General features: G+C 37.6%; 2 protein-coding genes across 8 annotated transcripts; one reads left to right on the top strand and one right to left on the bottom strand.

The window, feature by feature from the left end:
- Positions 1-12,717: 12,717 nt before the first annotated feature.
- On the top strand, positions 12,718-51,172 carry SAV1 (salvador family WW domain containing protein 1). 6 transcript variants are annotated; one of them, XR_010323155.1, is made up of 7 exons: positions 12,718-12,951; positions 15,453-15,896; positions 31,754-32,024; positions 34,703-34,846; positions 39,302-39,489; positions 42,127-42,421; positions 45,328-51,172. XR_010323155.1 is itself a non-coding variant. In XM_064292469.1 (6 exons), the coding sequence occupies exons 1-6, from the start codon at positions 12,858-12,860 to the stop codon at positions 42,156-42,158; spliced, it is 1,170 nt and encodes a 389-aa protein (XP_064148539.1). In that variant the 5' UTR covers positions 12,718-12,857; the 3' UTR covers positions 42,159-51,172. The 6 variants fall into 6 exon arrangements, 4 of the variants coding, with proteins under 4 accessions (XP_064148539.1, XP_064148538.1, XP_064148540.1 ...); XR_010323154.1 differs by having other exon boundaries at positions 42,127-44,214; XM_064292469.1 differs by having other exon boundaries at positions 42,130-51,172.
- ATL1 (atlastin GTPase 1) lies at positions 39,638-120,432 on the bottom strand. 2 transcript variants are annotated; one of them, XM_064292467.1, is made up of 14 exons: positions 120,223-120,429; positions 118,258-118,429; positions 96,361-96,608; positions 92,220-92,354; positions 91,649-91,753; positions 86,710-86,760; positions 83,863-83,919; positions 57,585-57,677; positions 56,075-56,213; positions 50,031-50,158; positions 48,909-48,965; positions 47,982-48,053; positions 45,841-46,272; positions 39,638-42,208 (listed from the first exon to the last, which is right to left on the bottom strand). In XM_064292467.1, exons 2-14 carry the CDS (start codon positions 118,289-118,291, stop codon positions 42,098-42,100), a joined length of 1,662 nt encoding a protein of 553 aa, XP_064148537.1. In that variant the 5' UTR covers positions 118,292-118,429; positions 120,223-120,429; the 3' UTR covers positions 39,638-42,097. The 2 variants fall into 2 exon arrangements, with proteins under 2 accessions (XP_064148537.1, XP_064148535.1); XM_064292465.1 differs by lacking the exon at positions 39,638-42,208 and having other exon boundaries at positions 45,496-46,272; positions 120,223-120,432.
- Between the last annotated feature and the right edge of the window lie 764 nt (positions 120,433-121,196).

The raw sequence follows: 121,196 nt of genomic DNA, 5'->3' as shown, positions 1-121,196 counted from the left end.
CTCGCTGGTCTGCTGCTGCCATTTCTCTGCTGTGTGTTTCTCTGCTGCTGCTGGTTCTCTGCTGCTGCTTCTCACCCTCTGCACCATCTCCAGTGTAACAACTCTCTTGGCTTCCTTCTGAGTCCTCACCAGAATTGTCTTTGATGTCCATAATTCCACCAACAGTCTCTTCAAGGGAATCTAGGCTTTTACTACTAGGCATTTAAAAAATCTTCCAGCCTCTATCCATTCAGTTTCAAAACCGCTTCCATGTTTTATGTATCTGTTAGAGCAGCACCCCACTCTTGGTACCAAATTCTGTCTTAGTTATCTAGTGCTTCTATAACAGTATACCACAAGTGGATGGTTTTAACAGAGAGAAATTTACTCTCTCGCAGTCTCTGAAGCTAGAAATTTGAATTCAGGCAACTAGCCCCAGGGGAAGGCTTTCTGTCTATCAGCTCTGGAAGATGGTCCTTATCATCAATCTCCCCAGGTTGAGAGCTTCTCAGTGCAGAGGCCCCCGATCCAAAGGACATGCTATTCTTCTGGCTTTTGTTTCTTGGTGATATGAAGTCCCTATGTCTCTCTGATCATTCCTTTTATATCTCAGAAGAGACTGATTTAAAACACAATCTAATCTTGTAGATTAAGTCCTGCCACATTAACATAACTGCCTCTAATCCTGCCTCATTAATATCATAGAGGTAGGATTTACAACACATACAAAAATCACATGACAAAATGCTGGACAATCTTATAATACTGGGAATCATGTCCTAGCCAGTTGACACACCTTTTTGGGGGACACAATTCAATCCACGATACCCGATCGTTCAGGTCTCTTAACTAAATCATGCCTGAGATAATCAGGCTCTGGCATGCAAATCTATACCAAACCAAAACCAAACCCAGTGCCGTGGAGTCAATTCTGACTCATAGTAACCCTATAGGACACACTAGAACTGCCCCATAGAGTTTCCAAGGAGCACCTGGCAGATTCAAACTGCCGACCCTTTGGTTGGCAGCCACAGCACTTAACCACTATGCCACCAGGGTTTCCATGCAAATCTGTGTTGTTGTTAGGTGACGTCGAGTCGGCTCTGACTCATAGCGACCCTATGCACAACAGAACGAAGCACTGCCTGGTCCTGAGCCATCCTTACGATCGTTGTTATGCTTGAGCTCATTGTTGCAGCCACTGTGTCAATCCACCTCATTGAGGGTCTTCCTCTTTCCCACTGACCCTGTACTATGCCAAGCATGATGTCCTTCTCCAGGGACTGATCCCTCCTGACAACACGTTCAAAGTATGTAAGACGTGGTCTCACCATCCTTGCCTCCAAGGAGCATTCTGGTTGTACTTCTTCCAAGACAGATGTGTTCGTTCTCTTGGCAGTCCATGGCATATTCAATAATATTTGCCAACACCACAATTCAAAGGTGTAAATTCTTCTTAGGTCTTCCCTATTCACTGTCCAGCTTTCACGTGCATACAATGCGATTGAAAATACCATGGCTTGGGTCAGGCACACCTTAGTCTTCAGGGTGACATCTTTGCTCTTCAACACTTTGAAGAGGTCCTTTGCAGCAGATTTACCCAGTGCAACGCATCTTTTGATTTCTTGACTGCTGCTTCCATGGCTGTTGATTGTGGATCCAAGTCAAATGAAATCCTTGACAACTTCAATCTTTTCTCCGTTTATCATGATGTTGCTCATTGGTCCAGTTGTGAGGATTTTTATTTTCTTTGTGTTGAGGTGCAATCCATACTGAAGGCTGTGGTCTTTGATCTTCATTAGTAAGTGCTTCAAGTCCTCCTCACCTTCAGCAAGCAAGGTTGTGTCATCTGTGTAATGCAGGTTGTTAATGAGTCTTCCTCCAATCCTGATGCCTCGTTCTTCTTCATGTAGTCCAGCTTCTCGGATTATTTGTTCAGCATACAGATTAAATAGGTATGGTGAAAGAACACAACCCTGACGCACACCTTTCCTGACTTTAAACCAATCGGTAGCCCCTTGTTCTGTCCAAACAACTGCCTCTTGATCTATGTAAAGGTTCCTGGTGAGCACAATTAAGTGTTCTGGAATTCCCATTTTTCGCAATGTTATCCATAGTTTGTGATGATCCACGCAGTTGAATGCCTTTGCATAGTCAATAAAACACAGGTAAATATCCTTCTGGTATACTCTGCTTTCAGCCAGGATCCATCTGACATCAGCAATGATATCCCTGGTTCCATGTCCTCTTCTGAAACCAGCCTGAATTTCTGGCAGTACCCTGTCGATATACTGCTGCAGCCATTTTTGAATGATCTTCAGCAAAATTTTGCTTGTGTATGATATTAATGATATTGTTCTATAATTTCCATATTCAGTTGGATCACCTTTCTTGGGAATAGGCATAAATATGGATTTCTTCCAGTCAGTTGGCCAGGAAGCTGTCTTCCATATTTCTTGGCAGAAACAAGTGAGCACCTCCAGCACTGCATCTGTTTGTTGAAACATCTCAATTGATATTTCATCAATTCCTGGAGCCTTGTTTTCCGCCAATGACTTCAGAGCAGCTTGGACTTCTTCCTTCGGTACCATCAGTTCCTGATCATATGCCACCTCTTGAAATGGTTGAATATCGACTAATTCTTTTTGGTATAATGACTCTGTGCATTCCTTCCATCTTCTTTTGATGTTTCCTACATAGTTTAATATTTTCCCCATGGAATCCTTCACTATTGCAACTCGAGGCTGGAATTTTTTCTTCAGTTCTTTCAGCTTGAGAAATGCCGAGTGTGTTCTTCCCTTTTGGTTTTCCATCTCCAGCCCTTTGCACATGTCATTATAACACTTTACTTTGTCTGCTCAAGACGCCCTTTGAAATCTTCTGTTCCGTTCTTTCAGTTCATCAATTCCTCCTTTTGCTTTAGCTGCTCGACACTCAAGAGCAAGTTTCAGAGTCTCCTCTAACATCCATCTTGGTCTTTTCTTTCTTTCCTGTCTTTTCAATGACCTCTTGCTTTCTTCATGGATGATGTCCTTGGTGTCATTCCACAACTCGTCTGGTCTTCAGTCACTAGTGTTCAGTGCGTCAAATCTATTCTTCAGATGGTGTCTAAATTCAGGTGGGATAATTCAAGGTCGTATTTTGGCTCTCATGGACTTGCTCTGATTTTCTTCAGTTTCAGCTTGAACTTGCATATGAGCAATTGATGGTCTGTTCCACAGTTGGCTCCTGGCCTTGTTCTGACTGATGATACTGAGCTTTTCCATTGTCTTTCTGCAGATGTAGTCAATTTGATTTCTGTGTGTTCCATCTGGTGAGGTCCATGTGTATAGTTGTCGTTTATGTTGGTGAAAGAAGGTATTTGCAATGAAGAAGTCGTTGGTCTTGCAAAATTCTATCATTCGATCTCTGGCATTGTTTCTATCACCAAGGCCATATTTTCCAACTACCAATCCTTCTTCTTTGTTTCCAACTTTCACATTCCAATCGCCAGTAATTATCAATGCATCTTGACTGCATGTTCGATCAATTTCAGACTGCAGTAGCTGAAAAAAATCTTCTATTTCTTCATCTTTGGCCCTAGTGGTTGGTACATAAATTTGAATAATATTTGTATGGAGTGGTCTTCCTTGTAGGTGTATGGATATTATCCTATCACTGACAGCGCTGTACTTCAGGATAGATCTTGAAACGTTCTTTTTGACGATGAATGCAACACCATTCCTCTTCGAGTTGTCATTCTCAGCATAGGAGACTATATGATTGTCCGATTCAAAATGGCCAATATCAGTCCATTTCAGCTCACTAATGCCTAGGATATTGATGTTTATGCGTTCCACTTCATTTTTGACAATTTCCAATTTTCCTAGATTCATACTTCATACATTCCAGGTTCCGATTATTAATGGATGTTTGCAGCTGTTTCTTCTCATTTTGAGTCATGCCACATCAGCAAATGAAGGTCCCGAAAGCTTTATTCCATCCATGTCATTAAGGTTGACTCTACTTGGAGGAGGCAGCTCTTCCTCGGTCATCCTTTGAGTGCCTTCCAACCTGGGAGTGCTCATCTTCCAGCACTATATCAGACAATGTTCTGCTGCTATTCATAAGGTTTTCACTGGCTAATGCTTTTCAGAAGTAGACTGCCGGGTCCTTCTTCCTAGTCTGTCTTAGTCTGGAAGCTCAGCTGAAACCTGTCCTCCATGGGTGACCCTGCTGGTATCTGAATACCGGTAGCATAGTTTCCAGCATCACAGCAACACACAAGCCCCCACAGAACGACAAACTGACAGACACGAGGGGAATGCAAATCTATTCATGCCCTAAATCTGGAAGTGAATCTTGTGGAAATACACAACTACAATTTGTCTATAAGCCTATTAGTGCTGGAAATTTAACAGCAAAACACATTACTGAAATATAATATTTGAATGTTGCTATTGAGTGATTTGGACTTCTCAATAGAAGTTCTCAGAATTCAGAGGCCTCTGAGTTATATATGAATCATAATGGAGAAATGTGTTCTATTTATGCCATCTATTTATATTATCGCCTTCTCTACTGATTTCTAGGACACTCGCTTCATCCTTTTTCATGGTCTGCTTTTACCATATTCCACATCTTCTAACATGCTTCCTTCACGTTCCTTATTAACTTTCTCAATGCCATTACTTCCATCTCTACTGCAATCAGGTACTGGTTAAATCTGGTCACGCCTGATAACTAACTTGTGATTTAAAATTCTGAAATCTCCCTCAGACCACAACCTCCCCCATTTCCTCACTCCACTGAATTTGCTGTTTGTCTACACTGTTATTTCTAGTTCCTCAACCCTGATCAGCATGAGATAAACAGGACCACCAGCGAAAGGCAAAGGAACTTGATATTTAGTTGTCCTGTTCAGACATGTCTTGATTAAATGTATAATTTTCCTTACGCTTTTAGAGATACTAAGCTTTCTAAAATAAAATTTTAAAAATAAAATTTAAAATAAAAATTTCAAAGCTGTATTAACACGGGAAAACACAAGGCAAAGTCTAGTTTCTTTAAAAACTCTAATTCCCATAATTGTTTAGGCTTTTCCATATATAAATGTACTCCTCCATAAAAAAAAAAAACAAAAAACTTACCATCAATTCATTTTCAACCGCTTCTCCAATCTCAAGTTTTAAATTTTGATTAATATCTTCATTTGCTGGATTCACCCTCAAAAGTAGGTATTAAAAAAAAAAAAAAACTCTGATGCTGTATTACTAAGTTTTTCCTGTTTCATTGCCTTTCTTTTTACTTAAATCTTCTGCCTTTATCACCTTCTTTGTTCCAAATTGTACAGATTTCTTAAATTCCACCTTTTCCTAGGTACCTTCCTTAAAGTTCTCCAAAGTCCAACTCCAATGTGGATTGACTGAGCTCAAGTCTTGCTGTACAACTGTGATACTGAGACTGACATTCATTACTCTCCTCTGTTAGATTCACTATATCTTGAATCCTTGCTTTTGTTTGTTCTTTGTGTGAAAGTTCACTCTGTCATTTTGCTAGAATTTATCTTCCAGTAGACTTTCCGAGTTCTTCTGTACCTGAAAATATCATTATTCTCCCACGCTTTTATTGACGTTTTGGGTGTATATAAAATTTTAAACATACTCATTTTCTCTCATTTATTTTAAGGCATTTCTCCATTGTCTTATGGCATTCAATGTTGCTGATGAAAATTTTGGTGCTAGTCTAATTCTCATTCTTTTATAATTGACCTTTGTTTTCACTGGAAGCCTTTAGGATCTTCCCTTTATCCTTGTTGTTCTAAAATTTCACAATATTTTTGAGATATGGGCTTTTTGTCATTAATTTTGAAGGGCACTCAGGAAACCCGTTCAACTGGAAAAGTACTTTCCTTTATCTCTAAGTTCTTTAAGGAAGCCCACTCTATTCTCTCTACCTTGAACTGCAAGATATTGGACCTTTTGGATGGAGCATATTTCTCTTATTTTTTCTCTCATATTTCCCATCTCTTTTTGTTCTGTATTCTGGGATATTTGCTCAACTTATCTTCCTAACATTCTTCTTAATATTTTATTTTGGCAACCCGTATCTTTAATCTCCAAGAGCTCTTTATTGTTTTCTGATTGCTCCTTTTTCATAACACCCTATTGTTTTATTGGTGCAGTATCTTCTCTCCATTCTTTCTGTAGATAGTAATAAATGTTGTTCACTAATCTATACTCTAAATTATAGTTTTCTTTAGGGTCTATTTTTCTGCTTGTTTATCTTGCTATCTCTCATCCTGCAAATTTTTAGTGATTGTCAGTTTGACATTCACATTTAAGTATGGCACATTTGAAAAAAAAACACTTGGGTGTACTATGTAAGGAATCAGGGTCCATTGCTTGGCAGGTTTTGCTATGAGATGGGTTGGCTGTTTTTCTGCAGGACCTCTAAATGTCAGAATGCCAAGATTCTTGCCCTAGGGCCATTCAATTTCTCCAAAAAAGAACCCTAAGATCTCTTTTCTCAGTAGATGCCTAGTTGCCTGAATCTCCATATAGGGGTGAAGGTTTGACTTTCAATTAATTCCTATTTTCAGCTCCACATTTTCTTTCCTAATTAAAACAGGTACTTCTGAGACCCAAGCCCCTTCTAGGTTCTTGGCTGTATGTGTTTTCACAAGTATTTTAGGTGTGGTCTCTGTCCTGTTTCATCTGTTCTCTCTAGCCCTGACTCCTTACTCCCACATCAATCCCGTCACTCCCCATCTTTTAAAAACTCAGATGAGAAAACTAAGACCCAGAGAGCTATGATGTTAGTCCAGGGACACACCATATTGCCTCTCTAAAAGAAGTTTTAATGCTAGATTAATAAAAAAAGAGTTGTTAAGACATGAGTAACTAATTGCCAAGTTCTCCAGTGAGAATGCAACTGCAAGGGTAAAATATATCATGTAATACTGTATTAGCATTAACAAAGACAATGTTTGGAGAATTAGAGCTGCAAAATCCAAATTCTTTAATAAAAATTCCCAGAAGTCCAGGAATTTCTGGAAAGCATATACGAATCCACAGCCTCTGGATTTAAGGATCTGGATTCCAAGTTCACATATTCGCTATGCATTGTTACTGCTGATGCTGCCTGTGGACTGTTGATTCTGGAATGCACCCTCCTTGATAAAAAGGCAAATCACAGGTTTTAAAGAGGGCACCTAATTGAGGTTTTCTCCCTGCTGTAATTCAAAAAACTGAGATAACATTTGTAGGGAACGTGGATGGCTTTCAGGATTTTTAACACGCTATACAGAAAAAGGCCCAAAACGGAGAAAGAAAACCCCAGTTCTGATACTACTGTGTCACTAACCAGGAATGTAACCCAAGGCAAAACATTTAATTTTTGTAGCTTGTTTCCACGTCTATAAAATGAGGATAGCATAGGTGATCTCAGAGTTTCTTTCCAGGTATAAAATTCTGTGAGTCTTTCCCCACATGAAAGTGAGAGGTATCCTGTATTTCAGGCTCGGGGTAAACACCAGGTGTGAAGAGTTGGCTTTATTAACAAGCTCCTGATGCCCTTCTGTTCTCTTACCCTTCTGAGGTAAGCCTTGGGCAGAAACCTGGTATTTCTTTAGTGACCTGCTCACTCCTTCAGCCCCCACCTTCACAGCCAATCTGTAACAAAACCCTATCGTTTATTCATTTAAGTTTCATCACTCTTTCTTCTCCATCTCACTTCCAACACTCTACTATGGGACCTTATGTCTCAACAAAAGGAACAAGCAGCTACTCTTCAAATATTCCCCTCAGAGTACAGTCAACTCTTTCAGTTCCATTGTTAAGATTTACATACCAACAGAAGTGATCCTTGATTTCTTTCTCTCACACTCCATATTCGATCTGCCATCAAATTCTCTTGGCTCTGCCTTTAAAATATATCCAAAAATCTGACACTTCTCATCATCTCCACTGCCATTACCCTGAGCTAAGTCAGCAATAACTTCTGATTGGTCTCCTTGTTTTTGTCCTTGTCCCTATTCAGTCTGTTTTCAACATAGCATCCAAAGTGATTCATATCATGTCATTTGTGTACTTAAAGTGAAATTCCTTACAATGATCTACAAGGCCCTAGGTACTCTAGCCATTGTTTCCTCTCTAACTTCATTTCCTACTACTCTCACCCTGGCCTCCCTCTGCTCCAGCTACACAGACGTCCTTACTATTCCTTCAATTGGCCAGGAACATGACCATCTGCAGTGACTTTGGACTTGTTCTTTCTGCTTGGAACACTCTTCCTCTAGACAACTGCATAGCCAATTTCCTTAATTCCAATGTCACACTCTTACGAAGCTTTCTCTAATCAATCTATCACACTGTGAAAAACGGCAAACTCTTATTTTTACCTCTGCACTACTGTTATCTAACATACTATGTTTGTTATTTTCCTTCTTTACTATCTGTTTTCCCCATGTTAGTAAGAATTATTGTCTATTTTGTACATTGCTGTAACCCAAGCACCTATAACAGTGCCCAGCATAGGTAAAAAGTCATTTGTTTTTTCATGATAAAACAAAATTTCTCCATTTTCCTAACCTTGTGTTACAGAAAATTTCACACCTTTTGTTAATTCTATTATAAGTTTTAGATCTCTTGTGAGATAAGTTTTGGATATCTCAGGGAAAGCGTTCTCCATCATGAAAGGCTTAATTTGGTCACTAGGGGATGTATCCCATCTTATTTTCCAAATGTTATCCTGTACTCCTGGCAGTCCTAGTCAGTCATATAGAACGAAGCAGGAGCTACTTTTTTAAGCTGAAAGTTCCAGGTCCTGACCTCTAGAGCTCAAAGCCGTCCGAGTTCTAAGGCTGTAATATTTAATGTTTTCAGTTAAAAGGCATCTAGATGATTTCTTCTCAAAATAATAACAACTGCAAATAAAATGGAACACTTGAAGATAGATATCCTAGGAATTAGAGAGCTAAAATGGACCGGTATTGGCTATTTGGAATAGGACAATAATATAGTCTACTACACTAGGAATGACGAATTGAAGAGGAATGGCATCGCATTCATTTCCAAAAATAACATTTCAAGAACTATCCTGAAGCACAACATTGTCAGTGATAGGATAATATTCATACACCTACAAAGAAGACCAGTTAATATGACTATTGTTTAAATTTACTCACCAACCACTAATGCCAAAGATGACTAAATTAAAGATTTTTACCAACTTCTATGGTCTGAAATTGATCAAAAATGAACTCAAGATGTATCGATGATTACTGGTAATTGGAATGCGAAAGTAGGAAACAAGAAGAAAGATTAGTAGTTGAAAAATATGGCCTTAGTGACAGAAATGATGGCGGAGATTGCATAATAGAATTTTGCAAGACCAACCACTTATTCATTGAAAACATCTTTTTTCAACAACATAAATGGCAGCTCTACACATGGACCTCACCAGATGGAATACACAGGAATCAAATCTACTACATTTGTGGAAAGACACGATAGAGAAGCTCAGTATCATCACTCAGAACAAAACCAGGGTCTGACAGTGGGACAGATCATCAATTGCTTATAGGCAAGTTCAACTTGAAGCTGAAGAAAATTAAAACAAGTCCACAAGAACTGACGTGTGACCTTGAGTATATTCCACCTGAATTTGGAGACCATCTGAAGAATAGATTTGATGTATTAAACGCTAATAACCAAAGACCAGACAAGTTGTGGGATGACATCAAAGACATCACACATGAAGAAAGCAAAAGGTCTTTAAAACGATAGGAAAGAAAGAAAAGATCAAAATGGATGTCAGAAGAGACTGAAACTTGTTCTTGAACACGGAGTAGCTGAGGAGAAAGGAAGAAATGATGAAGTAAAAGAACTGAGCATAAAATTTCAAAGGGTAGGCTCAAAAAGACAAAGGAATGTATTACAATGAAATATGTAAAGATCTAGAGTTAGAAAACCAAAAGAGAAGAACATACTCAGTATTTCTCAAGCTGAAAGAACTGAAGAAAAAAATGAAGCCTCAAGTTACATTGTTGAAGGATTCTATGGGCAAAATACTGAATGATGCAGGAAGCATCAAAAGAAGATGGAAATCCTGAGGGAGCAGGAGACCAATGGGATACAGACCCCAAATTCTCATAAAAAGACCATACTTAATGGTATGACTGCGACTAGAGGAATCCCGGAGGCCATGCTCCCCAGACCTTCTGATGGCACAGGACAGGAACCATCCCCGGAAGACAACTCATCAGGCATGAAAAGGACTGGTCAGCGGGGGGGAGAGAGATGCTGATGAAGAGTGAGCTAATTAAATCAGGTGGACACTGGAGAGTGTGTTGGCAACTCTTGACTGGAGGGGGGATGGGAAGATAGAGAGAGAGGGAAGACGGCAAAATTGGCACGAAACGAGAGACTGAAAGGGCTGACTCAATAGGGGGAGAGCAACTGGGAGAAGGGAGTAAGATGTATGTAAACTTACATGTGACAGACTGATTGGAATGGTAAATGTTCACTTGAAGCTTAATAAAAATTAATTAAAAAAAAAAAAGAAGATGGAAAGAACATGCAGAGTCACCGTACCAAAAAATACTGGCCAAGGTTCAACCATTTCAGGAGGAAGCATATGATCAAGAAATGATAGTATTGAAGGAAGAAGTCCAAGCTGCACTGAAAGCATTGGTGAAAAACAAGACTCCAGGAATTGACAGAATACCAATTGCGATGTTTCCACAAACTGACACAGCACTGAAAGCGCACTCATCTATGCCAAGAAATTTGGAACCAGCTACCTGACCAAATGACTGGAAAAGATCCATATTTGTGCCCATCCCAAAGAAAGGTGATCCAACCGAATTTGGAAGTTATCCAACTATATCATTAATACCACATGCAGGCAAAATTTTGGTGAAGATCATTCAAAAGTGGTTGCAGCAGTACATCAACAGGGAACTGCTAAAAATTCAAGCTGAATTCAGAAGAGGAAGTGGAACCAGGAATATCATTGCTGATGTCAGATGGATCCTGGCTGAAAGCAGACAATACCAGAAAGATGTTTACCTGTGTTTTATTAACTATGCAGACATTCAACCGTGTGGATCATAACAAATTATGGATAACACTGCAAAGAATGGGAATTCCAGAACACTCAATTATGCTCATGTGGAACCTGTACATACACCAGGAGGCAGTCATTCAAACAGAACAATGGGAGGCTGCATGGTTTGGGATCAGAAAGGGTGTGCGTCAGGTTTGTATCCTTTCATCAGATTTACACCATCGGTATGCTGAGCAAATAATCCGAGAAAGTGGGCTATATGAAGAAGGAGGCATCAGCATTGGAGAAGACTTATTAACAACTTGTGATATGCAGATAACACAATCTTGCTTGTTGAAAATTAAGAGGACTTGAAGCACTTACTGATGAAATCAAAGACTACAACCTTCAGTATGGATTACGCCTCAACATAAACAAAAAAACCTCACCAGTGGAACAATAAGCAATATCATGATGAACGAAGAAAAAACTGAAATTGCCAATGATTTCATTTTACTTGGATCCACAGTCAACACCCATGGAAGCAGCAGTCAAGAAATCAAACGATGTATTGCATTGGGCAAATCTGCTGCGAAAGACTCAAGCCATGGTTTTTTCAGTGGCTTCGTATGCATTCAACAGATGCACAATGAATAAGGAAAAGAGAAGGATTGATGCATTTGAGTTACGTTGGTGAAGAATATTTAATATACCAAAGACTGCCATAAGAACGAACGTACCTGTCTTGGAAGAACAGCCAAAATGTTCCTTAGAAGCCAGGATGGCGAGACCGTCTCTGATACTTTGCACATGTTATCAGGAGGAACCAGTCCCTGGAGAAGAGCGTTAAGTGCAGTAAACTAGAGGGCCAGAGAAAAAAAGGAAACCCGCTCCCCGCCCCAAGATGGATTGACAGTGTCTGCAACAATAGGCTCAAACATTAACAGTGATTGTGAGGATGGCACAGGACCGGGGGCAGTGATTCGCTCAGCTGTACACTGCGTTGCCATGAGCGGAGCCGAAGCCACGGCACCAAACAACAATAACAAGATTTTTGGTGTGGCACTATACTATCCTGGGACTGTGATCCGTCAACTGTATTCTTATTCTGCGTTATTGGGGACTTTACTCGTCGAAAATCATCGGAACGCGTTTAGGGGGCGTCACTGCCTTCAGGCTCCTGAGAAAAAATCTGTGGGAACCAGGACTCCACTGGATGAGCGCGCAACGGCCTCCTGCGCTCCATCAGGCCGGCTTTGTCCTCTCGTCCTCTCTTGTCCGCGGGACGTGTTTCTCGCCGAAGACGTCTGAAGACGGGTAGCTCCTCCTCCGGGAAGACTGTGGGGCTGGCCCGTTAGCTAAAGCGTCAGCGTCCGGCAGTCGAAGCCGCGCCCGGGAGCTGCGGTGGGGGAGGGGCGGTGGCAGCGGCTCGCGCTGCGTCGAGTTTCCCAGAATTCCTAGCGGCTGTGGGGAAAGTTTACGGGACGTGGGCGGCAGTGGCGGCGGCGGCGGTAGCTGTAGCGGTTATTAGGCGGCCGGCGGCGGACCATGGCGCTGGCCTGGCTTCCCTCGCCTCTCCTCACGGCGTTCCCGGGCAGCGTCGTGGAGCGGGCAGACTTCCGGGAAGGAACTGACATGCGGCTGAGCGGCGACCGGCGCGCTTAGCGCCCCGAACATGCGGCAGTCCCTGCGTGCGACCCCGGGCTGCGGAGAGGCGGCATCGGCGGCGGCGGCGGCGCAAGAGGGAAGGAGGCGGCGGTGCCTGGAGAGGTGGCGGCGGAGACGTCCCGGGCCCGGCGCAGAGCTCTAAGGGAGGCTGCTTGGCGCGGCCTCTGGCATCGTGGAGGAGGATGCTGTCCCGAAAGAAAACAAAAAACGAAGTGTCCAAGCCGGCCGAGGTGCAGGGGAAGTACGTGAAGAAGGAGACGTCGCCTCTGCTACGGAGTGAGTGTCGGGCTGGGCGCGCCCACCCGGCCCGGGCGGCCGCGGGGACCCGGACGGGGGCGCTGGTCGCGGTGTTAGAGACCCGCTCTTCCCTCGCGGGCCCCCATTCCTGTTGGCCTCTGTGGAGTACTGGTTTTGTTTTCTTGTGCGTGAAGTGGTGTTTTTTGTTTTCTGACAATACAACAAAATGTAGGAATAGTTTTATTTTTAAAAATGATTGTAGAAACTTTATTTCCCTGATACGGGAATGGTCAATTAATTCAGTAGTGTTATTCCAAGTTTTATATGTTAACTATTTTATTTTTTCAAATTTTATATTTTCGGTAATTTAATTAAAGAATTATAACATACGACATTTATTAAATAGTCGAAGAGTTTTAAATGGGATTTCACGCATTCATACAAATTATCACGGCAAGTTTTAGTTAGAAAATTGTAATTACCTGTAGTTTCGATGTTCTTTCCTTGAGAGGCGATAAAGAATAAGAAACTTAGGTTATTATTTATTTTTTTTTCCTTGAGGGAAACCCCTAGAAATAACGAATCTCCCCTTCTTCGTGGCTTTGATTACTAGAAGAGGCTCTTTAAGGAACACTTAACTTGCTGATACTTTGACGTTTTAGGAGTAAAAGTGATGAGACTGGGACACACTTTTTCCTCGTATAGGCACAGCGTGGCTTATGTTTGCAAACACTGCAGGTGTCACTGGGCGGTGCTGGCACTTGTGGGATATCTAAGGCTAAATTCTTTAGCTCTGCTTCTGGATACAGAGATGAGGTGAAAAGCAGACTGTCGTTATTGCAGCCACTACCCAAAACCTCATCACTCTTAGACCTCAGAACAGAGGAGCCAAAATCAGTTATATTTGCCTGTATTAGTGAGTTTTAAAATCTGTGCTTCCATTAAAGACTACCAGAGATGCCAAAAAGACAAAAGAATTCAAAATTATTTCTCCCTAATTTTAGGAAAATTTCTGAAAAAAAAATTTTTTTAAACTTTAATGGAGTGTTACCCCTCCTCCACTTTTCTCCTCAGTTTAAGTAGTTGACTCTGAGTTTTGAACTGAATCTTTTGAATTTTTAATTTTTGCTTGTGTGTTTATTCTGAACCTTTGTGAAGTAAAGTTGGAGCTTACATTTTGGTGCTCACACTACGTGCTAGTCCCTTTGTGTAAGTTTTCTTCTTGAAAGCAAGTAGTAGGGTATTACCTCATTTATAGTTGAGAAAGCTATTTACAGAGGTTCCTAGTACTTCCCAGGGTGCACAGAAAAGGGTAGAGAGCCTGGTTTTCCGTTACAATCACATCTTCAGATATCCAGATGTAATACTTGCAATGCTTTCTGATAGAGCAACAAAGTAGATATGATGGGGTTTATCAGTATCCTGAAACTTGATCTTTAAACCCTTTTTAACACCTTCTTTTAGGTTATACCTATGTTACATTTTTGGTTAAATTTTTAAATGATAGCTTGTAGTTTGCTGCAAAGAAAGTTTATTAAACATTACTTAAAGTTATGAAATACGTTTGCTTCACCTTTAAGCAAATAACTTGTGATACAGTATTTCGTTTTTGCTTCATCAAGTGTTGAGTCTGCACTTGCGTTAGCTTCTGAAGGTTAGTATCATGAATACCCTATTAATAGTAAGTTATTAAATGAACTAATAAAATCCAGTTTTCTTTATATTTTAAAAGTACTTTTTTCCGTAACTAAGAAAAAAAAAAAATAGCTAAGATATTTTCAAGTACGGTATTCAGAATGTACTATATCCTCAAAGCTATTGTTCTGCTGTTATCTTCTGTTTTGAATTATAATTACTTGCTTTAAAGGAGCCATAATCTCAGGCTTGGTGTTTTTGAATTGATTCAATACTTGTGTGCCTTTTTGAAATAAGATCTTTTTCATTTTTAATTTTTATACCTAAAATTTTAACTTGCAGGCTTTTGATTACTAGTTTTAGGTAATTTCAAGAGTAGGAAGACTAAGTTAATAATTTTAAAAAATCTTTTTAAAGGAATCCACTTTTACATGTTTAGGAGTAGCATTATGTTCTGTTTTATTTTTGGAATTGTGTTTGCTTGAAGAATTCTTAGCAGTTTATAAACAAAAGTCATCATATAAATTATACTGATAACTGCATTTAGATTTGTTAGGTTGTTTACTGTTGTTTCCTGTTTTTACACATTATGAGTATTTCAGTACATAGTCATATTTAAATTTATTGGCATTTCATTATATTATATGGTAGCATGTAGAATATATTTGATTCTGACTGAGCTTACATATAGCGCATTCATGCAAAGTATAAATTCAAGTGGGAAAGTATTAATCAGCCTCAATTTAAAAATACCCAAGTACTGTCTTAAATCAAGATTTAAAATGTGTTTTCTTGAGTCCATTTGAAATTTTGCATTTCAGTGGTGGTAGATGTAAATAAACAGCTTTTGAAAAATATATGTATTACTCACTGAAATGGTAATTTTACTTTTTGTTTTATTATAGATCTTATGCCTTCGTTTATCCGGCATGGTCCAACAATTCCAAGACGAACTGATATCTGTCTTCCAGATTCAAATCCTAATGCCTTTTCAGCTTCTGGAGATGGAGTAGTTTCAAGAAACCAGAGTTTCCTTAGAACTCCAGTTCAAAGAACACATCATGAAATAATGAGAAGAGAAAGCAACAGATTATCTGCACCTTCTTATCTTGCCAGGAGTCTAGCAGATGTACCTAGGGAATATGGCTCTTCTCAGTCATTTTTAACAGAAGTTAATTTTGCCGTTGAAAATGGAGACTCCAGTTCACGATTCTATTATTCAGATAGTTTTTTTGATGGTCAGAGAAGGCGGCCACTTGGAGATCGTGTACAAGAAGACTACAGATATTATGAATACAACCATGATCTCTTCCAAAGAATGCCACAGAATCAGGGGAGGCATGCTTCAGGTGACTTAAAATTATAAATACATTAGTTTATATTTAGATTTATTGACACTTCAATTAAAAAGATACTCTTCTCTGGGTTTTCTTGGGAAGCCAGCAATACTTGTAGTGAAATACTTTTTCATTCCACCAGTGTTGCTAAACCATGTTGCAAATAGTTATTAACCCACACTGTATGAAGGAATTCTTGTGTCCATTTATTTTATTAACTTGTGTTATATAAACATAGTTCTTATCTTCAGGCTTATCTAGACCCTTAACACTATGAGCTTTGAAAACATGGAGAGTTTAACATCCATAAATCCAACCCAGCGCATGGCTGTCTAGTCGATTGCAACTCATAGCGACCTTATAGGACAGAATAGAATTGCCCCATAGGGTTTCCAAGGAGTGCCTGGTAGATTTGAACTGCTCTCCTTTTGGTTAGCAGCCATAGCTCTTAACCAGTACACCACCAGGGTGCCCATAGATGGATTGAGTTTAGGTGTAGGTTTGATAGAATGGGGAAGTCTGGGCATGCTAGGTGACACCATTGACAACTACGTCATTATTTAGATAGAACCTGACCTGTTTCTGTAAACAAAACTTTTAGTAGCCCACTGATTATTTCCTGAGTTGGTCAAAAAGGCTTATTGTCAAATAGTTTATTTGGAAAAAGCTGAAAATTAAACAAGCTTTCTCATCTGATTTTTTTTCCTAGTAAGTTGTAGGCCTTAAATTTTGGCAGGATTAAAAAAAAAAAAAAAAAAAATACATGAAATAGATTTATCTTGTAGTCCACATAACCTCAAAAAAGCAGACTTAGAAAACAGTTTGGAGCACAAGTTTTTTGGTTGTAGAAAACATTTTAAAAATTTAGTATTAATCACTTATGTGTCTAGGGCTAGCTTTACCCTAACCTTCTTGGTCTCTGCCCTCTGATATCTTTTTTGGGGAAATGAAGCCAGCATTTCCAAAATAATCACAGAAAAATTAGTTGTTAAACTTTATGACCTATTTCAAGTCAGAAGAGAGAGATGAGGGTAGGCTGGAGTATCTAAAGAATGATTCATGGAAGAGATAAGACTTGAACTGGTCTTTGAAGTTGGATTTTGGATTAACAAGGGATGGAGGAAAGACATTTTAAGTGGAAAATTGAGAGTAGCATGGTGAAACTAGGAGTAGGCATGGTATAAATCCAAAGGACAGTGTATAGTTCTGCCAGGTTTTTTTTTATAGGTTAAAGGATGGAGACAATTGCATACTTCAGTCCTTACTTTGCTTATTGTAATATTGTGCAGTTCTAAAGCTTAGAAATAATGTTATCCATACAAATAGTAAGTTTTAAAAATAAAGTTCATTAATACTTTTAGAATATTTGCTTATTATAGGAAATTTGCAAAATACAGAAAAGTAAAGGTAAATTACCTGTTATACCAGAGATTGTCTTAGTATTTCATCTTTTTTTGTGCCAAAATTTTTTTTACATTGTTGTAATTGTATTTTGTACAGATTTGTATGCCTTTTTATTTGAATGAGTTTCTTAATGTCACACGCTTTTTATATGTAGTTTTAATGACTCCATAATCTTTCATGTGGTAGCTGTTCAACAGTTAACATTTTAAATTCAGCCTTCCCAGGAGTTAATGAGGACTTGACTAGGTTATGGACATGTGGAAGAAGGACAAGTAGGGCAGATCTGAATTGATGGAGCTTAACCACTAATGGGGTTTGAAGGATGAGGGAGAGGGAAGAGTTGAAATTAGCACAGCACCTGGCTACATAAACCCATTGCATCGAGTCGATTTCAACTCATAGTGATCCTAAAGGACAGAATAGAGCTGTCCCATAGGGTTTCCAAGGCTGTAAATCTTAGGGAAGCAGACTGCCACATCATTGTCCCATGGAGCAACTGGTGGGTTTGAACGCTGACCATTAGGTTAGCAGTTGAGCATTTAACCTCACTACATAACCCTTTGCCTTCGAGTTGATTTCGATTCATAGCAGCCCTGTAGGACAGAGTAGAACTGCCCCATAGGATTTCCAGGCAGCAGTTAGTGGATTCAAACTGCCAGCCTTTTGTTTAGCAGGCAAACACTTAGCCACTGTGCCACCAGGTCTCCAATCTGCCTACATAAAACTAGAAAACCAAACCCTTTGCCGTCGAGTCGATTGCGACTCAGTGACCCTATAGGACAGAGTAGAACTGCCCCATAGTTTCCGAAGAGTGCCTGCTGGATTCAGACTGCCAGCCTTTTGGTTAACAGCTGTAGCACTTAACCACTACACCATCAGGGATAAATGGTTGAATAAGTGAATGAATCCAGAGGTTTCAAGGCTAGAAACTCAAGACGATTTTGATAGTTGTGGGGGAGTAGGGATAATAGCTTAAAACAGTCTGTATCAGTTAAAAAAGATGATGTGTTGTTCTTTGCACTCATCTTTCCCAGGTATATTTACATCGCAAACATAATTCACTTATCATACTACTTTTCTCCCTGAGCGTGAAGCATGTAAGTATGAAGAATTGATAATACCAAGTTAAGATACTGATTCACAAGATATCATTGAGTTTTAAAAACCTAAATCTTTACCAATTCTTTCAGGAGCAATCTGACATAATTTGTGTAAGTTTAAAGACAGATTTTAAAACAATTTTCCAATTATGATTTAGAAATAAAAGTTAATTGGATACTTTTTCAAATTAAAAAATGACGTTTTTAAAAATAAGATAAAAAAAAAAATCAGTGATGCATGCCCAGAAACTTCATTCAGTAACATTAATTTATATCAGGGCAGTAGAAATGTAATCTAAAGTTTTGTTGTGGTTAGGTGCCATTGAGTCAATTCGGACCTGTTACCATCTAGGAAAAAACAGTGCTTCTTTGAAAGACTCTTAAGTGGCTGGGAAGGATTAATAATTGATTATAAATGGTACAGAAAAGCCTAACAACTGTCTTTTCCAGATGGAAACAATCTGAATATGAGACAGTAGCTGGAAGTTTTTTGAAATCATCTTGAAAAGACTAGAAACTTATATTTTCAAGATTTATGGTGGATAGGATTGAAGGAATTTTGGAAAATGGAAAGGAGAAAGTTTGTAGGATGGCAGAGGTGTGGTAAATACTCCAGTAAATGCACACATGTTTAGTTAACCAGGATCATCTTTTGATGAGGGGTTAGAGAATCATCAGAGATGTAACTGTGTGTGTAATTTTACTGCAGAGGAGAGAAGGCAGCCGGCTTGGTTCAATACCTAGATCTCTTCGTCAACCATGGGTATAATGTTTAGTACCTAAACATTCTTTACATGAGAATTAAGTTTTGATTATTTTTATTAGTGTAATAATTGGAAGAAAGATATGGAATAAAATAGTTTGCATTGACTTCTTAATGACAGTAGGAATTCCTGCCAATTAGGTATTTCTTAGATTTTCAGGTAACACCTTATCTCAAGAGTTAACATCATCTTACCTATCATGTTTAGCACAAGCATGAAAACAAGTTGCACGATACCTTACTGGGCATTATGGCCTACCAAGTTCTACTTTAGCTGTGAAATTTGACCTTCAGCATTTTTGGCCAACATACCAGTCAAGCACTTACTGTATGTGCCAAAGGAAGGAATTCTGCTGTTAACAGGAAGTCTTTATTTGGAATACTAACGGCAGATTGAGGCCCTTTGTTTTACACGTAAATTCGCAGTTTTAAGGGAACAAATCAAGTTGTAAAAATCAAACTGAAAGTATCAGGCTTTACAAAAATATACTGGATATGTGTTTACTCCGGTAAATGCATAAATATTTAATTAACCGGGATCATCTTTTGATGAGGGGTTAGATAATCAGAGTTATAAATGTATCTGTAATTTTTTTTTGCAGAGATGGTGGGGAAGGCAGTTGGCTTAGTTAAGTACTTAGATCTCTATATCAACCATGGCTATAATTTTTACTGTTCATTACTCTGGACAAGATTGTGTAACTTCATTAGAGTTCCAGATTCCATTTTTTTCGTCCGTAGCCACCATAAAATTAGGAAACCAGAATTTTTTTGTCTTTGCGTATAAGGACAAATCTCATAGACATGTCTGGTTGTATGAGATTAAGTTCTTTGAGGGCATATCTTGAAAGCTTGGTAGAAAGGCAGAATAATACTTTATCTGTATTTTTTGAAAATCATGTATTTAGTTTATGAATGTTTTATTTTATATTAATGGAAGGTGTTTGTGCAGTTAAAATTCCTGCAAAGGGGCGTTGTTCTGAGGGTTATTTATTGAATGCCACCCATTCTTTTCTGGGACTAATTGAAATTATGGGAAAAAATTCTCCCTGTAGCTTAGAAACTGAAATTCTCATTTTCCATACCGATTTATTTAAAAAATTGGTAGCTTGCTTTTTCTTTTATTAGTGGTAGTTATGTTTTTCTTTGTAGAATTACAGTTGATCTTTTGTTGTTAAGATTACAGGGTTAGTAATAAATTTTCTATTTGACCTTAAATCATCTGTATGACGTTTGGTAAATAAATCTTTATGTCCTCATCTGTAAATTGGTAGTGATAGTACTACCTCATGGTACTGTTTTGAGTATGAAATAGGACATAAATGGAAAGGGCCAGGGACATAGTAGGCACTAGTAAGTGTCAGTGCGCATGCTGTTTGTAAGGGTGTTATTTCATCTTTACTTTTTCCAGATTTAGGATGTTTGGTTATTGAAGTTGCAACTTTTGGCCAAACTTAGAGTGGAGGTATGGTGTGTAAGAGCTTGGCCTAGCTTTTTTTTTTTTTTTAAATCTGCTAGACCTATTTTATTACTGGTAATGCTTTAATGTTTCAAACCAGTGATTTCAAATCTTTTTGTACTGTACATGTGTTTCTCAATAGGTTTTATAAAATTTCCAAAAACAGTAATTAAAAAAAAAAAATTTAGTCCGCATGGCACTTTCAGAAAGTATGGATAGGGTGTGTCATGAAATAAATTATTGTTGTGTGCTGTGGAGTGATTCCAACTCAGAGCCAGCCTATAGGACAGAGTAGAACTGTCCCATGGGGTTCCTAAGATGTAATCTTTACAGGAGCAAATCGCCAGGTCCTTTCTTCCACAGAAATAAACTGTATATCTTTAAAAATGTTGGGAATCATGGTTTTACACAGCATTGGTACAGCTGGTAAACCTATTTGGAACTTTGGGTGCTTCATGGCAGAGTTTAGTTCCTGAAAATGAGAATCCTTACAGACTGATCTTCGTGCTTCCTTTAAACATGAATTTCAAATTTATCCTAGTTCAAATCTGGTTTTTGGTATCTGTTATTGTTTAAATGTAAAAGTACGTGTATTTCTAGATTTAAGCAAGTTGAGTATATGGAAATCTGGATTTTCTAAACAGAGAAATTGTCACAAACTTTAATCCTCTCCGAGTATAGTGTTCAATTGCAATAAAAGCTTTTGATTTTTAAATACTATATTTAGAAATCTATTTATAATAGATGTTTCCAGGGGGATCTCTGTCCAGCCAAAATGTTGTGCTTCTTATGTTGTTGTTGTGTGCCGTTGAGTCAATTCAGACTCATAATGACCCTATGTGATGGAATAGAACTGCCCCATGAGAGCAGGTCACCAAGTCTTTCTCCTGTGGAGCCCCTGGTGGGTTCAAACTGCCAACCTTTCGGTTAGCAGCTAAGTGCTTAACCATTGCGCCACCAGGGCTCTGTTATGGTTGTTATAAATAATGAATTGACTATAATTTAAAAAAAAATTTGTGTTTTAGGTAAAAGTTTACACAGCAAATTAGGAGCCCTGGTAGTGCAATGGTTAAAGCACTTGGCTGCTAACCAAAAGGTTGGCGGTTCGAATTCACCGGCAGCTCCTAGGGAGATGTATCAGTCTGCTTCCATAAAGATTGCAGCCTTGGAAACCCTACAAGGCAGTTCTATTCTGTCCTGTAGGATCTCTAAGAAATGGAATCAACTTGACAGCAGTGGGTTTAATAATTTTTATAGAAATTGTTCCATGCCATTGGCTACAGTTTTTATAATGTGTCAGCATTCTCATTGTTTCTATTCTGTTTGCTCTGTTTCCATTGATCTAGCTTCCCTTCCCCTCCTTGCCTTTTCATCTTTGCTTTTGGGTAAATATTGACAGTTAGGTCTCATATAGTTGACTGTTTAAGGGAGCATATTATTTATGGATGTTATAAGCCAATCCGTTATTTGGTTGAAAGGTGATCTCCAGAAAAAACTTCAGTTCTGGGTTCAAAGGGCACTTCAGGGCAGCAGTCTTGGGGGTTCCTCTAGTCTTTCTTGATCCAGTAGGTGTGGCCTTTTTTAGAGATTTGAATTTCGTTTTGCATTTTTCTCCTATTCAATCCAGGACATTCTATCTTGTCCCTGGTAAGAATGGTTGGTAATGGCAGCTGGGTGTCATTTAGTTCTTATGGTCTCAGGTTACAAGAGGCTGTGGTTCCTGTAGGCTATTAGTTTATGGACTAGTTTCTTCTTTGAGTCTTTAGTTTCCTTCATTCTCTTTGACCACAATTTTTTAAAATTTTATTACATCGTTACATTGCTATCCCTGGTTGTGGTAATAGTACATTTTTAACTTAATAGAAATATTAGAGGGTATAAAACGATTGCACGGTGATACAACATGACTTAAAATTATTTGCTGTGTGCATGCTTTTAGAATATTGGTTTGCTTCTTTTCTTTTGAAATATCTTCCCTTTAAATATTAAAGTTGCTTAAGCTATACTTGTTAAACCTTCAGCTCCAATTTGACAGAAGCCAAGGTCAGTTTCATTGATCTAGCTTCCCTTCCCCTCCTTGCCTTGTTAGCTTTGTTCTGATCTGTAGTCACTATTTTTTTTTTTTTTTAAGGAATATATGCCTTTCTTCCCAAAGGGTACTGAGTAAGAGTGATTTTGTTTGTTTTCTTGCTTTTTTGGCCAGAATACCTTATAGGTGGTGGTATATACATCCTGTTGCATCAGTTCTAGAGGCACACAATGACTCATTTCTCCTTTTGTGATGTTAAGATTGATTATGGATTAGATGTCAGCCTGATTCATCCAGCATGAAGTTCTCCATCAGCTTTTTACCTATTGGTTTTGGCAGTTATCAGTGATCATTGGCTAGATCCAGAATTTCATTATGTGTTGAAAATGGTGATGCTCCAGGTCTCTCATTTCTTCTGATTGGAATTCTGTAATGAAGGGCTTTCCCTTATCTGTTATGTGGTTACTGTTAAGGAAAGGCAGGATAAATTGCTAGATTTTCTCCCTAGTCACCTCCAGAGGTAAGCAGTGAGGTTTTATTTTTAGTATCGTTATGAACTCATGAATTGTTTTTCTAAAAACTGAATTTGACCAGGGTTTTTTTTTTTTTAATTTCCATTTTCTGTTCTAGGATCCAATTCAGAGTACCACATTGCATATTGTTGTCATATGTCCTTAGTCTCCTTTGATCTGTGACAATTTCTCAGTCTTTCTTTGTTTTTACAACCTTCATAGTTTTACGGAGTACTTGTCAGGTATGTAGCAGAGTGTCCCTTAATTTGTGTATTGCCTGATGTTTTCCTTATGGTTAGACTGAACTTAATGGTTTTGGGAAAGAAGAACACAGAGGTGAAAGAAATGTCCTCATCCTGCAATATATCAGAAAGTACATGATATTAGTAACCTTCATCACTTGGTTAAGGTTTGCCAGGTTTTTCCCTTTTCATACTCTGTTCTTTGGAAGGGAGTCACCAAGTCTAACTCACACTCAAGGCAGGGTAAGCGGATTGAGCTTTACCTCCTGGAGGTGGAAATACCTACATACATTATTTGAATTCTTTTGTGAAGATTTGTCTCGTTTCATTTAATCTTTTGTATCAGTATTGACTTATATATGATTATTTTATACTTTGGGTTATAATCCAATACTAAGTCATTTACTTTGTTCAGTTGTTCCAGCTGTAGCAATTGGGAGCATTTTCAAGCCGGCTTCTCTGCACCTTTGACTTAACCCTATCTGCCTGTCTGTCTATCTGTCTGTCTGTTATTCATCTCTCTCTCTCTCTCTCTACATATAACCTAACCCAGTGCCGTCGAGTCAATTCTACATATATATATAAATTTTTTTTTGCACTTTCTTTTGTATACTACAGAATGCTCCAGGTTCATCTGTGTTTTCCCTGCCTTAGACCTACAATCAGCCATTTCTCCAAGGTGAACTCTTGGGTTTTAACATTTGTGTTTCAGTTCATTGTTCTCATAATTCCTTTTGATGTTTAAATTGTTCCTTCTTTGGCTACTGGAGCCCATTAGGTTGTTTCCTTTTGACAGCTTCTTTGGTTTCTGATGTGACTAGATGTTCCAGGCTCATCTTGTACATTTCTTGCCTCAGACCTGGAATCAACTATTTACTCAAAAAACCTTGATTTTTTCAATAGGGAAATAGTGTTTAGGGATCACATACTTGTGCTCATTGCTGTTGAGCAGAGCAAATGGACATATCTACGAAACATGCTTTTGTTTTGGTTTTGGAAAGAGATATTCATCCTGAGTCTACACTGTTGGTGATTTTAAGATTTCCAAGTTTTTACTTTTACGTTTGTATTTTTTCTCATACTGAAAATCTCGGTTCCTGAAGACACCGTAAGTATTCATTTGCTTTACCTATATTACGTAACTCGGAGTCCCTGGGTGGCACAAATGGTTAAGCTCTTGACTATTAGCTGAAAAGTTGGCAGTTCAAACCCACCAAGAAGCACCTCAGCAGACAGGCCTGGTGATTTGCTTCTGAAAGATCAGAGCCTTGAAAACCCTATAGAACAGTTCAGCTCTGCACAAGGGGGTCACCATGAGCCGGAATCAACTCAGTGGCACCCAACAGCAAAAACATTGCATAACTAGTTTCAAAAATAATCACTAGTGTTATTTACAAGATTATTACTGAATACATGTAAGATTTCTGTCTATTTTATTTTTTATCTTTAAGCCATCTCCCAGATAGGAGGTACAGTCAATTTATTATGTTTAAAATGAACTTTGAATAGTTTTTCTCAGTGTAAATGTATATTAAGTCATCAGCTTAATGTACACTTAAGTTTGTTTCATTTCGTTTTCACTTTTTAGGAATTGCTTTTTAAAATTTTGATTTAACTTTGTTTTATAGTTACCAAAAAAGAAAACCAAACCTGTTGCCATCTAGTCAATTCTGAGTCATGGCAACCCCATGTGTTACGGAGTAGAACTGAGCTCTCTAGGATTTTCTGGGCTGTAATCTTTATGGAGGCAGATTGCCAGGGCTTTCTTCCACAGTACCCCTGGGTGGGTTGGAACTTTAATTTAGTAGCCGAGAGCAAACCGTTTGCCCCACAGTTATCTAGGATATTTAAATGGTTCCAAAATCAGAGCTATAGAACAATGTACATGTAGAAAATTACTCCCATCCTTCGCCCTTCCACCCTGTTGTCTTCCTCCCATAAAAAAAAAAAAAAAAAAACCCTGTTGCTGTCGAGTCGATTCCAACTCGTAGCGACCCTATAGTACAGAGTAGAACTGCCCCATAGGGTTTCCAAGGAGCAGCTGGTGGATTCAAACTGCCAGCCTTTTCGTTAAGAGCCACTTAACCACTGTGCAACCAGAGCTCAACCCATATAGATAAACTTTTTTGTTAATTTTTATTGTATCTTCCCATTGTTACATATTATAAAAATAGGTACAAATACCTACATGTATATTCATGTTATGCCCTCTACTATCATGTATACAGGCCTTGGATACATCACACGGTAAAGCAAGTGACATGAAATTTTTCGTCTCCCAGTGCATATAAAAGTTACGTTTACACTATAGCGAAATCTATTAAGTGTGCGATAGCATTATGTCTTACCAATGTACATACCTTAATTAAAAACCACTTTATTGCTAAAAAATGCCAATCATAATCTGAACCTTCAGTGAGTTGTATTCGTTGTGCTGGTGAAGGGTCTTGCCTCCATGTTGATGGCTGCTGACTGATCAGGGTGGTGGTTGCTGAAGGATGGGGTAGCCATGGCAATTTCTTAAAATAAGACAACAGTGAAGTTTGCTGCAGCACTTGACTCTTCCTTTCATGAAAGATTTCTATGTAGCATACGATGGTGTTTAACAGCATTTTTACCCATGGTAGAATCTTTTTCCAAATTGGAGCCAGTCCTCTCAAACCCTACTGCTGCTTTATCAACTAAGTTTATGTAATATTCTAAATTCTTTGTTGTCATTTCAACAATGTTCACAGCATCTTCACCAGGAGTAGATTCCATCTCAAGAAACCACTTTCTTACTCATCCATAAGAAGCATTTCCTCATGCGTTAAAGTTTTATCATAGGATTGCAGCAATTCAGTTATATCTTCAGGCTCTACTTCTAATTCTAGTTCTCTTGGTATTTCCACCACATCTGCAGTTCAGTGGACGTTCCTCCAATGAAATCTTGAACCCCTCAAAGTCATCCATGGTTGTTAGAATCAACTTCTGTCAAACTCCTGTTAATGTTGATATTTAGACTTCCTTCCATGAATCATGGATGTTCTTAATGGCATCTAGAATGGTGAATCCTTTCCAGAAAGTTTTCAATTTACTTTGCCCAGATCCATCAGAGGAATTACTACCTATGGCAGCCATAGCCTTCCAAAATGTATTTCCTAAATAATAAAATTTGAAAGTCAAAATTACTCCTTGATCCATGGGCTGCAGGATGTATGTTAGTAGGCATGAAAACCATGTTAATCTCCTGGTATATCTCCATCAGAGCTCTTGGGTGATCAGGTGCATTATCAGTGAGCAGTAATATTTTGAAAGAAATCTTTTCTTCTGAGCAGTAGGTCTCAAGAATGGGCTTAAAATGTTCAGTGAACCATGTTGTAAACAGAAGTGCTGTCATCCATACTTTGTTCCATTTATAGAGCACAGGCAGATTCTTAGGGGCCCTAGGATTTTCAGAATGGTAAATGAGCATTGGCTTCAACTTAAAGTCACCAGCTGCATTGGCCCCTAATAAGAGAGTCAGCCTGTCCTTATAAGCTTTGAAATCAGGCATTGACTTCTCTCTAGCTATAAAAGTGCTAGATGGCATCTTCCAGTAGAGGGCTGTTTTGTCCACATTGAAAATCTGTTGTTCAGTGTAGCCACCTCCATCAGTGATTTTAGCTAGATCTTCTGGATAACTTGCTGCAGCTTTTCCATCAGCACTTGCTGTTTCACCTTGCACTTTTGTGTTATGGAAAGGACGTCTTTCCTTAAACCTCATAAACCAGCTTCTGCTAGTTTCAGACTTCTCTTCTGCAGCTTCCTCACTTCTCTTAGCCTTCACAGAATTGGAAAGAGTTAGGGCCTTGCTCTGGGTTAGGCTTCGGCTTAAGGGAACGTTGTGTTGTTGGTTTGGTCTTCTATCTAGACCACTAAAACTTTCTCCATAATCAGGGAATAAAGCTGTTTCTCTTTTATCATTCGTGTGTTCCCTGGAGTAGCACTTTTAATTTCCTTCGCATTCACAACGTGGCTAACTGGCACAGAGGCCTTGCTTTCAGCCTATCTCAGCTTTCAACATGCCTTCCTCACTAAAGAAAAAAAAAACCATTGTCATGGAGTCAATTCCAACTCATAGTGACCCTACAGGACAGAGTAGAACTGCCCTATACGGTTTCCAAGGAGCAGCTGGTGGATTTGAACTGCCGACTTTTTTTGGTTTGCAGTCGAATGCTTAACCACTGTGCCACCAGGGCAAAACATTGATCAATTAAGTTCACCATCTTATATGGGTGCAGTTTGTGGTGCTCAGAACCATTAAAACAGTTACATCAAAGATCACTGATCACAGATCACCATTAACAGATATAATAATAATGAAAAATTTAGAAATATTTTGAGAATTACCAAAATGTGACACAGAAACACTAAGTAAGCACGTGCTCTTGGCAGAATGGTGCCGATAGACTTGTGCTCGATGCAGGGTTGCCACAAACCTTCAATTTGTAAAAAACGCTGTATCTGCAATGCACGATAAAACAAGGTATGCCTGTATTACATTAGTTATCTATTACGGCATTACTATGACTTGAAATGACAAGCATTACCTCAGTTACTGTGAGTGTGGAATTTAGAAGTAGCTCAGCTAGGCGGTTCTAACTGAGGGTCTCTCATGAAGTTGCAGTCCAGATGCCAGCCAGGGCTGCAGTCATCTGAAGGCTTCGGTGGGGTTGTGGGACTGAAGGATCTGCTTCTAAATGTACTCAGGGGGCTCTTAGAAGGAAGCTTCAGCTCTTTGTTGACTTTTGGCTGGAGACCTCAGTTCCCTACCACATGGGTTTCTCACAACATGGCAGCGTGTTTCACCCAGAATGGGTAGTCCAAGAGAGAGCACATGAGCACAACTGGGACAGAAGATGCAGTCTCTCTTATATCCTAATCTTAAAAGTGACATAGCATCATTTCTGCTATAAACCTTTAGTCACACAGACATAGGGTGTCAAACAAGGGTGTGAATACTGGGAGGCAAGGATCACTGGAAGTCAGGGCCACCTTAGAGGAAGGCTACCACATCTATAAAGGAGCCCTGGTGGCACAATATTTAAGCACTTGGCTACTAACTGAAAGGTTGGCAGTTCAAACCCACCCAGTGGCTCCACAGGAGAAATAACTGGCAGTCTGCTCCCTTATAAAGATTATAGCCAAGAAAATCCTGTGAGGCAGTTCTGCTCTGTCACATGGGGTTGCTATGAGTCAGAAATGACTCAACAGCACTCAACAACAACAACCATCGCATCTATATATATAAGGTAATGTTCTCTTGAGACTGTTCTGTGTCTTGCTTTTTTCATTTAATATATCCTGGGTATTACTTCAAGGCAATAAAAAAAAAAAAAGGATATATTAACTGAAGATGACTAGAGATTTTTATTGTGATGAAAATATACACAAGAAAACATGCCAGTTCAACAATTTCTGCATGTATGATTCAGTAACACTGATTACATTCTTCAAGTTGTGCAACCACTTGACTCCCAGATGTTGCCTAGGAGATAGTCAATGAACTTTACCTCTTGCCTTCATTTCTCCTTCTGTCAAGTTCCTTCATTGTCAGGGCATATACAGTTTACATTTTGTTCCATTACACTAATGAGCTCTTGTGGTGCAGTGGTTAAAGCGCTCAGCAGCTAATCAAAAAGCGGTTCGAACCCACCAGCCACTCCACAGGAGAAAGATGTGGCAGTCTGCTTCTACGAAGGGTTACAGCCTTGGAAACTCTGGGACAGCTCTACTCTGTCATTTAGGGTTACTATAAGTTGAAAGTGACTAGACAGTAGTGGGTTTTGAGGTTTGGGGTCCTTTGCTATAATCCCCACATTTATTTTACTCTTGGTTCTACAATTAAATATTTGTTTCTTACCATCAGTTCATTTGCTGTATTTTCCCCACTCATTTCTTGATTGACTGATGCATGTATGTATTCTAATAGTGTTCTTAGGAAAGACTAATATGAACAATTTTCCCTGAGTTCTCATGTTTAAAACTGTAGTAGCCTCCCTGAAGGAGAATTTGGCTGTTATAGAAAAACATTAGGTCTCCCTTTTTTTTCCCATAAGATCTTACTGGTGCTTTTTACTGTATTCTGTAATCGAATGTTACTATGGAGAAATCTGATGCCTGTTTGATCTTCCTTCCTCGTTAGTAACTTGACCCTTTTGTTCAGCTGCCCAAAGGATTCTTTTATCTTTGAAGTCTAATAACTGTACTAAAATATATCTGGTGATGACTGTACTGGTTTTTTTAAGTGGGGGTGGCATGCCTTTTCAAATAGGTATATTTAGGTTATCTCTAAATACCTTACTTCAGGAAAGTTTTCTTAGATTAAATCTTTGAATATTTATTTGATAGTATTTGCCTTTCTACTTTGAGGACTCCAGTCATATATCTAAATAGATTTTCTCTCCTTGTCTTCCATACCAGTTTCGCTTGAATCCTTTTTAACTCTTTCTTTCCATTTATTTTGTTCACTTCTGCACCCTTTACTGCACTTTCTGTGTGTCAGTTCTTTCTTACGCACCTTCTAGTGTTTCTCTTCATTTTTATATGTTTCCCAAGTATACTTGTTATCTCTATGGTCTTAACCATCTCATCTTTCAGGTTCTTGCTTGTCTGCTTTGTAGTTTTCCTTCAGAGAATTGGTTGCTTCATTCTTTTTTAGTTTATGGCAGAATGTTTAGTTGCATTTTTTCTGAGCTCTGGGGCAATATTTTTCTGAAATATTCCTTTTAATAAATTTAAAATTTTTTTGCCTCTTTTTTCTCTTCATTTTTACCTTTACTGTTTTCTTTTTCTTTTATGTTAAAGATATGTATAACAAAACATTTGCCAGTTCAACAATTTTCACATGTACAGTTCAGTGACATTGATTATTTTCCTTATATTGTGCAACCATTACGTTTCCCAAATTATTCCACCACGGCTAACAGAAACTCAGTGCCCCCTAAGCAATGACTCCCTTTCTCCCTCCTTCCCTCCCTCGTTAAATACTGATAAGTTTTGATGTGCAAACATTTGCCTATTTCATATTAGTGAGATCATAACAATATTTGTCCTTTCGTGACTGACTGACTTATTTCACTCAGCATAATGCTGTCAAGGTTATCCACGTTCTAGCGTGTATCAGTACTTCATTTCTCTTTGTGGCTGAGTAATACTCCGTTGTGTGTATGTACCACATTTTTGTCTATCCATTCATCTCTTGATTGGACATTTGAATTGTTTCCACCTTTTGGTATAGATTGTGATTAAATTTTTTGCATATGGATGTCTAATTATTCTAACACCATTTGTTGAAAAAACTATCCTTTCTCCACTTTTACTGTTCCGTTATCACCTTTGCCAAAAATCAGTTGACCATATATGTGTGGATTAATTTCTGGACTCTGTTCTATTCCATTGATCTCTTTGTCTATCTTTTTGCCATTTCCACACTGTCTTGATTACTGTAGCTTTCTAGTAAGTCTTAAAATCAGGTAATATGAGTCCTCCAACTTTGTTCTTTTTCAAAATTATTTTGGCTACTCTACTTCCCTTGCCTCTCCATATGCATTTTAGAGTCTGCTTGTCTATGTTATTGAGTCGGTTCTGGCTCAGAGTGACCATATATGACAGAGTAGAACTGCCCTATAGGGTTTCCTAGACTGTAATCTTCACTGGAGCAGATCGCCAGATCTTTTTTCCCCAAGGAGCCACTGGTGAGTTCGAGCCATTGTGCCACCAGGACTCCTGGTTTATCTATATGTGTACCTACAAAAGATCCTGCTTGGATTTTGATTGGGATTACATTAAACTTGAAGATAATTTTGGGAAGAATTGGCAACTATGTTGAATCTTCTAATCCATTAACATGATGGGTCACTTTTCGTTTCTTTCACCCATGTTTCAGAGTTTTCAACATACAGATTCTGTGCATATACACATTTGATTTTTTTGGAGTTATTAGAAATGGCATTAATAGTTTCTGTTCCCATTTATTGACTGTTAATATATATTTTGATTTTTGTATGTTGACCTTGTACCTTGCTACTTAATAATTCTAGAGCACAACCACATGTTTTTAAGAAATTATAAACCTGGAATGATTTTACATGCTCATTTTTGTTTTTTTAGATGAAATGTCAAATCTTGTAGGCGAATGAGGCGAAATTTTCTTTTCCTTGCATTTCCTTTTTTAGCAGTATATATACTTTAGTAGCTTTGTTACTAGTTAAATATTGTAACATTATGGTAATGGAGGCATCAGCCAAGAAAGAAGGTCCTCCTCTTTTTGTAATTAAATAATAGTAATACTGGCTATTTTTTTATTCATAACGACTTTTCTTTTCCTTTCTCCTCAGGCATCGGGAGAGTTGCTGCTACATCTTTAGGAAATTTAACTAACCATAGTTCTGAAGACTTACCCCTTCCTCCTGGTTGGTCTGTGGACTGGACAATGAGAGGAAGAAAATATTATATAGATCATAACACAAATACTACTCATTGGAGCCACCCTCTTGAGCGGGAGGGCCTCCCTCCAGGGTGGGAGCGAGTTGAGTCATCAGAATTTGGAACCTATTATGTAGATCACATAAATAAGAAGGCTCAATACAGACATCCCTGTGCTCCTAGGTAGAGTATAAACTTTATTTTCAGCTTTTCATTTTGAGATTGTCTAATGTTAGATTTTGGACTGAGATATTTTCATCAAAGAGAAAGGCATCGTAAAGCTTGAGATTTGAAAATCTTACAGTTCCAAGTTTATGACATTTTCCTCTGGACTTAGTAGTGTATGACTTTAGCAATTTAAAAAAGAGAAAAAAAAAGGCTTTCTTTTTAAACAGCCCCAAAAACAGGATTGTTCTTATGATCAGATTCTTTAATATTTCAGAATGTTTTTGCTGTAGATACTCACAAACTGAAATAAAATAGAACATCTGCCTGTTCACATTTAAATTCCTATAAATGATAGAGACCTACCCCCTAATGGAAACCCTGGTGGCATAGTGGTTAAGTGCCATGGCTGCTAACCAAAAGGTTGGCAGTTTAAATCCACCAGATGCTTCTTAGAAACTCTTTGGAGGCAGTTCTACTCATCTTATGGGGTCGCTATGAGTCAGAATCTACTTGACGGCAATGGGTTTTACCCCTAATAGATCAAAAAATTCTTTTGAATTACAATGTCTTGTTTTTATTCAGTACCAGACATAATTTTATGTTCTATTTCTTACTGTTGCTAGGTAGAAGGGTGAAAATTGGGAGTGGACAGAGTATCCCAGATCTGTAATAAATGCAGCCAGTAATCCTTTGGGCTATTTTGTTAAGTACTGGGCTTATCAGTAGATCTAGTTAGTGACCAGACTTCTAGCCCTGTGCTATCTAATACTGTAGCCAGTTGCCACATGTGGCTGTTGAGCGCTTGCAAGATGATTAGTCAAAACTGAGATGTGCTGGAAATGTAAAACACACACGAGATTTCAAAGTACAAAAAAGGCAAATATTAATTTAGTAGCAAAGTGGTAAATATTGCAAATTAGCTACATTTTGAGCTTCAAGAACTGAGCTGTGAGATTAAAATGGGTGAAATCTCATCAGCATGTTGATAGCTATTGCTTAGTATCATCAGACATAATACAGATCTTTAGTTACACAAGTTGTAGCTTTTAGAACCATTACAATCGTCATGACAGTACGTTTTAGTGTTATCACTTAGAAAACGAAGCTTTATTTTTATTGTGCTGTTTTAATCATTTTGCATATTTGTATCTGCTGATTTCAACTTTAAAAGCAGATTTTTCCTAGTGATTTCATTTTGTGGCACTCAATCAATATTTAGTGAACAACTGAGATTGTCATTTCTTCCAAACAACCAAATCTGTGGTTGTTTTTCTGTCCGAGGTGACAGAGGTTGGCATGGTCCAAATAGCCAAATTTGAAAGTATATTGAACTTACTTTTCTGTTCATCATTGTTAACCTTGCATTATTACAGAATTTTTATAGTTTACAAAGCATTTTCACAGTTTGTTAATTTGCTTCTTTTATAAACTTACCTAGGTAGAGTTAATGGCTACTTGAGAGTCTATATTATCCCAATTTTTATACCAAACTCTTGGCTTACATTAGCTCATTTAATTCTGAGAAAAACCATCTGTGGTATGAATTTATTATTCCAGTATTACTAATCAAGATACTGAGGCTTACATTAGTCAAGCAGTTTTGCGTACACTCATAAATCTACTGAGTGGCAAAACTGAGTTTAAAACCTAGGCGTTTCTGACTTTAAAGCCTCAGTCCTTCCCCATCCCTAATCAAGGATTATTTCACTTTGAACCTACCTGTGAAAGAAAAGTTGAAAATAAAATGTACTACCACCTGCACATTGATTTTTAAATTGTTAACCACAGTCTAATTTAACCCTTTTTTAAATCTCAGTGTAATATTACAATGACTGTTTCTGATTTACCCATAAATCTTTATTTTTAGAAGTAGATACTTTCCAGTTTTGTCTATAAGTCTGGAATAGACCATTTTGGCCTCCCAGAATTGAATCGTTCATCTTCAGGTGCTTTAATGCTTCCTTAGCACATTCCCATATAATGCTCCCCCTCCTCCTTTTTTTGATATTCACCCCTCCCAGCCTCTCAATATACACGGGCATGTATATTTTAATTAAGAGCATTTTGGGGGGTGGGGTTTAAGCTTCATTATGATTTAAAATAGGTTTAATCAATGCTAACTGCCATTTGCTCTCTTAAGGTAGTCAAAGTAGAAAGGAAATACTATAGTTAATGTGGATATTTTAAGCACAATACTCACCCACACTGCTCTGCCTATACCCACCCCCCCTTTCTAGTCTAAAGGAAGAGAAAAACATCCATTCTCCTTTTAAGAGAGAAACTATCAACCTTTCCAATATGAATTGAGAGCTAATTACTAGTTATTACCGGAGCTTTTATACTACTAGTTTTAAGCCTCTGTGGTAAAGGTTACAATTTAGCCCCAACTTTTTTATAGCCTCCTTTGAAGCTATTCTTGAAAAAGAAGAAATACTAGCCAGAAGAAGCCTCATAAAAATATGTAAAGGTTTAGCTTATGTTTATATCCATCACTAGGGACCTACCAGTTTCTAAGAGAAGGTGTATTTTACTTACTTATAGAATGTTAAAGAAAGCCGTAACCTTTAGGAATTTGTCTGTATGTGGTGGAAAGGAGTAAGTTGGGATAGGAGGCCCATTAAGCCAAGCTTAAAGATTATTTGTTCTTTATAATTTCTTGTTTATCCTAGTGAATGTCAGTTCTTTCTTCTTAGTGTACCTCGGTATGATCAACCTCCTCCTGTCACATACCAGCCACAGCAAACTGAAAGAAATCAATCCCTTCTTGTACCTGCAAATCCGTATCATACTGCGGAAATTCCTGACTGGCTTCAGGTTTATGCTCGAGCCCCTGTGAAGTAAGTGAATTTATAGTAGAACATTTTGTTGAGGGCTGAATGGAGGGCTGAATGGAGTTTCTGGTCTGTTTAACCCAAGCAGTGCCATGTTTTTCCCTTAATAATAAAGGACATCATATTTGGTAAAGTAGAGGGTCAGTGAAAAAGAGGAAAACCTTCAATGAGATGGATTGACACGATAGCCACAACAGTGGACTCAAGCATACCAGTAATCATGAAGATGGCACAGGACTGGTCAGCATTTCGTTCTGTTACACATAATGTCACCATGAGTTAGAGCCAACTCAGTGGCAACTAAACAACAACAAAGTAATGTTTTATTTGAAGAAATTGTATCACAATTTGGGTGGGTTTGAACTGCCAACCTTTAGGTTAGCAGCCAGTTGGAAATTGCTTGCAGCACCCATGCTCCTTTGTATACCTATGCTGATCCTATATCTTGTGTAGTGTGTTTATATTTTCCTATAAGTCTGGAAGAATATGTGCCCAACTGTTAACATTGGTTATTTCTGGGAATTGGTAAGATAGAGGGTGTTATTCTTTTTGCTTTATATTATTTTTTATTGTGAAGTCATTGTTAAAAAGAAATAACCTAGTAAGCTTTCCTTTTTGGGGAAAATGTACTTACTTAAATGGAACTTATGATTTCTTAGGAAAAAATACAGATTCCCAAAAATTATAGAACTTATGGAAACTAGCAGCTTAGTCTTCCTGGAGCTTGGAGCTTAGTCTTATCTTAGAGATGGGACCTCCCAGAATGAGCCAGATTGAAAAAAAGAGCAAGTACTTCTGTACTGCTTAAAAACTTAAGCCAGAAACTGGAAACCTGTTGCTTTTTGTTGACTAAAATTTATATCTGTAGAGAGGATGGAAATAGTTAATATTGTTCTGTCAACAAAGTGTGAACTGTCAGCTACAAATTAGATAATGGAAAATCAGATATTTATCAAAAAGATAGGTTTTAGCCAAAAATTAGCTTGTGTTTTCCTTTTGCTCTCCAAACAATTGAGAAACGTCTGACTTCCAAAATTCTTCAATTTCATCTCTAGCAGTAACTTACCAACACAATTTTTGCATGTACTTCTAGTTAGAGCCTGACTTAAAACAGATTATGTTCTAAGATTTTATTCAGTTTTTATAAAGTTTCTAAGCCCCTTCACAGAAGTCTATAATGTATGGTATAACTAACCAACCTGAACTATTAGATACAATTATAAAGTGTAATCTTTAACATGAAAAAGATCATCAAGAACATACTTACTTTATATTATTTCTTATACACCTCCCCGCCCCACACACACAGTCACCACCCACCAGTCCCAAAAATTTTGCAGCAAGGACTTTATTATGCCCGTAGCTTGGCAGTTCCACAATAAGACCACTGACCCAGCTCACTGGGTATAGGTAGAGAGGAAGGAAGACAAGGCACAGTGATTAGAGAAGAGGGAGGGACTTAGGCTATATTATGGTACCTGGATCTAGGGATTGCAGCACCTTTGTTTCCTGAAGGCAGCATCCACTGGGGCATGGACAGGTTTTTGTTTTTTGGTAGCATTATAATATTTGCTGTTTGCATGTATGGGTCTTTTATAAGTAGTGTTTGAATAGAATGCTGCCCTAGCAAAAACAGCAAAAAGAGATGCTATAAGCATAGACTACTAGAGTTACAGGCCATTTTCTGAATGATTCACCTGTGTATATAGAGTATAAATGGCTGAAAGTTAAACTTGGGCAAGTGTATTTCTTGACTAGTTAAAAAGAAAAGAATGGGAGTTGTATTCTTTTCCCAAAAAGGCAGGCATATTGAGATTCATTATAGACAGAAGGAAGTAACTATATAGGAATAACAGGGAAGAGTTTGAATTGGAAATAGATACTCTGCATACTTTTTGCATCTATGATCTTCCATAGAGTGGTTTTCCTTCTTCCCAAAGAATCTGCTCTAATTATTCTGATTTTGTTGCTTTTACCTACAATCCCATTCTTTATGCTAAATCCTGTGATACTCAAAACCAAACCCATTGCTGTCAAGTCGATTCTGACTCATATTGACCCTATAGGACAGAGCAGAACTGCTCCATAGGCTTCCAAAGCTCTAAATCTTTACAGAAGCAGACTACCACATCTTTCTTCTGTGGAGCAGCTGGTGGGTTCAAACCACTGACCTTTCAGTTAGCAGCCAAATGCTTTACCCACTGTGCCACCAGGGCTCCTTAAATTCTGTGATAGGGCAGTCAGAAATTATCTAAAGCTTTTTTCTTTTTTAACTTGACTGTTAGTAAAGATTGATATTCATGTCTTGCAAATAAATATGTCATTTACCCACTTAGTAGTATTCCTTCTTTTTCCTTGCTAGAAAGTACCAGGTGACAAATGAGTTCAACATTCTTATAGTTCACCTGGTATAAATATAAGCATCTTGAAATATTAGACACTGCTGAAATGCCCCTTAGCTATGGAATTCAAACTCTAGGAGATTAAGACTTTTTGTTAGAAATTATACATTTGTTTCAAACAAATTTTTTAAATCCTGCCTGACGACCACTAAAATTTTTATTTTGTTCAGACCGTGAACTGGAAAAAGGGAAGGATGTGGAGATTATCCTTTCAGTGGAATGAACTTGAAAGAGGCTGTAACATTAATAGGAAGAAAAATAAGCTACATGAGTGACAAAGGTTCTAGGAAACACAGCTGTTTCTTCAGTGATGCTCATTGAGTATCTCTTGTATGATCCCTCGATTTACAGCGGCACGTGGTTGATAAATATCTCTCACTAAAGAGAACATAAAACTTTCTACCTAGTATATCTATTAGTAAATTTGCAGTGCTCATTAAGCAATGAAATGGCAAAATTGAGAGTCCAAAGGAATACGTTTACCTTGTGGTTTTGCACAGAAACCCTGGTGGTGTGATGGTTAAGTGCTATCTATGGCTGCTAACCAAAGGGTCAGCAGTTCGAATCCACCAGGCAGTCCTTGGAAACTATGGGGCAGTTCTACTCTGTCCTTTAGGATTGCTATGAGTTGGAATCGACTCGATGGCACTGGGTTTTGGTTTGTGTGGTTTTGCATATTGTGTTCCTGGTGGTCCTGGAACATATAACATAGTATGTGGCTCATACTAGCTGCTCAGTATGTTTTCTGTTTCCCTTTTTTAAAACCTTTGTTTTACATTAGATGATCCTTCTGAAATAAGATGGTAAATGAATTGCTAAGCAGCAGAGGCACATTGGAGAGGAGATATTATAAATAATTATTAAAAATAAATCTACTAGGATTTACAGTCAAAGCTTTCTATTATGTATGCTCTGCAATATGATTTGAGAAGTATAACTTCAGTGTCATATGGTACATGCTTTGCTATAGTTCAAGATCTTTGCCTAGTCTTAATGGGTATTAACATTCAGAATCACTGCTCTAAAGCATGTTCATCCATAGTTCCCTGCCGTTTGGAGCTTTTAGCCACTGAATGACTTGCTTTTTTAGGTTTTATAGCCTCTTTAGGTTTTAGTTTTTTCATCTGTAAAATGAGAAAATGGGATTAGAGGGCTGTCTTCAGGTCTCTTTCAATTCATTGTTTAAATTACTGATTTAACAGTTGATTGCATACTTCTGTCTCAGCATGTGATCCACTTACCATTGAAGAAGGACTAAAGACCTTCCAGGATATATGTAAATATAATCTTGTGTGAGTCCTTTCCCACATTGTGTAGTCTTTTGCAGTCTACTTATCCTGTGATTTTGAAAGATCATATTTTTTTCTGAGTTTTGTTTTTCTTAAATAACTGTATACCAAACTTCAGGAATACTCAGCCCTATTGTTTAATTCCTTGTTTGCTGTAGTAAACAGCATTTCAGCTCAAAAAGCTCTATCAACATAGATGACTTTGTTCATTTTTGCACATTATCATTTGCTAGCACGATGTGGTCTAAGGTATTCTTAATTCCTGATAATTAACTTTGGATTAACTGATGACTAACATAGAATGTATTCTTCAAAATTAAAGAGCCACTGTGTTTTGAAATCTGTGTTAATAGCTGTCTAGTGTTAATATTAGAATAACTGATCCAAAAACCCATTGCCATCAAGTCAATTCCAACTCATAATGACCCTATAGGACAGAGTAGAACTGCCCCATAGGATCTCCAAGGAGCGGCTGGGTGGATTTGAACTGCCAATATTTTGGTTAGCACCCAAGCTCTTAACCACTGTACCACCAGGGCTCCAGAATAACTGATATTTAAGATTAAATGAAAGAAGTATTTTTTAACTTAAATTGAAATAATATTAGCAGTTTTTTTGTCTTCCTAAAAAATAGTATCCTCTATTTAAATAAGGGTTAATAATTCAGTTATTTTTAAAGTTTATGATTTGTTAAGTTATAGTGAAGTTGGTATTTATAAAAATAGACCATTGTATGTGTTTTGAACGTATTTATGACTGTTTTAAAACAGATATGACCACATTCTGAAGTGGGAACTCTTCCAGCTGGCTGACCTAGACACATACCAGGGAATGCTGAAGCTGCTCTTCATGAAAGAACTGGAACAGATTGTTAAAATGTATGAAGCCTACAGATATGCTCTTCTCGCAGAGCTGGAGAACCGCAAGCATAGACAGCAGTGGTATGCCCAGCAACATGGCAAGAATTTTTAAGTTAATTTTTTTTTTAAATAAAAACTTAAGTTTTATAATGGCTTTAAAATATTTTCACAGATAAAAACAAGGACTTTGTTTAATACAGGCAGCTTACTTTTTAGAAATTATAAAGTTCTAATTTTACATGTATCTTGTTAGAAATATTATTTTACAAAAAAAAAAAAAAAAGTCATTCTAAGAGCCAACATTGCAAGCACTTCCAAATTAGGAAACCGCTTTGAGTATTTTTGATGGAGACAAATGCACCAAGAATTGTCAGTTAACCACATATGAACTAGGAAATGATTACTTGGTAATCTCTTGCACTCGCAGTACCTTTCTTTTTTTAAAAAAGAGATCTCTTACAGTAGCAGTATCTTTTTAAAAAAGACAGAGAAACTATGCAGTATCAAAAATGTTTACTGCTTTCACGTGGAGTATTGTCTGGAATGAGATGGTTCAAGCATTAGCATGGTGTAGTTCAAAACAAAGTGGGATTTGGGGCCTTACTGTGATACACTTTTATATGTGATGTACAGGTCCCTCCACCCCTGCCTCCCAAAAAGTAAAGAAGCATTTTAAAGTGTGTTGAGAAACTATTTTTTGTTGTAAAAGGGTGATGGGCCTGTAATCTTTCAGGACTAAATTTAGACATAAGGCTCTAGCCCACGTGGGGAAGGTGTGTGAGGTGCTCAAAGTTGCTATCAGCCAGAGCTCTTAACTGCATTTAGCATGGCACTGATGAGACAGTGGAGGGATCTTGACCACAAAGTGCACCGCCACTCTGACAGACTGGGTTAAGCTGCCAAAATGACAATCAGGGATTCAATAAGAAATCTTGTTCATTAAATTGATTTTGCATTACTTTTCTGTCTTCTAAGATTTTGTCAGAGAACTTTAAAACCATTATGTTTCCCTCCCGACGTTTTTTTCCTTTTGGTTTAATAACTGTCCAGATGTTCCTAATTGGTGCAGTCCATTTGATTGCAGACAAATTTATGGCATGTATAGCCTATAAATCTCTAGAATTCAGTGAATTTTAACATTAGTTGAAGTAGCTCTTCAGTTTTATTTACATATGTTATAAATATGTAAATATATTTTTAGTTTAGGTAGTCTTTGGAAATACAAAGCACTCCTAGTTAGATACCTGTGAGTTTGAATTATTGATAAAGTGTTGAAAATGTGTTTGATTTTTATATAACGAGCTTATTAAATATATTTTTGTTGAAGCTAAATGTCTGGTGTTTTAGTCCATGTTTTAGATACAGTGCTATAAATATTTAATTTTTCTGTTTAGAAAGCCCGTAGGCAAAGGAAGCAATATAATGAAAAGAGTATTAAAAATGAAAAAATGGCCAGAGGAATTCTATTAGTGGGCAAAGATATTTTGGTGGGCTTGTGACCGAGCTTTTCTAAAATGTAGGTTTACATAGCTTACAAATTGAACTCTCAAACACTCTCCTATCTTAATTATTCCTTCCTATATTACTCTTTTCTTTATATTACCAGTTAATTAAGGCATAGCATTTCTAAGAAAGTTAGAAATTATTGTTACAGACCTCCCAGATAAGAGGCCTTGCTACTTTTTCCATTACCACATTTTTTTTTCCTTTAAAAGGTCTGATCAGTGAAACTTCATTAGAGATTTTATCATTAGAGATAAATACAGAATCACTGGTTTAAAAGAATGGGTAGGTACTAAAGGGATTAGCATGTGTTCCTTAAATGGAAATTTAAATTTGTGGTGGTGTCAACAACAACAACAACAAAAAAAAAGCATTTTGAATTTAAAAAGAGAGACAAAACCGTCATCAATCTATATCAACACCTCCCAAACATTTCCAAATTCAGTAAGCATTTGTTTTTAATCTTAGGAACCAAAGTAAACTTTAATAATAGCTCACATGTTAAAAGAGTAAACCTATGAAGAACACATTTTTTGTGTATCAAATGAAAAAATACACAACACAGTGAAACTCAAATACATATACAAAGTGATTTTTTGTGCATTTTTTGATCAAGAAGTTTACATTCTGTATTAAATCATAATGTAAAAGAAGCAATATGTAATTTTTGACAAATGAACAACCTTGTTTAAATGTATTTTAAAATAACTAAGAGCTAATTCTTTTTTAATGGTATATGTAAGATGATACAGATTGAATCAAGCCTGCTGGGTTATGATGTATGCTTTAACAAATGACTATATGAAATAATTTGTAAATTTTTCTGTAGAAATTAAATGAGCATATCCAAATGTGTAGTAATATCTTACTACATGGTTGAGTTATAACCCAGTAGTAGTATTTAGTCAATTCAAGCAGAACACATGTATTGTCATCATAAATAGACCAATACTTTAAATTATAACAGCATATTTGAAGGCAAAATCCAGAAACTGTACCTGTTAACAAAATGATATAACCATGCATACATACATCTGCTTATTAAACACTGAAGTAAAAGTCAACTAAACCATTATGCAGTCTTCAAAGGTGTTTGATATTTTACTCTCTTCTGATGGAAGTATTTTTAATGTTTGCAGGGAGATACAAAACTTAATATTTAACTGATAATTGGTCATGCACCTATATTTTTTAAAATTTGGATTACATTTTCTTCTTTTCTGATTCTTCAGTAGATTCTGACTTTGGTGCAGGAAAAGCATGATGATACAGATGTCTGTGAGTTGCTGCTGCACTGTAAAGCTTGTATAAAGCCTGGAAGTACAAGAATCAAGATTATGATACATTTTGTTAAATACACAGATGTAAAACTTTTCCAGTTTTAGAGTAATTAGTATATTGTATAAATTTTAGCATGCTACATTTGGGATCTATATCATTAATCTACATAAGATATAAATTAATAACTAATTTCTTATTTCAGCTCTCCAGTGTGTGCATTACCACTTTTGTGGATAGATCTTCATGGTCAGTGTTTTATTCTCAGACTGTTTCTTTTTACCTTGCATATTACTTAGGGCAGAGCTTCCCAACCAGTATGCCCCAGGGGAGTATTGAGAACCCCTACTGTGACTATTCTGGATTTCAGAGGAATTATAAGAGCTCATAACTTCTGACTGCCAGTAGCTACTTTATTATACATAGCCAGCCCACTTGCTCAGGGCTTTCAATAGGTTCTCCAGAGTGTCTCATTTTCTGAGACAGTCATGGAGCTAACTAAGCAGGTATGCTGCCCTCACTCTGCCACCCTGTGCCCTCACTTTACATGCTTTTTTGCATTTTCATTCGTTCGTATCATACAAAGCCTTATTCAGAAACATTTCCTTAGAAAGCCTTTCTTCATTAAAACTACCTCTATGCTTGCTCTGTGTGTCCCTTTGTGTTTGAATCATAGGAATTTTTATGTAATGCATATTGCTTTATACAAGTACCCATAAATATTTTTATGTTCTTAACTTTCCCCTCTCAACTAGTGTCTGAGAGTCATCACCGCTCCTGACTTTTTCACAGAAAGAAAACAGTGAAGACAGAGCTGTCTTTGAGTATTTTTAAGAGCTTGATATCCTTTAGCAAAAAAAACCAAACCCACTACTGTCGAGTCGATTCTGACTCATAGCGACTCCATAGGACAGAATAGAACTGCTGCCCCATAGGGTTTCCAAGGCTGTAAATCTTTATAGAGGCAGACTGCCACATCTTTCTCCCAAGGAGCAGCAGGTGGGTTCGAACTGATGACCTTTCAGTTAGCAACTGAGCACTTTAACCACTGAGCCACCAGGGATAGTTTTTAGATAGTGGGAAATTCCGTTAATTTTTATCTTTTGTGAGCCTCTATGGCTATTTTTCTTTGATTTTTCTGAGGTTAAAGCATTAAGTCTGAATGATAGCATCCAGTTCTAGGAATACATATTGGTACAACATGGTATTGTCCTACCCCAGTGCCGTCAAGTTGATTCCGACCCATAGCAACCCTATAGGATAGAGTAGAACTTCACCATAGAGTTTCCAAGGAGCGCCTGGCGGATTTGAACTGCCGACCTTTTGGTTAGCAGCCGTAGCACTTAGCCACTACGCCACCAGGGTTTCCTGGTATTGTCCTAGATCTGTTATATTCTAACAATTTAGTTTAATCCCTGTTCTCTTTAAAGTTTAGATTTTTTTCTTAAGGGTTGATTTACAAAGTTGAAATTTGTTTTTACTTTATGTAAAATTCAGATATGCTTAGATTATAAAGTAAGTCTTTATGGACTTATAAATGTTAAATGCATCACTGGTTTTTGATTAGAGGTCATAATGCAGTTACATGTGACTCTAGCAACTGAGGAAAGAATTAGATGCTCTCTCTGTAGTTGTTCTAGATCAGCTTTGCTTCTAGAAGATAATGACTCCACAAGATCTTCCTTTTTAGTATAACAAGTGATTCCTTCGTTGAAGCTCACATTCTTTCATAATTCATAGTGGCCTGGGACCTGCTTAAAGTGATGTAGGTAACTCACTCAAACCCAAAGTTAAAAACAACTTCTAAAGCTTATGTTGTTAGCTGTTGTCGAGTTACCCCTAACTCATAGCAACCCAAGCACAAGATCAGGTCATTGTTTTCCATAGGATTGTCATTGCCTGATTTTTGGAAGTAGATCACCAGGCTTTTCTTCGTAGTCCATCTTTGTCTGGAAACTCTGCAGGCCTCCACTGACAGACAAGCAATAGCTGGGCTTGAGGCGCACTGGCCAAGAATTGAACCAAGGTCTCCCTCATGGAAGGTGAGAATTCTACCACTAAACCTCCACTGCCTTCTCTAAAGCTTATAGCTTCATTTAAATACTCTGCATTAGTTAAGTTGCCTCAAGGTTCATAACTGTACTTACTTAACTAAGCAGAACACCAGGCACCATGCCAGATCTTAAGAATTTTGAAATTTTTTACACACTCAAGAACAAAACAGATCACTTACAGAAGCATAGTATCAATTCTTGTGTTTCACGTGCAGATCAAATCATGTATATTGAATAAACTAAACCTTAATTTAAATACATTAAAAATTCACAGTTAAATTATTAAATGTTGGAAGAACACAGAAGCAGCAGTCACTAAAGATTTTCTAATCTACATTAAGATATCCTCTAATGGCTACACAATTTATAAAGTAAGAATATCATAAAGTTTTTTAATATGTAGCTCTTAATTAAAAAAAAATAATTAACTTACCTCATTTGTACTTCCCTGTGGCAGAGGCAGTTTAAAAAGGAGGAAGAAAAAGAATATATATATCCTGCTTCATTAATAGCATTACAGTATTCAACTTTGTTTACAACATTGATTTGTAGGTATTTAGGAAACAAATATTTCTACAGATTTTTCAGCTTAGATTACATATTTCAGCAGAATCTCCTGAAGAACCCATTTCCATGTTCCTCATAAGCTGCAGCAGCATATTCTAGGAGGGTTTTAGGATTTACCTCAAATTGCCCTTCCCCTACCTCTTGAGGGGCTGTTTAAGGCAGTGATTCAGAGGATCAAATTTCTACTTCATTCTTTTTCCATAGTACCACCAACTAGACTCTTCAAAGGCACAAGGCAAATAAATCTATTAGTTATAATTCTATGATAAAGAATATATTTAAGATACTCTTAATGCTGAGAGAATTAGAGCTGTTATTTGCTACATGCAGACCATAAAAGTTCAAAAGCCTAATCTCCAGAATTTTATGAAGAATATCAACTTTAGCTTCACTAAATTCCCTTAAATTTTCCTGAGATAACTGAAGACACTTTCTGAATGACATAGTGAGCTGATCATTGTTCTTTGTGTGTTTATAAGTGTCTCCCCATCCATAATGTTACTTGGCTAATGGACTGTGACCTTGGCTCCCTAGGATATGACTGATTAGACCAGAAGGGACACCTGACCCATAAGCAGCTGATGAAGAAGTTGACCATCAGTTCACGCTATGGCCTGATGCAAAAGTCTAGCTTAAGTAGAGACAATTCAAAATAATCAGACATGATGATAGAAGGAATTATAATAGTAGTTCATATATGCTAAGAAAGCCAATGTTAGCCAAGTGATAGGCTGTCCATATGAAATACTGTTAACACAATCAGCTAAATAAAAATTCAGCTGTTTTCCTCATTTATTTTAACAACTTTAATATTTTTAGGTTAAGAAAAAGTAAAAATACTACTTAACCCACGTATTTTTTAAAAAACATTAAAATGTTAACTGCAAAACAATCGTGTAAAACTTAACATATATAGTTCGTTGTTATTTTGCCATCTTGGCAGTTGGTAGAGCTCTTGAAGACTGGGTCGTAAGTCATGTTCTGTATATTCCCAACATCTAACTCTATGTGATGAATTGAGTTAAAGAAAATAAAAAGTATTCTTACCTGGTCCCACAAGGCTGCAGCCACCTGGTCTATTACGGCTCCCAGCTCGCGGTATTCACCAGAGTACCGGATGTATGCCCAAGTGCATAGGGTAATAAGGGTCAGTCCCATTATCATATTGCATAGGCTAGCTATGATGTCCAAACCAATGAATCCAGTCACACCAGCAATCACATATGTGATAAAGATGACAACAAACAGTGTGGCTGGAGTACGAGCTGCATGGAAGATATTTTTGCTATCATTGTGCTTGATATACTGGATGTAAAGTTCATCTATTTCACTCTCCAACTGCTGCAGGTAACGCCGGCTAAATTCTTCCCCACCCATCTTCTTTACCCCTCGGAATAGCTTCACAGATTCTTCTTTAAGCTCCAGATGTTTGGTCTGCAGGTCACTAGGGGCCAGAAATGGTTTGTCACCACCACAAATCTGTATCAGATACAGAAGTTTTTTTTTCTTTTAATGTAGTACAGAGTAAAATTAGCAACTGTATCAAAATTCTTCACTTAGCTAGTTAAATTTGTTAGGACACAGAATAATGTGAAGGGACCTGCGTATTTGTTTTGTTGATCCACGTCTTTCCACCCTCCATCGGTAGGAGGAGTGACTATAAGTGGAACTCATACTTTATAGGTAACACATAAAGTCATTCTTAACTTTCTCTTTTTGACATGGGAAGTAATATCCATGACTTAATCCAAGTTCCTTAAGATGAAAAGACCAAATACAAATTGAAGTACAAACTGAGTTCATTCCCAGAATAAATGCAAGTTCAAGAAAACTACTTACAGCCAGGTTCCTCTAGGAAAACAGTTCTAGCTACAATGAAGTAATTTTAACCAATGAAATTTAAAGCAATGAGCTGTCAAAATAAACTTGTGAAATATACTTTCTTTGGCAGTTTCACAATTTTTGTTTGAATGAAGCCCATTTAATATTCTAGACGGTAAGTGGAAGCATATTAAATGTTTTTGGACCATATTTTCCCTTTTTAAAAAAGTTACAAGAGAACTCTCTTATAACCATGGCATTTACTTTGGTTACTTGAGATTTAATTACAGTCCCTGACTCATGACAGGGTTCTATTCCGATGGCTACTCTATTGTAAGTTCTGACATAAATTGAATTCCTTTTTTTTTTTAGTTTTCATTATAACTTCCTTTTTATTACGGTATCTATAAATCTGATCTTTGTCTTTGGGGGTTGGAAACATTACATCTGAGAATGGTAACATCAGCAAATTACACACTGCAACACATACTACTAAATAAGATGTACCAAAAAACAGTCGTTAAGTACAGTTGGTCATAACTTGAATACGTTGTAAGTCGGGGACTACCTGTACATGCCAAATGCTCTCTAATTACCTTTTACCTGTGGTATAAACATCATTGCATATATTTCCCTTGACTCTAAAAAACCAAACCCATTGCTGTCAAGTCGATTCTGACTCATAGCAACCTTATAGGACAGAGTAGAACTGCCCCCCAGAGTTTCTAAGGAGCACCTGGTGGATTTGAACTGGTGACCTTTTTTGTTAGCAGCTGTAACACTTAACCACTGTGCCACCAGGGTTTCCCCTTGACTCTAAGACTCCAACGATTTTAGATTTACTTTTTTGATTTTATATTTTGAAGGAATAAAAGTCCCTCTATCACATTAGTAGATATGCACAACTATAAAGTGCATCCTAATTTGGAATGTAAAAACAGAAATACAGTATATAGAAATACTGGCCCATAAGGTTTAGTTTCTTTTTCCCTAAAACTTTTTGTCTATGAGAGGGAAATACTGGACCTGCGGAATGTAGGGAGGTGTAGTGGAGAGGTTAGCATATTCTATGTTAACCAAAAAATCTTACAATGGGAAGATTTGACCAAAAAAAGGGAGTAGTGATATACTATAAATAGGAACAATTCATTTAAAATGCCTTTACAATTGTACATACATAGCTTTTTTCTTTTGTTTAAAAAAAATTTTAGGAATACAATACTGTAATACACAAAAGGATGAGGAAGAAGAATAAGGCAAAGCCACCTTGTCTTCCCATGTGTATACAGTGTGAGTTGGAAAAAAATACATTCATCAAAGAAATACTGGTTTTATTTAAAACATTATTTAAAATAGTTTATTCTTACCTCTTCCATTTTTTTGTTGTATGTATCCTTGGCAGTTGCCACAGCTGCTAAATTGTTAGCTTCTGCTGTGGCCTTTGGACAAAGTACAAAATACGATTTAAAATAGAGTTCATATTTATTAAACTTTCACAGGCAGCTCTCATTTCAAAGCAGCATGTACAAGAAACGTGCAAGAAACCAAAGTCATCAAATAATTTGAAACTGTTGAAATATTTCTACATTTCAAAAATATTAATAAAATAAAAATTTCAAAATGTATAAAAAAGAATCTTATTCAATAAGCCACAATTCTGAAATGAATTTTTATTTGAAGATTTTTTTACCTTTTACAAAATATTTTTAAGCCTTTTCACCAAATGCAAATATATGGGAAAATATGGGAAACCCAAAACATGGGAAATAATAGTCAATTTTATACAGATTATGTGTGTGCGTGTATGACTTAAGCTTAAGGACTATTGTTGATGGAACAATATATCACTGATGACAAAAAGGAACTATTAAGAACTTAGTGAAATTTAAACAATATGTAAGGAAAAAATTAGTTTCTACTTTTTTAATTTTAAATGTGGAGATAACTTGTTTAAAACCTGGACCTGCTTTTTTCCTCTTGCTACATGTTTGAATCTAAATCACAGTATGAGTCTGTTTTATTAATAAATACAGTACCAAGAATGAAAACTTTCTGGTTTAAGGAATTCATATTTCAGCACAAGTGTAGCGGATATAGGTGTATGTGAAAAATACTTATTGAACACACAAAATGGGTAAAATAGGAAAATAATCTCCCAATAAATCATTCCGTCCAATATTTATATACAGCAATTCCTGACAGCCGGATTGGAGCATATACGAATACAAGCATGAAAGCTTAGCTTTAGCAACAAATATGTTTTAAAACTTTATGCCTCCTGATTAATAAATTACCTGTAACATGGATTTGGGATGTGGTAATTCTTCGCCTTGATAGATCTTGATATAAGCCTAAAAAAGAAAAAAAAAATTTATATTTACACGATTCCATCTAATATTTCTCTAATTGTGTTAAATTGTATTCTAAAGTCTTGACAATTCAAAAAATACTTTCAGGAACCTATAATTATTTCCTTTGCTCAGCTTTAATTCTTTCTTTGTTCATGTTGCTCCCTTTTTTTGAAATGCCTTTTAAAAGCTCAACTCATTGCCACTTCCTTTAAAACTATTTCAGATCTTTCTGCTGGGAGTAACCTCCCTCTTTCAGCTACCCACAGAAATTTGTCCCTTGCTGATATCATAAGCTTTAAGGAACGGATTTGCGTCAAGGGCCTTCTCCACAGCATTATGCACAGTAAGACTAGAAATTTTATGATAAATAAAATGTCATGTATTGCTGAGAGATGAAGATAAGTGGATCACACAGGAGGTCTATGATAGCATTTTAAATAACAAAATATGAATTTTAAAAATTGATATTTTTAGTCCTTGGAGCATTGATCCCACAAATTAGGTTGGTAACTGAAATTCTCCATTACATATGCAGGTTGGTAAAAGTATTGTATTAGGTCCTACCATGATTTTCCATCTGAGGTAAACTGGTAAAAGCAAATTTAAAATAATTCTACTTCAAACTGGCCCTTGGGTCCAGAGAACAGAAAACATGGAAGAATTTTGTCCAGTAGCCAAAGTATAGCCCCTTGGGGAAAATTTTTAGATGGAGGTAAAATTCAGTATAGTTCATGACTAAGGTCTACAAGGTATGTAGGGAAAACCCAGGGCGGGGGGTGGGGGGTTCAGGAGATGTTTCCAACTCTTAGATACATTTATCTTTCAAAGAAATATTTCCCCAAGATAAAAGGGGCAGTAAATAAAGTTACCTCTAAGGAGTTTGCTCAAAAAGTAATTTCAGAAAACAAGCTTCTCTTGGGAATCTCATAATTTTTATCATTTTTTAGTCTTCATACCTGTGCGCCCATATTCCAGAGTCCACATTTTTTGGTTTCATGTAGGAACTACATTGCAGTACACGTCAAACCTAAGTACTCACAAATGCTCCAGAAATGAGAGTAATACCTTGAAGTACTCCACCAGACCTCGGCAGGTGATTTTATTCCCATTGATCTCTTTAATATCTAGGTTCTCAGGACTGAGTAGCCAAGGAATCAGTATTTTCAAGTTTTTGATGAATTCATCATCTATTTCTACAAGTAAAAGCAAACTCATTATTTTAAAAATCCTATCCAGTCTTCCACACCACAGAATAAAACATCCCTTGGTTTCCTCCATTTTTCCCCAGTGATTGACCATGCCATCACTCATTTCCCATCATTTAAACAAATGAAACTTGCTCTACTCAGGATCAATGTTCTTGCTCATATTTCTACTGCTGGTCTCTCTTATTTCCACTGCAATTAAGTATTTATCTTGTCTTCTACCTATAAAATAGCTTCCTTGATACTAAATGTTATTTTATATAACCCATTCATGCAGCCATTTTGTGCATTATGATGTCTTCAAGTCTTGTTTGTGGTTTTATGTATATATTGGCTCATAAATGGGGAAAAGGCCAGACAGTTACTGGCTTAAAAGGTGCATTCCTTCCAGAAAATGTATCCAGAAATTGCTTTGTCTCACATGAATGCTCACATTATGAGAAGTGTTTAGTACTCAGTGAGCTGTGGTGAGAGTTCAAAAAGATTATGGTGATGATGCTACCTCTAGTGGTGGAAGTCAGCAACACAAAATAACAGCAAGAAAAGGCCACCTAGGCCCCATATCAATCAGAGGTAGTCTGAGTTATTTACCTATCATGTTTGGCATAAATTGATTACATATAACCCATGTCATAGCATACTTGACCCTAGCATACTTAGCAAAGTAACACAGAAAAGCCTTTGGAGGAGTCTTTGAACACAGTGATAATTTCTTAAATCATATTTCAAACTTATAGAAAAATATGTATAGATATGTGTATGTACAAAATATATTAAGAAGCACAATATGTCCAGTGACTTGGTTTCTAAGTAAATGCAGTAACTGCCTGTAATAATAAAAAAAACCTGGATTTCAGTAGAGGCTCTTAAGTTTTCAGGCTTTGGGGCTGGTAATTTTTGAGGTCTTAAGAAGAAAGATGAAAACCTTATATTTGTGTTTTTCCTGCTTGTTAAAAAAAAAAAAAAAAATAGCCATAATGCATGTGGCAATACCACAGAATTCATGTTTTATCCCTTCGCTTGCTGCTCCTATGATATCCATAAGCATAATGTTGGAGAGTCTTCAAACTTACTTTGTTTCATGTTTTGTACCACTTTAAATTTTAGTGTCCGTGTCTTATGGATACTTGTATAAGAGTTTGGAGCCCTGGTGGCACGGTGGTTAAGCATTCAGCTGCCAACCGAAAGGCTGGCAGTTTGGGTCACCAGCTGCTCCGTGGAAACCCTATGGGGGCAGTTCTGCTTTGTCCTATAGGGTAGTTATGAGTCGAAATAGACTTGATGGCAACGGGTTTTGTTTGGTTTGTATAAAAGTTTATACAAATTTATTTTTGTATGTATGCTTGCATTGTACAATTTTTATGGATAATTTTGCTTTGTACTATGTATGGATATATTCTAATGTATTTATTATTATGGTTTGCTTTTTGGTTACCAACATTCACTGAAATACAATACTGGTATTTCTTTTTATATTACCACATTTCTCTGTTGTGTTGCTTGCTATGTATCTGTATTTACTGATGCCATTAAATTTTTTTTACTATATGATTTTATACTTTTTTCATAGTAGATATTACTGTATATCTAGAACATTTATTCTTCCTGATATAAAACATGATGTATTACATAAACAAAAAATTTCTCCTTAAAAACTACTTTGAAACCATGTATTTACAGTATTTCTCCTGAAGTTTCCCTATAAAATTGGAATGTATCTTATACACCAAGTGCAGCAACTGTCATTAAAGTAACCATCACATAACCGTACACTTGAATTAAAAATGTGTTCTGAAGTTAATTTGCTTGTATATACCTAGTATTAGTCATTCTATAACTTTGTTCTCACTGGGACCAATGCCAGGTGTCCTGATTTTGGATTCAGAAAATATGAACAATATATTCAAAACATTCACAAGTGGTGAGCTCTTACCAACAATATTAATTTAATAGAGTAAGTACATGACCCTGAACATTTGTAAACCAGTTCAGATCAATTTGCAGAGATGAGCTCCCACCTCAGGGTCTTTGTACTTACTCTTCTCTCTGCATGGAGTGCCTTCTCCTGGAAAGCCATACAACTCAGCTACCTCTCTGCTCACCCTAGTTAAAATTACAACTCCCTTCCCACTCCACAGACCCTGTCCCTGTTCTTTGCGTTATTCTTCTCCATAGCACTTATGACCACCAAGCACACACTGCTTTACTTATTTATTGACTCCTTCCGCTCGCTAGACTGGAAACTGTGTCAAGGCATGCATTTCATGTTTTGTTCACTGATACATCCTTGTCACTGGGAACAGAGCCTGACAGTAAAAACCCATCGCTGTCAAGTCGATTCCGACTCATAGCAACCCTACAGAACAGAGTAGAACTGCCCCATGGAGTTTCCAAGGAGCGCCTGATAGATTCGAACTGCCAACCTTTTGGTTAGCAGCCGGAGCACTTAACTTCCATGCCACCAGGGCTTCCTGACACATACATTTTGGCTGAATGAATATTTGGTTGAAGATTTAAGGAAATGATTCTACAAGATGAGTTCCCTTGTGAAAAAGCATTCTAGTAAAATCTCTGTGACACAAGAACAAGACACTTATACAACATATCTTGTGCCTAGACTGATTACTTGTTTCAAAAGGAAAACATGACTGAGAAGCGACTGATACTTCAATGCCACCTACAATGAAGTACCATTGGGCAGCAATTTCCTGTGCATAGCAACTTCCTATGTATATGTACATCCTCAAAGACTACATACACATATGCCATCCTTACAGGGAGTTTGGGTATTAGAAAACATCTGAGCTTTTTCAGGGGGATCAAATGGCATACCTGAATTGAGAATTAGCTCTGCTGCTTTCATGCAGATTGAAAGGGCGAACTGTAATGCCAACAAGCTTTGGCCCACTGCAAGTATTCAATAAATATGTGTGGGTAGGTGATTATTCAGGGTGATGTTCTGTTTTCATCTTCAATAATTTTTGCCACAAAAGTAAAACCATGCCAGGAATTCAGGGGCTATGCTAATCTATGTATCTGTCAATAATTGGGAACATGATGCATACTTTACAAGAATTCCACAGGGCAAATGCACCAGTGTAGCGCTGCTGTGTAAATTAACCCAGCAAGATACTTTCTGGCAAGGATTACCTGATTCTGTCATTGGAAACACACGTTTTAAAACAATCACCTTGCTGTGGCATTTGGTTATACTTTCTGGAGTCTAACTGGAGCTCCTAAGGAAGCAGCTTCACAGCTTCTGATGTGGTTACCTGATCATTCCACAGAGAGTGTTATAACAAAGAGCAACCTCAAAAAAGGGTGACTCTTGGTGAATTACATCATATTTGCTATGCTAAGAGAGGTATTCAGTATAGCCACTCAACAACTGGCTGAATGTAGCAGGAATAAATGTGATTCAGCACTTTTGAGCCTTTTGACTTCCTCTGTATGTGGGAAGCTATTAAATTAATAGCAAATATAATCATAGTATAAGTTTTTAGTAACACTGGAAAGAGAAGAATAATAATTGCAATAATGTGATGAACCATGAAAAATAGTAATTATAACAAATATTACTATTGATAATGAACTACAAAGTTATTTCTATAAGGTGTGAGAGAGTATGTGAGAAATTATCATCAAAGAATTTTTATAGGATTGTTTATTCAGAGACATTTCTTCCCCCCAGTGACAGACACTCAAATGCCAGCCCTCTGGAGAACAGCATGACCAGCTGACAAGGCATCCTGGATAGAAATTACACTAAATTATAAGATTCAGGATGGAATGGAAAAATAATGTACATAGCAGACCTCCAAAACTGCCCAAGAAAGCTGAAACAAAGTAGAACATTTCTGCACCCAAGAGGAATTTGGTAGCATTCCTCTAAGGTATATAAAGCCTCATTAAAATGGAACTTTTTATGGACAACTGAAGTGGCCTTTCATTTCTCTTTCTCCCAGGCTAGGTGCTTTGGTAAACCCACAGCTTATAAGTAAGTATAAACTAATTCTACAGGCCAAGGTATGTTTAGATATGTGAGTAAAATTTGGGGGAGAACAAATCTGTTAAAAGAGTGGGATTCCATATCCATGTGATTTTCTTAAATTTGCACTCTGAGCTCTTTCACTGCAAAATGTATCAGTTAATTTAAGAACTGTAACAGTATACTACAGTAATGGAACAAGCTAGAGTATTTTTTTGTCCCAATAAAGAACCGTTGTTGAAGGCCTGACCCTCCTCTGCCTGTTTACAGTCGCTCAACTCCAGAGAAGAAAGAGAAGCTTGTGGAAGCCCTCTATGTAACTTATTCAAAATGAATTGAATCCATTAGTTAATTGCAGAGTATTAAGAGGCCTGTGTTCACTCTAGTTGCTGTCAAGTCAATTCTGATCATGGCTATGCCATGCGTGTTAGAGTACAACTGTGCTCCATAGGAATTTGAGTGGCTGATATTTTGCAAGTAGATCACCAGGCCTTTCTTCTAAGATGCCTCTGGGTGGACTCAAACCTCCACCCTTTCAGTTAGCTGCCAATTGTTAACCATTTGCACCACCTAGGCATTCACTATCTACCCTACACACTGCCATTGAGTCGATGCCAACTCACAGAGACCCCGTAGGACGGAGTAGAACTGCACCATAGAGCTTCCAAGGAGCGGCTGGTGGATTTGAATTTCTGACCTTCTGGTCAGCAGCCAGGCTCTTAACCACTGTGCCACCAAGGCTCCGAATTCATGAGTAGTAACAGTGAAATTTTAGGATACTGTCATCCATGCATTAATATGTGCTTACGTAAGCTGTCTATTTTATTGTATAAAGGTAAGATAACTTAAAACGTGTATAAAAACACTAATGATTGAGAAATTTGGGATCATAATTATGATACCAATTGCCAAAGTTAAATAAAAGGTATCTGAGAGCAAATCCAGGGATCCCAAACACCCAGTGCCGTTGAGTCATCCAGGGATACAGGGGAAAAAATAATACTTTTGTTTTTTAAATCTGCCAATTGCCATAAATTGTCTACAAGTTTTACTGCCTTTTTTTAAAAGTAATTTTAAATCCATTTTAGAGCAATCATGCTGAAAAGCTTGTTATGTTTCTGTGTCCCCCCGACACAATGCAGAAAGGCCACAGTAAATTAAGCAAATGCCTAGGCTTACCAGTAAAAAAGGCCAGAAATGCCTTTGTACTACATTTTATTTAACTGCAAAGCATATATCTAAAAACCTGGTGATTATCTATTAAGAAAGATCAGTTTCCATTTCCCAAGACCCCTGCTCCCTCTTGTATTAAACGAGTTACTTTGGAATCATAAACCATCAGTCATGCCTCTATTAAAGAGATAATTATATACTGTGGAAACTCTGGTGGCTAGTGCTTTTTGTTTTCTTTTTAAGAAACTGCTTCTAATCCAGAGCAGAATTTTCTTTTTAGTGAGGTTTTTAATAACTTATTATTAAATTCTTTAGTAACAGTTTTAAAGAGCTTGAATTCAGTACTACTATGTTTTTTTTCCAGTCTCTCTATATATTTTTTATATAACAACAACACAGCATCTCAATAAGACAGACATCTACTTTTCCCTTTTAAGGTAAATAAGGAAAATTAAAGACATTAAAGAACATTTCTTACTGCACAGAGGTGAGGGTTAGGGGTACCACCTCCTGGGTTAATGCAAGCATTGGCCTACTTTCTCAGGCAGTGTACACCTTCAGCACCCATAGAATCCCACAGTTCATCCAGGAGGTATTCCAGCATTAGTCCAGGATTCCCAACTCTCCTGACAATTTCTAATTATCAGCCTCACATCAGTGTATAAACTAAACTAGCAGTCATAAGCCTAGTGGATAACTCTTCATAATCAGACTGATGCAAACATACTCATTAAAAGACAAACCTTTCAGTTTTCCGTCAAAGTTTGGATTGGTAGCTACTTTCAAGCCAGGATGAGGTAGCAGAAAACAGGAAATTTTGGTGAAACAGGAATGGATGTGTTTTCGAACATTCTGTAGTTCTTCATGCTGATTCCCTGAGACCTGCAGTAAGTCATTGTTATGTTTAAACTGCTTTCAACACACATTGAACTGCAAAGGAATTCTGTGGCATCTTTTATTTGCTGTCTGTCTAGCCCCACAATGATAAAAATGACATGGTGGGGCTGCTACTGAAGAAAGAATAAGGTCTCGGGTAAATTTGCTCACACAGCCATATCTAAGAATAACATTAAAAAAAAAAAAGCTAAACCTATTGTGGTTTAATTGATTCCAATTCATAGTGACCCTATAGGACAGAGTAGAACTGCCTCATAGGGTTTCCCAGGAGTGCCTGGTGGATTTGAACTGCTGACCTTTTGGTTAGCAGCCAAGATCCTATCCACTGTACCACCAGGACTCCAAGAATAGCATGTACATGATATAATTAATTAATTAATTACAACGAATAAGTGTCTACTCTTACACTAACTCAGATAGGCCTTCCCATTTTTTAGTACAAATTAGGAGGGTTTTACTCTAGCTATATATATTATATATAGCTATATATATTACATATTGCTGTATAAAAAAAAACTTTTTTTAATATATATTATATAGCAATATATAATATGTATTTTTCAAATTTTCTTTAATTCAAAGTACACACAGGAGACACAAATAGATCATAAGATATTCCTACCTTCTTTTCAGGAGATACTCAAGGTAGCCTCTTGTCACCTGGTTATACATCTAAATTCTCAAAAGACATCTTAATAGCTGGGTGTTTACTTAAAAGCTAAATTGGCCTTCTTTTTTTTTTTAAAGATGTATTTGACAGCATTTGGTATAGATAAACTACCTAAAAGTAACTATAAAAGGTAAGTTGAGAGATCCACGATTATCAAGGAACTTTTAATCTCAGTTTTGTTTTTTTTCTGATTTCTGATTTCTCCTTAGGCATTTTTGTGATATCTGCTCAACGTAAACAACTCATACAATATTGAGCTGTCATGTGAAGGATGGAAGGCCTTCTAATTTCACTTCCTGTGAACTATTAGCAAAATATCCTAGGATTGACTTCGTGGATTTCAAAATTAAGTGTATCTGTTAAATTAACTTTTAAAACTCTACTAAGTAAAAAAACATGAATCTAGATATTTACACTGATAGTCTGGGACTGATTTAATTCCTCAAAGTTTTATCTTTAGGAGTAATTCATTTCTGGTTAATCTATCTGAATCAAAGTTATTGATAATATTTCAAATTGTAACTAATAGTATTTTATTAAATATCAATCTTAATTTGTTCATAAAGATAGTATGAGGGTTAGCTGAGATTATGGCTACTGAGTACCTATTCAGGAAATCATTCAACAAAAGTAATACACTTCAGATTTTACTGGTGAAATGTCATGCACCTAGATAGCTAACAAACCTTGAGGCGTTTTTCCAAGAATTTGGCACCACCATCAGCTCCATATGAAAATTCATATGGGAAACTCCAGTCTCGAACAAGAAATATCAGACTCTAAAAAACAATAAGAAAGGATTGATAAGGGAACTTCAAGGTGCCTCCCTCTGCTTTTTATTGAAATAAATTAAAATGATGTTATTGTCAATAGTTTTTTTTTTTAACCACATTATGAAATTAAAAAGCAAACATAAAACCTTCTAAAGTTTCTAAGTAGTCTCTCCCCTATGAGATCATCCTATATGGTTATGCTTAGTGTTAACAGAAAGCTGCTCACAAAGTGACAAATCAAGATGAGAGACAGGGATGGCCCTCAAACTGGCTGAATGGTGCTAAGCAACTGTCTTAGTTATCTAGTGCTGCTATTTAACAGAAATACCACAAGTGGATAGCTTTAAGAAACAGAAGTTTATTCTCTCACAGTCTAGTAGGCTAGAGTCCAAATTCAAGGTGCCAACTCCAGGGGAAGGCTTTCTCTTTGTCAGCTCTAGAAGAAGGTCCTTGTCATCAATCTTCCCCTGGTTTGGGAGTGTCTCAGCACAGGGACCCTGGGTCCAAAGGACACCCTTTGCTCCTGGCACTACTTTCTGAGAAGAATGAGGTCCTTCTCCTCTCTGCTCAATTCTCTCTCTTATCTCAAAAGAGACTGAATCAAAATACAGCCTAATCCTGTAGATCGAGTCCTGCCTCATTAACCTAACTGCCTCAATCCTGCCTCATTAACATCCTAGAGGTAGGATTTATAACACATAGGAAAATCACATCAGATCACAAAATGGTGTACAACCATACAATACTGGGAATCATGGCCTAGCCAAGTGGACACACATATTTGGGGGACACAATTCAATCCATAACAGTAACCATAATCAGATTTTGTGTAGAATATGTCCTTTCTGATGGCTATAGCTGAATGTAGACATAATACACAAGACTGGCCTTTCTTAAACAAATTATTTTAATGTTTATTTGAAATGATACAAATACCTGCTCATCATAAAAAATTCAAACTATATTTATAATAAAGTTGAGAAAAGAGATTTTAAAAAGCACCCTAAATCCCATCTCTTGGATATAACCATAGTTAGCATTTGGTGAACATATTCCTATGTATTATAATAGAGGAGGGCCAAAGAGCAAAAAAAAGGAGAAAAATAATTTGATTAAAAAAGGGATCATTTTATATGTGGCATTTTAAATAAAAAGTATTTAAATGAAATATACTTGAATTTAACAAAGAAAACTGAGATATTTAAGAAATTGTTTAATTTCAATAAATGACTTCTCACCACAAGAAGTTCTAATAAATTCCTTTGAAGTTACGAAAAAATATTTGAAAAACTTAAAGGTTGCAGTCTTGTGTTAATTTTTGAAACCTTTTATTGAAATAGTCTACATAGGGAAAACTGTACATGTAAGTGTACAGTTCAATGAATTTTCACAAAGTGAATACGCCATGTAACCAGCACCTGGATCAAGAAACAGAAAATGTCCAGCAGTCCAGAAGCTCCCCTGCCCCCGATTCTGGCTTCCTTCCATTCACTTCCACCTGCGTAAGGGTAACCACTATTCTGGCTTCTATCAGCACAGATTAGTTTTTGCCTGTTTTTATAATTTATATAAATGAAATCATACACAATTTATTCTTTGCGTCCAGCTTCTCTCACTCAACATTATGCTTGTGAGATTCATATTATTGCATAATTGTACACCATTCATAGTTATCACTGCATAATATGGCTTTATGTGAATATTCATTCTACTGTAGATAGGCATTTCATTGTTTATAGTTTTGGACTGGTATGCATAGTGCTGTCATGAACATTCTTGTGTCTTTTAATTAACGTATGTATGCATTTCTGTTGGATCTATACCTAGGAGCAGAATTACTGAGTATGTATATGTTTAGGATCACCAGATACTCCCAGTTTTCCAAAATGTGCCAATTTATAACCCCGCCAGCACTGCTGGAGGGTTCCTGGTGCTACATATCCTCACCAATACTTTGTATATTCTATCTTTTAACCATTCTGATGGGTTTGGATTGGTAACCCATTGTGGTTTCAATTTGCATTTCCCTGATGACTAATGAAACTGAGCATCTTTTCATGTGTTTATTGGCTATTTGTTTCATTCTCCTTTGTGAAGCGCCTGTTCAAGTCTTTCGTCAATATTTGGTTGTGTTTTTTCCTTTGGAATCATGTTTTTAAAACACATATTTCATTTTTTAACTCCCTGACATGAGAAAATAAGCACACTAATACTTCCTCTTATCATTTTCCCTTTTGTTTGCTATTTTTGTTTTTGTTAAATCATGACATTGACATGACACAAATAGCAGCTTGAGTATAAATATTTGCAAATTTTACCAAAATAATGACATGTAGAACACATTGCTAGGACCCCTCCCAGGGCCTTGGAGGGAGTTCATGCAAGCAAGAAGCCCTGAAGCTCAAACTTCATTAGAATCATGATAAATCTGTCTCTGGTGATATAGCCTCTGCATTTCTTCCATATCTGTTATCTTCTCTATAAAATTCTTTGTATCTCTTTTTTCTTTGCCATTTTGTTTTGTATGCTTTCTCAATCAAGTCTGTCTCCTCTCATCTCTCATGATTAAGTTTTCATTTTTTTTTTGTTTCGTCACTTCTAATATGCCTTTGATCTCTCTGCAATGTTAACTTTTCCCTTCCATTTCTTTCTTGATCAACCAACCAAATTTTTATCCTCTACTACTGTCTTCTCTTTATGTCTTTTTTTTTTTTTTTAAAAAAACGAGCTCATGTTTTCTGCTGTTTCTTTGAGGGTAATCTGTTTGAAATCTTAATCCATTTTCTTAATTACTCCAGTAATGTATGCTCTTAATCTCTTTTCCAATGATACTTTTTTCTTTTTATTTTGCAGCTTCTACACTTGAATGTCTGGTTCATTTCTAATTTTTAGCTCACCTGATTTTGAATTGGCCCGGTTATTTGTAAAAAATTAATATGGGGGAAGAGAGAAGGGAAGCAAACTAGATAGTTTGAGATTCTATTCTGATTTATTATTTCTGAGACTCCTTTACAATATTTATTTCCTTTGTTTTATGCATATTTTTCCCCACTGTTTTTGGGATTGAAGAGGATAGTACATCCCACAGCAAATCTCTGTAGGTCTTAGGTTCTTTGTATTGCTTTCTGGCACTCTTTCTCTCTCCTTCGTCTATGTTCTCCTTTACTTCCTGCAATCTCTTGTAGAAAGTAAAAATGGCATAGCATGGTTTTGCCTTCTTCACCCTTCCCATACTACTGCAGCATCCACCTATTTTTCTCCAACAATGTTCTCCATTTCTTATGTAATCTGCCCCAACACCGCCCACCCCAAGTCCAGACTGTTCTATTCTTGGCCGGCGTGCTTTTTCTCCTGCTGCTCTTGCTCCCTCCTCTTATTTTTTATTATTTTAGTTTGCTTTTCTTATTACGAAAGTAATATGTTCAATCTAGAAATTTTCTAAAATACAAATAAGCAAAAAGAAGAAAATAAAAACCACCCACTCCTGAGGCAAATCCTGATCATATGTCCTTCTAATGATTTTCAATGATTTTTTTTTTCTTACAAAAATGGAAGCAGATGTGAATGTTATCTTGTCACTTGCTTTTATTTCACTTACCAATATATTATGGACAGCTTTGTATATCATGAACTAGTTTTATATATCTTATACTATTTTATTTGAGAGCAAGCATAGTGTAGTCATTAAGAACACATTTACTGCAGAATTGGACAACCAAGGTCTAATTCTTGGCATGCCACATTCCTAGGGGTGTGTCTGGGCAAATTACTCAACTATTTTTTGTCTCAGTTTCCTCGTATAGAAAATAGAGGAATTAATGGTACCCACCTCTCAGGACTACTAAATAAAATAATACATAAAAACCCAAAACCAAACCTGTTGCCATTGAGCTGATTCTGACTCATTGTGACCCTATAGGACAGAGTAGAACTGCCCCATAGAGTTTGCAAGGAGCGCTTGGTGGATTTGAACTGCTGACCTTTTGGTTAGCAGCCGTAGCACTTAACCATTACACCACCAGGGTTTCCAGATAATACATGTAATAGTGCCTGGTACATAGTGCTACGTTAGTTATTACTCTGTATTTTAATGGCCACATAGTACTATAGCACCTGGATGAGCCATAATTTATTTCAACAATCTCCTGGTGTTGGAAAATTAGATATTTTTCAGTTTTCAATTATTCTAAGCAATGCATTGATAAACAACCTTGAAGCTGAAAAGTTGTTCACATCTGGAAGGACCATGTTCCCCAAAATTGAATAATCAGTGGAATCATCTGGGAGGCTTTTAAAAGAACAGAATTCTTGGGCCCTACCCAAAACCTACTGAAACCAAAGTAATAGTAGCTTTCATTTATTGAGTGCCTGTTATATGCCCACTACAGTACTAGGAATTCTACACATGATATTTCATGCATCCCTGCAACAGTCCCAAAAGATAAGTTATAGTTATTATTCCCTTCATATATAAAAAATAAAACCTCTACTCATTCCTCAGGCATTAAGTAACTTGCCCAAAGTCACACAGCCAGAGAGGGGAAAGCCAGCATTCCAACCTGGGTCTTACTTCAAAAATCAGTGTGTACTTCCCCAAAGGTAAGCATAAAACATGTAATTTACAATTTGATGAAAAAATCTGAGAATTGATTTAAGCATGCTTTTATAAGTTAGGTTGAGAGATACTTCAAATTCTGGCTTGTGAAAAAATGTAGGAAATTGAGGAAAAATCAGAATTTTTTTAATGAAATTAGCTATCTTCAAATTATCTTTCTAAAATTTTATATCTTCTGAGTTTCCAACTGAATTTTTATTTTTTATTCTTGCCCATTAAAGTTTTTTGATATATCTTTTAAGTCTCTTTTAATCTACAGGTTACTCCTCCATCCCTTCCTTTTCCTTAAAATTTATCTGTTGAAGAATCTGGGAATTTGACCTACAGAGTTTCCCATAACCTGGACCTTGATAATTTCATATTCACAGCACGGTTCAACATGTTCTTTTATACTCTGTATTTCCTGAAAATTGGCAGCTGGACACAGAGGCTTGGTCTGACCCTGACTCAGGTTTTATTTCTTTGGCAAGGCTATTGGAAGTGTGTCTATGTTTATGTCTCCTTTTGTGAAGTTAGAAGCTGTTGGTGCTTAATGCTTAGATCTACTAATTCACTAAAAAAAAAAAAAGTTGGTATTTTAATTCTTTCAATTCTTTTTCATTTATTAGTAGGAATACTTTCATAAAGAGAAGCTTTCCCTCATCCATTGTTGTTACCCAGTGATATGGTTCATATAAAAATGCTTGATTTTCCCCCTTATATTTATCAGTTTTCAAGATAATGAATTGGTTCTCTATCATTGTCAGAAGGTGGTCAACTAGGCATTATTCTAAAACATCATTGTGACTTTAGAGATTTAAGTATATTTGATGAGTTTCAGTCCACTATAATTATTATGAATTAAGTTGAAATTGTCCATTACTGGCCAGTGAGTCCTTTTGACATGGTCTAGTGGGTATGACAAGATGTTCTAAGCTGATTTCCTGTCCCAGGCTATAAAAATGGCATGGTGGGGGCATCTGACCTCCTCTAACTTCACAAGGGGGAAAGAGAATCACCATCAGCATCAGCCCAAAGCTTATTCCTGTGGAGTAGAGGTCAGACATACCTCTTCTCTCCAACCATTTTACCAATTCTGATACCAGCTCTCCTTTCCACGGCACTCTACTTCTCTGCAAGGTTTGATAATTCATTGTAGTAGCTACACAGAACCCACAGACAATACTCCTGATTATGGGGTTTATTAGGGAAGTAACAAGTTACAATTCAGAATCAGGAATGACTCAGGACACAGTTCTTTGGTCAGGAAAGCTTCTTGGCCATGCCCATAGGCAGGCATATCTCTGGCCCTTAGCTTCTTGGCCCCGTGGGCCAGGCAGGCCTTTGGCCTGCTCAGACAAGTGTTACAAAGCTCTTTAGCTCCACAGACAAGTGCCCAGAGGTACCCCACTCTGCTTTCAAGCTACCTGCCAAAAGGTTCTCAGCTTTCTTGCTCCGTGGGCTGGGAAGCCCAGTGTGCCATCTCCTACCAGTCTCCTGGTTCTGCTGCTGCTGGTTCTCTGCCATGCTTGCTGCCACTTCTTGCTGTCTTGCACTGTCTCTGGTGTTATAGCTCTCTGTCTCCTGGGTCTAGGAGGTTCTCAGCACAGGGACCCCAGGTCCAAAGGATGCACTCCGCTCTGTCTCTTCTTCTTGGTGGTAGTGAGGTCCCCCCTTTCTACCTCTGGAATGGCTCATTTTAAGCCTAGTGGGATGGTAAAACTGACCAGTCCCCTCATTAGGGTTCCATACACCTTATTTGCATGGTCCCATGCATCAAGGGTGCCATGTACCTTATTTGCATTATTAGCAAGCTGACCAATCCCCTTGACCTTATTTGCATAGTCCCACTCAATCATTTGGTGGGGGTTACAAGACCATGGCTAGAAAGGCCATATAAAAGCGATCCATCGAAGCACACAGATCTAAAATTAGTCATTTCTCCAAGAAGCACTGGTTTCTTTTAGTAGGAAATGGTACTTCTTCATGATCACAATCGGGGGAGTGCTATTGGGTTGGTCATTGTTTCTAGGTCTTTTCAGAAGGCAGAGCTAGGATATAAGTAAATATATATGTATGTATATGATAAAATACCTCATGAATTCATATTGATACTTCCAATTAAAATTCAGGACCACAGAATTTTACTTAACTTCTACTTTACACCTGTGTTTCCTTTTTTACTCATTGAGAATCTTGGTTCTTTAAGCACAGAGGATGATTGAACTCGAATAGCCTCAGAAGAGCAATACCAATATGACTATCAACTACTAAAAGCATTTAATGAAAGCATTAAAAAGGGTTTTTTTTTTTGCATATGTACTCCCCTTTCTTCCTTCCTTTCTTCACATCTTCCTTCCTAGAATATAGACATTATATATAGTGCACTCTCCCTTTTATCCTTTATACATTCCATGCTCACTCCCAGTCTTTATGTCAATGTCTTTCTAGTCATTTTGATTACCTGAAGCCCATTCTTTATTAGATTTTTCATTAAGGACTTATGGGAACAATATTCTTTGCATTCTTGCATGTTGCTAACAGTTTGTGCCCTTTATACTTAAAAGTCAATTTTGCTGGATACAAAATCCTTGGGTCATATCTTCTTTCCTTGAACACGGATAATTCTTAGTTTGTGATTACGGACATTTCTTGTTTCACTAAGATGGAGGCTCCCCTTCCCCTCCCCCGCCCCCTTTTTTGGTAGATTCTTGTCAGGAGAGGAGATATTCTTGTGGAGAGGAGAATTAAAAAAAAAACTACTATCTTTAAAAAGATGCTCAATCTTGTCAAAATTTTTGTCAAAATACAAAATCTGTGTTCAGAACATTTCTACCTAAAACATTTGTTTTGGAAAATAGAGATTAGTCAGGAGAAAAAAAAAAAAAACTTTTACAAAATAGAGGTTCATGAATCAGAGTAAATGAAATTGACTATGTGAATTTGGTTATATTTTTCATTTTTCTTGGGAGACTTCTGTCTCATTTCTCAGTCGCTTTTACTGGGCATCTTCCCAAATTGACATAATGAAACCCATCTGTAGAACTGGAGATCAAGTCTTATTTTTTCAAATTAGCAATCACAAAATTAATACCAGGGTTCAAACTTCCACATCCCCTGCCTGATACTCTCAACCAGTGATATGCTGGTAAACTGTCTCTAACCAAAAAATGCCCTGATGTGTAGCATTTGCCAATTTCTGTGGTGTAAATACTCCTACGATGTCTGATGGGATAGGGCAGCTTTCTCAGATAGCTGTCTTTTTCCTCAGCTCTACCATATCTTTTCCTTCAATTTTCAGCCCAAGCAGGCAGACAATAGCCTCTCATTTTCTCAGTGAGATCATGCATTTCTCTGGTATTACTCTGCAGTTACAATCATCACAAATATTTGACCCAGAATGTTTTGCATTAGAATAGCTGAAATCCCTATCCAAGAATTTATTTTGCAACTTAACATTCTAAAATCATGGGAATAAAGGGTCTTTAAATATAATTAAACTAGAATAAAATAATTCATAATTTTCCATATGTAGGCCCAATTTGAATTAGAAATTGTGAGGAACAGAAGGCTTGTACTAATATGGTTGTATATTATATGCTCCCCTACTATTGTTTTCCCAGCAACCTTCTGTTTGGCCTTAAAACTGGTAGGACTGATCTGCTCACTAAAAATTTGAAGAACAGAATTTTTGTTTTTATCTCACAAAAAAGATTCAAATCTATTTCTAAGATCTAGGGTATTGGTGGGCTTTTAAGTATGTGAAAATGAGTACTAAGAATGCTATAGGAAAAAACTGGGATAAATTAACTAACCCAGAAGATGAAGTGCTTAATACTTAGGACATGAAAGAGAATGTAAATAGTCCTAAAATATATGCCCAAGAATGAAATAAAGCTTTCAGGAGAAGGGAATTCAAATTCTGTGAAGGCATTTTTTTAGGTTTTATCCTTATTTTCCTATTACAGGTAAACTTTAATTTACAAACTATCTGCACATATAAATGCACACAGAAATGGCACCCCATCTCTCTGCCACCAGAACCTCCCCTGCTTTAGATGCCCTCTGCCAGTGTGTGCCCAGTTGCTAAAACAGTCCTCAAACTTTATGTACTTAAGGATGACCCAGAGAGTGAAGATTCCCTCGTCCCAGCTCCAGGGATTCTGGTTCAACAGAACTGGGGTAAGGCTCAGAAATCTAAACTTTTTAATAAGTTCACCAGGTGACTCTATTCAGGTGCTCTAAGAATCATTTTTAAGGAACCTGGCTCTAAACCTATCACCAAGGCTGCATCTCTTCTATTTTAGCCACATAACTCAAATACTCCCAGGGTTCCAATGCCTAAGAGTTGAGAGAGTTGAGGAATAACTGGACATATCCAGGGTTCTAGGAATAATTTAAACAGACCAGGGCTCAGGACTATTGTGGCTGGTATTTAAGTTTTAAAAATCAAACACCAAAACCATTGCCCTCAAGTTGATTCCAACTCACAGTAGCCGTATAGTACGAGCAGAACTACTCCGATAGGGTTTCCAAGGCTGTAATCTTTACAGAAGCAGACTGCTACATCTTTTCCCTCTCGAGTGACTGGTGGGTTTGAACCACTGATCTTTCAGTTTATAGCTGAGTGCTTAACCACTGCACCACCAGAGCTCTTTAGCATTTAAGTTTATTATACATTAAATAGGCTTTTATAGGCTGACATATAAACATACCTAACATGTAAAAATGCCATTGAAAAATGTATTCGGGTCTAAAAAATTAACTCTAAAGTGAGTCTCCAGAATATAAAACTTTAGAAAATTGGGGAATGTTTCCATTTCTTTATGGCCTACATAATTAGAGGGCTTAAGTGGTTAAATAGTAAACTCCTGGACTGTTATAGCCAACGGGCACATTTAGTGGTATCACATAGAGGCTTCAGAGAGTCCACATTCTAGCATAATGGGGAATCTACTTTCCGACAGACCCAATAACAAACATATTGCTATCCCCACATGACAGAACAAGTAAAATCCTCTCCACCACCACAGAACAGCAGAATTGTGAGGAGATGAGTGACAAACATACACACAGAAAGCTGCAGCCATACAAATGGAAAATAAATCGTTCCTGGGGTAATCAGTAATAATAGCAAACCATTTAGCAGAGAGCATTTAAAGGAAAGCAGCCTTGCTCAGCCTTGGAAAACAGTCTATATTTAAAATGAATTTCAAATGATGACTGACGATTGGAAAAATTTCCACAATCAGTAATACAGATCCTGACCCAAAGATGTAATCATCCCAGTGCAGAGCCATGTTGGGCCAGCTGTGGCTTATACAGATCCAAACGACCAAGGAAGAAAAATTCACAGTAGACCAAAACAGACAATATCCTGCCACATGTGGCGAGATAGCTTCACCAGGCTCTTAGAGCAAACTGGAAATCATTATCCAAAGCCCTTGTAAAATATGCTAGATATTACATACAATCATGTTTAAATTAATGGAAAAGTATTGAGTCATCCTTAATTAAGCCTTCTGAAGTCTGTAAAAACGGTGTGGAGGTGGCGGCATCTGACCTCCTTTAACTTCACAAGGGGGAAGAAGAATCAAGATCAAGAGCCCAAGGCTAATTTCTATGAGGTGGAGCTCAGACACACATTCTCTCTCTGCCATCTTTACCAATTCTGACACCAATCGTCCCTCCCATGGCACTCTCTACTTCTGTGCTGGGTTCGAAAATGCACTGCAGTAGCAACACAGAACTCACAGACAATACTCACAATCATGGGACTTATTAGGGAAGTAACAGGTTACAGCTCAGGCTCAGGAATGCTTAGGATACGGTTCTTCTATCAGGACAGCCTCTTCTCAGCTGTGCCATAGGCACACCTGTCCCTGGTCCCTTGGCTTCTGCCTTGCTCTGGCAAGTGTTACAAAACTCTTTTAGCTCTACCAGTAAGTGACCCCAAGGCACCCCACTTTGCCAGTAAGCCTTCTCCCTAAAGTGCATAGCTCTAGTTCCTTGGGTCGGCAAACCTAGTTCCTTCAAGTGCCCAAAGACACCCTACTCTATGCCAGCAACACTTCTGTCCAAAGGCACTCAGCTTTCTCGCTCTCTTGGCCAGGAAGCCCACCACACTGTTTCCTGCTGGTCTCTCCTGCCTGTTTCTTTGCCACTGTTTCTCTACCACCGCTTCTTGCTGTCTTTAGTGTTACAGCTTTCTCTCTCTCTCTCAGTCTCCTGGTTCCAGGGGCTTCTCAGTGCAGGCATCCCAGATCCAAAGGACACGCTCCACTCTTGGCCCTTCTTCCTTGGTGGTGGAGGGATCCTCTCCTTCCTGCCTCTGGGATGGCTCATTTCAAGCCCAACGAAATGGCAAAACTGACCAGTCCCCTTGGTGAGCCACAATTACCTTATTTGCAAAGTCCCACCCAATCACTTGGGTGGCAGTTTCAAGACCATGGCAAGAAAGACCACACAAAATAACCATGTCACCACAAAGTCCTAAAGTAAAGAAGCTAAAAAAAAAAAAAAAGAACGTAGTTATTATTTATAGAATAGCTATACTGATGAAGTAGCTCCTGCTGCATTACCCAGTACCCCAGTCCGTTGAGTCATTATTATATTTAAAATTCAAGTGCTCTTGAGTGAACAAGTGAGTCAGTAATCTCATTTAGAGAATATGTCGCACAGAGAAGACAAGAACACATGTCTTAGTATGAATTCTACTTCCTGGGTGTGCTTAATAGTTCAGAGCAGGCACAATCAGGCTTGGAAGAAAAAATTGTTAAGATTTGAGGCAATTTAGAAGCCGGCTGACATCATGATGGTAGCTTGAAGTCCACCACAGTGGAAGTATTTACACCACAGAAATCAGCAAATGCCACAAATTAGCACCCCTCCTTACTCCTCCTCACAGGTATAAACATTTGCCAGCATACCACTTGTTCTGCATAGGGATGATTACATCCTTGGGTGAGGATCCTGACTGCTGATGGCAGAAATTTTTCAGATAGTCAGAAATTATTCAAAAATAACTTTAAATACAGACTGTTTTTCAACCCTGAGCAAGTCTGTCTTCTCTTACTATCACTTTAAACCGAATTCACTTAGCTTTTGATTCCCTTTTTAAAAACAGATCTTTAGGCTTACTCCATTGCACGGTGATGTAAACTAGCTTTTGATTTAAAGATCAAAATCATCTGTTAATTCAGCTATTCATTTTCTTGGCTAACTACCTGTTTCAACAAATGGATACAACACTGGAAGCATTCACTTGTCTATGCCAAGAATTTTGGAAGACAGCTACCTGGTCAATCAACCTGAAGAGATGCATATTTGTGCCCATTCCAAAGAAAGATGATCCAACACAATGTGGAAATTATTGAATAATATCATTTTTTATCATTAATATCACACACAAGTAAAATTTTGCTGAAGATAATTTAAAAAAATTGCAGCAGTACATTGACAGGGAACTGCCAGATATTCAAGTTGAATTCAAAAGAGGACTTGGACCAAGGGATATCACTGCCGACGTCAGATAGATCTTGTCTGAAAGCAGCCTATGCAAAAGCATTCGACTGTGTGGATCATAACGAATTATGTATAACACTGCAAAGAATGGGAATTCCAGAACACTTAACTGTGCTCATGAGAAACCTGTACATAGACCAAGAAGCAGTCATTTGAACAGAACAAGGGGATACTGCATGGTTTAAAGTCAAGAAAGATGTGCGTCAGGGTTGTATCCTTTCACCATATTTATTCAACCTGTATGCTGAGCAATAATCCAAGAAGCTGGACTATATGAAGAAGAACTCGGCAACAGGATTGGAGGAAGATGCAGATGACACAACCATGCTTGCTGAAAGTGAAGAGGACTTGAAGCACTTAATGATAAGGATTAAAGACTACAGCTTTCAGTACGGATCCCAAAACCAAACCAAACCCATTGCTCTTGAGTCGGTTCCAACTCATAGCAACCCTACAGGACAGAGTAGAACTGCCCCATACAATTTCCAAGGAGTGCCTGGTGGATTTGAACTGCCGACCTCTTGGTTAGCAGCTGTAGCACTTAACCACTACGCCACCAGGGTTTTCCAGTATGGGTTACACCTCAACATAAAACAAAAATTCCAATAACTAGACCAATAAGCAACATCATGATAAATGGAGAAAAGATTGAAGTGTCAAGGATTTCGTTTTACTTGGATCAACAATCAATGCCCATGAAAGCAGCAGTTAAGAAATCGAAAAATATATTGCATTAGGCAAATCTGCTGCAAAAGACCTCTTTAAAGTTTTAAAAGGCAAAGATGTCACTTTGAGGACTAAGGTGCACCTGATTGATCCAAGCCATAGTATTTTCAACTGCCTCATAAGTGTATGAAAGCTGGACAATGAATAAGGAAGGCCAAAGAATTGATACATTTGAGTTATAGTATTGGCAAAGAATACTGAATATACCATGGACTGCCAGAAGAATGAACAAATATGTCATGGAAGAAGTACAGCCAGAATGCCCCTTAGAAGTGAGGAGAGGGAGACTTCATCTCATGTACTTTAGACATGAGAGACCAGTCCCTGGAGAAGGACATCATGCTTGGTAGAGCGTCAGCAAAAAAGAAGAAGACCCTTAACAAGATGGATTGACACAGTGGCTACAACAATGGCCTGAAACATAGCAATGACTGTGAGGATGGTGTAGGACTGGGCAGCATATCCTTTTGTACATACGATCGCTATGAGTCGGAAGTGACTCGATGGCACCTAACAACAACAGCTGCCTTCACTTTTGCTACCTGGGCTAGACCTTATTAGTTATTTATAATTTTACTCTGTTTCAGAGTTAAGAATTCTTCTATTTTAAATTTGTTGAATTTAGGTTAGTTTTAGTTCAAAACTACTATTTCAAAAATTTTATCATCCTCCTTACTTTCTCAAGCAATGTTCAAATAAAGAGGATAGAAGAGATGACCTCCTACAAAAGCTTCATGACTTCATTGAACTTTCATTAAAAGTTTCTTGATTTTAGAATTTTCTTCTCTCTAGACCTTTTCTAATTTATTTTAATAATAAATGTTTTGAGGTTTGAATATATCTGTATTTTATCTTTTAATTTTATGACATATAGTATTTTTTTTATCGTGAATTTGTCTGCTTTAATCTAAAATATCAAATGGCTTTGATGTCACTTTTACTACTTAATGAGTTCCTCATTTCAATTTCAGATACCTAGATTTATAAGTCCAAACCTGTTTAAGAGTCATTATTGACTCAAATTTTTTCTTTCACTGACATTTCATTATATCAACAGTTTACCAACAAGTGATAATCTATTGTTTCTATTGTTTGCTGAAAAGCTCATTGATATTTTTTACCAAAGGCAGTAGCTGAATTTATATTTTTTTCATAGCACTGGTTAGTCTCTTTTGGCTTTAGCATATCTGGTGGAGTGTAAAGGGCAGTGACACCTGCTGTCAAGACCTAAAGTTCCTTTCCAGAAATTACAATGGAGTTCTCCAGTCTGTGCCAGTGAATCCTCAAGTAACAAGTTCAGGGAAGAGAAAAATCAAAGACATACCCTAATTGCCATACTTCAACTAGATTTGAACTTCAACCTGACCAATGATTTAAAAAAAAAAGTGACATCAGAATCTAGTATGTATTTTCCATCCTTTTATATTCAAGTGAATACATTCTTATGTTTTAATATTGGCTTTTATAAATAGCATGAGGCTGGGTTTTTAATTTTTTATACAAGCTGACAATCTCCTTTAACCAGTAATTTTAATATATTTATATTTCTTGCCCAGCATTTGAAAGCTGGACAATGAAAGAGGAAGACAGAAAAAGAACTGATACTTCAAATTGTGGTGTTGGCGAAGAATATTGAATATAAGAATACTATGGACTGCCAGAAGAACCAATGTAACATCTTAGAAGAAATACAACCAGAATGCTCCTTAAATGTGAGTATGGCAAGACTTCGGCTCACTTTCTTTGGACATGTCAGCAGGAAAGACCAATTACCAGAAAAGGACATCATGTTTGGTAAAGTAGAGGGTCAACGAAAAGTAGAGAAGCCCTTCAGGAGATGGATCAACACAATAACCACAACAATGGACTCAAACATAGGAACTGTCATGAAGATGGTGAAGGACTAGGCAATGTTTTGTTCTGTTATACATAACCCATGAGTCGGAGCCAACTTGACAGCAACTAACAACATATTTCTTAAAGCTATCAATATATGTGGACTTATTTTACCACCTTGTTTTGTATTTTTGGGGGGTGGGGCGGGGAGGGGATCTTCTTTTCCTTGCCGCTGCTGCTGCTTGCCCCGCCCCCAACTTGTCTTTCTTGGATTAACTGAGGTACCTGTTTGTTCGTTCTTTAATTCTATTTCCCCCCCTCTATTATTGCTCTGGATGTTATATCAGCTAGTCCTATTATTCTAGCGGCGCCCTAGTGGCCCAGTGGAAAGAGCTCGGCTGCTAACCAGAAGGCCAGCAATTCACATCCACCAGCTGCTCCCTGGAAACCCTATGGGGCAGTTCCACCCTGTCCTACCGGGTCGCTCTGAATCAGAACTGACTGGATGGCAACAGGTTTGGTTTTCTTTCTTTTCTTTTTTTTTTTATTCTAGTGGTAACCCTTGAAATTTTAGCAATCACACAGAATTTTTTAAAGTGTAGCTAATTTTAGCATTCCTCCTGACTGGTAGAAGTACTAAAACTTACATGCAGGGCTTTGAACCGGTTCCTCCCTGTTCGGTCATGGCCAAGAATGCGAAACCGGAACAGACCTGAATTTTTACAATTTGGGTGAAGCAGAACTATGAGCAGAATGGGAAAAATTACGGGTGCAAACCCTGCTAGAAACCTAATCTCCGTGTTAGAAAACAAGGGCAGTTTACATGTTACATAGCAGCCGAATCTGTCTCCTGTCAGATTTTAAGCACTGGGAAACAGTGAGTGCCCTGCTCAAAGATGTCGGCCGACCGTGCCCTTTTGAGTGTGTGTTGCACTCCACGGTCCTCTGGGTAATCCAATCTCACACACAGCCTCCTGAAAGGGATCACTACCCCTCTTCCGAGTTTCCCGTTCCAGGGCTTCGACTGGAATTTTTTCCATTCTGGTTATCGTTCGCATCACCCAAATTGAAAAATTTGGGTCTTCCGGTTTCACTTTGTAGGCCATGACTGAGCCAGTTGGAACCAGTTGGAAGCCCTGCTTACATAGTATTTTTGTCTAGTCTTTTTTAACCACTTTAAATTGGAAATTACTTAATATATATACTATGTTTGTTTAGATTTGCTTACATATTTACCAATCTGTTTACTCACAATTTTTTCTTGTATCGTTAATAACCATTTTTATTTCTAGTAATGCTTTTTCCATAGTTTACTTACATTGATATTATAGCTACATTAGCTTTCTTTTCATTGGTGTTTACATGATATCTTTCTTATCCTCTGACTTTCATCTTTCTATATTTTGTTTTAAATATGTCCCAAGTAAAAGTCTATCTTATTAATGAAGTATTTAGTTCATTTATACTTAACATAATTATTGGCATATTTGGATTTAAATTTATCATATACTAAGTGTCTTTTTTTACCCAACTCTAGCCCCTGTTCTATATTCCTTTTTTTCTCCTTGCCTTTTTGAGGATTAATCAAGTATTTTTTAATTCTATTTTCCCCTCTCTTAATATGTAAATTACTCAACATTTTACTATTCTTTTTATGGTTACCCTAGAGATTATGATATACATTATTGAGTAACTGCAGTTTATTATTAAGTACTTAGCGTATCCACAGAAAATGCATTTTACCGCATTTATCCCCCTCTTAACTTTAATGACATTTTGTATATTTTAAACATATATATATTTCCCAAAGAAAGACGTATCATTATTGTTTTATACAGTATATATTCATTCACATTCCTTTCTGCATCTGCAGTCTTCCATATGGAATAAATTCCTTCTGTCTGAAGAACACCTTTCACTATTTCCTTTCGTGCAGTTTTGTTGGTGACAAATTCTCTTAGCTTTTGTTGGTCTGATATGTGTTTATTTCACCTTTAATCTTGAAGAATACTTTCACTATGTACAAAATTCTACATTGGCAGTTATTGTAGCACTTTAAAGATATGATTAGTTTCAACTTTTTTGGTTAGTCTAATCTTATACCTTTGAAGATAATCTACCTTTTTTCTGTAGACACTTGTAAGACTTTTCTCTTTGTTTTCAGTTTTCAGTAATTTTATATAATGTGCCAAGGAGTAGATTTCTTTTTATCCTGTTGGGGTTCATAAACTTCCTGAATTTGTGGCTTTTGTAAGTTTTTTAAACTTCTCAGCCCTTAACTCCTTAAGTACTGCTTTTGCCTTATTCTCTCACTCTTCTGTCCTTTTGGGACTTAAATACATGTATGGTAAACCTCACTCTATATACTATGTTTTTTGCCCTTCTATTTTTCATTCTAGGTGTTTTTATCTTACATATATTCCATTTCATTATTTTTTTTCCTCAGCTGTATGTAAACAGCTGATAAACCTATCCACTAAGTTCTTCATTTCAATTATTGTATTTCTCAGCTCTAGAATTTCCATTTGTTTCATACTGATTGATTGTGCTTTAGGTGAGGCTTACAGAGCAAATTAGTTTCCTATTCAATAGTTTATACACAAATAGTTCTATGAAATTGGTTGCACTCCCAGCAATGTGTCAGCACTTTCCCTATTACCACTCTGAGTTCCCCATTTCCATTTGTCTGATTATCCTGCTCCTTCCTGTCTTCTCATCTTTGCTTTTGGGCATATGTTGTCCTTTTGGTCTCATGTAGATGATTGTTCTAAGCAGCACCTTCCTCACATGTTATTGATGCTTCATAGGCCTGTCTACTATTTGGCTGAAAAGTGATCTCCAGGAATGGCTTCAGCTCCAAGTTAGAAGCATGTCTAAGGACTATAGTCTTGGGAGTTCCTCCAGTCTCTCTTAGACTAGTAAATCTGGTCGTTTTTGTGAAACTGAATTTTGTTCTCCATTTTTTTCCCCCATTCTAACCAGGACCTTCTGTTGTGATCCTGATCAGAGTGGTCAGTAGTGGTAGCTGGGCACTATCTAGGTCTTCAGGTCTCAGGGTGGTGAAGGCTGCGGTTCCTGTGGTCCATTAGTCCTTTGAGTTGTTTCCTTGAGTCTTAGGTTTTCTTCGCTTTCCTTTGCTCCAGGTAGAAAGAGACCAATAGCTGTATCTTAGATGGCTGCTCCCAAGCTTTTAAGGCCCCAGACACTACTCACCAAAGTAGGATGTGGAATGTTTTCTTTATGAACTATGTTATGTCAATTGATCTAGATATCCCCTGAGATTATGATCCTTAGCCTTCAAGCCTAGTAACTCAGTCCTCTGAGGTGTTCGGTTATGTCTAGGCTGTTTCCATGACTGTACCACTTGGGTGCTCTATTATATATATGAATATACATGGAGCACATACAAATATGTATGTAGAAATAGCCAAAGCCAAACCTATATATGCACATGGGTGTACTCCCATACACCCTCCTACACCTATCTGGCATACATATCTACCTAGATATCCACTCAGAAAATTTTCTTTATTACTGTTGTTGCAGGATTGTGTATGTTACAGTATTTATTTTTGTTGCCTTTTATTCTTGCATACCCCTCTGTGTCTTCTCTTGACTTGGTCATGTTCTGCTGACTTCCCCCATATTGTGTACTGCCTTTCCCTTCACCAGAGTTAACACATGTCTACTCTCTAGTTAGTGATTTTCCCTGCCTCTGCCTCCCATTCCTGGTAACCATCAAAAAATGTTTCTTTCTGTGTGTAAAGCTTTCCTTGAGTATTTATAATAGTGATCTCATACAATATTTGTCCTTTGTGATGGACTTATTTTACTCAGCATAATGTCCTCTAAATTCATCCATGTTGTGAGATGTTTCACAGATTCATCATTATTCTTTTTCATTGCATAGTATATCATTGTGTATATGTACCACAGTTTATCCGTTCCCCCGTTGATGGGCACTTACATTGTTTCCATCTTTTTTGCTATTGTGAATAATGCTGCAATGAACATGGGTGTACATATGTCTATTCATGTGACAGCTCATATTTCTCTAGGATATTTTCCTGGGAGTGGGATTGCTGAATCATATGATATTTCTATTTCTAGATTTTTAAGGAAGTGCCATACTGTTTTCCACAGTGGTTGTACCATTTTACATTCCCACCAGCACGGTATAAGAGTTCCAATCTCTCCACAGTCTCACCAGCATTTGTTTTCTGTTTTTTTGATCAGTGCCATTCTGCTGGGGTGAGATGGTACGCTGTAACTGATTACATTTGTGTGGCCTTTCTGGCCATAGTCTTGTAATTCCCATCCAGGTGATTGGGCAGGACTGTGTGATAGGGTAATTGTGGCCCACCAAGAGGATTAGTTGGAGCCCTGGTGGCACAGTGGTTAAGAGCTTGACTGTTAACCAAAAGGTCAGCAGTTCAAATCCACCAGCTGCTCCTTGGAAACCCTATGGGGCAGTTCTACTCTGTCCTATAGGATTGCTATGGGTCGGAATCAATTCACCAGCAACAGGTTTAAGGGGATTGGTAAGTTTTGCCTTAAAAGAGAGCCAATTCCAGAACAGAGAAGAGGAGCCAACCACCACCAAGGAAGAACAGCCAGGAGTGGAGAGTGCATCCTTTGGATCCAGGATCCTCATGCTGAGAAGTTCCTGGAAGCAGGAGACTGAGAGATAGAGAAAGCTATAACCCTGAAGATAGTGAGAAGTGGTGGCAGGAGAAATCCAGCAGCATAGACTCAGCAGGAGAAGATAGCGTGGTGGGCTTCCCCACCCACAGAGAGAGAAAGCCTTTGGGCAAAGACTGAGGGCCAGGGAGAGGCATGCCTGTGAGCATGTCTGGGAAGAGGCTATCCTGATGGAAGAACTGTATCCTGAGTGTTATTGAGCCTGAATTATAACTGTTATACTTCCCTAATAAACCCAATAATTGTGAGTATCATCTGTGAGTTCTGTGTGGCCACTGCAGTGAATTATCAAACCCAGTAGAGAGTGCTGTGGGAAGGACAGTTGATGTCAGAATTCGTAAAGATGGTGGAGAGAGGAGAGAGGTGGCGTGTGTGATCACCACCTCATAGGAATCAGCCTTGGGCTGTTGATCTTGGTTCTCCTCCCCCATTGTGGGGTTGGAGGAGGTCAGACACTTCCCCCAAGCCGTTTTTACAGCTGGTGCCAGAAGTGGGATACTTTGCAATGGCTCCAGACTCGTGAAAGCATGGAACTTTGAAAGAGAAAGAACAAAGGGGCTTGGGAAGTGAAATCTTTGATTCTTGGATGGTTACTTTGGTTGTTTTTACCTGTAATGGCTGAAAAGCTGCAGCTGGAGTGGCCTAGGGCAAAGGCCAGGCCGGATAAGCAGGATGACTGAAGGGGGCCAGGGTCTACTGGTTCCACCCAGCCAGAGACCCACGGCCACATGTACATGAATGTGAAGATAGTTAAGGTGTGGAGAAGACAAAAATAGAATGTTTTAAAAAGGGTTATGTGTTTAGGATTATGTGTTGATCTTGATGTACTATGGTTATTGAATGTTTTCTCCTATCTAGTGTTGTAAAGCAGACCTAAATGTATGATAGAAATGAATATTGGGTATTATAGATTACAGAGAGCATGTAACTCTGCCTTCAACCAATACATGATTCAATATGCTAAAAAGGGAACTATGATTTGCCAGAGGGAAACACAGGCTGTTTGAATGGAGTAGCCCTGTGTATAGAGTGGGGGCCTCAGGTTGAAAACCTAAGCCTCATCCAGATTTTACATTTGAAAAGATATGCATAACCACCCAGAACTGCTGAGAGAATGGAAAATTTGCTTTTGAAGGAAGAACTTACAGAAAAAAAGTAGCTGTTTTGCTTTTTGAATTTTGAGCAAGTAGTTTGTTGTTGGGTACAAGAAAAGCCAGTGCCCATTGGAAGGAACCCTCTTCCAAGACTGGAAGTTAAAGGGAGCCGGCAAGTAGACAGCTTGGTCTGCTTGCTTGTGGTGACCACCTGGGTCTACTTAGTGAGTGGAAGTGGAGGAAGTGCAGCAGTGAAGAAATGGGCTGAGTTTATAAATGTTCCATTGACACCCGTTGACCTAGCCCACAGGGGCTAGGGATGAGAGAGAGAGAGGAAGGGCTAGAAGTAAAAGGAGTTTTTGGACTCCTGAAGTATATGGGTAGAACCAATTGACATAGCCCAAGGGGGCTAGGGATGAGAGTGTGTGAACTGGCTGTCTGAAGTGCTGGGAGGTGTGTGTGAACTCTCAACCCTGATGCTGCTACCCATTGTGACTTAGCTTGGATGGCTAGGGATGAGCTGACCAGAACCTGACCAAATGAAGAGAAAGATGTTTGACACTGTGAACTGATGTAGACTGTTGCAATTTGATGGCTTGCTGTGGACCAGACTTTGCTTTTGGATGCAGATGGTCAAACTCTCAACCAGAACAGAAGCTTCTTCAAGACCAAAGAACACGTTTGTCTCTTCAGAGTACTGGTTTGATAAGTAGGGGCAATTTAAACATGGGCTATCTAAGCCAGGGAGAGAAAAAGCTGTAACCCTGAAGATGGAGAGAAGTGGTGGCAGGAGAGACCCAGCAGCAGAAGACAGCAGGGTGGGCTTCCCGGCCCACAGAGAGAGAGAAAGCTGAGTGCCTTTAGGCAGAGACTGAGGGCCAGGAAGAAGTGTTACTATAAGCACAGCTGGGAAGAAGCTATCCTGATGGAAAAACTGTATCCTGAGTGTTCTTGAGCCTGAACTGTAACTGTTACCTCCCTAGTAAACTCCATAATTGTATGTATGTATGGTCTGTGAGTTCTTTGTGGCCATTGTACTGAATTTATGGAACCCAGTAGAGTGTGCTATGGGAGGGACTTTACTAAAGATGGTGGAGAGAGGAGGTGTGTCTGATCTCCATCTCATAGGAATCAGCCTTGGGCTGTTGATCTTGGTTCTCCTTCCCCCTTGTGGGGTTGAAGGAGGTCAAACACTGCCCCCAACCCATTTTTACAGATGATATCTCATTGTCATTTTGATTTGCATCTCTCTAATGGCTAATGATTCTGAGCATCTCTTCCTGTGTTTGTTAGCTGCCTGAATGTCTTCTTTGGTGAAGTATCTGTTCATGTCCTTTGCACATTTTTTATTTGGGTTGTTTGTCTTTTTGTTATCGAGCTGTTGAAGTTTTGTATAAATTTTACAGATTAAACCCTTGCCAGATATGTCATAGCTAAAGATTTTTTCCCAGTCTGTAAGTTCTCTTTTCACTCTTTTGGTGAAGTCTTTTGATGAGCGTAAGTGTTTAATTTTTAGGAGATTCCAGTTATCTAGTTTATCTTCTGCTGTTTGTATATTTTTAGTTATGGTTGGTATTCTATTTATGCCATATATTAGGGCCCCTAGCTTTGTTCCTATTTTTTCTTCCATGATCTTTATAGTTTTAGGTTTTACAGTTAGGCCTTTGATCCATTTTGAATTAGTTTTTGTGTATGGTGTAAAGTAGGGGATATTTCAGTTCTGCAAATGGATATCTTGTTTTGCCAGCAGTATTTGTTAAAGAGACTCTCTCTTCCCCATTTAATGAACTTCAACCCTTTGTCAAAGATCAGCTGTGCACAGGTGGATGGATTCACTTCTGGGTACTCAATTCTGTTGCATTGGTCTATGTGTCTGTCATTTTACCAGTGCCAGGCTGTTTTGACTACTGTGGCTGTATAGTAGGTTCTGAGATCAGGGAGTGTGAGGCCTCCTACTTTGTTCTTGTTCAATAATGCTTTGCTTATCTGGGGCCTCTTTCCTTTCCACATAAAGTTGGTGATTAGTTTTTCAGTCTCATTAAAGAATGATGTTGGAATTTGGATTGGGATTGCATTATATTTGTAGATCACTTTGGGTAGTATTGACATTTTCATAATGTTAAGTTTTCCTATCCATAAGCATGATATGTTTTCCATTTATGTAGGTCTCTTTTGGTTTCTTGCAGTAGTATTTTGTAGTTTTCTTTGTATAAGTCTTTTGCGTCTCTAGTTAGATTTATTCGTAAGTATTTTATCTTTTTGAGGGCTATTGTACATGGTACTGTTTTCCTGATTTCCTTTTCAGAGTTCTCTTTCTTGGTGTAGAGGAATCCAACTGATTTTTTTGTGTTGATCTTGTACCCTGCCACTTTGCTGAATTCTATTAGTACCAGTAACTTTCTTGTGGAGTCTCTGGGATTTTCTATGTATGTGATCATATCATCTGCAAACAGGGATAGTTTTACTTCTTCCTTACTAATTTGTATGTCCCTTTCTTGCCTTACTTCTAGCTAGGACTTCCAATACAATATTGAATAAGAGTGGTGATAAACGGCATCCCTGTCTGGTTCAATTCGGTTCATTTCTAATTTCCAGTTTTGTGATGGAATTCTAAATCATGTATTTTTTTTCCTTCTTAAATATATTAAGTATAACTATTTAAAACTCTATTATCTGGAGCTCTTGTGGACCTGTTTCTATTGTTTGTATTTTCTGCTGGTTTTTTATTCATTTAGTCCTGTCTCCTCAGGTACATGGTTATTTTTGATAGTATGCTACAAATAGTTACAAAACTACTGTAGAAATCATTTAAGTGCTAGGATTATTTTACCTTCTACTACAGAGACTGTATAATGGCTTCTCTTAGGAACTCGAGTGCACTACTAATTCTGGACACCTGGAACCACTAGTATGCTGGAATCACTTCGATGAAATTTCAGGAATTGATATGATTCAAATCTGAGCTATGTTTCCTATGAGGGCTTTGTATTTCCTGTTTGCCTTTTTTTCTTTTTTTTTTGCAAGGTACAGCTCTTTGGGGTCTCAACCCAAAGCAAGATGAGCTATTCAGGGCCATTCCCTATTTGCATGACCTGGACTCCATTCCCTACCCCTCTAGCCCCAGGAAACTATCAAAAGTACCACCTACCTTCTCTTTCTACAGTTGGAAAACATCCCTAGACAAAAAATGGTCCCAAACTCTGAGGTCACCTCCATCCTTCTTTCATCTCAACAAGTTTTTACTATTAAGTACTATCTTAATACTAATATTAATACTATCTTTTTTTAATACTCTTACCCATTCAAATAAATTTTTAATTTTCTGTCAAGATTTTCTGATTGCTGTTACAAAGAAGGTTAATTCAAATTACCTAATCTTCTGTTACTGACAGTATAAGATATTCATTCCTTATTTATTTAACAGTATTTAATATGCTACTATGATAGCCAGCCTCCAAGACAGCCCCAAGATCTCTGAATCCTGATATTCACATCCTTGTTTAGTCCTCTCCCACACTATACCAGGGTGGGTCTGTATGATGGATAACGTTCTTCCTGTTCACAGAAGAAGTGACACTTCTGAGATTGTAAAACTCTGCAGCTTCTTTCTTGGTTGCTCTCTCTCATAATTAGATCGCTTATAACTGGATCTCATGACAAGGGGAAGCCTGTCATGGGCAGCCCTATGGAAAGGCCCATGTCATGAGGAATTAAAGCCTCCTGCCATCATACAGGAAACCTTGGTGGCGTAGTGGTTAAGTGCTACGGCTGCTAACCAAGAGGTCCGCAGTTGAAATCTGCCAGGTGCTCCTTGGAAACTCTATGGGGCAGTTCTACTCTGTCCTATAGGGTCGCTACAAGTTGGAATCGACTCGACGGCAGTGGGCTTGGTTTGGTTTAGTTTGGTTTGGCCCTCATAGATGGGAGTAAGTTCAGAAGCAGATCTTCCACCTCCAGTCAAGTCTTCAGGGAATGTACCCCTGGCCAACATTTTGAATGCTACCTCATGAGAGACCCTGAGCCAAAACTATTCTGATTAAGCCACTCCCAGATTCCTGACCCTCAAAAACTGTGTGAGATAATAAATGTTTGTGGTTTTGGGGTAATTTGTTACAGTGCAATATGTAACTAATATAGCTCATTTTAATTTACTTGTCATTTAATTCTGCTTTGTCCTTTATTAATTTTTCAGTTTTTCTGTATACTCACATTTCCCTAAGGATATGAACTATCTTGGCTGGTGATGTATACCTGGGGGAAAGAGCTAAATTCAAGGGCCTACCTTGGGCTCCCTCTGATAAGCTGAGGTGGAAGGAGTCATGCTTCAGGTGAGCAGTCTTTGGTGTTTCAATCTGTATCTCCTCCAGGAGATATTTGACTTAGTTATAATCTCCTTATCCATGGGATATAAAGAATGGTAAGGGCAGAAGGGAGCATTAAGGGGCCAAACAATCTGCTTACATCACCCAATCCAAGTTCAAATATTGCCCTGATGTTATCCTGCTGCCACCAGCAGGAGCTGAGCTTGTTGTGCTTCTGATTCTCAATGACAATGGAACAGGTAATGGTTCATGCAGGTCGATGTGTAAGAGAAAACAAACCCAGAACCCAGTGCCCGCGAATTGAGAAAATGGCACCTCTAAAAACACCCCCTCACCCAATAGCCTGTCTCTGTTGCTCAGCCTGCTTTTGCTGTGACTGGAAACCACCTCCTATTGTCCCAGAAGTCTTGTTTGGTTGGTTGTTGTTAGCTTTTATGCTTGACAAATTCATTAGTTTTCTTCTGACTTCTATGACAACTCCAGGGATGAGTTCAGGAAGAAAAGCTAATACTCTTGCAGGTACCAAAATGTCTTACGATCTTTTTATTCTTTCCATTTCTATTTCCTGCTTGCATCAAATAACATGAAATAAGTATTAAAAACTGGGATGTTGGGCCATCTAAGATGCATCAATTGGTCTCAACCCACCTGGAGCAAAGGAGGATAAAGAACATCAAAGCACAAGGTAATTATGAGCCCAAGAGACAGAGCCATATAAACCAGAGACTACATCAGCCTGAGACCTGAAGAACTAGATGGTGCCTGGCTACAACTGATGACTGTCCTGATAGGGAACACAACAGAGAACCCCTGAGGGAGCAGGAAAGCAGTGGGATGCAGACCTCAAATTCTCATAAAAAGACCAGACTTAATGGTCCGACTGAGACTAGAAGGACCCCAGACGTCATGGTCCCCAGACCTTCCGTTAGCCCAAGACAGGAACCATTCCCAAAGCCAACTCTTCAGACAGGGATTGGACTGGACTAAGGGACAGGAAAGGATACTGATGAAGAGTGAACTTCTTGGATCAAGTAGACACATGAGACTACGTGAGCAGCGCCTGTCTGGAGGGGAGATGATAGGGCAGAGGTTGTCAGAAGCTGGCCAAATGGACATGAAAATAGAGAGTGGAGGGAAGGAGTGTGCTGTCTCATTAGGGGGAGAGCAACTAGGAGTATATAGCAAGGTGTATATAAATTTTTGTGTGAGAGACTGACTTGATTTGTAAACTTTCACTTAAAGCACAATAAAAAATTAAAAAAAAAAAAAAAGGGGATGTTGAAAGAAATAAAGAAAAAGAGAACGAAACATGACCCTCTCAACTAATCAATATACCTAGTTGTAGTCTTCAGGAAAATCCAGTAAAAATTTCCCATCATTTTACCTCCACTCACCTGAAATGGCTTCAGGAAGGTTTCCTCCATTGCCAGTCTGCCATACTCAGTGAAAAGCTAGAAGGCAAATCACACATGCACACATACACATATACACACACCAACAAAAACAACAAAAGAAAACTTCAGTATATGCAAAGTTTTACTTCTTGACTTCCTTCTCTTCATTTTCTTCCCCCTAGCTGAAACGGAATACTGTATTATTTAGATTAGAACAATCACTTTAAGGAAATAATTATTGTACAGATAAAGCAGAGCTACAATAATTAGACATACATAAAATTAAAGACATAAAGTACATTTTAAAAATAAAGTCTCCTACTAGCAAGCAGCCATCTAAGATGCATCAATGAGTCTCAACCCACCTGGATCAAAGCAGAATGAAGAACACCAAGGTCACAAGGTAATTATGAGCCCAAGAGACAGAAAGGGCTACATGAACTAGAGACTACATAATCCTGAGACCAGAAGAACTAGATGGTGCCTAGCCACAACCGATGACAGACCTGACAGGGAACACAACAGAAAACCCCTTAGGGAGCAGGAGAACAGTGGGATGCAGACCGCAAATTCTCATAAAAAGACCAGACTTAATGGTCTGACTGAGACTGGAAGAACCCCGGCGGTTATGATTCCCAAACTTTCTGTTGGCCCAGGACAGGAACCATTCCAGAAGACAACTCAATCAGATATGGATTGGACTGGATGATGGGTTGGAGAGAGATGCTGATGAGGAGTGAGCTACTTGCATCAGGTGGACACTTGAGACTATGTTGGCATCTCCTGTCTGGAGGGGAGATGGGAGGGTAGAGGGGGTTAGAATCTGGCAAATGGTCACAAAAGGAGAGACTGGAAGGAGGGAGCAGGCTGAATGATTAGGGGGAGAGTAAATGGGAGTATGTAGTAAGGTGTATATAAGTTTATATGTGAGAGACTGACTTGATTTGTAAACTTTCACTTAAAGCACAATAAAAATTATTTAAAAAAATCAAGTTTCCATTTTAAAGCTTATACCTTTTATATCTAGAATGTGGGACAATTGTTTTGTGGGTAAGGTGAGTGAGAAGGAAGAATATGCTAGATGATCCTTCAAAGCAGAACTTGGATAGATTAGGCCAGAGATTATCAACTATGTAGAATACATTTATAAAAGTTGTTTCCTGAGGAGATTTAATGGCATGATGGCCTGGGTAATTATAGAATCATATAGGTATTTGGCTTAAAAAGTGGAAAATCCAATACACTTTCTTCTCTTATTTTGTATTCCTCCCAATTGAGATCGTAAGGCACCATGATTTGAGTTTTTGTGTTGACAAAAATTTAAGGTTTTGGAGAACACAGAACTGAGAGAGTGACTGGGCCTCTGCTGAGAGTTTCACCCAGACTGGCAGAGTGGGTTTCCCTATATGTCTACAGGAAATGCCGCTTTATCATACACAAAGGTGACAAGCCCCAGCGGCTTCTTGGCGCTGGGGAAGAATGCTGACACAGAGGATTACCATCCTTGGCCCTCTAGAATAGCTCCTACATCACCACACCTCCTCTCCTGTGGGAATTACGGGAGTTTAGGGAGCAAATGGTAAAACCTATTACTAAGTATTTGATTAGAGCGATTGAATGGAAGTCTGGAACGTCATGTTTAAAAGACAGCTGGTCCAGGGATCCGACAGACACTTTCGTTAGAATCATTTCATAACACGAATTCACAATTTCTTCTTCGAAGAGCTGAGTTGTTGCCATTATAGGAAATTTTTATTAATGACCTCAAAAAAAAGCTTACTCAGTATCAAACTCCAGGATTAGTCCTTTTTTAGAAACTGGTCAAAACACTGCTGTGTCATTAATCCTTATTATGAGACATGTCTAAAAATTATTCAGCATATTGCCTACTCCTATTAAATGATCAGTGTGTCTTAGAAATATATTGGAGAACAATGCTGGATGTGAATCTCAATGTCACAGATTATTACCCAACCCTTATCCTGCTCTATCATCCTTTGCTATCTATTAAACTTGCCCATTCTGCTACATGCCAAGATTTGCTGGTTACCAAGATAATATATTGAGAGTAAAATTTTCTGTAAAATAAACAGAAACTATCAAAGAAATATTAAGTTTTTCAAAAGTAACCAAGAATAACATGAATTGAAAGAGAACAGAGATTGTTACAGAGATGTGAACTATCTGTAGAAAATATCTAATCTTTTACTTCTTTGAGATTTAAATGCTGTTTTTTTTTTTGGAGAGTGGAAAGAGCACTGAGCCCAGTCAGATGACCCACTCTACCACTAACTGTATGAGTTTTGGCATGTCACTTATTTCCTTCAGCCTCAGTTTCCTCTTCCATAAAATGTGAAGGATAAATTAGGTGATCACCGAGGTCTCTTTCAGATCTGACTTAGAATTCTATGAGTTATCATCAGGTAGCTATTTCATAGTTCTTAGCTATAAAGTGGTTCACAGGAAAAAAAAAAAAAAACCTGGCATAGTATCATTACTAACTGATGGTTACACCACACTAACTATCATTAAATCCCTGATATTAAGACTTCAGCTTCACATTTTGGGTCATCTTTAAGCCAAAGATTCTGATTTGCCATATATTTTCAAAACACAGTGCTGGTAACAAATACTTTTACAGAAACAAATTTGAAAACTGAATTCGAGAAAACATAACTACACAGGATCAGAACAAGAAGCTTAGAAATAGGACAGCCCCTATTGTTAGGGGTTTCTTTCTCAGTTGTTAAGATTTCCCAGAGTAGAAGAAGGCCTAACATAAACTCAGAGTTCTGCTATCTGTGCTGCAAAGATTACCAGATAAACAAAGAGTATAAACACTGTTACCTGGAGGTGCTGAAGATCATCCTCCTGGACATTTTGTGATAAGTTATATACCTGGATTAAGAAATAAGCCAAAATGAGGAAATAATTAGCATCATACTAAGCACTTATTTTGTCATTCTTTATTTTTCTAAATATATCAATTATCACAAAATCAAAATCTTACATGCATTCTTACATAATGCTATTTATAAGATCTTGACAGAGGAGTAAAGGAAGGCTGAGAGACAATGTACAATGATCATAAAACTGTTCCAGAGATACAGTAACCATCTGCTGTGCAGACAAAATATTAAAATTAATTTATAAACCAGACTTAACAGTTAGTTAGTAAAATAACCATTCTCCCAAACATACCAAAATAACAGCAGTCTGAGCCTGAACAACTCGTATAAAAAAAGTTTGTTTCGAAAACTATGTTGACTTTTTCACAAAAGAATTTTAACGTCTATAGAACATTCCTCACCACTCATCTGTTCAATTTGTTGTACTGTGGTTGTGTGTTGCTATGATGCTGGAAGCTATGCCACTAGTATTTCAAATACTAGCAGGATAACCCATAGTAGACAGGTTTCAGCGGAGCTTTCAGACTAAGACAGACTAGGAAGAAGGACCTGGAGATCTACTTCTAAAAAAACTGGCCAGTGAAAACTTTATGAATAGCAGCAGAACATTGTCTGATATACTGCTAGAAGATCAGCCCCTCAGGTTGGAAGGCACTGAAAATATGATGGGGAAGAGCTGCCTCCTCAACATATAGTCGGCCTTAATGATATGGATGGAGTCAAGCTTTCAGGACGTACATTTGCTGATGTGGCATGACTCAAAATGAGAAAAACAGCTGCCCACATCCGTTAGTAATCAGAACGTGGAAAGTACAAAGTACAAATCTAGGAAAATAGGAAACTGTCAAAATGAAACGGAACACTTGAAGGTAGATATCCTAGGCATTCCTAAGCTGAAATGGACTGGTATTGGCTATTTTGAATCGGACAATCACATGGCCTACTCTGCTGGGAATGAGGTTTTTACCAGCTTCTGCAGTCTGAAATTGATCAAACATGCAATCAAGATGCATTGATAATTACTGGTGATTGGAATGTGAAAGTTGGGAACAAAGAAGGATCAGTAGTTGAAAAATATGGCCTTGGCAATAGAAATGATGCCAGAGATTGCATGACAGAATTTTGCAAGACCAACAACCTATTCATTAGAAATACCTTTTTACAACAACATAAACACCGACTATACATGTGGCCCTCACCAGATGGAATACACTGGAATCAAATTGACTACATCTGTGGAAAGAGACAATGGAGAGATACAATATCATCAGTCAGAACAAGGCCAGGAACTGACTGTGGAACAGACCAACAATTGCTCATATGACATTTCAAGTTGAAGCTGAAGAAAATTAAAGCAAGTCCATGGGAGCCAAAATACAACCTTGAGTATATCCCATCTGAATTTAGAGACCATCCTCAAGAAAATAAGTAAAGTATTATAATGAAACATGCAAAGACCAGGAGTTAGAAAGCCAAAAGGAAAAACCACGCTCAGCATTTCTCAAGCTAAAAGAACTGAAGAAAAATATCCAAGACTCAAGTTGCAATATTGAAGAATTCTATAGGCAAAATGGAGTCCTGGTGGCTCGGTAGTTAAGAGCTCAGTTTCTAACCAAAAAGTCTGCAGTTTGAATCCACCAGCCTCTTCTTGGAAACCCTCTGAGGCAGTTCTACTCTGTCCTGTAGTGTCGCTGTAAGTCAGAATCGATTCAACGGCATTGAGTTTGGTTGTTTTTCATTTTTGTTTGTTTGGTTATACACAAAATATTGAAGGAAGCAGGAATCATCAAAAGAAGATGGAAGGAATATACAGAGTCACTGTACCAAAAAGAAATGGTTGACGTTCAGCCATTTCAGGAGGTAGCATATGATCAAGAGTCAATGGTTTTGAAGGAAGAAGTCCAAGCTGCACTGAAGGCATTAGCGAACAACAAGGCTCCAAGAATCGACAGGATACCAGTTGAGATGTTTCAACACATGGATGCAATGCTGGAAGCACTAGTCTATGCCAAGAAATTTGGAAGACAGCTACCTGGCCAACCAAGTTGAAGAGATCCATATGTGTGCCCAGTAAAAAGAAAGGTGATCCAACAGAATATGGAAATTATCAAACAATATCATTAATATCACATGCAAATTTGATATTTTGCTGAAGATAATTCAAAAACAGTTGCAGCAGTACATCAATAGGGAATTGCCAGAAATTCAGGCAGGATTCAGAAGAGGACATGGAACGAGGGATATCATTGCTGATGTCAGATGGATCCTGACTAAAAGCAGAGAATACCAAAAAGATGTTTATCTGTATTTTATTGACTATGTTAAGGCATTCTACTATGTGGACCATAACAAATTATGGATAACATCGTGAAGAATGGGAATTTCAGAACACTTAATTGTGCTTATGTGGAACCTGTATAGGGTCGCTTTGAGTCGGAATTGACACGACGGCACTGGGTTTTGGGTACGTGGACCAACAGGCAGTTGTTCGAACAGAACAAGTGGATACTGTGTGGTTTAAAGTCAAGAAAGATGTGTGTCAGAGTTGTATCCTTTCACCATACTTAGTCTGTATGCTGAGCAAATAATCTGAGAAGTTGGACTATATGAAGAAGAATGTGGCATCAGGATTGGAGGAAGACTCATTAACAACTTGTGATATTCAGATGACACAACCTTGCTTGCTGAAAGTGAAGAGGACTTGAAGCACTTACTGATGAAGATCAAAGACTATAGCCTTCAGTATGGATTACACCTCAACGTAAAGAAAACAAAAATTCTCACAACTGGACCAATAAACAAGATCATGATAAACGGAGAAAATATTGAAGTTGTAAAAGATTTCATTTTACTTGGATCCACAGTCAATGCTCACGGAAGCGGCAGTCAAGAAATCAAACGACATTCTGCACTGGGCAAATCTGCTGCAAAAGACTTTTTTTAAAGCGTTGAAAAGCAAAGATGTCACTTTGAGGACAGCTGCACCTGACAAGCCATGCATGCTATTTTCAATCACCTCATAAGCATGCAACAGCTGGACAATGAATAAGAAAGACTGAAAAAGAATTGATGCCTTTCAATTATGGTGTTGGCGATGAATATTTAATATACCATGGACTGCCAGAAGAACAAACAATTCTTTTTTGGAAAAAATATAGCCAGAATCCTCTCTAGAAGAGATGATGGCGAGACTTTGTTTTATTTACACTGAGCATGTTATCAGGAAGGACCAGTCCCTGGTTGGTAAAATAGAGGGTCAGCAAAAAAGAGGAAGGCCTTCAAGGAGATGGACTGACACAGCAGGTGCAACAATGGACTGAAACATAGCAACAATTGTTAGGATGGCGCAGGATCAGGCAGGGTTTCATTCTGTTTTACACAGGGTCACTATGAGCCAGAACGGATTCAACAGCACCTAACAACAGCAACAAAGAATGTTCTTCATATGGAAGTTGGGTTCTGATTATTATGCTTACATTCTTACACATATGGATTATTCCTTCATGAGTAGATTACAGCATAAAGGTGACATTGTTTTTTGGGGGGGGTAAATATTAGTAACTTCAAAGAAAATTACAGATGCTTGTATGTTTACATACTGATACAAACAGTATATTTTCTGTACTTATTTAAATGATAGGCTATTCCTCAGAAAATAGTAAAAATCATTACTAAGGACTTAGAAGATTTTCAGCAAAAATACTCAGTGACTTTAGGTCAAATATAAATAATAAATAAAAAATTTTAAAAGGCAAATCAATCAGGTCTTAATTGTCTTGTATAAATGGCTTATCCTGTTGGTTAAAAAGAAATTAGATATTAAACCAGTATTTTAAAGGCTCACTCATTAAGAAGTATATTTTTAAAAGGCTAGTGAACCATAGGTTATAGCCATGACTTTTATTATGAAGTCCTTTAGAAAAAAATCTATCTATCCTTTCTCCTTCAGTCCAGCCTCTCTTGGTTGTCGCAACCAGACTCTGCAGGCTATGATGCCCTCGTTGCTGGTTCACTAGCTCCATCCTCTCTACTTGCTTATCCCTCCTTCATAATATGAGTCTCATCTCTTGACTACTTTGCCTTAAACCCAAACCCAGTGCCATCGAGTCGATTCCGACTCATAGCAACCCTATAGGACAGAGTAGAACTGCCCCATAGCTGTTTTTTTAAGCCACCTTACATTTTCCTACTGATATGCTCTGTTTCTTGGCTACTCTCTCACTCCTTGCTCCCTCCAGTGAAGAGAAAATATCTAAAAATTGCCTTAAAATCTTTTATGCTATGTGTTCTATGGTTATAGTAAAAATCTCCAAGGACTTTCAGGATAATTTAGAAAGCCTACAATAACCTCAAAAACAATGCTTAAAAATGAGTGAAAAACAAAAAAAGAAAATTTTAAAAATTATATAAAGACATTTACTTTCCTAAATATATATTAAAGTATGTTAAAAAGCTGTGAACCTGCCTAAGTGTTTTTACATTTAGAGATGTTTCTATTGGCTATGTAAAGCAAAATTTTGCATTTCTAAATCTTGTTTCATTAAGCATAATTTATAACAGGTAATCCAAATATATCTGCATATAAGATATTATTAAGTTTATTGTAGGCTTTAAACAGAAAAAAAATTATCGATAAGACAATGTAACCTTTTCTGACTAAAGCAGGCAATTTGAAAACTGATCAATAATTAGACTATTATAACAGAAACAATTATACTCTTACAGAAATCATAAGAACCAGGATGCTAATTGAGTCAAATAATATACATGATCTACCATGTTTGTTTGTCCCACTACCACATGTACATAGAAACACACATATTCATAATTTTTAATTAAAGAAACATTCATCAAAATGGATTTATTTTATTCCATACCTGTATTGAGCTGATCATTGTGCTAAGGGCAAATACCGTGGCTGAATCTCTCAAAGTTGATTGACTATCAAAGGTTCCCTGAGTATCCATCAGTAACACTGCAACCTACAAGGAAGTAGAGTACGTTATGGGTATTTTATAGAACATGTAGGGCATTAAGGTTGCCACAGGTTAATGCTATAAGAACCAAAGCAATCTATTATCATTGAATGCTATTAATAGGTAATTTCTTACATGTACCATGAGTGCCACAGAAAATCAAACTATTAATTAGCTGCTGATTACTATAATGATTAAGTTTCACCAGTAATCCAACATAATAGAAACTTAATACAGCAACTGAAACGAAGTACAGATGTTAGCTTGCTGATCTGCTATTCTACTCTCCTGTAACCTCACCTAGCCTTATCACTAGAAAGGGAAACAGGGGACATGCAATAGGATGCCACCCTACCTAAGCTTCATGTCTAATGGCCAAAATTTGTTTTCGAAGGAGCATTTTAAAGAATCTGAAAAAATGGTAATCATTGCAAGTGAAAACTTGATTTTATTTAACAAGTTAGCATCGTACCTTTTTACCATCAGGCTTATTGATAAGGAAGATTTCACTCCATATCTGTATCCCCGTGGTCTCTCGTTCAGATCCACCTCTCCATGAAAAACCAGTCAATGGTTCATTGTAATCTCCAATCCAGTCAACTGATTCCTGTAAATTAATAAAGTCTATGATGCGGAACTGGATACATGTGTATAGTTTTTCCATTCATCCATTCCAACTCTCATCCTGCTCCCACTCTAATCAAAAGAAAACAACATATGCACATGTCTTGCATTGACACAAACATTTTATTTATTCATCCAAAAACTAATTACAGAGGAGCAACCATCTGCCACATTTTGTGCTAGGTCCTGGGGATACAAGGATGAAATGATATCATTCCAGACCAGAGGAAACTCACAGCCTAACAGAGACAGACACGCTAACAAGCCATTATGACCTAATGTACGCGTACCAAAATGGAAGTGTATATAAGGCATAAATGGAAACACAGGAAAAGGAATACCTAACTCATGGTCATGTGGTACTTCATAGAAGAGGTGCTGTTTGAGCTAAGATTTGATGGATGTTTAGGAATTTTTCCGGCGAGCAAACGGGGGGCGGACATTCCAGAAAGAAAGGTATAAGAGTACATATTATGTCAGGACACACTAAAATGCTTTGGTATTGCATAAGCATCAAGATGGAGAAGAAGGGGCCAGTAGCAGGAGAGCCTGGACAGATAGATTCTGAATAACCTTGTAAGGTGCCTAAGGGAGTTGGAGTTTATCCTGCAGGCAGTGAGGCATTATAAAGAAGCAGAGATAGAATATCATCATAGTTAGGATTAGAAAGATTATTCTGGATGCAATGAAGGGCAAATAGTAGGGAAGGAAGATAATAGCCAGGAGGAGTCAAAAACATGATTGAGGACCTGAACCAAGGCCAGGATAGGGAGGGGGAAAGGGATACTGATACAAGTGGTATTTGGGAAGCCAAAGGAAGAAAGAATAGAGGTAATGGTCAACTGCATAAAAACTATAAAAAAGTATGATAAGGACTGGAAATTACCCCTTAAATTTAGTAATTAGGCCATGGTAAGCCTTGGTTAATAGTAGTTATACTTATTTTGATATTTGGTAGAGAGAATAAGTTACTAGCTTTTGGAAGATCTCATTAGATAATCCTCAGATCTAAAACCCCATATAAAACTTTACTAAATAAGAGGAATTTTGGAATAGCCTATTTGAATTAATAAGTCTATATAAAATTAATAAGTCTATATAGACTAGTATAAAATAATTTTTATTTACTTATATCCTGTCTTATTCTATAAAGCACTTTAGGCCCTTATAAAAAGCTCAGTTTGGGTTTTTTCATAAATTGGCTCCATTATCTCAAACCCACCTAGCGATTCTTATTTCCTCCCTGCCTCCAATACATAATTTCCACTCTAGGGTAGGTGTACCATTTGCTTAATGCATAAATCATACTCATTCCAACTGCCACACTTTTTCTATGTTCCTCCTAGTCTAGAATGTCCCTTCCTCCTCCTCCTGATCCAAATATTGCACATCTTCGAAGTCCAACTTGAGTCCCAGGATCTCCATGAGCCTTTCCCTGATAACTCCTGCCTATACACATATGTCCCTCCCCTAAACTTTTTTCTTTTTTAAATATTTTACTGAGTTTTCGATGAACATTTACATAACAAATTAGGTTCCCATTTAACAATTTCTATACACATTGTTCAGTGACATTGGTTACATTTTCCACATTTTGTCAGCTTCTCAATAACGTTCCCTGAATTTCTAATGTTACCTATATTCAGAAACATATGGATTAGCACTTAATGGTGATCTAAATATTTCATGTATCTTAGTTCTGTCTCCTCGGCCAAACCATGAGATACGTAACTGCAGAATCTGTCTCCTTTGGCATCTGCCATAGTGCCTAGCACAATGCAGGGCATGTAGCAGGTAATCAATAAATACTTACTGATCGATATAATAATTAAAATTAGTCTAATAAAATTTTTCCTGGAAAAAAAGTCTTGGGTCACATACTTCAATGAATAAATAATGATGATTAGGAACTGGCATAATGATAACGTTATTGTAATATCAACTTAGGTCAATGATCAACCTGAGATATTTAGAAAAACTCTAAGCCTGAAAAATGATACAAAAGACATCCACAAATAATTACTTTAAAACCAAATCCGTCGCTGTTGAGTCAATTCTGACTCATAGTGACCCTATAGGACACAGGAGAATGGCTCCATAGGGTTTCTAAGGCAATAAATCTTTACAGAAGCAGGCTGCCACATCTTTCTCCCTTGGAGCTGCTGGTGGGTTCAAACTGCCAACCTTCCAGTTGGCAGCTGAGTGCTTTAACCACTGTGCCACCAGGGCTCCTAGAGTTACTTTGGCAGATCTAAAATTTAACTTGTTTCATTCATTCAGGCATGCATTCATTCATTTACTCACAAGTTTATTGGTTATTATATTCCAGGTACTATGATACAGGATAAACTTTATAGCAGCTTTCCTACTACAAAGAACACAGATTGTCACATTTTAAATCTAATTTTTCTATTTTAATATGAATTATAATTACATATGCAGAAATGAAAGTAGTATCTGGTATAAACAAAGTCAACTATGCATGCCCTTATGCAAGGAACAGCAGAACAAATGTTCGTATTTTTTCATATTTTCTGAACTCTCTACTAGGTGCATAAAAACAAAAATAAAATAAATATGGTACCCTTGAATCTAAGCGAATGTCATTTACCACAGCAAACATTACAAGTGTTACTGAGTATTTCATCCTGATGTTTATATAACAGTTAAAACTATGAACGTGCCGAAAACTGTATAATCCCAAAGAGTGGAAGCTATATTAGTTATTGTTTATTAAATTTTCCAACCTTAAAAAAAAAAAAAGTAGCATACTAATGTTTTTATGCTAGAAATAGGAAATTATAAGTTTTATTTGTGTTCAAAGCTGAAATTATTTTGGTAATTCTGTTGTTGATTTGTTTGAACTGAAGCTGGAGATAGAAGATGTAGACGTTAACATTGTGAAATTGTTCAGCTATGAAAGATCAATCCAAGATGGATAATTATGGTATAAATACATAATACAAAGTTTCTTTGGGTAGGGCATCTATTCTGCCTCAAAATCCATATTCGCATCAGAATTGCAATAGATAAAAGAGGGAAAAAAATATTAGTATGTTCTCCATTCCCAGTCTTCTGTTCCCCAACTCTTATCTATTTATCCTTCTGCTTTTGGTTCATCCTAAGTCTCTTAAGGTCTCTTTTCTGTGTCATGCTGTTGTCTCAGACATTATGACACTGTCAGTTGCCTCTGGTGGTGGGGTGAGAGAAAGGACTGACTGGGAAAGGGCAAGAGGGAACTTTCTGGGGTAATGGTAATGTTCTCTATCTTAATAGGAGTTTGGACTACTATATGCATTTGTCAAAAATATCTGAATGTACACTTAGGATATTTGCATTTCATTGTTTGTGGAGTTTACCTCAAAAGAAAAAAGCTTAAAAAATACTGATAAATATGACATATATATATATAGTAATGATATGTATGTTCAGGTATTTAGGGGGAAGTATACTGATGTCTTCAATTTACTTTGAAATACATAAAAAAAAAAAAAGATGTATTCATGGATGGATAAAGGTATGAGTGACCTATGTGATAAAGCAAGACTATTAATGTTCATGGTAGAATCTAGGTTGTAGGTACCCAAGGGTTCACTGTGAAATTCTTTTACCTTTGCTATATGCTTGAAAATTTTCAAAATGTTGAAAAAAAAGATTGCAACAAGAAGTTATAATAAAAGCTATTTGACATTTTAAACACTAACATGTAAAGTTTGTATCATATCGCTATGATGTGTCTGTTTTGAAAAGAGTAAAACAGTTTAAGTTATGTTCTAGGGAAACGCAGTAAAGTGGCATCAAAGAAAAGTGGTCTGTGTAGTTTGGTGCCCAAAACACTCAGATTGGCATGGATAGACCACAGCATTTTTAACTGGTGTATATTTAGAGTACATAATAATAGAAATGGAACTACTGAACACTACTAAACAAAAACACAAAGTGAAAGACGCACAGAAACAAGAAATCTTTTTAAAACACTTCTTACATACCTGGTTGTACATGTATCTCAACATGAAGTCCATCAGAAATGATTTTCCTTTTCTAAAGGCTCCAGCAACAGATACAGCAACGACCTCCTTGTCCCTGACAGCCTCTGAGAGAAGGATCCGATTTAGTGCAGTTTCATCTAACTCAAAGGAATGATCATCTTTGACAATGAGGACTTGGACTGGTCTTGCCTTTTTCACTGGCTCTTCCTCTTCTGAGCTCCATTCATATGACTTTTCTGAAAACCCGCCTGTTGAACAAAGCAGCAACTGGGTACAGCTGACCATCTCATAATACACAGAAATAAATGTATTTTTACTTCTCAACTTTCAAACACCTGACACAGGAACAGAGCGGAATTAGAAATGCTCGTTTTAATGACATAGGTTAATGTCATTCACACCATATCCCAGGAAGACTTATATTTGGTCTTTCTGATCACGTGACTGAATCACACAGAATTTTCTTTTCAGGGAAGCTCTAAGTCAGTGCAGAGATAATGTGTTTGCTGATGAGTGAGAAAGAAAATCAAAATTAAGGACACCACTTTTGGAGCAGATGAAATGGCTTGAGTTCACACTTTCCTCATCCCCCAGAAATAAGTTTATTTATTCACATGAAGGATCCTGGAAGCACTTCTTAAAGCTGAACATATATAGGAAGAAATATATAGAGCAGCTCAGAATTACAGATTTTCAAAACTGGAATAAACCTCTAAAGTCACTTAGTTTGGTTTCCTCCAATGCATGAATGGCATCTGTAAAACCCTAGACTCTAAATATCTAAAACTATACCTTGAAACAATGGAAGTTCTCTTTTATTTCTAATTTATTAAGATTTAAAAAATCATAAGTAGGTAATATATTTTAGCAAATGTCTTTCCTGTATCTATTGAGATAATTGTATATATTTTTTCTCTAATCTGCATTTTTTATATGAACCTAATATTTTCATTTTGTAGTGTCTTATTTATACACTGTTAGATACAGCTTGCTAAAATTTTTTTTAGAATTTGTGTTTCTTATTCATAAATGAGTATACGATTTTCCTTCCTCATTTTGTCCTTGCTGGTTTTATTATCAAAGTTACACTAGCTTTATAAAATGAATTAGCAAATTCTTCCTTTTCTTTCTTCAGGAAGAATGTGTAATAAAAGATTAAAGAATTCTTTTAAATCTTGATAGAACACTCCTGTAAATTGTCTGGGCCTGGTGTTTTCTTTATGAGATGATTTTTAACTGCTATGTTGATCTTTACAAATTATAATACTATAATTATCTTTAGTAGTAATAAAGCTTTGTATTTCTCCTTGAGACACATTTGGTATATCTTTCTAGGAATTTTTTTTCCATTTTCTAAAATTTCAGACAAAATGTCAGAAAGATGAAGGTTTGAACAACATTATTAGCCAACCTGGCCTATATGATCTATATACCTAATAAGCCCAGAACCACATTTTTTTTTTTTTTTAAGTTCATATGGACCATTTATCAGATAGACCATATAACCAAAAAAAAAAAAAACCCATTGCCGTGGAGTCAATTCCCACTCATAGCAACTCCACAGGACAGAGTAGAGTGCCTGGTGGATTCAAACTGCCGACCTTTTGGCTAGGAGGCAAACTCTTAACCACAGTGCCACTAGGTTTTCATATACCGATTCATAACTCAGATCTCAACAAACCTAAAACTATTTCTCTGATCCAAATGTTTGGAAATTAAGCAATAAATTTCTAAATAAACTATGTCTTAAAGAAGAAAAAATGATGAAAATTAGAAAACATGACATATCAAAAACTTGCTTAGAGGAAATTTAAATGCATACACTAGAAAAAAAGTCTGAAAAATTATAATTTAACGTTAATCTTCAGAATCAAGAAAAAGAAGAGCAAATCAAATGAAAAGAAAAAGAAAATGTAGGAAATAGTAAAGATAAGGTCATAAATCAACGCAACAGAAATGGAGATCGACAAGATTAATAATACTGATCAAAGAAAACAAGAGAAAAAAAAACCCGCATATTACCAATAACAAATGAAAAAGGTAATATCATTACAAATCCTACGAATATTTTTAAGCTAATAAAAGGATATTATGAACAATTTTATGGAAATAAATTTGATAACTTTGATAAAATAGACAAATTTAAAGAAAAATATCACAAAGAATGACACAGAAAGAGAAAACATAAATACTTTTGTCTCTGAAAAAGAAATTAAATTCATAATTTAAAACCTCATGTAAAGAAAACTCCAGGTTCATTTGGGTTCCCTGGTCAGTTGTGCAAACATTTAGGGAAAACATAGTGCTCTTTTAGAGATCAGAAAATGATGGATCATTATCGGCTTGTTTTCTGAGGTCAAAATAACTTGGATACCAAAAAACTGACAAGGATATTATAAAAAATGAAATTACAAGCCAACATCTCTCAGGGAGATAAACTCAAAAGTCCTAAATGAAAGACAGCCAATGAAATCCAACGATAAATGAAAAAAATATATATACATCACAAGTGATTTTTATTATAAGAATTTAAGGTTAGTTTAACATTTAAAAATCAATATAATTCACCACATTAAATTAAAAAAATGATCATTTTAATAGATAAATAAATGTATGAAAATGTAATACCAATTCTTGATTAAAAAAAAAAAAAAACCTCAGCAAATTAAGAATAGAAGAGAAATTCCTTAATCTGGTGAATGGTATCAACAAAAAACCTACGACTAGAATTATACTTAATGGTAAAATACTGAAAGCTCTCCCCTAAAATCAGGAATCAGACATGGATGTCCACTATCACCATTTTTCATCAGTACTGTACTGCAAGTCCTAGACAAGGAGATAAAGCAAGTAAAAGAAACAAAAAGTATAACTGGAAAACAAGAAATCAAACATCATTATCCACAGTTGACACAATTGTGTATGTGATTGTCGTTGTGTGCTGTTGAGTCCATTCTGACTCATAGTAACCCTAAAGAACACAGTAGAACTGCCCCATAGAGTTTCCTAGGCCATAATCTTTACAGGAGCTGACCCTGACCTTTCAATTAGCAGCCCAGCACTTAACCATTGCACCACCATGGCTCCTGTTGACTGTGTATGTAGAATACACAGAAGAATATATATGTAACTATTAACGGGTGAATTTAGCAAGGTTGCTAGACACAAGGTGGATTTAAAAATCTATTTTATTTTTATATGCTTGCAGAAAACAATTATAAAATGAAATTTAAAAAAACATGTATAGCCACATAAACCAGAGACTGCATCAGCCTGAGACTGGGAGAACTAGATGGTGCCCGGCTACAACTGATGACTGCCCTGACAGGGAACACGACGGAGAACCCCTGGGGGAGCAGGAGAGCAGTAGGGTGCAGACCCCAGATTCTTGTAAGGACCAGACTTGGTGGTCCCACTGGGACTCGGGGGACCCCGGAGGTCTGGTCCCCAGGCCTTCTGTTGGCAGAACAGGAGCCGTTCCCGGGGCAGGCTCTTCGGACAGGGATTGGACTAGACTGTGGGATGAAGGGCGGTGCTGGCAGGGAGTGGGCTCCTTGGATCAGGTGGGCGTGTGGCACTGTGTGGGAGGCTCCCGTCTGGAGGGGAGATGGGAGGGCGGGGGCAGGGGCTGGCAGACTGGACGCAGGAGTGGAGGGTGGAGGGAAGGGGGTAGCAACTGGGAGTGTATATAGCAAGGTGGATGTAGGTTTTTGTATGGGAGACTGGCTTGGTTTTGGGCTTTCACTTAGAGTGTGGTAAAGATTTAAAAAGAAAAAGAGAAAAAGATTGAGAGCAACCTCAAAAAAGAAAAAACCATGTATATAGTCAATTAATTTTTTTGGTCAATTGATTTTTTTTGGTAATAGTTTTATTGAGATATAATTCACATACCATATTATTTACCCATTTGAAGAAAAAAAATAAATTCAATAGTTTTTAGTATATTAATAGAATTGTCCACAACTAATTTAAACATTTTCATCATTCCCCCCCAAAAGCCTGCTACTCTTTAATAGTCACTCCCCATTTGCCCACAGTCACCCCAGCCCTAATCTGCTGTAAACCCGTTGCCATCAAGTCATTCCAACTCATAGGGACCCTATACTCTACAAATCTACAAATAGAGATTTGCCTATTCTGGATATTCCACATAAATGGAATAATAAAATATGTGGCGTGTTGTGACTGGCTTCTTTGATTTAGCGTAATGTTTTCAAGGTATATCCACATAATGTTTTCAAGATATATTTACTAGTAGCAAGTATCAGTACTTCATTCCTTTTCATGACCAAATAATATTCTACTGTATATAGATAGCAAATTACATTTATCCATTCACCAGTTGATGGACATTTGGGTTGTTTGCACCTTTTGGCTATTATGAATAATGATGTGATAAACATTTGTGTCCAAATTTTTGTATGGACATGTTTTCATTTCTCATGGGTGGTCAGTACTTTTTGACAAAGGTGCCAGGGTAATTCAGTGAAGAAAGAACAGTGTTTTCAACAAATGGTACTGGAACAATTACATATCTTTATGCAAAAAAAATAAATAAAACAAAAACATTTATCTATGCTTGGAATGTAAGGTATTATTAAGAAAAAATGTTATGCACTTGATTCATTGTTTATAATTCTCTATTATCTAAGCCATATTATTATTATTATTAATCTAAAATGAAAGATAATCCAAAAATTCTTTACAATGCATACCAAGTTTTTTCAGCGTCAGGTTTCTACCTTCTTAAATATGTTTTGCTAAACAAAATTTAGTTTCAAATCTCTGAGCACTATGCAGATGTTAAAAGGAGGGAGAGGTGAGAAACAGGTCAGAAGCAAACCAGACAGAAATTAGCATTTTACTACAGATGATACAAATGGATAGCTCACAATGAGAGAACCAACCACATGTATCATTTCCCATTTTTACATATCTTGTATTCAGTATAGCGGCTTTGTGGGACTTTTTCATTTTATGTGGTGTTCTAAATCACTGGAAGCTGGCCACACAGCAACTGAATTTAGGTATGCAGAAAAGGAGTCCTCAAAAATTTAGAACAAAGAGCACAAACATTTCAATATACTGGAAATTCTGTGGAGTATATTTATAATTTTCTTAATTGGAGGCTTTGTATAAACTCTATACTCCATATTTCCAGCAAAAATTAAACCACGTGATGAACTCTGAGTATACTGGAGTTTTTATGGAGAAAAGACATAGCACCAAGGAAACTGTCGCTTGGCAACTAAAATTAAAAAGATATGTTACTTTTTCTATAACAATTATGTCTCTTTCTAAAAGTAGAACATGAAGAAAATGACAGAAAAAACATTTGTCTGAATGTGCAACCAAGTATGACTTCCGAAATAACAGCAAAAGGGAGTTTTTACAAAAAGGGACAAAACGGAGTTGAAGAAACAAAAACAAAATATTAACTCATAAAAATGAACCTTAAGCAAGAGTAGAGATAAGAATTACAACACGATGACTAGACATTCTAGGTCTCAAAACACTACCACGCAGGCTCTGATAATTCTGCTGTTAAAGATACTCTTGAGAAGAGTCCTGTAACTTCAGAGCCTTGGAAGAAATAAGCAAATGATATAACAGATTGTTTATTTTTATTAGATATAAAAGCATTCCACAGACCATCAGTGGATGCCTCCAGAAGAAAAACAGTGTTATTATGATGAGGGCACTGGCAATTATAAAAAGAAAAAACTTCAACAGAAAGATTAATAAGTGATACAAAAAAATATACATGACTAAGAGAGATATGGAAAAAAATTCATTCTTAGTAGCAATTAAAGAAATGCAAATTAAATGGAAATAACCTTTTTGGTTATCATAACTAGGAAAGGTTAAAAATATACACTCAGAGTTAGACATTGAAAAATATTAAAAATTATACCTACTCAAGAAAAAATAGGGACAACGTTAGGAACCCTCATACATGGCATAAACAGTATACAAAACATTATAAAGAATGTAGAAGAAAAACTAGATAACTGGGAGCTCCTAAAAATCAAACACCTATGCTCATCCAAAGACTTCACCAAAAGAGTGAAAAGACTACCTACAGGCTGGGAAAAAGTTTTTAGCTATGACATTTCTGATCAGCGCCTGCTCTAAAATCTACAAGATACTGCAAAAACTCGACTACAAAAAGACAAATAACCCAATTAAAAAATGGGCAAAAGATATGAAAAGATACTTCACTAAAGAAGACATTCAGGTAGCTAACAGATATATGAGGAAACATTCACGATCATTAGCCATTAGAGAAATGTGGATCAAGACTACAATGAGATTTCATCTCACTCCAACAAGGCTGGCATTAATCCAAAAAACACAAAATAATAAATGTTTAAGAGGCTCTGGAGAGACTGGAACACTTCTACACTGCTGGTGGGAATGTCAAATGGTACAACCACTTTGGAAATCAATTTGGCGCTTCCTTAAAAAGCCAGAAATAGAACTACCATACGATCCAGCAATCCCACTCCTTGGAATATATCCTAGAGAAATAAGAACCTTTACATGAACAGATACATGCATACCCATGTTTATTGCAGCACTGTTTACAATAGCAAAAAATGGAAGCAACCAAGGTGCCCATCAACGGATGAATGGATAAATAAATTATGGTATATTCACACAATGGAATACTACGCATCGATAAAGAACAGTGACGAATCTGTGAAACATTTCATAACGTGGAGGAACCTGGAAGGCATTATGCTGAATGAAATTAGTCAGTTGCAAAAGGACAAATATTGTATAAGACCACTATTATAATAACTTGAGAAATAGTTTAAACTGAGAAGAAAATATTCTTTCGTGGTTACGAGAGGGGAGAGGGAGGGAGGATGGGAAAGGGGCATTTACTAATTAGATAGTAGATAAGAACTACTTTAGGTGAAGGGAAAGACAGCACACAATACAGCGCAGGTCAGCATAATTGGAGTAAACCAAAAGCAAAGAAGTTTCCTGAATAAACTGAACGCTTCGAAGGCCAGCATAGCAGGGGAAGAGGTCTGGGGACTATGGTTTCAGGGGACATCTAAGTCAATTGGCATAATAAAATCTATTAAGAAAACATTCTGCATCCCACTTTGAAGAGTGGCATCTGGGATCTTAAACGCTGGCAAGCAGCCATCTAAGATGCATCAATTGGTCTCAACCCACCTGGAGCAAAGGAGAATGGAGAACACCAAGGACATAAGGCGATTACAAGCCCAAGAGACAGAAAGGGCCACATGAACCAGAGACTACATCATCCTGAAACCAGAAGAACTAGATGGTGCCCGGCTACAACCGATGACTGCCCTGTCAGGGAACACAACAGAGAACCCCTGAGGAAGCAGGAGAACAGTGGGATGCAGACCCCAAATTCTCATAAGAACAGACTTAATGGTCTAACTGAGGCTGGAAGGACCCCGGTGGTCACAGCCCCCAGGCCTTCTGTTGGCCCAGGACAGGAACCATTCCCGAAGCCAACTCTTCAGAGATGGATTGGACTGGACAATGGGTTGGAGAGGGGTGCTGGTGAGGAGTGAGCTTCTCGGATCAGGTGGACACTTGAGACTATGTTGGCATCTCTTGCCTGGAGGGGAGATGAGAGGGTGGAGGGGGTTAGAAGCTGGCTAAATGGACACAAAAAGAGAGAGTGGAGGGAGAGAGTGGGCTGTCTCATTAGGGGGAGAGTAATTGGGAGTATATAGCAAGGTGTATATAAGTTTTTGTGTGAGAGACTGACTTGATTTGTAAACTTTCACTTAAAGCACAATAAAAACTATTTAAAAAAATTATACCTACTCATTAATAAAACAATTCCATTTCCAGGAATTTTTCCTGAGGAAATAATAAGGACAGTACATATGTATTTATCTACATAAAGGTTGATTACAACCTTATTTATACAGTGACAAACTGGAAACAATCTAAGTACCTAACAGTGGAATATTGTAAATAAATTTTGGTACAGCTATGCTATGCAAAAGGTGCAGCCATTTGAAATCATGTTATAGAAACATACCTAATCATAAGAAAATATGTTAACGTATTTCAATGAAAAAAGCAGATGGGAAATACAATTCCCACTAAGGAAAACACACAAATATGCATATAGTCACTGAAAAAATAGTTTTAGAAGTACTTGCTTTTTAATGAATTGTCTGGTCCTTGGAGTCCTGGTGGTACACTGGTTAACAGTTTGGCTGCTAACCAAAAGGTTGGCAGCTAGAGTCCACCAGCCACTCCTTGGAAACCCTATGGGGCAGTTCTACCCTGTGCTATAGGGTCACTATGTGTTGTAATCGACTCAGCGCCATGAGTTTGGTTTTGTTTGGTGTCTGGTCCCTAAATCCTCTTGGAGTCAGCTATTCTGAAAATGCATGGTTACTCTTTGAGCTGAATATCGTCTATTCATGTTCAGGTCTATCTTCACCATTCTAACTTCTTTATATTGCAGGGACTACAAGTATAGAAACCACAGTAGTATAATTCTTATACTCTCCTGGTAGCAGGGTTCTGGTATAGATTTTGCCAGTGAAAGGCACTCGTAACATTTAGAAGACAAAATGAAGGAAAAGTGTTTCTTATCGTCTAACAGAATGGACAGATACGTGAGCACATAACAGACACGAGGCTTCCAGCACACTGTCAAAGGTACAGAACTACACTAATTTACGGACAGTAGCTAGCACTTTGGTCAGATGATCAGGTACTTAGAAGTATGTGTGTAGACCTTTGGTTCCATGTAAATGCTTACCAAAGAACTCTAAGTGAAGAGGAAGGTCTCAATAATCAAGTGGACAAAGTGACTCATTCTGTGGATATCAGATGGCCTCCTCCCCAGCCACCCCAATGACTGCTCAGTGAGCCCACGAACTAAACAGCAAAAGATACGAAGCATCTATATTAATACAAGACAAAAAAGACTTTGGGGCAAAAAGCATTACTTGAGGTACAAAAGCTTAGTACATAAAAATAAAAGGGTCCCACCACTGATGGTTTTGACCAGGGTCACAATAGTTGGTCCCAGGTAGAATGGGAGAAAAATGTGGAGCAGATCTCAAATTCTTATTAAAAAAAAAAAGCTAGACCAACTGGAACAGTAGAGAACAGAGGACTTCCTGAGACTATCACCCTGAGACATTCTTTAAATCCAGAACTGAGCCTATCCCTTGAGATCACAAGTTAGTAAAATCACAGAACGGCACACAAAATCAAGGACATTACCTGTAAGATCAGTGCTCTACTTAAAAATCACCAGTATGAGACCAAAAGGTCAACAATTACTCAAAAGCAGAGAAGATGAGGGAAGGGATATACAACATATGTTCTGACCAGAGTACAAGTAAATATGAAATCAACAGCACAAACATAACTTAGAAAAATCATACCTTCTATACATTCATGGATAATGGAATAAATCACTATGGACACTGTGATGGTTCATATTGTGTGTCAACTTGGCTGGGCCATGATTCTCAATGTTTATATGTGATCACTCCCATGATTGTCTCTGCTGTGAGTAGACAATTAGCTGAAAGGGAGTTTCCTTGGGGGTGTGCCTTGTATCCAAATATAAGCAGACATTCAGGCTTCTTTGCTCACTCAGTATCCTGCGGCTGCCTCCTGTTGTCTGACCTCCGGCTCTTGGGACTTGAGCTATCAGCTTATCTGCAGATCTTAGAATTCAAGGATCTTCACAGCCCGAGAGCCGGAGCCCCACTTTCCGACCTGCAGATCTTGGATTTGCCAGCCCCTGCAGCTACATTAATTGAGAGACGCCTCTTTCTCCATACACGGACTTGGGACATTTCAGCCTCTACGATCACATGAGCCATTTCCTTGATATAAATCTCTCTCTATATATATTTATATGCTTTGTTGGTTTTGCTTCTCTAGAGAACCCAGCCTAAAACAGACATATATAACACTTAAAACTGAATCACCACTTCAAAGAGATTTGAATGAGGGAATTTTTTTCCTTGTTAAAATAGTTGCTGTTTCTGCAGAAACTTCATTTTAAGATTAAACTGTGATGGATGAGCTATCATAATTCAAGTACACCGTTCTTTTTTCTAACAATTATTCATTGTCAGGCAATAGTAGTAAAGGGATTAAGGATGAAGCAAGTTTATAAAGTACTATTTTCTAAAAGAAATAGGAGGTATTTTCATTATTTCTATTGTACTTTTGGCTATACAAACACTTTGATGATATGAACGTCTATGTCTCCAATAAATCTGGTCAGAAATCACTTTTATTTTGTGATTAAGTTACATGGTGTATAGTAGGATAGCATACTGGGTACAAGTGGTCCCAAGTAAGATAAAAGACTAAAATAAAATGCTAGATGTTACATGAAACTGGTTTATGCATGAAATGTTTTGTGCCTTGGTCTAATATTAAGAAGGTGTCTGTGTAAAATAACAAAAAGGACTAGTGTTGAATTGCACTATATTTTCCATATTCTAGATTACTAAATTTTTAAATGTGTTCTTTCCAAGATCGATTGAATTAGTGTATACACTTGCTATCGTATGTGACAACTGTGTCATTGTTAGAGATTTTGGTAACTAAAATGGAAACCAGAAAAAAAAACTGAAGGAGAATGAACCTACTACATAAAATATGTATTAAAAAAACAAACCAAACGTTGCCATCATGTCAATTCTGACTCATAGTGACCCTATGGGACACAGTAGAACTGTGCTTTCCAAAGAGCAGGTAGTGGATTTGAACTGCCAACGTTTTGGTTAGCAGCCAAGCTCTTAACCATTGTACCACCAGGGCTCCATATTACATATAGGAAAAAGTAAAATTGATATTTAGAGAAAATCTACAGTCTTAGATGTATATACTAGAAAAAAGAAGAGACACTGAAAATTTGTGAGTTTGAATCCAACTTTTAAATGTAGAAATAGAATAAAGAATAAGCCCCTCAAAAAAGCACAATACGGAGATAATAGAGATATACAGAAATTAATCAAATAGAAAAGAAAAAGAAAGATTAAATGATAAAAGATATAATAAAAAGACACTAAAAATAAAGCAGAGAAACTCTTAGAAAATTAAGAATAAGCTTATGCCAAATTGTTGAAGTGAGCAGATTCCAAGAAAAACATAAATTACTGAATACCTGAAGAAGAAATAGAAAACTTTATTTTTTCTATAGCCAATATAGAAACTGAATAAACAGTTCAAAAATCTCCCTATTAAGAAAACAGCAGGTCCAGATGTTTTGATAGATCAGTTTCCAAACTACATTGTCGTAATCATATATAAATTCTTCCAGAGAATAGAAAAAAGAAAAGTGAAATATCCCCTACTCATTTTATAAAGCAAGTATAACCTCGATACCAAAGTCATATAAAGAAAGGACAAGGAAGGATAATTAGTTACAAACACACTTGTAAAGATCTTAAACAAAAGATTAGGAAACAAATCCAGCAACGTATTTAAAAAGGTAACACAGCATGACTAACCCTTTGCCATCAAGTGGATTCCAACTCATAGCAACCCTATAGGAGAGAGCAGGACTGCCTAAGAGGGTTTCCAACGTTGTATATCTTCACAGAGCAGACTGCCACATCTTCTCCCATGGAGTGGCTGGCGGGTTTGAAGCACTGACCTTTCAGTTAGCAGCCAAGCGCTTAACTACCGCACCACCGGGGTTTCTTCACAGCATGACTGACCCCCCACCAAAAAAAAAAAAAAAACAAATAGGGCAGAGCAGAACTGCTCTCATGGGGTTTCCAGGGCTATAAATCTTTACAGAAGCAGAATTCCACATCTTTCTCGCTGTGAAGCAGCTTGTGGGTTTGAACTTCTGGCCTTTTCAGTTAGCAGTGAGTGCTTAACCACTGAGCCACCAGGGCTCCTCACACAACATGACAAGCCTAGGTTTATTCCAGGAATGTAAGATCACTTACATTGAGTATCTATTAATGCAATTAAGCATATTAACAGATTAAAGAAGAAAAATCATATAATTATTTCAATCAGTACGGAAAAAGCATTTGTTAAAATTCAATATTTGGTGATGATTTTAAAAATATATATATATTACTTAGGAATAAAGAAGAACATTCTTAATCTGATGAAGACAAGAAAAAGAAATAAAATATTTTAAAGCATTTAAAAGCAACAAGCAAAGCAGTCATTATTACAGATGATATGTTTCTTTACATAAAAAATCCTAAAGAACCAGATGGCAATTTATTAGAATTAATAAGAGTTTAGCAAAGTTGCTAGATAAAAGACAAATACATAAAAATCAACTGTATTTTTATATACAATTAATAGCTAATAAAAACATAATAGGGAAAACCAATCATAGCAACAAAAAATGTAAGGAACCCTAAGAATAAATCTAACAACAGATGTGCAAGCCCTTCAAGGAAAAATTTTAAAACTCTATTGAAAGACATTAAAAAAAACAAGAATTAAATAAATTAAGGAATATACCACGTACATGAATAGGAATATTCAATATAGTAAAAAAAAAATCTCAATTTTCTCAAATTAATCTATAAATTGGATGCAATTTCAATTAAAAAAAAATTCCAACATACTTTTTCAAAGAACTTCACAATGTGATTCTAAAATTTTATAGAACAGCAAAAAGCCAAAAATAAAGAATAGTTCAAGTTGCCCCTGAAAAGGAGTATGATGGAAAGATTTGCCCTACCATCTATAAAGACATTATGAAAATAAATTGAAACTGTGTGATATTGACAGAGAAATAGACAAATAATACTGCAACAGAATAGGGAGCCTAGAAATAGACTGACAATATTCAGAAATTATATATGACAGTACAGCTTGGAGATCAATGGGGAAAGTATGGATTATTGAATAATGGGTCTAAAACACTTGGTTGTCTATACATATGGAAAAAATGAAAATGGAGTTCTACATCACACAATAAAATCCAAATGGATTTAGAACTTAAAATGAAGTACAAAACTTAAAATATAGGAAAATATTTTATAACTTTGAAGTAAACAAAGATTTCATAAGATACAAAAATACAGTCCATAAAGGAAAACATTGGTTAAATTGGCTACATTTAAATATAAAACTTCCATTCATTAAAATGTACCAAAAAAAACAAACCCGTTGCCTTCAAGTCGATTCTGATTCATAGTGACCCTAAAGGACACAGCAGAATTGCCCCATAGGGTTTCCAAAAAGCAGCCGGTAGATTCAAACTGCCAACCTTTTGGTTAGCAGCCAAGCTCTTAACCACTGTACCACCAGGGCACCAAAATATGCCAAAGAGGATGAAGTCATGTCATAAACTGACAAAAGATATCTGTAACATGAATAACTAATAAAAAACTTACATCCAAACCATGTAAAGAATTTGTCAAAGCAATAAGAAAAAGGTAACCTAATAAAAGATGGGCAAAAGGCAAATGGGCACAGAGAAAGAAATATGAATGACCAATAAATACATGAAAATACACACACAACTCACTGGTATTCAGGAAAATACAGATTTAAACCACAATGGGATGTCATGTCACACCTGTTATAATATGAAATGTGTACGAGGATATGTAGTAAACTGAACACTGTGAAAAAAATGCATACTATTTACGATAAAAAAAAAACACTGCCGTCGAGTAGATTCTAACTCATATTTACGATATGAAGCTATTTACGATAGCTTCCTAAAAATGTAAAACTAAACAATACATTATTTAGGGATATAGACATATATAGTAAAACTATAAAAAATGATCAAGGAAATAAAAAACATCAAAGTTAAGAATTCGACAGGAAGGCAACTGGTGGTTATTTTGGAAAGGGATAAGGAGGTGTTGCCGTTAAAGCGGGGCACACAAGGAGTCTCAAAATATTGGTAAAGTTCTATTTCTTCGATACAGATACTCATTATTCTTTTTAAAATTGAACATATATATTTTTGTGGTCTATTACTTACATAAAATATGTTTCATAAGAATTTTTCTATAGAAGAGGAAGGGACTCCAAATCTAAAGACACTCGAACTTCTGTATAACTAAAAGTACCTCACGGTAGATCATTTTCCTGAAGATCACAGGTTCCGCCTACAGTCCAGCCACTGGTTCTAAAGATAAAAAAGGCTGCAGGTCGAAATGCAGCCAAGGTAACCCAGGAGTCAGGGAGACAAGGAATAAGTAGATGCTAAGCATAAAATGTGAAGAATGGGAATTCCGGAACACTTAATTGTGCTTACGCAGAACCTTTACATAGACCAAGAGGCAGTTGTTTGAACAGAACAAGGAGATACTGATTGGTTTAAAGTCAAGAAAGATGTGCATCAGGGTTGTATCCTTTCTCCATATTTATTCAATCCGTACGCTGATCAAATAATCTGAGAAGCTGGACTATACGAAGAAGAATGCAGCATCAGAATTGGAGGAAGACTCATTAACAACCTGCACTATGTAGATGACACAATCTTGCTTGCTGAGAGCGAAGAGGACTTGAAGCACTTATTGACCAAAATCAAAGACGACAGCCTTCAGTATGGATTACACCTCAACACAAAGAAAACAAAAATCCTCACAACTGGACCAATGAGCAACATCGTGATAAATGGAGAAAATATTGAAGTTGTCAAAGATTTCATTTTACTTGGATTCACAATCAATGTCCATGGAAGCAGCAGTCAAAAAATCAAATGACATATTGCATTAGGCAGACCTGCTGCAAAAGACCTCTTTAAAGTGTTAAAAAGCAAAAATGTCACTTTGAGGCCTAACGTGCATCTGATCTAAGCCATGGTATTCTCAACATCCTCATGTGCATGCAAAAGCTGGACAAGGAACAAGGAAGACCAAAGAAGAATTCACACATTTGAATTATGGTGTTGGCAAAGAATATTGAACAGACCATGGACTACCAGAAAAAAAAAAAAAAAAAGGACAAATCTGCCTGGGAAGAAGTATAACCAGAACACTCCTTAGAACCAAAGATGGTGAGACTGCATCTCACATACTCTGGACATGTTATCAGGAGGGATCTGTCCCTGGAGAAGAACATCATGCTTGGTAAAGTAGGGGATCAGTGAAAAAGAGGAAGACCCTCAATAAGACAAATTGACACAGTGTCTCAACAGCGGTGTCAAACATAGCAATTATTGTGAGGATGGCGCAGAACCAGACAGTGTTTTGTTCTGTTGTACGTAGGGTCGCTGTGAGTTGGAACTGACTCAACGGCACTTAACAAGTATAAAAAAATATATAGCCATAGGAAAAAATATATTTGAAAAAGATGCAGGGAAGGTAAATAAAAGGGGGAGAGGGAGAGGAAGTGTGCAGAGGAAGTACCTATATGACCCAGGAGAAATTTTTATTTTGTTTCAGGATGAAGAGGAATTTAAAAAATGAATAAAGGGAAAAACAGTCTTATTTCAAGAAAAACAGAAGTCAGCCAATTAGAAAAGAAAGCAGATCAAGAGGTAACTATTATATCATGACTATGTTTAATCTTTCCTTAAAAAAACAAAAACAGAACCCTAAAAATTAATTTTCAACAAATGGATATTTCTTACATTTACTTGAAGCAAGGTCAGTTTTACAGAACAGGGAGGCAGAGCTGACACTTTAGTGCAAACATTTCTCTGAAGCAATGCAGAACTGTCAATTTCTGTTATACTGTAGAATACTCAAAGTCCCATTTAATATTCCAAATTTTTAACAACTCCAATTAACAAAAGCAAACAAACCAAAAAGAAGTGTGGAGAAGGCACTTCTGTTTTGTCTCTGGTAGTACTGAAGTCCTAACCCAGCTTTGTCAGATATTGCTTTCTGGGTTACTGTCTCCGATATTCATCTGTCCCCTTTATCTTGCACACTAGCACATTCTTCGCCTACTTTTCTAGTCCAAGGTGATCAAGTTTATAGAGCATTGATTTCTTATATCAGCTTAATCCTAGATAGGCTTTCTGTGGCACCTTTTAGCATACCATTCCAGTTCTTTGTCCTCATCACAGGGACTGGAAACAATCAACCCTGAATTTAAATCCTAGATGTATAACTTGTAAATTATGGGACCTCTGGCAAGTTACTTATGCTCTCAAAGTCCTCATATATAAAGATATGGATAATAATTCCTACCTTTGAAGAATTGATTATTAAATGCTTAAATTTATTCAAACTCCTAGTTAAGTATAAGTTTAAGCACAGCACACAGGGCTTGTAGCATTCTCAGTTCTATTTACAGACCTGCTTCCCAGTTGTATTTCTGGGTATGATCCTCAAACACCACCCCCCCAGCCCTGGTGGTCACCAGAGTTGCTTTTCTGTTTGCTAGCTTTCATGGCCCCTGCAGGACCTAAAAGGTCTCTGGCCATGCAAATAAAAACAATATCTATCATATGTCCCTTAACCGGTTGCTGTCAAGTTGATTCTGACTCATGGTGACTCCTTGTGTGTCACGGTAGGACTGTGCTCCACAGGGTTTTCAATGGCTGATTTTTCAGAAGTACATCGCCAGGCTTTTCTTCTTTACAAGATCCTTATCTGAATTTTAGGCCTCCTGTAGAAATCTCACAAGTATCTTTCTTTCCCTTTTTGGAGGGAAACACTATATTTTACAATTCTGGAGAATCCATAAATAACATTGCAAAGAGTAAGAATTTCAAGAAGACTTAATTGTGCCATACATAGACCAAGAGGCAGTTGTTCCAATGGAACAAGGGGATACTGTGTAGTATAAAATCCATAAAGTTGTGCATCAGGGTTGTATCCTTCCACTGTACTTATTCAATCTGTACGTTGAGCAAATAATCTCGGAAGCTGGACTATATGAAGAAGAATGCAGCATCAGGATTGGACGAAGACTTATTAACAACCTGTGATATGCAGATTACACAGCTTGCTTACTGAAGGTGAAGATGACTTGAAGCAATTACTGATCAAAATCAAAGACCACAGCCTTCAGCATGGATTATACTTTAACATAAAGAAAACAAAAATCCTCACAACTGGACCAATAAGCAACATCATGATAAATGGAGAAAATATTGAAGTTGTCAAGGATTTCATTTTACGTGGATCCACAATCAACGTCCATAGAAGCAGCAGTCAAGAAATCAAATGGTGTATTGCATTGGGCAAATCTGCTGCAAAAGACCTCTTTAAAGTGTTAAAAAACAAAGATATCACTTTGAGGACTGAGGTATGCCTGACCCAAGCCATGGTATTTTTAATCTCCTAATATGCATGGGAAAGCTGGACAATGAATAAAGGAGACTGAAGAATTTATGCATTTTAATTATGATGTTGGCAAAAAATATGGAATATACCACAGACTGCCAGAAGAACGAACAAACTTGTCTTGGAAGAAGTGCAGCCAGAAGTCTCCTTAGAAGTGCAGATGGTGAGACTATGTCTCACATACTTTGGACACGTTATCAGGAGGTACCAGTTCCTGGAGAAGGACATTATCCTTGATAAAGGAGAGGTTCAGTAAAAAAGAGGAAGAACCTCAATGAAATGGAGTGACAGTCTAGTAGGCTACAAGTCCAGATTTAGGGCAGAGCTCCAGGGGAAGGCTTTTTCTCTCTGTTGGCTCTGAAGGAAGGTCCTTGTCTTTAGGCTTTCCTTGGTCTGGGAGCATCTCAGCGCAGGAACCTCAGGTTTGTGTCCCCCAAAAACATCTGTCAATTTGGCTAGGTCACGATTCCCATTATTGTATCTGGAACAATGGTCTCAAACCTAGCGATGACTGTGAGGATGGCACAGGACTGGGCAATATTACATTCCGTTGTACATAGGGTCGCTATCAGTAGAAACCAACCTGATGGCACCTAATGACATGGATTGAATTGTGTCCCCCAAAAACATCTGTCAATTTGGCTAGGTCACGATTCCCAGCATTGTGTGATTGTCTACCATTTTGTCAACTGATGTGATTTTCCTATGTGTGGTAAATCCTAACACAATGATATAATGAGATGGATTAGTGGCAGTTATAGTGATGAGATCTACAAGATTAGATAGTGTCTTAAACCAAACTCTTTTGAAATATAAAAGAAAAAAAATCAAGCAGACAGACATGGGGGCCTCATACCACCAAGAAAGCAGTGCCAGAAGCAGAGTGTATCCTTTGGACCTGAGGTTCCTGTGCTGAGATGCTCCCAGACCAAGGAAAGCCTAAAGACAAGGACCTTCCTTCAGAGCCAACAGAGAGAAAAAGCCTTGCCCTGGAGCTCTGCCCTAAATCTGGACTTGTAGCCTACTAGACTGTGCGAGAATAAATTTCTCTTTGTTAAAGCCAGCCACTTGTGTTATTTCTGTTATAGCAGCACTAGGCGACTAACACACCTAACAACAATGACAACTTTTGCCCTCTGCCTTTTTCTCTCTAACTTGTCTGAAAAATACTTTCTTAGCTAGATGATAAGGTCAGTTTATCAACTTCTTTTTCTAAGCTATTATCTGAGGTTTTTGTTTGTTCTCTCATCAGAGACCTCTGGCTTCTAAGAGGGCCTCTTTTCTCTATCTCTGTCACGCCCCATCCTGTTTTTTAAAAAACATCCCACAGTATCATGTTATAGAAAATAAATTAGAAAACAACCCTAGGTCCTAATTCTAGTTCTCCAACTTACTAAATATGTGACCTTCACCAAGTCATTTAATCTATCTGAGACTCAATTTTTTCATCTGCAAAATAGGGAATAATATATTCTTCCAACTTCAAAGGCTGATGATCAAATTAATAACGCAGGTGCATATGCTTTGAAAATTATAGTTCTATACAATGCATAAGGTATTATCCATTCAACAAAGAGGCAGTATAGCATAGTGATAAAGATAAAAGAATCTCAAGTCGAACTGTCAGAGTATGAATCCTGGTTCTATCACTTACTAGCCCTATCTTTTAAGAGGTAAAGTGAGGATACTAGTACCTATCTTATACAATGTTACCTATTATTGTTATTACTAAACACTTAGCAGGTGTTTAGCATTGTACTAGTTGCTAGCAATAAAATGGAATAAAGACAGACATGGTTAATATCTCTGTCAAAACCTTTATCTCCTTTTCCATGTACTACATTTTCTAAGTCATTTGTCATATATACTTTACAGCAAACAAAAATCTGAATAATAAAGCACTTCTATAGAACACCAAGATAAGATTCCAGGGTTCCACTATCTTTTCTGTGGCAATTTCCAGTGAACACATGATGACTAGCACTCCTTTTCCCAATCTATTACTTGAGTTGAAAGTGTACAGATGACTTCCGGTTAAACCATCTGGGATGTGTTTCTATCAAATATAAATCTAAGACAGTGTTTCTCAAAGTGACATCCAAAGACCACCTGCTTCTGAAACACCTAAAATGCTAACCAAAAGGCAGATTCTTGGGTCCCATTTCAGATATATTGACTCAGAAACTCTGAAGACGAAGGTATCTCCACATCTAATAAGCTCCCAATGTGATTTTTATGCAAATCCCATTTGAGAACCAACCCTGGTGGTGCAGTGGTTAAGAGCTACGCTGCTAACCAAAAGGTCAGCAGTTGGAATCCACCATGTACTCCCTGGAAACCCTATGGGGCAGTTCTACTCTGTCCTGTAGGGTCATTATGAGTCAGAATCAACCCGAGGTAGCAGGTTTTATTTATTTATTTATTTGGTATCCTAAGAGAAAAAAAAAAAAAAAACTCCAGTACGTAAGAAATCTGTAGCCAGCAAAAATCCTGAGGGATAATGATTCAAAGTTCCACAAAGGAGAAAAATTTTTGTCCTCAGAATAAATTTCCACACACCTGTCTCTCACAGGATGGAGTCAACAATCCACAAAGATCAAGACCAAAACTGGCTTGAACAGGTACTCTCGATTTATGACATATACATATTTGAGTTACAACAAACCCACACTTACTACTATCCTTTTTTTTGGTACATCTAATCATTAGTGGAGTCCTGGTGACCAGTGGTTAAGAGCCTGGCTGCTAACCAAAAGGTCTGCAGTTTGAATGAACCAGCCACTCCTTGGAAACCCTATGGGGCAGTTTTATCCTGTCCTATAGGGTTGCTATGAATCGATTCGATGGCAGAGGGTTTTGATAGGGTTGCTATGAGTCGTAATTGACTCAGTGCAGTGGGTAATCATTAGTAATATATACTACGCACAACACTGCAATACATAATTTGCTGATGTTATCATTCTCAGATGTTCAATGTCATGATTTATAAAGATATTGATAATAAAAGGCAATAATAATGAAAACTAACAAAAATGAGGTTCAACTTACATTAGACTTACAAGGAGTTGTAGAAAGAGAACGCCCACCGTAAGTGGGGAACTACTTGTGTTCGAGAAATTCCTATTCTAGAGGCCAAAGGAAAGGGTGGAAAGAGGGCACTCTGAATATGCTTACCTAGGATTTCAGAAGAAGCAAAGAAAATGGAGTTATTACAACAGTCACACCTACTCAAATTGGGGTTTGGTGATTTCAGAAAATGAAACTGCTTAGGCTCTTAGGCTCAGACAGCTAATATACCTCCCTGCTCCAACTCTCCACATCTACCACAAACCTTGGATGATCTCTCAAATATAAGCCTTGGCTACTGGGGGCAAAGTTGATCCTGTGACCACCATAACTATCAGAAGCAAGAAGAAACACAGTCTTTTGATAACAGCAAACCAAAGTAACCAATTAAAATGTAAACATATGCCTCTTGGTCAGATGGACAGTTACAGGAGCGATTTCAGTGAGCCATGGAAGAGAATCAAGCTGCTCCAAACTCCTAGTAGGTGTGAGCTTTCCAAATAATAACAATTCAAAGCTAACAAACAAAATATTTCTCTGAACAAGTCACAGCGGCCTGGGGCCCGCACTGGTTTACATAATAAAATACCACGGAGGCATTAGTTCCTAAGATGCTTGTGAGTTTATCACTGTTACCGGAAGAAACTGGGCGCCCAAGGTGGAAAAAGACGCCCGGCCTGCCCACACTAAACGGCTGAACCGGTTCTAAAGCAGCAGAGCGGGCGGGGCCGCGACTTCTTCCGCATCACTGCGCTCGCTCTTCTTCGCCTGCGTGAGCACCGCCCACCCACTCGCGGCTTGAACCCACTGGGCCTAGTCTCTCCTTCCCCCTCCCCTCGGCCTGGTGCTGAATCATGAGCCCAGTGGCTCCAAAAGGTAAAATCAAAGAACAAAGCCACCCTCTGGGCTAGCCTGAATGGGGTACCAGGTCGGGTGGGGCAGAAGGCTGGAAACCATAACTTTGCTTCCCTTCTTCCCGAATTCCCCACCCAACCCCCGAATTAAAACGAGTACTGCAGCGCCTGGAGACTCCCAAGCGGCCGCCCCTTTTCCTGGGTTGCTCGGGTCCGCAACGCTCCGTCTCTGCGCGGCGCGCTCCACCTCATTGTTCCAGCGCGCTACCCGCCCGTCGGGAGCCCGCGCCCTGCCCGCCCCGCGAGCTCGCAGCTCCCGGAGAAGGGGGAGGGTTCCGCCTGCTCGAGATCCCCGACCCCTCGCCCTTCTGGGCTGGGTAACAGCAGCCCCGTGCCTACTCTCTTCACCTTCCTTTCAACCTATCCCTAGAGGGAAAACTACCGAGTCTGCAGAGGCGATCGGTGGGTGCTGTCCAAATGCTGGGGGGAGGCGGGCTGGGGGTGGGGGAGAAGCAGCTGGAGGCTATGGCCTGCGTGAAGCTGCAGCCTTAGCCCCGACAGAGCGATTCCAGTTCCGCCGGTATCGCTCGGCCATGGTCCCTCCGGCCCGACAGGGATCAGCTCGGCAGCAGCCAGTCTCCCAGCCCTGGATGCTGGCGCCTATCGGCCTTGGCTCTCCAGGTCTCCAAAAGCAGAAAGCCGAGGGCCAGTCCCTGTGCGGACGGCAGAAGTTACCATTTCCTACTCACCCCAACTGTTTCTGTCCCTGCGGTTCTTGGCCATCGTGGTCCGGGGACTGGTGGCGGTGAGGCGCTGTCACTGCGCTCGCTGTCTTCTCCGGGGCCCGCAGGTTGCTGGCGTTGGGAGGCTCTGTGCCTGCTGGGCGCAGTTCGCTCAGGCTCTGAGGATGTTGCTGTGGCGCTGGTGGGAAGGAGCGGGGAGGAGAAGGGAGGAGAAAGCGGATGAACCAAGCTCAGCATCATAAACCCGAGTTCACACAAATACCAGCGTCACACCCTCTCTACCTCAGCCCACCCCTAGGGCGTGAAGACAGTGACAGACGATGTACCGCAACATTTTTATTGGAAAACACACACATAAACAGCACCCCCCCCACACACACCAGCACACACACTCAAAGAATTTAACAGCGATATCTAGAAATACACAAACCAATATACTGCATTATTTTGGATGTTGAAATACCTGTTTCCTTAGTACAAACATGCCGTCAATATTTATATAGCCAAACAGTTAAAATAATCTGCATTTAGCCACCAGGCACCATTTTTTTTTTTTTTTAAAGCAAGGTCATGTTAGTAAAGAGGGTATGACATATTTTTCTTTCTATATCCTAAACACATCTGTTTTTTAGGACTAGGATAGCAAAATTTAGATCAAGATAAATGAAATCTGGAGATTCATCATAATCTATAATTCAATGTCTAAAACAAAAAACAAAACCATTGCCATCAAGTCGATTCTGACTCACACTGACCCTGTAGGACAGAGTAGAACTGCCCCACAGGGTATCCAAGGAGTGGCTGATGTATTCAAACTGCTGACCTTTTGGTTAGCAGTAGCTCTTAACCACTGTGCCACCAAGGCTCCAACTCCATGTCTAGTGGGCAAAATTTTGTACTAGATTTGCAGAGGTAAAGTCTGTAGTTACAGTCCAGTAGCAAATATCTGAAGTAAAATCACACTACATAGTCTGGGTGGGCCTTGGCAGCCACAAAGGTTACAGACAATTCTGAATGAAAAGTAAAAGGTAAGAAATGTTCTCAGTCTTTCCCTTTCCACTGGCTTCTTTATGCCTACAAACCTAGCTGTTTTCAGTATCTTGGAAACACTGTCCGTTTATGCTGCTTGACCCTCAGAATACCATCATCTCATTCCTCACGTCCTCATTCACAGGCTTCTCCTGCATTTGGTTGCTGCCCACACACTCTACTGATCAGTTCTTCCTAGGCAAGCACGCCAGCCGCTTAATTACCAGATCCATGATCTATCTCTTATTCTTCAGCCTAACCAATGCCTCATTCTACACTCTCCCAATGTAATTTGCTTCAGTGGCTTCAGACAGGACCTCCATGTTGATGATTCCCAAACAGATACTTCTAATCTTATGCTCTTTTAAGGAGAATCATCATGTCAGAGCTGAATTTATAACTGCCCAAGGTTGCCTCCACTTTGTTCTCCACTGGAACTTCAAAGTCAAATGTCTAAAATGAAAACAAAACTCTCCCACCCACCACTGCCAAATTTTATGCATTCCTTATTTCAGTTAATGGTTCTAGTGACCACAGACTGTGAACACTAGAGCTTTACTGAAATTTACGTTATGGTTTTAAGGCAGCTGTGTTTAAGAGTTGTGTTCCCCAATCACCAGTGAAACTGCATAGGGGGATAGCAATTATTTCACTCCTGTACCTAAAAACCAAATCACAGGACAAAAAAGAAGTGTGCTCTGCCATTTTTTGTGTATTTCTTTACTATAATTCTTGGCTCACATTCCAATCTGAAAATCTCAGGCGAATCCCATTAAAAAAAAAAAAAAGACTACAGTAGTTTTCAAAAAAGATAGTTAAAAAACATTTTCAGCATCTATTCCTAATTGGAAAAGAAATTAATTTTTAAAAATCCCTTCCCCTTCTAATTAATAAGTAACCTGTGAGATAATACTCCCAGATGAGATTGTGTGAATATCCTACCAAGAACCTCCCCCTTCTCTCAGTTGGCATTCTCTCTCCCTCCTTTTTTGGTTTGCTTGTTTGTAGACCATCATTGAGCATTCACAGAATCTTAAAAAAAAGAAAAAAAAAGATTGTGTTATTACCATTACCATAATTATTCTTTTTGATGCTCAAACAACAATTATTCTTTTTGATGCTCAAATTGTACAAAATTTGGCTAATGGGAGCCCCCTTCACGTCAATTCTTGTGTCCTTTTAACATGTTGCTATTTGTCTTCATACTTTGGATACATTATCAGGAGGGATCAGTCCCTGGTGAAGGACATCATGCTTGGTAGAGTGTCAGGGAAAAAGAGGAAGACCCTCAATGAGATGGAATGACACAGTAGCTGCAACAATGAGCTCAAGCATAACAACAGTCATGAGGACGGCGCACAACCAGGCGGTGTTTTATTCAGCTGTACACAGGGTCACTATGAGTTGGAACCGACTTCACAGCACCGAACAACAACATTTGTCTTTGAGCATTTTCTTATATTCTGGCACGAGAAAATGTTTCCAGCTTCCCTTGTAGTTTCCCTGCCTCAGAACTAGAATTAGCCATTTCTCTGAGAAGCTCTGGCTACCTGTAATGAGAAGGATTTAGAAAACAAGATCTGGGTGCTAGTTGTGCTCACTGCTGACTGCAGTATCACTTTTTCTAGCCTCTTTAGTTGAAGACATATTTTTGTACCTCCAAGAGTACAAAAATACATATACAAGGTTATTTACTGCAGCACTGTTTGTAATTGTGAAATACTAGAAACAACCTAAATGCCCACACACAAGAGAGTAGCTGAATACACTGTAGTGTATCTACAGAATGGAGTACCATCTAGCTATATATCTTTATGAACTTATATGTAGTGATTTCCAGAATAGACTGTTCAATGAGAAAACCAAAGTGCAAATGGCATATCCTTCCTGTAAGAAACAAAAGTATATATATGTGT

This window comes from Loxodonta africana, chromosome 10, assembly GCF_030014295.1.
Source record: "Loxodonta africana isolate mLoxAfr1 chromosome 10, mLoxAfr1.hap2, whole genome shotgun sequence".
Classification (NCBI taxonomy): Eukaryota; Metazoa; Chordata; class Mammalia; order Proboscidea; family Elephantidae; genus Loxodonta; species Loxodonta africana.
This window is presented reverse-complemented; position numbering and strand designations above follow the sequence as displayed.

Bases quoted from the DNA above. Each gene is read 5' to 3' on its own strand.
- SAV1 (XM_064292468.1), top strand. From the start codon at position 12,858: ATGCTGTCCCGAAAGAAAACAAAAAACGAAGTGTCCAAGCCGGCCGAG. The intron at 12,952-15,452 runs GTGAGTGTCGGG...GTTTTATTATAG, and splicing joins GACGTCGCCTCTGCTACGGA to ATCTTATGCCTTCGTTTATC. The intron at 32,025-34,702 runs GTAGAGTATAAA...CTTTCTTCTTAG, and splicing joins AGACATCCCTGTGCTCCTAG to TGTACCTCGGTATGATCAAC.
- ATL1 (XM_064292465.1), bottom strand. From the start codon at position 118,291: ATGGCCAAGAACCGCAGGGACAGAAACAGTTGGG. The intron at 92,355-96,360 runs GTATGTAAGAAG...ATTAATTTACAG, and splicing joins TGAGATACATGTACAACCAG to GAATCAGTTGACTGGATTGG. The intron at 56,214-57,584 runs GTTTGTTAGCTA...GACTTACTGCAG, and splicing joins TCTTGGAAAAACGCCTCAAG to GTCTCAGGGAATCAGCATGA.